General features: G+C 38.5%; 1 protein-coding gene and 1 non-coding gene across 2 annotated transcripts; one reads left to right on the top strand and one right to left on the bottom strand.

Annotated features, from left to right (window-relative positions):
- Positions 1–29,132: 29,132 nt before the first annotated feature.
- Positions 29,133–29,269, bottom strand: LOC150007575 (U11 spliceosomal RNA). Its single transcript, XR_016512196.1, has one exon. It is a non-coding gene; the product is annotated as a U11 spliceosomal RNA (small nuclear RNA).
- Positions 29,270–39,725: 10,456 nt separating this feature from the next.
- On the top strand, positions 39,726–115,496 carry SEC63 (SEC63 protein translocation regulator). The gene is made up of 21 exons (XM_090279728.1): positions 39,726–39,958; positions 57,081–57,180; positions 60,473–60,587; positions 73,178–73,290; positions 75,931–75,992; positions 76,562–76,620; positions 78,380–78,430; positions 79,224–79,332; positions 81,677–81,771; positions 81,862–81,994; positions 83,307–83,399; positions 84,201–84,355; positions 86,551–86,698; positions 89,984–90,066; positions 94,335–94,394; positions 94,588–94,761; positions 98,016–98,174; positions 102,435–102,536; positions 106,370–106,468; positions 111,381–111,485; positions 115,090–115,496. Exons 1-21 carry the CDS (start codon positions 39,835–39,837, stop codon positions 115,231–115,233), a joined length of 2,283 nt encoding a protein of 760 aa, XP_090135854.1. The 5' UTR covers positions 39,726–39,834; the 3' UTR covers positions 115,234–115,496.
- Positions 115,497–127,610: the final 12,114 nt, after the last annotated feature.

Genomic DNA, 127,610 nt, shown 5'->3' with positions numbered 1-127,610 from the left:
ATTCCCACCAACAGTACATAGGGTTCCCTTTTCTCCACATCCTCGCCAGCACTTGTTTGTTGATTTATTGATAGTAGCCATTCTGGTAAGTGTGAAGTGATACCTCATGATAGTTTTAACATGCATCTCTCTGAGCATTTTTTGTATGTCTATTGAGCATCTATATGCCCTCTTTGGAGAAGTGTCTGTTCAGGTCCTTTGCCCACTTTTTAATTGGATTGTTTGTCTTCCTGGTGTTGAGTCATATGAGTTCTGTATATGTTTTGAAGATCAAGTCCTTGTCCAATATATCACTGGCAAATATGTTCTCTTATAGAATGGTTTCCCTTTTCATTTTGATAATTTTTTTAAAGCTTTGCAGAATCTTTTTAGTTTAATGTAGTCCTATTTGTTTATTTTTTTCCTATGTTTCCCTTACCCTAGGAGACATATCAGCAAAAAGGTTGTTCCAAGAGATGTCTGAGATTTTACTACCCATTTTTTTCTAGGACTTTTATGGTTTTGTGACTTACATTTAAGGCTTTTATTCATTTTGAGTTAATTCTTGTGTATGGTGTAAGTTGGTGGTCTAGTTGCATATTTTTGCATGTACCTGTCCAATATTCCCAACACAATTTATTGAAAAGACTGTTTTTACTCCATTGTATGTTCTTGCCTTTATTAAATTCTAATTGACCATAAAGGCATGGGCTTATTTCTGTGCTTCCTGTTCTGTTTCACTGAATTGCATGCCTGTTTTTGTACCAGTACCAGGCTGTGTTGATTACAGTGGCTTTGTAGTATAGTTTGATGTCGGGTAGTGTGATCCTTCCCACTTTGTTCTTCTATCTTAAGATTCCTGAGGCTATTTGGGGTCTTTAAAAAAATTTTTTTTATTCCATATAAATTTTTGAAATATTTGTTCTAGAACTGTGAAATATGCCATTGGTATTTTAATAGGAGTTACACTGAATCTATAGATCACTTTGGGTAGTATGGATTTTAATGATGTTAATTCTTTCACCTGTTGTATCTTCCTCTATTTCTTTCTTCAATGTCCTGTAGTTTTCTGAGTACAAGGTCTTTTGCCTCCTTGGTTAAGTTTATTCCTAGGTACCTTTTTAAATTTTTATTTATTTATTTTGTTGCAATAGTAAGTGGAATTGTTTTCACAGCTTCTATTTCTGAGAGTTTATTGTTCATGTATAAAAAGGCACCAGTTTCTGAATATTAATTTTGTATCTTACTACTTTGCTAAATTCATTTATTAGATCTAGTAGTTTCGGTGGAGTCCTTAGGGTTTTCAGTGTACAGTATCACGTCATCTGCATGTGACAATTTTACTTTTTCTTTTCCTATTTGGATGACTTCTCTTGTCTGATTGCTGTAGCTAAGACTTCCAGTACCATGTTCTATGAGTGGTGAAAGTGGACATCCCTGCATTGTTCATGATCTAAGGGAAATGCTTTTAGTTTTTGCCCATTAGTATGATGTTGGCTGTAGGTTTTGAATTCTGTTACTTTAAAATTGGGTTAGAGGTACATTCTCACTCAGATCCAATTCCACTTCTTTCATGACATTTTTTTATGACTTTGTTGTGCTTTTGACTCTTTATTTCTTAAAGAAGCAGCTTATTATAAAGGACAAAGCAAGGGCTTTCAAGTTAGACTTGGGTTTAAACTCCTGCTTTTCCCTTTACTTGGATGAGGAATTTACTTTGATCTTTCACTTTATTTATTTATTTTTAGTTCTTTTATTTTTAAAATTTTTTATTTTTATTGCTTTTCTATTACAGTTGTCCCACTTTTTCCCTCATTGCTACCCCCCCACCCAGCCCACCCCTCCTCCCACAGTCAATCCCCACCCCGTTGTCCATGTCCATGGGTTATTTATACTAGTTCCTTTACTAAACCCTTCCCCTACCCCCTTCTCTACCTCCCCCTTGATAACTGTTACTCTGTTTCTTGTTCAGTTTTGTTCATTTGTTTGTGTTGTTCATTAGTCTCCTGTATCAGGTGCTATCATATGGTATTTTTCTTTCATTGCCTGGCTTATTTTGCTAAGCATAATTCTCTCTAGTCCCATCCATCTTGTCGCTGAGCTTTCACTTTTAACACCAGTGGAATGGGAGGTACTACTACTACCCTTACAAGATTATTGTGCAAATTAAATAAGATTAAGTATACGAAGAGCCTACATGTAATGGCCAAAACCTAGAACCCCATACTGCCCACTGAGTACCAGTGTTTTTCCTTATGGACTGCACTGTGCACAAATTGCACTGTGCATTTGGCACTTGATTATACACCCTTTCACATTGTCTCCTAGGTTCCTATGTTTGTGGTCATTGTCCCTCCTCTCCTGACTAGATTGTAATCTTCTCCAGGTCAGGGACTATCTCCTTTTCCTCTTGTATCCCTAGTTCAATGAATGGTTTTTAGAGTCCAGAGTAATTCTTGTTTGGAAAAAACAAGTGTAAATGAGATAAAATACATTCCTGAATCACACATTGTGTTCGAAGATGTCTTTGTAGCTGATCATTGCAGAAGAATGTTTGAGACTTTGAATTAAGGACCTTCAGCTTCCCATGAAAACTGTAAATGGTGAAAACATCATTAATTAATGAAAAGAGAGAAATGCTATTTTAACTGTTCAAGAACCCTCTAGTTTAAGCACCGAAGATTCCAGCAGAGCCAGTGCTGAGTATCATGGATTGCTGCTCTTTAAACTATCTCGAGTCATATATAATACCTTTTCTGGGCAAGAATCCCATCTGCTTAATCTCTGCTAAGTGAACCTATATTAGGTCTGACTTGAAAAATACCAAGTTAAATCAGATAGTTAAAAAAATCAACATGATTCTCATATCTGGTTTAATTTATCTTTCAGTAATCCCACACATTACCTATTTACTTGCCGTAATGAACATGCCATTCAGATAAAATAAGATTAACTGCTTAAACCATGGCATTACAGGCAGAGAACTTGAATGCTGCTTTGTGCTTCATTGTAAGGTTCAGCAGTTAAACAATAAGGTATTGTCATTTCTTCCTTTGTTATCAAGATGGTTTCACTTCGGATTAGGGCTCCCCAGCTGATTCTCCTGATGGAACATTTGAAGCAGCAATTTCTATGTCTAGGTTGCAGCCTGGCAGTAACAACAACATTCAGACTCAAACCTGTTGGCCTCATCAGCACTCAAATTGCTCTGCACTTTGTGAAGCCCCCTCTGCTCTAGTGGTGAGGGAAATCTGGCCTGCCCTGCAGATTACGCACGGAAAATTGGAAGGGGCTTGGCTGTGCATGTGGAAAATGGCACTGTGATGACTCAGGTGGGATCAGAGTTCAGAAAATTAATCCAAGTTTCCCCCAAATGAATGAACATCTGCCTGGTCTCTGCATCAAGGTCAAATCTCACCTCACTTTTCTAGACTGTTCCAGCCCTATCCACTGGTCTCTCATGTTTTGAACTCTTAATTGCAATTATAGCTCTCCCTACATTACTTAAGGCTGCTTATTTATTGACTTATATGAGGCATATCATTGTTCTGTATTTGCTAATGCTGTCTCTTCAGTTTGCGTGCTCTCAGAAGTCAGGAACTAACATCTACGTGGTCCTGGTCCCATAAGAAGGGCCCAGTAATTGCACCTTGCCTGAAGGAAATACCTCCTGTGTGATTTGAACCCATTTGACTCTGCCTGGATAGTCTGGAGTGGGGACAAGCAGCCTCAGCTGAGCCTGCAGGGAGCCCCTACGCCTTATTACCCCTTTTCTTCTATGGATCATATTCCATTTTTGTGGTTTGTGAAAGGAAGTTAACATGATGATCAACAGATTTGCCCATCTATAAATTGATTCATTCATTCAACAAATATTAAGCACCTACTGTGTGCCAAGTCTTATTTCTCAGAACTCTTAAGAACTAAGAAACTTACTGCTGACCATTTTGGCAGAAATGGGGAAAACAGTTTAAAAGAGCTAGGAGAAAACTTCTCACAGCCTACCCTTCAACCCCAACTTTTAAGCAGGAGCACACTTTGGTAGAGCTTCCTTTCCTTTCCCCCATTCTCACCTCTCCTGCTAAAATCCCTGTGATAGATGGAACTGCTCCTTCCTTGCCTCCCTGGCTGATAATAGCAGGCTATTGAATTTTTCTGTGTGGAACTGGTTTTCTCAGGTCTCTACTGGGCGGGTTGCACTTGCTGGGTTGGATGGGTTCCAGGGTTCCTCTGGATAGGATTTAGCGTGGGTCATGATTCCGCAGAGGGCAGAGAGAGGCTGCGGAGGGAAGAGGAAGATTAAGTTGGTTCTGCTCTCTCTGACTAGGGAATTAAATTAATTACTTAATGAATTATAAACAAGGAGCCCTGCCTTGGGTCTGCCCTCATCCCTAGCCCAATAATCATCGACCATGTTTTGACTCCAGCAAGGAAAAGAGCCTCAATTGCCCATGGGATGATCCAAGGCTGGTTTGGGGGTGTTGGAGCAGCTTCTGTCTGAGCTGGCCTCTTGGGAAATCTGAGGTCACTCTCTTGACATCTGTGAATCCAAGAGTGATGCACTTTACTCCCTTCCTTCCTTTTCCTGTTAGAAGTAGGGAATATACTAGAATGATAGACTGTTAGAACCAAGAGGTACCTTAATCATCCTTTATTCCAGGCCTGCTCATTTCTCAGGTGTAGAAATTACAGTGAGTCACAGTGGTTTATACAAGCAGACAGAGTGGTCATGGCAGGGCCAGGGCTGTGGCGCAGGTCCTGACTCCCAAACGTGCTCTCTGATACCCTCTCTTATCTCTCACCCTTCTCTTTCCATCACTGTTCCCATACTTCCTTTTACTGCCCTCTCAATGTATTCCTTGTCCTTCGTATGACTCATCTGAATGTTTTTCTTCCTCTTACAATGTCTCTCTTTAAAGTTTTTATATATTTATTTCTAGAGAGAGAGGAAAGGGGGGAGAAAGAGAGGACTAGAAGCATTGAGGTGCAAGAGAAACACTGATTGGTTGCCTTTTGCATGCCCCCAACAGGGGACCTGGGCCTGCAACCCAGGCATGTGCCCTGATGGGAATTGAATGGGTGACCTTTTGGTTTGCAGGACAACTCCCAACCCACTGAGCCACACCGGTCAGGGCCCTCTTATAATATCAAAAGCCAAAAAATTAATAGCGAAAAAGGAAATCACAATGAGCAAAACTGGTTTCCTCAATGTTCTCCTAAACACCTTTGATTTGTCTACAGTTTGCTAATAAATATTTCTTAGATAGCAATCTGCTTAAGCATTCATTCCATTAATTTACTGTGGACTCCTAGAAGTTTATTGTCTATTTCTAATAGGAAGAGCATGTTCTTTAACTTTTTTTTCTTAGTTCAGACTTGTTTTGATTACAAGCAACAGAAATCCAACTCAAAACTAGCTTAAGCATAAAAGGAGATTTATGCGATTATATAACTGGGGAGCCCAAGAATTGATCTAGCTTCTCGTTTGACTGGACTCAGGAATTCAAAGAAGTTTGCCACATGCACCTTGACCCACTTGCCTGTGCTGTCTTCAATTTTTCCTACTGCAGACAGGTGTTCTCCATTGTAGTAAAGAAAAAAAAAAAAAAGGCTGCTGGCAGTCCCCATTCACATTCTTTCAAAAAACAAGACCCCTTTTTCTCAAATTTCACATTATAAAATCCGAGGAAAAGACTTTAATTGTCCTAAACTGAGACACATGCCTGTCTCTGGACCAATCGTGCCTAAGAGAATGAGGTACTGTGACTGGGCCTAAGGTTCTAAGTCTGGCTGCTCCTGTCACTATACACATACACACATGCACACACACATACACACACATGCAGGAGAGGTCCAGAAGTGTCCTGAGCGCAGGAGCTTCTGTCCCTGTGGAGTTGGGGTGCACCCTCCCCACACATGGATGTGTCCACCAACCTGGAAGCTCTGAACCGCCTATACTTTTGGGATTTTTATGAAGGCCTCATCACATGAGTATAATGAATTATCTACTCAATTTCCAGCCCCTTTCTGAACCTTCCCAGCGGATAGATGGTGGAACTAAAAGTTCCAAGCTTCTAATCATAGTTTATAGTCTTTTTGGTAACCAGTCCCCATCCTGAAGTTATACAGGAGCCCACCAAGAGGTGCCTTTTTAGGAAAAAAGACACTTCTATCACCCACGAAATTCCAAAGCATTTAGGAGCTGTGTGTCAAAGACCAGATAAGTAGGAAATTATAAGGGTTTGGGCAGCTCTGTGCCAGGAGCTAGGAGGCAGAGACCAATATGCGTTTTTTCTATTATTTCTCAACACCCTTTCTTTTTCTCCCCTTCCTCCATCCTGCTGCTTAGAATATGGCTGTGATGGCTGGAGCTCCATCCTGAACAACCTAACAAGGGCCATGCACAGCTGAGCAAGAAGCCCAAGTTCTTGACACCACGGAGCCTCCTACCAACTCAGGACTGCCTTCTCAGATTTATGTGAAGGAGGAATACACTTCCATCGTGCTTAAGCTACTATTACTTTGAGTTTTGGGTCATTCACAATTAAATCAATACCAATGGATTCAGTATATTTCAGGTGGAGCAGATGAGAAGAGGAATTCTGTTTTACACTAAGGGAAAAGACAATGTATTATATTGCCCAGGATGGGGTGAGTATGTGATAGCCTGGTGTGAAAAGCTAGATATTTGTTTCTGGGGGGTTGGTAGGAGCAATGCTACTTCTTAAAAGTAAATGAGGCCAAGGCTTTTGAACTTCCTTCTTTCTCTCCTTTTGATCCTTAATCTACCAATGCAAATCCCTTAGGCATTCAATTTCCTTATTGGTAAAATAATATAATAATAATGTTTTGTAATTATTTGGCTTTTAGTTTCAGCAATAAGAACTATTGAACAATTAATAGAGAGATAAGCATGCATTCTCAGATAGTTCGAAAATTGAAGTATACTTAAAGATAATAATAAAAAGAAGAGCTCCAACTTATTGACAGTTTTCTATGTTTTAAGCTCTGTACTGTGCTAAATATTTTACAAACATTATCTCATTTAATCTTAACAGCAATCTTATGTGTTAAATAAATACTGTTTTAAGCTTTGTTTTCTGGATGAGAAAACTGACACTTAAAGAGGAAAGTTAAACATACCGAGAATCACACAGTTAATAACAGATTTGCGTGACCCCAAAGCCCCTACATGTAAGCAGTACTCTGACTGAAGCTGTGGATAAAGCCTTCTATTAATTAAAGATCTCTTTTAATGGCGTCATTTTGAAAACGACTGTCAGTTGGTGTATCAGTCAGGTTCCCCACAGGAAAGAGAATTTATCACAGAAAGTTCAGTGAAGAGACTTTAGTAAAGGAGCTACCTCCAGAGGTGGGGGAAGGCTAAGGAAATTAACAAGGTATTTCTAGGCACCCAGAATGCGGCACAAGCAGGAAGCCATTATTTCCCCTAGGACTGAAGGAGCAAGGGGGATGGGGGTGGTATAAGAGTCTGTCAGAGTTGGAGCACGGAGGAGGGACTATCTTCAGGGAGCCATAGATGTGGAGTATCACAGCTACCTGAGCAGGGAGGGCAGGGGAATAAAACCTGACCCCTCTCTCCTCCTGCCCTCCCATCTGAAGTAACCAGTCTCCTTGGGTACAGAACAGGCTGGCAAAGATGGAGAATGGATCTGGAAGGCGAGCACAGGAATTATAGCCATCCAGCTTGCTGCTGAGCTACAGCAGCTCTGTAATCCAGACATCATGCAGACTTCTCTGAAAAAGGGGCTGCTCTCAGAGCTCAGGACCCATTCATTCACTTTCTTTCTCTACTTTGCAAGGATAACCCTGCTGAGCAGAATCTGCAGGACAGCTATACGATTCTGTCCTGCAGTCCCAGCATTCTATTTTCCTTCATGTCACCTCCTCAACCATCCTTTAGGACAGGCTCAGCCTTCATTGTTGAATTCCTTCATACCACAGGGAGGAGAAGCACCTGTCAGAGTACAGAGTGAGTAGTAGGTGACGGTCAGACGAAACGCTGATTCAATAATTAAGACACATTTCTTACTTGGGCCTACTGTAGTCATCTGCTTTTTTGGAAATTCGTGAATATTATGTCAGTAGGAACCAAAAATTTATTTCCAATTGCAGTAGACACCTCTTAATGGCAAGTGACAATGGACCAAGGCTCATACCACTATCAGTTGTATTTATTTCATATTATCCACAAATTTTCCATTAAAAGGAAGTAAGTAAGGTGCAGGAAATTTGTGGGAAAATGTTTTGGGTGAAATGAAGGATAAATAAATTGATTATCTTTTGACTTCTTAAGAAGGAAAAAGTCCAAAAGTTGTAGCTTCCTCTGAGAGAATATTTTACACTCTTTAGCTGTGAACAAGTTTGTTATTGCAAAGAAAAAGAAAAGGTAAATCCTGATCACATAAGCTTCTGGGAAACACAAGTGATTGACACTGCCAACCTAGAATGCAATCTTGTTTTAATGAGGAAATGTCTGAAAAAACTTCAGCAGCCTACACAGTCCAAACCAAGCATTTTTAAACCATTATTGCCACTTTGGGGGCCAGTATAAAATAAAATTAAATCCTTGGGCAAATTATAAAATGGAAGTCTTAGGAATTATGAAAATAATGAGCCATTTTTGCTTTTCAAACATATGGTAATGAAATCACATATCTGTTTTGTGGTTAAGTTTTATTTAAAAGTGTTTTTTAAAGTTATGTTTTGGTAAATTGTTTTTCTAACTTCATGTTCACAAAGAGGTTTTCTTATATTTTTCTGTTTGTAATGGTTACCAAAGGACTATTTTATATATTAAAAAGAAAAGAGAATAATACCAGTTCTGACTTCAATAGGCAAAATCCCAAAACTTAGAAGAAAAATATATTTAATTCTTCTCGAAAAGATATATTTTAGGTCTTTAAGCCCTTTTTTTATTTTTTGCTTTTTCCCTGCCACAGAAAATGAAGACCTTTGAAAAGTGTTGTTATTGCTGGGGAATTTCTTTTAGCAAAAGAGTAGCAAGAGGAAGGTGGAATTATTGCCAGAATCAAAACATGTTCTGCAGAATTCTAGTCTTAAGAGATGCTATATACACACACACAGATACACACATTTTCTTGGGAATTCATAATGTACATTGTCATATTAAAGGCTCTGAGAATTACTACAAGAAAGAAATCTACTTAACCTTCATTTTACTGACTCTAATTTTCCTCCCACAAACCCCTATTAATCTCAATGTAAGTTATCAAGAAAAAAGAAAAAATATATTTTGGAGAATGTGGTCATGAGCTGAATGAAGTTCCCCTAACTACGGTATAACTCATTGTAAAAAATTTTGTTGTCAAATTGTTTTGAATTTTTTAAATTCATCCCAGGCAGAGTCTGATTTCAAGAAAGATTCTATGGGGACCACATCTAAATTTTAAGATGGAGAACCTGCCTGTATGACACATGACCAGCACCAGCAAGAAGGACATCTGGGACTCTTCCTTTGTTCTGAACATATGAGTACTTTAAAAAAGATTTTATTTATTTATTTTTAGAGAGAGGAAGGGAGGGAAGAAAAGAGGGAAATAAACATCAATGTGTGAGAGAAACATCCATTGGTTGCCTCTCACACGTCCCCAACCAGAGATCTGGCCCTCAACCCAGGTATGTACCCTGACGGGGAATCGAACTCATGACCTTTCAGTTTGTGGGATGATGCTCAACCCACTTAGCCTCAGCAGTCAGAGCTAAACATATGCATCCTTCACTTGTCCTGTTCATACCCCGAGTTCCCGCGAAGTTCCTGAATTCCTCTGCCTGAACTTTCCCCTTATCTCTTATTTTTTTGCTTCATAAAAATCACTCAGGGGAAAAATCCCAAACACAGCAGATTTGATAGTTCTCTGGTGTTGGCTCCCTTTCCCTGCTTTGATTCACAGTTACACCTTAAATTTTACCTCTTTCCAGCCACTCCAGAAATAGTTCAACCAGAGTCAGTTTATCCTAAAGCCCTGGTGCTGGATTGTGTCTACTTATTCATTCAGGTGAAGAAAGAAATATTTCTGGTCTGAGATCAGAGGCAGTATTCCAGACACTGGGGCTCCTGACTTCACAGAGCTTTTATCTAATGATGATGACAATGAGGTGGTTTAATGCCCAGGCCAGGAACCAGGCAGTTCCCAGATGAGAAAACCATGGATTGTAAACTATTAAAGGCCAGGTAAAATAGAACTTAATTGTACGTAGGAGGCTATATTTTATTTAAAATTAAAAATTGCGTATCCTTTTTTGTAGAATGGTTATTCTTTCTTTGGCCATCTGGATGGCTAATTATGCTGTGTCTGGATCCTTTCACGCCTCATCCTTGTTCCTCCAGCTCCCTGCCTTGCTCCAGTGTGGTTTTCATTTGCATTTCTTCCAGCAGATGCACAGGGGGATGAAAGAGATGGAAACTCAGAAAAGTTAATTTAGCATCTCTGAAGTTTAACTCGGAACATGTGAGTTTACAGTACAGGACACTTGTTCTTCAAACCTTACTCTTCTTGCTTCTGCCATCTTTCATTATATTTCCTTCATCCTTCCTCAGAAACATTTCCTTGCCTTCTAAAATCATGGACTCTTAGAGCTAGAAAGAACTCAAGAGACTCCCCAGTATCTGGTGTAATATCTTCTGAGGGGAAAACTGAAACTCCTAGAGTTGAAATTATTTACCTAGAGCAGCTGGAAACCAAGTCTTTGACTCATGGTCTCAAATTCTTTCTACTCTGTGATGCCGCCTTGCTTCTCTAAGAGAGTAGTAAGGAGAAAGAAGGCTCCACTGCTTGCAGAAAAAATTTATCTTTATCACACATGCATTGGTGCTTTCAAAATATTAATTTTCTGCATTAAAGAGCTAAACCCATATAATAAGAGAAATCCCAAATTTTAAAATAAAATAATTTGAATATAAGCTTATCATTAGATTTATGATTTGTTTCACCGGTTAATAACCTGTCATCTGCTCAACATTTCTTACGTATAAAGCTTTGATGACATCCTTAATAACCACTCTATTGACCAATGGAGACCCTTAGCCCTAGATGAATTCAAGAGGCATAGAACTCTTGTGTGCTTTTCTCTTAATGGGTTTGGTTAACTACCTTTCTTCTATATTCTGAGATGTTGGAAAGGTACCCATTCAAATGTTCTTTTACTTAGGTGAACAAATATGAATTTGAAACAAAAATGAAATATTAAATCTGTTACCCTGATAAAATGTTCTTATGGAGGGGATGCTTCCAATTCCATCTTGAAGTATAGCTTGAGAACATTGGCCCTTGGCTCATAGGGGTAAACAGAGATTGAAGAGCAATTGCTCATAGCATAATGGGGTTTGCAGAGATCCAGATCACCCTCCTGGCACCCTGCAGAAGAGCTGGAGTGTACAGAAATGGAAAGGAAAGTATCCACCAAACACTCGACGAGAGAACCCAGAGAACCACACAGTCAAACCAAACTCCTCGCTTTGTGCAGCCTGCGTGATCCTCCTGAAGTGACCCCACCTGCTTCCTAACAGGCTCAGCTTCTGCTTCCCCTTTTGTAACTGCAGAGCTCTTCCGTCCAGGTTCCTCTGACCTCTTGCCTTAGCAAAGGTATTTTCAGTCCCTCACAGTCACCTAAAAAGTACACATTGCTGAAAAGCAGCTGTGTCTTCCAAGGAGTGTGACTCCCCCGATGAATGGGATGCAGGGAGTGTTGGTCTCCCACTGGAGCCAAACTCTTCCTCCACCTTGGGGAAGCAGTTCTGCTCTCCCGGCCCCTGTGGATGTGGCTTTCATAATTTTTTTTTCTTTTAGATACAACTACTTGGAAAGTTGTGGTTTTATTCCTGTTCATTAAAGCTTATAAGTATTATGATTTGGCATGTCACCTCCCCCAATGAATTTCCCCTTTATAAACTCTGGGTTGCTTGGACAGTCACAGAAACTGGGCAGGGAGGTGGGAGTTGGCAGGACTGAAGGCCACCAACTGCTCTCTTCCCACACACATTGTCCAGCCAATGGCTGGGCACCGCTGGGAAAGTGGAAGTATGAGGGAGGAACACTTTTTTTTCATTAAGTTTTTTAATATTCTTTTTTTAAATTAATAATTTTTTATAACAATAAAAAATAATTCCCCCCTCTCAGACTTAAGACCCTTTATAAACTTATAAAGGACAATGGGCGAAGGTCTCATGCTCCTCTAGCTGCTTCAGGCTGGACATGGTCGTCGTCCTACCTACCCTTGGGCCCAGAAATCCCTAGTAAGAGTGGGGATGTGGAGGGGAGGGTGGCCTTCCCACATGGGGAAGGATCGTGCAAACTCCAGGTCAGTTTGCTGTCCCCAGACCACGGCATGCTTGGTTTAACAGGCTGGCATCCTTGTTGTATTCTGGGGGTAACAGATTTGGCAACAGGGTTAAAAGGCATCATTCAACCCATAACCACTAGATGACAAAAGGCAGGGGGTAGGAACACTTTTAAGTGTAATTATTACTCAGCTGAGGGAATAAAACTGACTTTTCTTAAAACCACTTCTTTGGATTATCAGGCAAATTTCATTTTGCCTCTGGAGTTTGAAATGGTTTTGTAGGTGCATGTGACAATAGACCTCAAAACAAAAGCTTTTGAAGGAGACAGGTCTCTAGCTGCTCTCTTCTCTAAATGCAATTTATAAAAAGGTATATGCCATGCAAGAAGGAGTGGGATGAGGAACTAGGGAAATAGTGGAAGAGAAAAAGAGGAGAGTTGGTGGAAGGATAGGAGAGAGGAAGCGTTATGGGGTTCGAGTGTTCTGCCTCCTCTTCCCTTTCATTGGCACCAGTGGTGGGGCTACCCATGGATTCACAATCCACACAAGCTCTTCTTGGGAGCTGGTTGTGGCCTGAGGCACAGGCTGACTCCCAGGAGAGCCTGACAGTAGCAGAGACAGAAAGGCTTTGACACATGAGCTGGGGGTGATGTCAACAACAGCTGACCTGTCGCAAGACCTTAGGGAGAAAAGCAATGGAAATCCTGTTTCAGAGAGGCTGGGGCCCAGCTAGCTCTCTGCTAGGTGCTTGGAAACAGATTGACTAACATAATGGAGTGATTTGTAATCTGTTTTAATACCATAAGCCACACATCCACAGGCTTTGACCCCTCACAGGTATAATAAGCTCCTTTTTTCAGTGGCACATGTTGTCGCTGTGGGGAGGGAGGAATGGGGCCCTTCTTCTAATTACATATCCAAAGCAGATGTTTTTCTGGAGAACAAAGCATTGTATTCATTAGCAGCAATCTTATAAACCAGATTCTTTTTGTTAGCCAGTTAACTAATTGACAGTTAAGAATTTGTATTAATAATATACTGCATCCAGGCATTGCTTAATCTGAGAGTTTTATTAAAAGGTAGGTGAGGTTTCCAGGCCAGCATGACTGTCAGCCTCTGTACAGGAATCCTGCTCACCAAGGATCTTAATATTGCCTGGGAAACAATACCCCACTGGTAAGAAACTGTTCTTCTGGGCCAAAGTCCAGGAGTCAGTAGTGTTACTTGCTTGGATGATTTTTTGTTGTCCCCTTGGTGACACATGGGAACAAGGAAATGATTTTTGTCCCTGTTTTCTTAAAATCTTATTGGCATGGTTTACTTGTTCCAGACTAAATTATCCAAGTAGTGAATTATCCTGACTCTTCCTTTCTGCTTTTTGGTGTCCCTCACCCTCTTTTTAAAAAAATTTTAAATTTTTATGGGTTATAGAAAGAACTATTTCTCAGGTTGTTGTCAACTCAATCAAAAGTTTTGCAAGTGATGGCAGAGATGATAAAATTAAAAATATATCATATTGCTGCCTTTTCTAGTATTTGCCTTTGGAACTCTACCCATTTTTCATGACCCAACTTAAATACTTCCTCCTCCATGAATCTTCTCTAATTTCTCCCACTGAAGGAAATCCAATATCTTCCCCTCTCACCATCCCAGCACTTGCACTAAACTTCTCTTGTGCCCTCGACTCACCTTGGGGCACAACCTGTCCTATGCACTCATCCTCCATCCCATGATCCCTTGCCTACAGCAACTATGATACTAAATATTTGCTAGGTCAAATTGAATTTACCCTTTATTGCTAGTTCTAATCTCAGTCAGTAGGCAAACAGTGTTTTGATCTCTGTCTTTTGATTTTTTGTAACTATCTCTAGAATCGAGTCCTTCTCTGTGGCAGGACCTTTAACACCTCTTGCTCATCTTCCTGTTTCAGTCTCAGCCTCCTTGAGAGGAATATCTCGAAGACATAAATATGATCATGGAACTCCATCCCAGTTCTTCATTCATTTATTGATTCATTCTCCACATATTTGCAGAGCACACACTGTGCACCACGTACTGTGTTGGGAGCTGGGAGTTCAGCTGTGAACAAAACACTCCAAAATCCTACACTCATGCAGCTGATATGCTAGTGGGGGAGCCAAACACCACATGACCAAGTAAGGTTGTAAATGCTGTGGGAAAAGGAAACAAGGGAGGGGGATCTGCAGTGAAGAAGGGGAAGGCCAGCGCTCTCCTGGGTTGGTCGGGAAAGCTGCTGTGCGAAGGTGACTTTGAGCAGGGACTAGGAGACCTGGGGGACTTGAGGGAGTGAGCCAAGTGGAAACCTGGGGCAAGAGCTCACCAGGCAGAGGGAACACAGTGGAAAGAAGGTCCTGTGGTGACGTCAACATGGTTGGCACAGAGTTGTGGGCATTAATAGGACTTAGGATTTCATTCTGAGTGAGATGAGGAGTTTAAAACTTTTCAGCAGAGGAGAGTGTTGACCTAACTTCAGTTTTTGAAAGGTCTCTCTGGCTACTATGTTAGTAGAATGCTGGGGAGGGCAGGATAAGGACAGAGGTAGGGAGACCTGTTCAGAGGTTATTGCGGCAATCCAACAGAGAGATGACTGTCACCTGGACAAAGGTGGTTTATGTAGGCAGCGAGATGTGGCTGGATTCCATGTTTTTTCCAGGTAGAGCCAACGCGATGTGGAAGGGAATGAAATGGATGTAAGGAGGGAGGTAGAGAGGGACTGCAAGTTTTAAAATATTATTTATTTTAAGCAACTGGAAGAATGGCTCGTCCTAGGACTCTCTTTGGCCCACATCCCAGTGTGGTCACCTGCTTCTCCTTTTCTATATTCTATGTTCTAATCACACCCGGCTCCTCCATGTTTCACACTCACATTCTTTCTCATGCCCAGGTCTTTGCTCATAATAATCCCTCCTACTGGGTTGCCAAAGTATGGCTATTTGTCTGCCAGGTGAACTCCTATTCCTCCTTCAAGACTTCTAAAACCACACACACACATACACACACAATCACCCGTATCCTCTCATAATAGGGCATGTTTTCTTGCTTCTTTGAACATCTGATTTGAATATCTTCTTTGAATAGTTGATTTGATGGCAGATATTGTAAATTTTACCTTGGTGGGTAATAGATATTTTTGAAGTTTTAGAAATATTCTTCAACATTGTTGAAGTTAAGTTGCTTAAGAATCATTTGGTCCTTTTGGGCTTTGTGTTCAAGATATTTAATTTTATTTTTTTAGCTGGAATTTTATTTTTATTTTTAAGTATATTTTATTGATTATATGGTTACGGTTGTCCCAATTTTTTCCCTTTGCTCTCCTCTGCCTACTACCCCTTTTCCCTACAGACCCACCCCCCTTAGTTCATGTCCGTGGGTCATCCATATAAGGTCTTAGGGTTCACCCTTTCCTATACTGTTCTTAACATCCCCCTGCCTATTTTGTACCTTCCAGTTATGCTTCTTGATCCCTGCACTATTTCTCCTTTTCCCCCTCCCAGTTGATAACCCTCCAAATGGTCCCCATACCTATGATTCTGCTCCTGTTCTGGTTGTTTGCTTAGTAAGACATTTTAGAGTAAACTGGAGCAGTGTTTAGTTCAGGGGTAATACTTATTTCTCATTATGAAACCAGACCCTTCTGAGGACTCTACCAGTGCTCCATGAACTGAGTTTTTCTAGTTTGGCTGGTGGGAACAGGCACTATTCTTAGCTTTGTGTAAGTACCAGGTACTACTTACTCTCTCTGATCCATTTAGATAGTTCTTTTTCCAGCCTTGGGTCACTTTTTCCCCCACATATTTTGCTGATAAGTCCTCTGTTGAATATTCGAAGGTGATTTTCTGCAGTCTCTGGAGTTCGCTCAGTGTGCTGCTCTCTCTTCCCTGGCACTCTGTGCTGTGAATTTTATCTTCCTTGGTCTCCCCAGACTTTCAGCTCCATCACCTCAATTCACAGAGTCCAAAAGGATCCACCAGAGTTCCACTTGTCTATGACCTGGGAACCTCTCAAGACAGAAAGTTGGGGGGCAATCATAAGACTCACCTCATTTGTTGCCTGATGACTGTTGTGTCACACATTTAATCTGGTTTGTGTTGTTGTTTCCAGTGGGAGGGTAAAGCCAGTCCCTGTTACTCCATCGTGGCTGAGAGCAGAAATCCTAAAGGTTCCTCAAATCTGCCCCGAAAAAGCTTAAAAGAAAGCATTGAAAGGATCAAACTCAAATAACTTAGCTGCATGTCAGAACAAAGTCCAAAACTCTTTAAGAATACAACAAAATCCAGTGTCTGACAATGTAAGATTCATAATGTCTGGCATCTAATAAAAATTACCAAGCAGGAAAAGAAGACCCATACCCAGGAGAGCAATCAACCAATAATGACAGATCCAGAAATGACAGTGGTAATGGACTTAGCAGACAAAGAACTTAAAACATCTACTGTAAATTGTGTAAGTATATCTGAGGCTGTAGATGAAAACAGGAGCATGATGAGGACAGATATGAAAGATATTTATTTTAAAAAGAACCAGAGACTTGGACCTAGTGTTGATGCTTCTACAAGCTGGCTATGTGGAGAATACCCCTCCCTTCTCTGGGCTAATGACATTCTTTCCGATACTCTCTTCCTCTCAATCTGTTTCTCATCCCATGAGTGATACATCCTAAGTATCTGCACGTCTCCATCTATACTTTCCAATCAGCTCTCCCCTAGACTATGGCAAGTCTCCCTTCTTAACAACCACCACACCCAATCCTTTTCTCCCACAAGATAGCCAGAGAGGTTCTTCTAAAATAAAAAACGAACCATGCCTCTCTCTGGCTTCCTCAGCCCTTAGCATAAGTCCACAGTCCATCTTGTGGACTCAAGACCCTTCTTTGTCTGGTCGCACCCAGCTTGCTCCCTTGAGCCTCTCCAGAAACCATCCTTCTGTTTCCCTCATGGCTTCCCCCTGCCCTTTCATCTTGGAACTTCCTACTGGGAACGTATCACCCAGTGATATTTTTTCACTCAATTAATTTCTGGTTTATCATCCAATTCCCAGCTTAAACACCACTTCCTCAGAAGGCTTCCCTGACCACCTGTGTCCCTCCGCATGACTCAAGTGCTGCTCCTGCTCTGCACTCTCCTATTTCTCAGATTCAATGGTCACAGCACTTATTTCACCACAGTGAACAAACTTACTTTTGGTGCTGTCTGCCTGTTAGGGTCTAGCAACTCCAAGGACAGGGATGATGTCTTTTTTAAATTGTCCCTCCCCATCGCATCCTCTGTGCCTGTTCCCTGTGGTATCCCAGCACCTCACCCAGTGTTTGGCTCTGAAAAAGATGAAGAAAGAATAAATTTATTCTCTGTAATATACTCCAGTTCTGCTCCTTCCATCCCATTCCCAGAGCCCTGTTCTAGGTCATGTCCCTATCACCCTGGATCCTGAAACAGCCTCACACCAGCCTCTCTCTGCCTGAGGGTCTTCTTCACCTAACACCCTGCTCACAGCAGCAAGAATCGTTGCCCTCAAGCATCATTTTGGTCATATCACTGCCCTTCTTAGAAGCCTACAATAGTTCAAATTGGCTCTTAAACTAAATTAAAACTCCTAATCATGGGTTTCCGACGTCTTTACCCATTAGCTGCCTCCCTCCCCCCACACCTAACTGCTTGGGGTGCCCAAGCATGGCTTCCCTTGCTGCCCTGCAAATCCATCCCATGGCCACCTCCCTCCCAAGCCAGTACCTGTGGTGTCTCTTCTCCTTTTTTAGTTTTCTCCTCTCTTCTTTGTTTCACCCAAATCATATCTCTCCCACAACTTTAGAAATACAGGGTGGGGCAAAGTAGGTTGACAATTATTCATATGGAAAACAATAAATAATAGTACAAGAATAAATACTGTGTTTCACGTAGTTAAACTATAAATCTACTTTTGCCCCACCCTGTATCGCTCAACAATCATTTTCTTCATGACTGTTTCCTAAATTAATTCTATGTGGCTTTGTCCTTTCTATCAAAACCTGATTTCAGGTATGTAGAATATCTGTGCTCATATGAATGTTGTTAGCATCTGATACCCTGTGGCTTCTGCTAACTTATTTTTGGTGCTGTCTGCCCTATTAGGGTCCGGCAACTCCAAGGACAGGGATGATGTCTTTCCATCCCTTGTGACTCCCTGTGACCCTCAAGCATTTTCTGTGCCTGAGGTGCTTGCTTACCTTTGCTACAGAGACAGAGAGGAGACTCGAAAGTGGACATTCCTAAAGGAAACCTGTTTTCCTTCAGGTTTCCCAGACCAGGCTCTGGTCAGGTTGACAGGTGCAGCCTGAGCTGAGCAGTAGCTAGTCAGTAGTCAGCATCACCATCATGGAGCATCTCGGTGTGGTGGGGAAGAGGAGGCACAACACACCCTCCTCAGTGCCCACTCTGTGCCAAACACTGTGCAAGGAGCTTTACACATGTTATTTCATGTCTGCCTCCCCAAACCTACAATGGAGTCAGAGGTGCGTATAATCCTGATCCCAAAGCAGGCTTCTGTTCTCACACGAGGGGAGACATGTCTGGGGAGTGGACCTTCCGGCACAGTGCCCCAAATCTAACCTGCACTCTGACAGCGTTGTGTCCACACAACACATACGCACATGTACAATGTTCTCTTCCTCTTAGGTCGGAGGAAGATGCCCGGAGCCCAGCCGCTGCACATGGCTCTGCTCACCCTGCTTGCTTACCTAGCCCTTGTGACAGGACTCTTCCTATAAATAATTACTTTTTGAATTTTAGTCAAAGATTCCTTTAAGAAATTTGATAAAAGCCATCGGCTCTTTCCCCAGGGGGGTGGGAAATACACGAACATAGAATATTCACATGTAATATCAATGTGCGCAGACTCTCCTCCGTTCACTTCTTGCCATCGCTTTACCCAGCCCTGGGGCCGACAGCGAGGACAGCATATCTCCGATGCCTTTCCTGTCCGACAGCATCCAGAACCCATTAAAGGTTCGTATTTGCGGATTCCGTGTCAATGTTATTTATGAACATTTCAAATGATGTGCTGCACGGGTCTTGTTTAACAACGCAAGTGCTAACTTTAAAATGAAGGCCTAAGAGAAAACCCAGGGATTGAAAAAGAAGTTCGAGAAGAGGCTCACGGGAAAATAAATTGCATGTTCCTTCATTCTGGTTGTGCCCGTATTAATCTGTGGTCCCTACTGCTGGTTTGAATTCCAGCTTTTCATTCCCAGATCGACTCTCACCATGATTGCAGGTAACACTATCATTCTGTTTCAGCCGAGTTTTTTGAAGCGCGGTGCCAGAGTTTGCTCTATTTACAAAGGGAAGCTCCTTTTCAAACAGTGAACAATTCTCCTGGGAAATTATTCATCTCGTATTTGAGGAGAAAGGAAAAAAAGGAAATAACTGGTCTTTTGGGAGGCTGTTGAAAGCTGAAGAGTGACATCTCTCGGTGGAGAGATGGCAGGGGCTTCTAATAAGGTCACTTTTAACTAGGACTTGCCAGAGACCAAGTGTCCATGGCTTCAGAGTGTCTGTGAACCATCTAAAGTTGTATGCAACATTTGGGGTGTTAAATATGTATTTGTACAAAAAAAATGTCCAGAACTTTCATCAGGTTTTCAAGGGTTTCTTTGCTCATGAAAGATTCAAGTCCCCTGGCTTGAGCCTGCTTTCTTAAAGTGTTTGAGATGGAAAGATGACCTATAGCAGAACCACTGGAGGAGCTTGTTAAGCATTAAGATGCTGGGGCCTCACCCAATCTTCTGAATCAGAATCTCTCAGTTATGTCCTAGGACTCTGAATCTTTAACAACTTCCCCAGGTGATGGGGTTCAATTTATGAATTAGCAAGGAGGTTTCAATTATTTAACATCTCCTGTTAGAATAAGATCAGATCAACAATGACAGCATAGTGCTTATATTTACCTCAGTAGGCCTGGATTCAAATCCCATCTCAGCTAGTTACTAATTATGTTACTTTGACAAATTATGAATCCCTCTGAACCTGACTGCGTTGATTTGTAAATAGGGGACTAAATAATTTACCTGACTTGATATAATATTGCCTAATACATAATAGGAGTCCAAAAATATCATTTACTATTCCTAGCTCCTCTTAAACACTGAGCTTTCCCAAAACTTTTCAGGTCCAATGTTGTTTTTAAAAAATGTTTCATGAAGCTCTTTTTATGAAAAGTAATATCAATAAACAAAAGAGATTTATCATTTTCTACAATGATCCATCAGCGTGTGTAAAGGGGTTTTGCTATGTCATCAAATGTACCTGAACTGTAACTTGTAAGCTGTTATTTCTTTATCTTAACAAAGGCTCTACCTCACCGTAGCTTTCCCATGGGCTCACAGTGATTTTAGCAAATGAAAAGCATAAATACCAGAATTTATCAACAAGGACCAAGTCTTTCATGTTTAATAGTCGCATGATTGAGAATGTTTGATTTAATTGAGAATCTAGAAGAAGGAGAAAAGAAGAAATTTCTGTTTTTGTAAAACCAGTTGTAAAATTCTATGTTTAGTAAGAACCCCCTCTCAACCTCCCTCCCCTTCCCCCAGGCATACACACTGGATTGTTTAAGCAAATTCCTTCCTTCTGGTGACCTTGCAGCTCTATTGTGCTATAGCTGTATGTTTTCTATCCCTGGAAAATCACTGACAAGACCGTTCATTTTTACATCCCAAAGAACATTTACAGGGAAGCAGAAAATCTAAAAGAAATACAATGCCTAAATAAAAACAACAAATTCTTCTAATTCATTTTCACGGAGTAACCAAATTTCTCTATTTGGTTCAAGAATCTAAGAATCTGTCCCTGGTATGTTTTTAAGATTAGACATTTCAGTCATTGGTGAAAGAATTGTTTGTTTTGAGCATAAGAAATTGTGGTTCTGTGAAGAACCAGTATTCAGGAGGTCTGCTTACCCTAAATGTATCACTTTATCACTAAATGTTTATCAAAATCTATTTGAATAGTATATACTCAAGTTGTATATTCTTTGATTGCCATCTGCTGGTGGTTCTTCATACTAGAGAATAAAAATGCCCAGGAAGATTGCAATAACCTGGCTGTTGCTTGATTTAAATTATTCTTGCAACCACAGAGAGAATGATATATATATTTTTTTAGTATATTTTATTGATTATGTTGTTACAGTAGTTTCAATTTTTTCCCCTTTGCTCCCCTCTGCCCAGCACCCCGCCTCCCCCAGCAATCCCACTCCCCTTAGTTCATGTCCATGGAACGTGCATGTAAGTTCCCTGACTCCACCCTTTCCTATATTAGTCTTTTAAAAAAATAATTAATTAATTATTTTTTATAACATTAAAAAATAACAGTTCCCCCCTCTCAGACTTAAGACCCTTTATAATCTTATAAAGAACAATGGGCAAAGGTCTCGAGCTCCTCTAGCTGCTTCAAGCTGGGCATAGTCATTGTCCTACCTACCCTTGGGTCCAGAAATCCCTAATAAGAGTGGGGGTGTGGAGGGAAGGGTGGCCTTGCCACATGGGGAAGGATCTTGCAGACTCCAGGTCAGTTGACTGTCCCAGGACAATGGCGTGCTTAGTTTAACTGGCTGGCATCCTTGTTGAATTCTGAGGGCAACAGATTTGGCAACAGGGTTAAAAGACATCATTCAATCCATAACCACTAGATGACAAAAGGCAGGGATTAATTTTTCAATGTCTCACATTGGGGGAAAAAAGGGCTTCTTTGGAGGAAGGTGTGCCAGGCACATCACACTTGTCCAAAACCCTTTTGCCCGTTATACTTAGTTTGGGCTGAGGGGGATATTTTAGGTTTCCCCCCTCTCAGACCTCTGGGCCCTTTCTGTCCAAGCCTTTAGGATAGAAAAGAGAAACCAGTTTTAAAGTGAAGCCCACAGACCACCCCATATTTTACCAACCCAGTCACTTAGTTCAGCCAAACAGTTGAGTCTCAGGAGGCAGAGATGCAGACAGGATTAAGTGAGGTCTATACATACAGACAATCACTAAGGTAATGAGATCATAGGCTTATGCTCTATGAAAACAGAACACACATGTTAATTTACACAATATAACCCACAAACCAGTCTCTCTAAGTCTGTAAGACTGTCTTATTGGAAAGACATCCAGTTGCAAGGCATTTGACATTCTTCTTGCCTGTAAATTAAGCATCTTTGATGATGTCACAGACCTAGTTTAACTTTCAAATGAAAACAAACTTTAAATGAGGATAAACTTTAAAGACAATTGGCTGCACTACTTTACAGTCTACCACTGAGCATTGCGATTTTCCTTGAATCACGATTTTTCTCCTTAAGATTACCCTCCCAAGGAGTAGAATTGTTAAATAGTCTAGTAAGAGTTGCTCATTTTTAAGAGGACTGAGTAGGCGGCACTGGCTGTGAACATCTAAAACAAGAGTACTTAACCTTTAGTCCTTGGGCCCATGATGAGCTTCAGGTGTTTAGGAATCCCACCCAAATCTTACACAAACTGTTGGGTAAAGTCCCTTTGCTGGGGGGGTGGGCGGGGGATGGTTGATTATTTTTATCAGATGCTTAAAGAAACTTTAATAGGAATATAGTTGGGGTGCCCACACAGGAGATGTGGTTCTCTTTGCAATGGAGCATCCATTATTGGAATTGGATTTAGAAAATAATAAAACTAACATTCATTCATTGAGAACTTAATGTATACCTCACTCTTAGCTCCCATGTTTTAAAAAAGCCATAATGCTAAAAACATGATTGAGAAACCACCAAGCTAAATAGTTTGTTATTATATCTTCCATCTTTCAATAGCCCTATGCTTACACATTATTTCCAATTTAAAAAATGATGGAGGATCAGAAATATCACATTGTCCAAATTTGTACAGTTAATCATAGGACTGAAATTCAAATGCAGACCTGTTTAGACTCCATTCTCCAATGAAAAAGACAACAATACAAAATTCCTTTCTTTGATGGCTTCCGTGAAGAAAGACAGAGCTGCATTCCATCTGTGGTAGGAAATGGGGCCCTGGCTCCCTCTCTGGGAGGATACCTAGGGACCCCCACAAGAGGAGGAGAAAATGTCTGAGCTAAGTCTTGAAGGGCAGGAAAAACCTGATTAGGCTGATGGAATGGGGGCAGAGATGGAATTCCAAGTAAGGAAACAACACATGCCATGGCACCGAAGATGAGAAAGAGGCTGATTCAAAGCTCCAAGCTGGTGCTATGATGCTCATGAGGAATGAAGCCTTGCTGACTCTAGGGGCAAAAGGACAAAGGAAAATAATCTCTGATATTATAAAGAAGAATTTCAGCCTTGGCTAGATGGCTCAGCTGGTTGGACCATCATCCTGTACACCAAAAGGTTGCAGGCTAGGTTCTCGGTCAGGGAACATACCTAGGCTGTGGGTTTGATCCTTGATTGGGGTGCGTACGAGAGGCAACTGATTGATGTTCCTCTCTCATGTTGATCTTTCCCTCTCTCTCTCGCCCCTCCCTCCCTCTATCCCTCCCTTCCTGTCTCTCTAAAAAAATCAATAAACATATCCTCAGATGAGGATTTAAAAAAAAGAAGAAATTTCAAAAGTGGATTGAAAATAAACAAACTGTACTTTGTCAAAGTCCATCCATAGAATGAGAGAAAATACTTGTAAGTCATATACAAGTATCTGATATGAGACTTTTACCAGAGTTATATAAAGAACTTTACAACTCAATAATAAAAAGACAAATAACCCAACTGTAAAAAGAGCAAAGGAGTTGGATAGATATATCTCTAAAGAGGACCTACACATGGCCAGTGCACATAGGACAAGATGATCAATGTCATTAGTCATTAGGGACATGCAAATCAAAACCATAATTAGATACCAGTTTATGCCACTAGGATGGCTAAAATAAAAAAGACAATTAACAAATGTTGATGAGGATGTGAAGAAATTGTGACCCTTATACATTGCTGAAAGGATTGTAAATGGTGCAGCCACTTTGAGAAAACAGTTTGGCAATTCCTCAAAATGTTAAACAGAGTTTTTATATGACCTACCAATTCTACTCCTAGGTATATACCCAGGAGAATTGAAAACACACATCCACACAAAAACCTGTACACAAGCACTCATAGGAGCATTCAGTCAAATGGTAGAAACAACCCATATGTCTATCAACTAATGACTGAATAAACAAAATATGGAATGTCCATATCCTGGAATAATATTGAGTCATAAAAAGGAATGAAGTATTGATACATGTTACAACATGTATGAACCTTGAATTGAAAGAGGCTAGTTACAAAAGACCACATGTTATATGATTCTATGAATATGACATATCTATAAAAAGCAAATCTATAGAGACAGAAAGTAGGTTCATGGATGCCACAGATGAGAGGGAGATGTGGGAGAAGGAGGAATGGCTGGTACTGGGTGCAGGGTTTTGGGGGGGTGATGAAGTATTTTGAGATTAGATATTGGTGATGGTTGTACAACTCTGTGAATATACAAAAAAAAATCACTGAATTGTATACTTTAATAGGATGAATTTCATAGTACGTGAATCATATCTCAATGAACCTGTTGTTAAAAAAAAAAGAGGGTGGGACTCAATCCTAAAGCAGAGTTGTCCCAGGCATGGAGCTGTATCAGAACAGGCAAGGTAAGGGAGGGGCCCTATGTATGACAACAGTAACAATTCTAACAGTTACCTCATTCACTTCACAGATATTTACTGAGTACCTACTATGGTCTAGATGCTGGGGACACAGAGAAACAAGACAGACAAAATCTCTGTCTTCGTGGAGATTCTATTCTAATAGGGGAGGCAGGCAGTAAGCAAACAAGTCAATACATCACATAGTGCTAAGCGTCACTCAGAAAAATAAAGAAGGGCAGAGTCTAGGAAGGGATGGTAGAGGGAGGCACTATGTTAGATAGAGAAGCCTGGGAAGGCCTTTATGAGGGGATATTTACATAAGAGACCTGAACAAAGTGATTTTCGCTGTGTATTTCTTTTATGTAGGCACTGAGCTGACAGCTTCATATGTGCACATTTTTAAATTCTCTCAACAACCTATGAAGTAGATGCTACTATTATACTCATTTTACTGATGAGAATATTGAAGTAGAGAGAGATGGAACTGGTATTCAAACCCAGTTGTCCTTTTATAGCACTTTGTAATGTTTCAAAGCTCTTTCATGCAAATGGAATAATATATGCAGAAGTGCTTTGTGGGTGATTAAAGTGTTATGCAAATATAAGTAATTATAACTATTTTAATGTCTGATTTGACCTCCTGTGGCATCCCTGTGAGGGAGCTAAGGTGTGAAAACTTATCATTCTTAGACAAAAACACACAACTGTGAAGTGAAAAGTAGTGACTTGCCCGAGGTCACTTTAAGTCCCATGTTTTTAAAGTTTTGTACTTTTATATATTGGGATCATAAATTCTGCAAAGTATTTTTTTTGCCAAGATATTTATAACTACATTAATTATTAGAGTTTTAAACAGCTTAAATCTTCAAATTACCACTTTTTTGTGTATCTTTGATTCCACTCACCCACAGGTTTCTTCCTTCTCCATTTTCCCCCTGTCCTCACTGTCCTGGGCTGACACACCCTCACACACACTCAGGAATTAGGGAGGAGCCCTCCGGGCTGCCCATTCCTCTTAGTTAACACAGGGAAGAGGCATTTACTCTCTGACAGTGAGACCAGATCCTTAGCTCTCAAGACAGTCACAGTGCAGTTCCTAGGAGACACACGGGTTTCTTAAGATGACTACACAGGGTCTGAAGGTCACTCTTCAAGGACAGTGGAGTCTGATGACCCTCTTCACCTTGTAGCTACTTGCTTTTACCGCACACATCAGAACTGAGAGGCCTGTGGGTAAAACCCTTGAACCCTGTCCACAACTGGGGTTAACACATAGACAGATATGTTTGATTGACTGGGGGAGGGGGTCCCAGATAGAAGCCAGGATTCCAGAAGAGCACATTGGTAAGGAAGAGAAGTCACACAGGGAGCAGGATAGGGAGCTGATGCAAAGAGGAACTTCTCTGTCCCGGAGTTAGACTGCCTGGATTCCAAAGGTGCCTCCACTGCTTACTGCCTGTGTGGCCCCAGGCATATTTCTTAACCTCTCTAAGCTTTCTCATGTGAAAAATGCATGCAGGTCTAGTACATACTTCCTAGGGCTGTTTGAGAATGCGATGAGCTGATGGATGTAAAGTAGTCAGCAAATATTTCTGTTATCAGCAATGGGGCTTTAGCCTCCAGGAGCTAGCTGGTGGTGAGCAGTTCTGCGAAGAGTGGGGGTTGACCCGGGAACTTCCACTTGATTTGTGTGCTCTTGGAGAAAATGCCTATGTGTGTGAACTGAAGGTTCTGTGAGTCGGTAGCGCTCAAGAATCCTTCCTTTGAACTTCTCCACTGGCTCCCCTAGCTCCACCCCCACTTCAGAGAATACTCTCCTGCCATCACCAAATCCTAAACAAACAACAAAGGGATACTAGTGCATTTTCTTCTTGCAAGAGCAGAGGCATGGATTCCAAGCAGATGTAAAGGCTGTAGCATTTAGGCAGTGGCGACAGTGGTGGTGAGGGCTGGGCGTGGTCTCTCTGGGCTCTGCTGTATCTGAGCCTGCTGTATCTTAGCCATGGCAGAGAGCAATGAGCAAGTCCAAAGTGGGCACACAAGAGAGCACCCCAGGGTTATTTGCACAACTTCTGCATGAGGCTCGATTTTCTGCAGCCTGCCAACCAGGGTTGGAGAGCCATCAAGATTGGATGAATGAACCTACTACACCTGGCGAAGTCCCAGACACTAGTATAAGTGACATTGTATATGAATATATATGATTAGTCCTCATTTATTGAGGACCTACTGTTGCCAGGCCCTAGGCTGGGCTGAAGAGGAAAGCCAGATGGCATCCGCCGGGGGGCTTGCATACAATCCCTACCATCCAGGTGGCCTGTGACTCAGCCTGCAAGAACTTGCAAACGAGTCTGACGCCAGCAGCTGCATGCGGCTCCTGGTGGCCAGGTCACAGGCTCCTGAGAACAAAGGGGTCCTAAGGGACAGTGTCTCCTTTCCCATAGTGATAACATCTGAGGTGGAATGGACCCTTGTCACTTATTACCTTGCTTTGTAGTTTTTAGATAAAATGTAGTTTAGTATTGTAGGCACAATAGTTTAATGTTTAATCTATCCGCAGAAGCTATGTTGCTCCATAATCACGTAAGGAATGTATTCTATACACATACGTCCTATTCATTCTATTTTTAGTAACTTCTGTAACCCAGTAAAAGAAACGATTCGACTGCTAGTCTTTGCTGATAGCCTGAGCGAGCTATGGTCCTCTGTTCATTGCTGATCACTCATTCTGCCTGCTGGTATTGCCTCTGTGTCTCTGTTCCACAAACTACTACAACACTGGGCACCTTTCATTTACTAAGCACACATACAAAAAGTTATTCCCACTTTACAGATGAAATTAAGCCATTTGCCTAAGGTCATATAGGTGGTAAGGAGTAGAGCCAGGTTGTGAAGTTAAGCTGATCTGGAAGCCCAAGCTCTAATTTCCTATGGTACCCTGCTTTCCTCCACCTACCCTCTAGCCACATCTTCAATACTATGTTGTTATATACATTTTTTAGTTCATCTCAAGTCTATCTCATTGGTGTGATCTACAATTCTTTCCAATCCTGCCTTTTACGATGCTTCACAGGCTTTATAGCATCCTGCCTACAGAAGAGTTACAGTCACATGCCCTTCTGCTTAGAGGATTTGCTGTAGCTATAGACTATTGCTGTTTTTATCTATTGACACAAGATTTAGGGGAAGATCTATAGATACAATAAGCATCCTTCCTCAGCAGAAGCATCACTTGGAGCTTGTTAGAAGTGTGCAGGCACAGATCCCACCCCAGACTTCGTGAGTAAGGACCTTCATTTTAGTAAGATCCCCAAGGGAATCAAATGCACATTAAAGTTTGAGAGACACTACTCTATAGAGCTTTGAGCAGAATTCCTGAAGCCACAGAGCTTTGGGTGAGTTGATATAGTAAAGAGCTTTCAAAAGCTAATAGGCTGCTGGCCTTAGCAGATCAAAAACCCTGGAGGTCACATGAAGAGATCTCACCTGTCCCCACTAATAAGTGGGATGGAGGCAACTACAATGGGAAGAGACTGTGAAAGGTGCTTCAAGTGAAAAATTATTTAACTTACATAAATATACTGGTTCTATAATTTGGCTGCCCATTGAAATCATAGGGGGAGGTCAAGAGGAAAACTCTGGTATAATTGGTATAGAGAATGGCCTTGGCACTTGAAATTTTATGAGTTCCTCAAGTAATTCCTATATGCGGCAAAGTTTGAGGACCACTGAACTATTGAGAATACGTACTTTCTTCTTTCAGTTAATGTAATTCTGGAGTCTATGTTGGATCCAGAGATAATTTAAAACAGAATTTCGCATTCTTCTTTGATTTTAAGATTCACTTGGAGTAACTGCTTAAGATACAACAACCAGGCACCATCCCCAACTCACTGGTCAGACTCACCAAAGGCCTGGGAGCTGTACTTTTAACCAGCACCCAGGTGTTCTGTTCCTCCTCATGGGGGAGGTTTGGAAGGTCGTGCTTTCAAAAACCAGTGGATTAGGGACTCTAAAACCTACAGCAGTTGCCTGTGTTTGTCATCTTCCTGTTTCTGGAAGGGCAACCGATCTACATTCATCAGAAACCAAATGATTTTAAAAGCACAGAAAAATGATCTCAGCATCCTTCTACAGCTTTCTGAAGGGAAATGTTTTCTTTTTTGGGGGTGATGGGGTGGTGCCAGGACCAACGATCATCACCTGCCCAAATACCAAAAACCTGTGCTTCCGAAATCTCTTGATGTTGATTCTGCATGTAGAGCGATTAAGCTGTCCTAGGTGTGCCACTCATGACAGAAGCCCTTTTTGGGGGGAAATGTTTTCTTATAAAATACTCAGACTGACTGTAATCTACATCCCAGCACAGCTCTTGGCGCAGGGTCTCTGGTAAACAAACGAGTGGTTAAATAACTGAACAGGAGCACCAGAGTGGCTGGTGGAAGGAATTTGCGAGCTGAATGTCTGTCACCCCTAATTCCTGACTTTTGACCTCCTGCTTCTACACAAATTACATTGACACACATCCAACCGGTACAATATACTTTGCTTCAGTGAACTCAATATATGACAAACAGATAATTTAGAGAGTGGTTATGCAACAAAAACGATTCACTAGAGCAGTGTGGTTCCCAGACTGGCAGCGTCAGCGTCACCTGACAACTTGAAAGAAATGCAGATTTTCAGGCCACCCTGCACTGCCTGAAGCAGAAACTCTGAGGGTGGTGCCCAGCACTCTGTGAGTTTTAACAAGCCTTCCAGGTGATTCTCCTGCAACTAAAGCTTGAGAACTACTACACCAGAGGGGTTCTTTAAATAAGTTCCCCACCTGACAATGCAAAGAATGTTGAAGGACATGGTCCTGCTATCCATTAAAGCGAGGCAATAACTTAACCTATTCGGCAAGTTTATTCATTTATTTAACACTTATGGTCAGTTTCTTGCTAACTTTTCCAGTGAATTAGAAATTAAAACGAAGGCTGAATCTAGTCAGCCTGTATGTCCAAGTTTCCCTCCCTTGATCTGATGAGTCGGTGTTGGCCGGAATGGCCATATCAATGTGCTTTCAGTGGAATGGAATGACAGCTGATGCTGAAGCATCTTGGCCAACTATCAACCAGCTCCAGGGTGACAGCTCTGAGTCTGGGCCAATCTGAGTGAGCCATGAGAGCTGGGGACCCCATCGTGACCATAGTCACTCACCCTTCTGCAGCCCAGCAACAAAGCAGGTCTCCACCCCAGCTGCTTGCCCTGGTCCAGGTTGCCATGGAAGCTTTTCCTTGTTTCCGAAGTTACTCAGCTCTAGTCTTTGCTGGGGGTGGGATTGCTACAATCTCAGCAACAGAGAAGTCAAACTTCTCATATTTTCCATTTTCAATGAAGAGTTTCAGCCAGATGCCATCTGCAGCCCATGAAGTAATGGCTAGAGGATCTCATCATTTAACTGCCCAGTTACTATGGACCATTAACATTCTTAGTGGCATCTGCAGTCCTTCCAAAGTTTGGGGTCCTCCCACCTTATGAGGCAGGACATTCAGACATCTCATCACAAAAGATAAAAACACTAAACTCACTTTTGCAGCCTCCTCTGCAAACAGGCCATGGCTGGGACCCAAGCTCTACCATCTGAACACACCTATACATACCTTAAACTTCTCTATGCAAATGCAAAAATCCCATGACATACTCTATTTCCCATCATCATTATCTTTGGATGTTTTATAGTGTGAATCAGCGAAAATGAGGAGAAACAAGGGGAAGGAGAAAAGGAAAAAAAAAGAGTCAGTGAAACTTGTTTTAAATGAATGATTCTGACCAGATTTTTGCTCAAGTTTAAGCAAAAAATCCAGTTTCTGAGATTGTAACAAAGTGAATCCACCTGGCATCTATGGTAAGGGGATAGAATATATAGAATGTGACAAGTTTTAAAACAATTATAAAATGATACATCAGAAAATTCAGTATGACAGTATAAATGAATATTCACTCATTCAAAAAGTAATTTAATTTGCCCCTTTAGGCCAGATACTATTCTAGGCACCTGGGGTACAACAATAAACAAAACAAGACTCTAATTTTGTGGAGTTTCATTCTAGTGGAGGAAGAAACTCAATAAATAAACAAATTAATGTAGAATATATCATCTGGTGACAAATATTCTGAAAAAAAAAAGAAAAGAAAATAAGGAGATAGAAAAATGAAGGAGGATGCTACATTATGAAGAGATCAGGAAAGGTCTCTCTGAAGAAGTAACATTTGAAAAGAGACCTGAATGAAGAGAGGAAGAGTACCATGGGGAGAGCTGGGAGAAGAATATTTCAGGGAGAGGGACTCACTGTGTGCAAAGGCCCCAAGAACAATAAGGAAGCCAGTATGGCTGGAGTGATATAATGAGGGGGAAGTGGTAGCAATGGACTTAGAGAGGGAGGGGGTAGGAAGATGACTTAAAACCTTGTAGATCCAATCCCTTGGCTTTTGCTCTGAGTGAGAATTTTGAGCAAAGTTATAAAATCTTTTAGCTTTATTAATGAATTTTTAAAATTTATTGATTGGAGAGTGAGGTGGGGGAGGGAGAGAGAGAGAGAAACATCGATTTGTTGTTCCACTTATTTATGTATTTATTGGTTGACTCCTGTATGTGCCCTGACTGGAGATAAAACCCCCAACCTTGACATATCAGGACGATGCTCTAACCAACTGTGATACCCAGCCAGGGCTCTTATAGGCTTTAGAAGGATCATATGACACACAAATACACACGTGAAATCTGAATAAAGTCTATGGATTGTACCAGTGTCAATTTCCTGATTTTGAGATTGTACTATAGTTATGTAAGATGTTACCATTGGCGTGGATGTAAAGTACAGCATGATAAATATAGTTAATAATATTGCAATAACTATGTATGGTGCTAGTGCAGTTACTTGAAATATTTGGGGGATCACTTTGTAAAGTATGATTGTCTAACCACTATACTGTACACTTGAAACTAAAACAAAATAATATTGAAAAAAGAAAGGTCTTGGCTGGGTTGCTCAGTTGGTTAGTGCATTATCCCAACATGCCAAGGTTAATGGTTGAATCCCCAGTCAGGGCACATACAAAATCAACCAATGAATGTATATAAATAATTTTATTAACCAATGCCACCCCAATAAATTCAATTAAAAAATAAGAAAGGAAGAGTGGGGGAGGCAATAAAGATAGAGTAACCCTTTTTTTCTAAGAAGGGAGACTTCAATCCTCCATTTGACTTCTCCCTTAAAAAAGTAAATAAATAACTGAATAACTAAATAAATAAATAAAACAAATCAATGTTTTTCTTTCCCTCCTCACTTCCTCTCTCTCTTTCTCTTTAAAATCAATCAATTAAAAATAATAGGTGCTACCATCAGAGGAGACTGAGGGAAGAGTACATGGGTCCTCTTTCTACTATTTTTGCAACTTCTTGTCAATCTATAATTATGTCAAAATAGAATGTTAAAAGAAGGAGGAGGGGGATGAGGAGGAGAAAGAAAGAAACATATGTGAGGCAGGACAGAGGTGGGAAAAGAGGATTGGAAGAGAGAGTGGGACAGGATTTGAAATATAGGAGCAAGCAAAATGAGGTAAGCTGTGTCTTTCTGGGGACATAAGTTTTGTATTAGATCCTAAGAATTTTGGTTGACATCCTAGAGTGGAAACTATATTCTGGGTAAATGAGAAACAAGGAAATAGCAGAAAGTGTGGCTTAGTTCACCTTCTTGTTTCCTGAAGGAACATATTGTACTTAAACCATGACAGTTAAAACCATTTCCCCTCTCTCTCTTTTTAGGAATTCATAATTGATTGCAATGTCCCCCACTCTTGTACTCCTTTAATAAAGCTCATTTTAAAGAAAATATTGCTACTGTGTAGCCTACAACCTGGAAGCTTGACTTAAAAGTATTTTCCTATCTGTTATTCCCAGTCACAGCCACACTGGACTTCAAGCTATTTTCCAAATGTGCTCTGAGATGATTCCACCTGAATTTTTTTTCTTTAATTTCTATCTAAGTATCAAGATCTAGCTCAAACGCCATCCCTTCCTTGAGGGCTTCTGATTCTCTTGGTCAAAGGGAAGGACCCTTTTCTCTAAATTTGCAAAAAATTTTGTATTTATATCTCTTATAACATTTATCAATTCCCTCTTTGGGTTTTGTCACTTACTAAAATAATTTGTTCTCCTCATTAGATTGTAGGTGAATTTCTGGAGGTCAGAGACCCTGTCTTATATGTTCTTGTATTCCCCACACTGGCTAATAGTGTGTGTGAACTCAGTGAATGTTTAATGTTGAATGACTGAATTTCTTTTTTATAACAATCTGTATATCTGGAGGTTGGGAGTTACATTCATTTTGGAGTTGGTGATATTTTTATGTGGTTTACAGTTATTACATGTATAGTTATTACCACTTCGAGGAATATGCCCTCTACTTCCACTTTGCTGTGGTGAACTAACCCAGCATTGAAATATGAAAGAGTGATACATCTTGATTCAAGATATGACTGTGTCTCACTAGGCCTGGCACCTGAAGTGTGTAGGTAGTGGAGGAGAAACATTTTTTGAAATGTATGGAGTCAGAAACTACTCTGTGGAAAATTCTTCTACTCATTAGATGTTAAAATTGAAAGCAGAGGATTCGGTTCTCATTCAGCCTTGACAAAAAGGAAGATCTCTTTTAGTAGAAATATACTCAATATGCAGGGTATACAATTACAAATATATCATATTAAAAAATGTGGATGGAAATCATGCAAAATAGAATTTATCAGAATTCTTCTGTCTGTAAAATGTAAATGTATAGCACTTTCAATAATTATAAATATTAACTTTTTTTAGTAGGATTTATTTTTTAGAGATTTGGGTTCACAGAAAAAAGAAGTGGGAGGTACAGAGATTTCTCATGTACTCTGCCCCCACTCATGCCTAGACTCCCCCATTATCAACATCCCCCACCAGAGTGGTATATTTGTTACAACTGATGAACCTACATCGACACATCATTGTCACCCAAAGTCCATCATAAATATTAACTTTTGTATCTAATTGTCTTTTCTTTTTCTTAATTAGGAGCCCTCAATTTTATAAGCTTCAGGACCCAGAAATATTAGCTTTTCAACAAGATGACTATAGTTTTTCCTGAAGTTCTAACCTCTACTGAGAATATTTTTTCCTTCTTACTCAGATATCTTTATCTTTGAAATAAATTGCCCAGAGTGAACTCTTCTGTTTACTTATGGCAACTCTTCCAGGTTATAGCTCAATCTGAGTGAGAAATTTCACTAAGTGCTATTTTATGACTTACTTTGCAATGTCAATCATTATTTTTTAACTACGTAATTTAGATGTGTTGGTGATGCATAAAATTAATTCATAAAGAAATGACCCGAGTTTGTTGATTTATCATTGACAACTTGCTTTAGTACAATACATTTTCAGCTTTGTAATCATGAAAGTAGGGATTGAATAACAATAGGTATTGATAAGTCCAACATACTCAAGAAAAGTGAGGAGCCAAAATACAAACGTGCTCCCAATACGAAAGGAAAGCCACAGAACTCATCTCCTCTTAACATTGTTTTCATGGTTTCAGAGTAGAGCATAAACAAGTCCTCCTAACGTCTTTCTAACACACACACCTCCCTTCACATTCTCTCCAAGTGTGAGAACGGGATTTCACTGGGTCCTAAGGGCCTCAGGGGTCTAGGGCATGAAAGAACTGCAATTGTTTAGTACCTTTCATCCAGTCAAGGTTCCCACATGAGGGCTATGATTGGCAGTTGCAACTGAAAACATGTTGTGGAAGCTTTTTTGTCAATCACAAATATTGTAGAAATGTTACTTTGTTGATGTTACTGTTGTCATTATGATGGGGTTACTTTTCATATGTGTTAAAGACAAATAAAAATTTGGTTAATTTATATCAGAAGAGATTTAGTTTTTAATGGAAGAAAATCCTGACTGAGACTAAGTAATAGGGGTTTAACATTAAAGATGATTTGCTAGGCTATGGCAGTGGAGGTTATTATAAAGTGAGGGGAAGGAAAAAAGACTGGAAAACGTGTATGTACCCATTTAATAATCAATTCTTTCTAGTTTTTTTGAGGCTAATTCCATTAGTCGGAAAATTAAATAACATTGATTATGGTTGTACAAATGTTTTTTGGTATATATAAAGGTAAGTCAACACCAGTAGTACAAGAATGACTTGCAGTGAAGGAAAAATTCACTCTAAGGAAAAAGCAAATTATTAAGAGGAACCTAAAAATAGTCAGGTTTTCTACACTTGAGAGGAAATATATACCTGGCAATTAAAATGAAATTGATTAAAATATTTATTTGCAAACACATATAAAGACAATGCAAAAATGTCTTTTAACATGTACTACTAGAATAAAATATGATTGTAGCTCTGGTTCTACCTTATGCACTTACTTTTCTTTTTTAACTTTTATTATTATTTTAAGTATATCTTATTGATTATGTTGTTACAGTAGTCTTATTTTTTTCCCCCTTTGCTCCCTTCTGCCCAGTACCCCCCTTCCCTACAGCAATCCTACCCCCCCTTAGTTTATGTCCACGGGTCATGCATATATGTTCTTTGACTTCATCCTTTCCTATATTATTCTTAACTCCCCCCTGTCTATTTTGTATCAACCAATTATACTTCTTCATGCCTGCGCCTTTACCCAATTTCTACCCCTTCCCCCTCCCAGCTGACAACCCTCCGAATGATCCCCATACCTATGATTCTGTTCCTATTCTAGTTTGCTTAGTTGGATATTGCCTTTAAATTTTAGATTCAGTTGTTGATAGTTGTGAGTTTGTTGTCATTTTAATGTTCATAATTTTGATTTTCTTTTTCCTAAGTAAGTCCCTTTCACATTTCATATAATAATAGCTTGGGGATAATGAACTCCTTTAGCTTTACCTTGTCTGGGAAGCACTTTATCTGCCCTTCCATTTTAAATGATAACTTTGCTGGATATAGTTGTCTTGGTTGTAAGTTCTTGCCTTTCATCACCTCAAATACTTCTTTTGAGAAATCAGCTGATGGTCTTATAGGAACCTCTTTGTAGATAACTCTCTGCTTTTCTCTTGCTGCTTTTAAGATTCTCTCTTTATCTTGAACCTTTGGCATTTTAATTATAATGTGTCTTGGTGTGGTCCTCTTTGGATCTAGCTTGTTTGGGGCTCTCTGTGCTTCCTGGACTTGTATGTCTATTTCCTTCACCAAATTTGAGGAGTTTTCCTTCATTATTTTCTCACATAAGCTTTCAATTTCTTGCTTTTCCTCTTCTCATTCCAGCACCCCTATGGTTCAGATGTTGGCACATGTAAAGTTGTTCCAGAGGTTCCTAAGCCTCTCATTTTTTTCAATTTTTGTTTCCTCATTTTGTACTGGTTGACTGTTTTTTTCTTCCTATGTTCCAAATTGTTGATTTGAACCCTGGTTGCGTTCCCTTCACCACTGGTGTTGTGTGGATTTTCCTTCGTTTTATTTAACATAGATTTCACTTCTTCCCTTATGCGTTGGCCGTACTTCAGCATATCTGTCAAGTTTGTGAGCATCTTTATCACCAGAGTTTTTAACTCTGTATCTGTTAGGTTGGCTATCTCCTCATCGCTTAGTTCTCCCACTGGAACCTTGATCCATTCCCTCTTTTGGGCCATACTTCTCTGTTGCCTCATCTTGACAGGCTCCTATGTTTGTTTGCTTCTGTGTCTTAGGTAGAGCTCTTGCACGTGCTATGTTGTAAGGGGAGGAGCCTTAGGTATTCATCAGTACAGGGCAACCCGTTTCACCACATTTTGGCATTGTATGTAGGAGAGGGGTCTGAAAGGGAACAATGCTGCTTGCTCAGCACTTACCCCTTTTCCAGGCACTTCTCCCAATTCTGTATGGGCCTGGCACCTCTCTAGCTGTTGCCTTGGCCATTGTTCCTGGAGTGGGTTGGTCTGCGGATGGTCTAGGATCGTGAGGGCCCTTTAAACAAGTGGACTCTGCTGAAAGACTGGCAGTTTCTTTCTCACCCCAACCCCCACTGGTTTGCACAGTCAGGATCAATGAGGCTTTATTGTCCCTGGCGCTGGAACCTTAGCTGCGCAGTTTGGTCTGGGACTGGGAGTGCTTCCCAGGTGTCCCTTTTGACTTTGTTAAATGTTTGACTGTGCTTTCTGCCAGCCTGCCATTGCCGCTTCTACCGTGACCACACTGTGTCCTCTACGCCCCATCTCTGCCCCTCCTACCTGTCTGGATGAGTATTTCTTATTTATATCTTTGTTTGTTGGACTTCCATGCAGCTCTATTTTCTGGTTGTCTCTAGTTTTGAGGTATAGTTTTATTCCTCCTTAGTTGTGGAGGGAAACACAGCGTGTCAGTCTAGGCCTCCTCCATCTTGACTGGAAGTCCTCTGCACTTACTTTTAAATACATGTATTTCATCAGAATTATCTCTTGAAAGAAACAATTGTGTTAGCTTAAAACATCACAATGAATCAGAAATTGTGATTAATTAAAGGTATAGTTCAGATTTGCTTTGGAGAGTATCTGGACAATCTGAGTTTATCTATGTTCAATAATATTAAGTTGTAGGGTGAAATGTGTTTATACCTTTGAAAATAGAGAATACATTTTCAAATCTTTACTCTGCTTTGGTAAAAAAAGTCATATTTTAGATTGGACTAGAGGTGAGCAAATAAATGCAATTTGTTCAAAATGTTGTTTCATGGTTCAGTTCTGTTGAAGCCACTTTTATGCATGACCCTAAAACTGCAATGAAAAGATGATTATTGCAGGGAAAATGTAAGAAGTGAATTATTTATCATCAATAATTTATATTGCCACAAGATTATAAAACTAAGGTATTATCTTTACACAAATGCTCAGTAAAACATATAATCAGAGTAATAAAAAAATAACCAGTTCAGCATTATCAAAACATGGGAAGACAACAAATTCAACATAAACAAGAGAAACTTCAGGATCCTACCTACGTCAGCTGAGCCAATTCTATGAATAATTTGTTTCTAAAGCAAGGCAAATTGTTCTGGGTCTCTCAGCATTGGGTGAACACAATACTGTGCTGACTTCATAGTCCTGTCCTCTCCTTCTCTTTTCTAGATTTTATTTGTTCCCCTCTAATAGTCCTTGAAAACTTTATATAGAAAAAACTGAGAAGGGAAATGCAGAGAAAATGATTTTCTGAAATTTCCTTTCAAAATGGGTAGGTAGGACCTTTCGAAGGGAAGAGAGAATACATGTGAACATAGTGTATTATAAAGGAAAACATTACAGATAATGAGAAACACTAGTTTTGAGGACATGGTATAAAAGATGATATATGACCACATTTCTCTTCCAACAATGGAAGGTATATTGAAAGGAACTTAGTAAACAGGATATGAAAGTCTTAAAATGACTTTTTAAAATACAGTGTAATATGTGGTATTTGCTTACTACATAGTTTTTGCTTTGAAACGCATTTTCACTGTAATTCCCTTTAATCTTCACAACCTCTCTTTGAGATATGGACCAAGTGAGCCTTTCCTTTTCATCCACAGGGGAGGAGATGGAGACTGGGATAGGCCCCAGCCAGGGCTGCTGTGGGATCGCGGGGTCATTCCCAGATCAAGGGCACCAGCCCTCTCCACTCCCAGCCCAGCTGACACCTGTCTCTGGGGTCTCACAGCCAACAAACGAAAGGCTCCTCAGAGCAACAGCTCCTCCAGCGGTTCCTCGTTCAAAGAGCATACTCCTGCCCGCATCCTGCGGGGAGTGCCAGCCCCTCTCAGGGAAATCTTAAGGTCCACGACAAGGTGGTGGCCAAGGGCACTGGCTTTGTGGCACCAGAGTGATCTGGGTTTGAATCCCTAGATTGCGTGATTTTAGGCAATCTCTCTAAATCTAAATTTCCTCATTTGGAGAGCGGGACACGCTTTGATTTATTCCAAGTGGTTTACTGAGGATTAAATGATATAAAGCGATAAAGGTCTTAGCCTGCTGTCTGGGTTGAAGAAACGCTGTTGGGCCGCTATAAGTACTGGTTCTGGGATAGATAGGTTACCGTCTCTAACGGCTTGGGGAATGTCCATTGGCAAAACGGGTGCAGTATAGACCTCAGTCTTTTGATAGCACACATTACTTTGCTAACAAAACCCCCAACAGCCTCCCCTGTGCCGCCCTATTCTACATGACCCTTGTTTCCAGAATTTGGGGGCTGGGGGAGCGGATCCGCTATCTAAGAAAACATTTATTATCAGCCAGGTAAATTAAAAAGCGAGAAGGCAGGACAGGCTGAGCTAGGGGTATGAGAGAGGGGGAGGGAAGAAAGTTCTGCTCAGAATAGCTGCGACCCCAGTCCCAGCCAGGTGAACCGCCCGCACCCACTACTCAGCGTGGAAACCACTGCTAGGACTCCACAAACCGAACCCCCGAACCCGGAGTGGGTCACTGGAAAAGGAAGCAAAGAAGGTAAAGGGACTCCAGGACTAGATGTGTCCTAAGGGAGGAGCTACATAAGCTTGAGGGGCGTGGTTGTGGCTTTGGGGGCGGGCCCAAGGGCGGGACCTCCTGGAGTTCCTCGGTGTGCTCGCCACGTCTCCCTTCGCGAGCGTTTGAAGGAGAGGCAGGGGAGGGACAGGCCATGAGGGGCGGGAACTATTTCTTCTCGCGAGAGCTGGCGACTGTAGCGTGGTAGCAGCAGCGTGTCCACGAAAGTAGCGTGGGGGTGGGGAGGAGAGGCGGCGTCGGCGTCCAAGCTGCGCCACACCGGGCCGGGGCGCTGGGTGTCAGAGCGCTGAGTGGGGTCGTGGGGGGCGGCGGTGAGACGAGGGTGGCAGAGGAGGGTGTGCCATGGCAGGGCAGCAGTTTCAGTACGATGACAGCGGGAACACCTTCTTTTACTTCCTCACCTCCTTCGTGGGGCTTATCGTGATCCCAGCCACATACTACCTCTGGCCCCGAGACCAGAATGCCGGTGAGTTCCTCTTGCAGCTGCCCACGGACCTGCTCAGGCCCCGCTGGCCCCTCTGGGCCACGCCGCTCCCGCTGGCTCCGGCCCAGTCCAGCTTGCCGTGTCCGGGGTGATGCTGCCGAACCTGGGGCCCACCAGCGGCAGACGCCTGGACACAAGATGGGGCCGCGCGGGCAACGTTTCCCTCGGTGCCTCTCTGGGGTCCCCTCCACCACCCTTCATTGTCCTCCTCGGGAGTTTCGCTTCGCACCCTCTTCCCTCATTGTTCTGGACACTCCTTCCAGCCTCATGCTGTTTCTTTGTCTTCTCTGCTTCTGGTTTTATTGTACATATTTCTTTATGAAGGAAGCAGGATGGGATGAGAGGATGGGAATTGCGAGTGAGAGAAGAGTTAGCAAACGAGAAAGCCGGAAGTGCGGGCACAACTCTGAGCCCCCAAGCCACGGTCCTTTACCTCCCCAACCCCCGTTCTCTGTTGCAGCTGTCGTTACAGATGTTTTGAGTACCGTCTGAGCTGGGTGGAATGTTCAGGATTCCAACTGCGCTCACCAGCCGCACCCCGCCCCCCCACCCGGTCCCTTTCCCAGTTGCGTTCTCATTTGTTAACTCACACTTGTGGTTATTCTCCTTAGCAAAAATAGGCTTTTCTCTATTTTCCTTTTCTTTGGCGTTTCCTATTTATGGGGAAAAAGTGCAAGCACGAAGAAGGATTGTCGTGTAGGTAGTTAAGAGGTAGCTGGTTCTTTTGCTTTTAGTTCCAAGTCTTTTCACATTAAATAACATCGGATTAGAACACAGAATAATATAGATTCTTGTCAAGACATTATATGTTTGGGTAATGCTTGGCTTCCATTTGTTTCACTACCAAGACATATGGCAAGTGATATTCTTAAAGCTGATGGAACTGTAAGGCCCTAGTAGGTTATTTATGGATGTGTTAACAGTAACTAGTAGGTTTTGAGTATTAATATCATTTAGGGAAAGCTTGTACTTCACAGGAGCTACGGTAACTTTATTAAATACCTTCCCTCAAGTTGGGTGTGTTGGAGATCTAGGTTATACTGTACTTTGGGGAGATAGTTAACACTGAAGCATTAAATCAGCTCAGAACTTGGGTTTTAAGACTGATTCCTTGCTTTGCAACATTCCTGAGTTACATAATGGAACTAAATTAAAATTGAATGTAGGCTAAAATAATAAAGGATTCCATCCTTTTGTACATTTAACAATTTAAATATCCATTAGGTGCATAATTCTGACCAAAGTTTCCAGTTTTCTCATTCAGTGGATAGTTTATGGAAATTGGATTTTGGTCTGTTGTGCCTTTTTTTCCCTAAGTTGATTTAAATTGGGTTCTTTGGACAGTAGTTGTGTATAATGATGAAGTCTTAATACTGTAATGGTTTCCCTTTATCTGCAAAACCTAGGCCGATCTGGTAATTTTACTTCAAGTAAGAAGAATGCATTTTTCAGCATAGTAGTTTATTTTCATTTATCACCCACTTATATGTGCAGTTGGTTGTGTGGAAGACAAAAAGGTATTGAGAGAGTAGGTAGGTTTGGTTTGAATGTGTGGACAAAAGCTGTCCTGATTTCAGAAATTAGTCATTTTTGATATTATATTTTAAAGTTATATTTTCATGGTTTTGTCTTATAAAATTTGCCAGATAACTTATATCAGCGATTTTCAACTGGTGTGCCACAAGAATTTTTAAAACTTGCAATACCTGACTATTTAGTCAGGGGCACTGACCTCTTTTCCCTTAGATTGTTAAGTAAAAAAATGACAACAGCCAACACAATAGCCGGCTGGTGTGAATGAATCAAAATTATACCTATTTTTTTGGTTAGATCGGCAAAAGATATAACATTTTTTGGTGTGCTGCCGAATATTAGTAATTAGTTCATGAATGCCATGCGATGAAAAGGTTGAAAATTGCTGACATATCAGAGGCAGGCATACTGTGCCCCTTCAGCATATAGTTGATCTTTGGAAAAGTGGTAGGGAATTAATATTGACTCTAAGTCAATATGGACTTTCAATGTTAGTTCATTTAATCCTCTTAAAAATACAGGGAAATATGTACTACCTTCATTCTTTTTCGGTGGGGGGGGTGTAATTCTATTTTATTCAAGATCTTATATAACTATAGTAATTAAGATTATATGGTATTGGCAGAGGGATAGATACATGGACTAATGGAATGGAACAGAGAAACAAGAAACACTCAAACAGTTTTGCCCAACCGATTTTTGACAGGCATACAAAAACAATTCAGTGGAGAAATAATATTCATTCCAAGAAATGATGTTAGAAGAACTGGATGTCCATAAGTAAAGAAACTCAACCTAAACCTTTTATATTTTACAAAAATTAACTGAAAATGGGTCAAAAATTTAAACGTACACCATTCAACCCACAGAGCCCAGAGTCTCATCCTGGCTTCTCACAGCATTCCCATTTCATTTTCTTATCATTTTTTTTAACAGGGTCTTTCTCAAAGCAACATTTTAAAATTTTGATGAAAATTGATTTTTTCCTTATATTAACTCTGCTTTTGGTATCATGTCTAAGATTTTTATAGATTCTAAAAATTTGCTCCCATGTTTTCTTCTAAACATTTTGTAGTTCTGTATTTTATTTATTTATTTATTGTTTTTCTATTATGGTTGTCTCCCCCCCCCTCCTTGCTCTCCCCTGCCCCACTCACCTCCTCCCTCTCCCACAGCCCACCTTCATTCTTACATGAAGAAACTGGAGTTTAGAGAGCTTAATTAAGTTTCCTGTGTGGTGGTGAAAGGTCTGCTTAGCTTCTAAGCCTTCTGTTTCCATATTGCTAGGTACAAAGTTAGGTGTTTTATCTGTCCCTTTTTCACATCTGGCTCTCTGCTTCAGGCTTAAATTAGTCAGAAAATGTGCATGTGTTGAAGAATTTGTTTGGCCTTCTCCCAAATTGTATTATAAAAATTAAGGTGGATACTTAAATGCTATTCTAATCATCATGAAAATTAGTGGACACCACTTGGATTTTATTTTTGTGTGTCTAACAGAGTTGTTTCTTTCGAATTACAGTGGTATTAAAGGGATGTTTTGTTGTAGTGACTTTTCCCCTCCAAAGTCAGTTAGTTGCAGTGTCTTGAATATCACAGAGAAATCTTTTTTTAAAAAAGCTATTACTTTATTTATTTATTTATTGAATTTTTTGGTGACATTGGCTAATACAATTATAGGTTTCAGGTGTACAGTTCTGTAATACATCATCTGTATGTTGTATTGTGTGTTCACTACCCCAAGTCAAGTCCCCTTGACTATTTTCCCCTTATACCCTCTTCTAACTCTCCCCACCCCCATTTCCCTCTGGTAATCACCATATCACTGAGAAATCTTGAATTATAGCTTCACCCAAAGCTCTGGAAAAAAAAAGTTTTTTCAAATGTTTGCAGCAAAATAATTTAGTGACTTGTACCAACAGAAGGCTGCTTATGATCTTCATTCATCTCACATAAAAAAATCATCATATTTTACTGTTGTAGTATTTGTTTGTTTGTTCATTGGAGCTGTTTTAGACCCTCCAGAGCTTTGTTAGGGTAGAAGCATATGTCTTTCTAAAATGTGAGAAATCCTGAAGTATATCTGTCCTCAAAGGTTTTGAATAAAGGATGTGGACCTGTACTAGTATTTTTCAGTAATAAATAGGATATCTTAATATTTGATTTTGAAGCTTATTTTATTTAGTCTTCCTGTGAAACTATAAGTAGCCAATGCAAAAATGTAGGCATATGATTTTGAAATCCAGAGTTCTTACAGCAATCTTGACTTTTCAGGGATATCCTCTGTATGAAGGCATGAAAAGATTTTCTTTGCCAGCAATTATACAGCCTTAAAGTTCATTTTAAGTAATCTTTAGTTTTTGTTTTTTTTTAAGATGACACATTTGGGGCTCTCGGTTTCTTGGTTGACGGTTGTTTTAGTGCAGCTCATTTGGAATTATTGGGCTTTCAGAAAATATGGTACCATTTAACAGATTGTAAAATCTAGGGTTTGAAAAATAGAAACAGCTTGGTCATTGACATATTTGACATGTTAATTGAAGATACTCTGTTATCCAAAACATTACAGTGGAATCCTTTTGCCTTGATGTTTGTTCTTTTGGGCTAAGTGGTCTTATAATTAATACCTCTTTTAGTAATTGAAGGGACCTATTTATTTTACTCTGTTGGTTGTTTGCAAATTGGCTGAATAAGATGACTGAATACTTCTTCGGACCATTATGGGCAAAGGCTCTGTGAGAAGTAGTAATGTGATTTCCTTAAAACAGTGGTTCTCAATCCTGGCTACACGTTAGAATCACTTGTTTAAAACCTTACTTATACCCATCCCCAGATATTCTGTGTTTTTTAAAAGGTCCATATGTAATTGTAAATTGTAGCTAGCTTAAGGGCTGCTCTAGCTTTGAGAAATGCTGCTAAGAAGAGAACTTCCTCAGCAGTGGTCTTTTGATGGAGTTGTCATTTTTGGAAGTTTGGTTTATTTCCTTTGCTATATGCTCTTTGCTTAAAAAAAATAACAACCCAAAACCAAGACCTCTAATATTTTAACCTTTTGTTTTAGAAAGCTAAGATGCAGTGCTGTAGAATAATGCTGTAAAGTTCTGTAGTTGAAGCCAAATATTTTTGTTAAACTAATAGTACAGGCTTACAATAACATGTGACAAGAGAAAATTAGTGCTTGTAATTATTAGAATTTCTAATAAGAACATGCTTTTATTCTTTTCATAGATTAAGGATTATGGATTCTTTGAATTGAGATAAAATATATTGCTTTTTTTCAAGTTTTAAAAGAACTATATTTTGTTGATTATGCTATTACAGTTGTCCTGATTTTTCCCCCTTTGCTCCCCTCCACCCAGCATCCCCCAATCCCTCAGGCAAGCACTTCCCCTGCCCTCCACCATTGTTCATGTCCATGGGTCATGTGTATGAGTTCTTTAGCTTCTCCATTTCCTATACTGTACTTTACATCCCCATGGCTATTCTGTAACTACCTATTTGTACTTCTTAATTTCCTCACCTCTTCACCCTTTCTCCTACACACCCCTCCCATCTGGCAACCATCAAAGCACTCTCTGTATCCATGATTCTGTCTCTCTTCTTCTTGTTTGCTTAGTTTGTTTTTTAGATTCAATTGTTGAGAGATATGTATTCTTGCCATTTTATTGTTCATAGTTTTGATCTTTTTCTTAAGTCTCTTTAACATTTCATATCATAATGGTTTGGTGATGATGAATTCCTTTAGCTTTTTCTTGTCTGGGCAGCTTTTTACCTGCCCTTTGATTCTAAATGATAGCTTTGCAGGATTGAGCAATCTTGGCTGTAGGTCCCTGTTTTTCATGACTGTGAATATTTCTTGCCAGTCCCTTCTAGCCTGCAAAGTTTCTTTTCAGAAATCAGCTGATAGTCTTATGGGAACTCCCCTGCAGGTAACTAACTTCTTTTCTCTTGCTGCTTTAAAATTCTCTCTGTAATCTTTAACCTTTGGCATTTTAATTATGATGTGTCTTGGAGTGGGCCTTTTTTGTGTCCATCTTGTTTGGACCCTGTGCTTCCTGGATTTGCATGTCCATTTTCTTCACCAAATTAGTAAAGTGTTCTTTCATTATTTTTTCATATAGATTTCCAATATCTTACTCTTTCTCTTCTTCTGACACCCCCATGATGCTAATGTTGAACCTTGTAAAGTTGTTGCAGAGGCTGCTTATACTATCCTCATTCTTTGGATTCTTTTTTCTTCTTGTTCTGATTGGTTGTTTTCTGCTTCTTTATGTTCAGAATCATTGATTTGATTCTCAGCTTCATCCACTCTACTGTTGTTTCCCTGTAAATTGTTCTTTATTTCAATTAGTGTATCCTTTGTTTCTTACTGTATCTTTTTTATGCTGTTGTGGCCATCACAAAGTTCCGTGAGCATCCTTACAACCAGTGTTTTGAAACACTGCATCTGATAGATTGCTTATCACCATTTCGTTTAGTTCTTTTTCTGGAGTTTTATTCTCCTCTTTCATTTGGGCCATGTTTCTTTGTCTCTTCATTTTAGCAGCCTCCCTATGTTTGTTTCTGTGTATTAGGGAGAGCTGCTTTGACTCTGTGTCTTGGTCGTGTGGCCTAATGTAGTAGGTGTCCTGTAGGGTCCAATGGCACAGCTTCCCCTATCACCCAAGCTGGGTACTTGAGGTGCACCTTTCCTGTGGGCTGAGTACGCCCTCCTTTGTTGTTGAGTTTTGGTTGCTGTTGGCAGACCAATGGGAGGGATTTAACCAGCTAGTTAGCTGCAAGGATTGGCTGTGACCACTTACCACCAACTCTGCCCTCCCTGGAGGAACAACTGTGCAGGGGCACAGTGGTAGCACTCTGACATGGTCTGTAGCTGTTGAATGGGTGCATTGGCCCGGGGGTTTCTTGGGTGGTGCAGGCCAAGGTCAGCCCCCACCTGTGTTTTGCCCGGGGCCACCCTGCCTGAGCTATAAAGCAATCTGAGATGTCTGCTACTTCTGTTGGGCTTGGAGATTTCTAGGTGAAGCCAAGCTGTGAATCTAGGCTGGCTGCTGGTAGTGCCGGGCCTGGGGCTCACTGAGGCCAGCTGTTGCTTGTTTGAGAGCATTTAGGAAGTTGTGAAGTGTGACCCAAGACCAGCCTTTCTTATGGAAAAGCGACTTGGGGGTCCCATAAGTGAGGTGGGGCAGAGTCTTTTGGGATCTCCAAGGTGGGTCAAACAGCGTTAGCCAGGTTGATGGAGTCTCAGATACGGCACCAGCTTGTTGACTCAAGGGCTCTCTGGAGGGCTGATGCGCAGCTCAGAAAAGGAACAATGGCCTCTGCTTGCCTTGATGCCACACACTTCAGTTTCTCCCTGTATGCCACTGGTGCCTTTCAAGCTGCTGCCCCGGCTGGAGCTCACAGGCAGTGAGTCTGAGTAGGTGAGTTCTTTAAGAGGAACTGCTTGAGGCACCAGCAGTTTCTTCTAATGACTCAATCCCTGTGGTGTTTGCAGCCAGAAGTTGTGGTGACTTATCTTCCTGGCACTGGAACCCTGGGCTGGGGGGCATGGTGTGGGGCTGGGACTCCTCGCTCCCAACATATCTATCTCTCCTGAACTGTTACCTCCACACATAGATGTGGGATCAGCCTGTTCCATGTCTGTGCCCCTCTTACCAGTCTGGATGGGTGTGGTTTCTTTAATTCCATAGTTGTCAGACTCCCATTCAACTCAATTTGTGTTAGTTCTGAGTGATGGTTGTTCTATATTTTAGTTGTAATTTTGATGTGGCTGTGTGAAGGGGCAAGCCATGTCTGCCTATGCTGCCATCTTGACCAGAATCCCTCAAGTTTTTGTTTTTTGAGTACTTGACCTTATTGTTTTGTACACCATGTAAATTTTTTTTTTAAATTTATTTTTTAAATTTATTTTTCAATTATAGTTGATATATAAGATTAGTTTCAGGTAGACAACATAGTGATTAAACATTTATATATTTTATGATGTGATCACTCCAATAAGTCTAGTATCTATTTGGCACCATACTTAGTTTTTGTTTTAGTATTATTGACTATATTCATACTCCTTAATTCCTTCACCTTTCTCCTCCATTCCACCTAACCCTGCTCCCATCTGGGGCCACCAGTTTGTTCTCTGTGAGTTTGTTTCTGTTCTGTTTGTTTATATTGTTTTTTAGATCCCAAATATAAGTGAAATCATACAGTATTTATCTTTTTCTTATTTCACGTAGCACAGTAGTTTTTAGGTCAACCATATTGTCACAAAAGCAAGGTTTCATTCTTTTTTTTATGGATGAGCCATATTTCATTATATATACCTACTACATTTTCTTTATCCCTTTGTCAATTGATGGGCACTTAGGTTGCTTCTGTATCTTTGCTATTGTAAATAATGCTGTAATGAACATAGAAGTGCATATATCTTTTCTAATTACTTTTTTGGATTTCTTCAGATAAAGTGGAATTCCTGAAAACTAATTGATTGACCTTATTCCTCGATCATTTTCAATACTCACTGTGTAATCTTAGGCAAGTTATTTAACTTCTGCGTGTTTTAGTTTACTCATCTGTAAAACAGGGACAGAAGTTATCCATTTCAGAGAATTTAAGTAAGGATTAAACAGATATATATATTGTTAGAGCAGTGTCTGACACATAGTGGGGCTATTAGCTCCTGCTGTTTTTGCTGGTTACATAGTCTTTCTGAAACAATTTCATTGGGAACTTAGGTACTCAGATTTTTTTTATTGTTTGAAAGGATTAAAGAAACTTTTAAAAAGGTACTTTAAAAAAATTTTCTTTGCTTGCTCCGTCTCAGATGGTGTCAAGAGATTCAGCTCTCTGACCTGGGAATGTGAGTAGAAAACCACTTTCAGTGCTTAGTAGTAGAGTAAGAAAACTCTGAAAAGTTAGAAAGTTTGGTTTTAAGTTCCAGCGTAGTCCCTATTTAATTATTTCTGAATTCTTGACCTCATTTTGTAGGGGTTGTAATAATAACCTACCTTACCTACCCAAGACATGATTATGAGGAGCAAAGAAATAAGTGCATATAAACAGACTTGCAAAAGTAAATGTACTATAGAAATTGCTTCATTTCGCAAATATTTATAGAGTATTAACTTTGTATTAGATCCAGCTTCTAGGTGATGGGTCAGATTTTTAAGTGCATATAATTTTTTTTTCTTAATAAGTGGCACATATCCAGTGCAGAAGAGCACAAAGAAACAACCAAAATTGCTTGTACTTCCATACCCAAGGCTAGTTAAATATTTTGGTGTATGCAACCCCTGTGGGGATGACTTTAGACATAATTTCTCCTCATGTGGGGGAAGGCCCCACATCCCCCTCCAGTCTGAGAGAGAGAATTGTGATCCTCTTTATTTCAGCTATACTGCTGTTCATTGAACATTTACTAGCCTCATTGTGGGTAGTAATAAATGCGCTCACAATAGCACTTTGAGCCAGATTCATGTATTATCCCAGTTTTATTAATGAAAAAAAAAAAAAAAAAAAAGGAGCCCTAGAAGGTAACTAACTTGCCTAAAGCCATATAGCTACTAGGTTAGAAGATTGGGTGTTGGACCCAAATCTGTCTTATGCTGGAGACTGTCTTGTTAGCCACTACATTATACTGCCTCCTGTAATTAATATAACATATTATAATAAGTATTAAAATGGCAAGTGCAAAGTGCTCTGGGAGTACAGAGGAAGGAGAGAATAATTCTGTTTTGGGATTTAGGTGTTTCTTGTAGAGGAGAGGTGATTTACAATAGGTCTTAAAGGTAAATGGGATAAGAGCATTGTAGATGTAGGAAAAAGTATATGTAAAAACTAGGACAAGTTCAGAAATAGTGACAATTTAATGTGATTGACACTTAGGAGCAAATCAACCATTTTAGAAAGTTAATACTTTGTTTTGTAAGCTATTGGGTAAACAATGGACGTCTAAAGTACGGTAACAACGTGGTCAGTTTTGCTTTTGTGGAGCACTGTGTGAGGGATGGTTTGGTAGAAGAGGTGGAGGATTGGAGGATGGTGGTGGCTAGGTGGAGAAAAAGTAGATGGAGAAGGAATCCATTTCAGAGGCTTCTTAGTACATTGAGATGTCAGGATGTAGGGGAATGGGCAGATTAGAAAGACAATTCTAAGGTAGCTTGGGCACCATGGAGAGAGAATGTGAGAGTGGAGTGCAGGTTTTGAATTTTCACTCATCTCTATATTTACTTGTTTCTCGTTTTCTTAAAAGCTGTTCGGTGATTGGCTCAATAATAACCTATTCACATTTATCAGTTTTGCAGATTGAATGCAAGGAAAAAGATGGGTATGAAAATTTTTATTTAAAATGAAATGTGCCCTGGCCGGGTGACTCAGTTGGTTAGAGCATCATGCGGTACACCAAAAGGTTGCGAGTTTGATTCCTGGTAAGGGCACATGCCTTTGCTTGCTTTTCTTGTGAACCTTGACATTTCTATAGCAAATTGAGCTAAAAGAAACAAAAAAGAACTGGTTTGCCATCCCCTCCACCCTGAAATTTATGAGCTGTATTACCTTGTCCCACACACTTTAGTACTGAAGTCCTTGCAGCAGTTTTATTTGCAGCACTTTTTTTTTTTTTTTAACTTTTGTTTCATCAGACTTTCTGTTAGAGGTATCTGATGAGTTGTTAGCTTCCACTCGTTCTTAAATTTTTTGACCTGGATTTCTTATATATATTACATTTACTGCTTTGGAGATATAGTTAGGATAGGTGTGATTAAATTAATGAGAAAAGAGACACAGTATATTTTAGGCAATTTAGTTATTAGGGGAAGGCAGTTAAAATAAAGTGATTAATCACACAGGCCTATGAATTTAAACCGGGCACAAGTCCTCTCTCTCTATTCCTTTGCTACCATTTGTAACTTTGGGCAAGTTACTTAATCTCTCTGAGCCTCATTAAAAAAAAAAGCATAATAATACATTTATATCCCTGGGGGTGTTCTAAATGAGATAATTCATACATTCAACGAATTTATTGAGCACCCACTATTTGCCAGATATTGTGTTAGGCACTGGAATATCAGGGTGAACAATATAGACGAAATCCTAGTGTGGGGGAGACAATTGACAAAGCATATATGAACAATAAAAAATATCAGATGGTGATAAATACTTCTGTAGAGAAGTAGAGTATTTGAGTATTCAGAGAATCTTCCTGAGAACGTTCTTACAGCTGAGCAACAAAAGAGAGTCAGCCATTCAAAGACCTGAATTGGGTGGGAAAAGCTTATTTCAGGCTGGAGGAACAGTTGTGTACAAAAGCTTTTAAAGCCAGAAAGAGTTGGGCATATTCCAGGAACACAGAAGACCAAAGTGGCAGGTGTGTGGCATATGAGGAGAATAATCTGGGATAAAGTCAGAGAGGGAGCTGGGATGCATCATATCTGTAAGTCAGGGTTAGAGGCTTGGATTTTATTTTAGATGCAGTGGGAAACTGTTCGACGTTTATAAGCAGAGAAGTGACAAGTTCTGACTTACTGTTTTATTTCTTAATGAGATGAAAAAAAGTTTTTGGCCAGCTGGAGTACATATCCTTTTAAGGATCAAAAAAAGTTTTATCCCTTTTATTTTAGGAAACAATTATTTTCAAATTCTTCATGTACTCAACCACAGTGTCTTTCTTTGTGATCACCAGAGTTATTTTTTAACTCATCTGTCAGTTCTTAAGAATATGTATGTTTTGTTTACATTTCTTTGGGATGTAGCACCTTTGGATTCTGAATGTAATACCATCACTGGAAATTTTATTCCAAGCCACAGGTGTGTCATTATGTAACATTTGGTATTTTGATTATACGGTAGGTACACATTTTTAATCTCCATACTGTAGCCACTTACTGTATTTTTAAAGTGGTCTTTACAAAGGTTGTTTACAGTGATAACACTTGTAATTGTGAGATGAACCTCACAATGACCTCCAAGTATGCCACACTACCATTAATTGAGATTTGGGGGGGATACAGACTGTCTTATCCAGGTCGTCTTTGTTGTTGTTTCTTGGCTTTTTTGGTCTTATAAAATAATCAAGCCCCCCACCCCCACCTCTCCCCAGCTTGATTGTCCCAACAGTGAGTGAGCCAGTATTATCATGATGAGATATGTTCTCAACCAGCTGCAGATAGACTTTGGATAGGTAGAAAAAACTGATGTATAATGGTTTTTAGACATTTCGAATATTGAATATAACCTTTTGGTTCTTGGCACCATTTTCTTGGATCCTTTAGGATTTAGGAATAGTTTTATGAGTCTGAGTTTTGGAAAGAGAAGTGTGTACATCTTTTTCTTTTAAATAAATTGTCTATAATTTTAATAATCTACATGAAAAAGCATGTCCTAAAATTTATTTCTAAGTGATTTTTGTAATCCTCAAAATATCAAAATTTTTAGATACATTTATCTGAACTAAAAAATGAAATCAGAGTTTTCTGACCAAGTTTCATTTGCTTAATTGGTTTAACAGTGAAGACTGCCTTTTCCAATTATGTTACACAGCATTTATTTTTTGTAGATTGAATGATTCAAGGTACTCTGCAATTTCAAATTTTGGCAAGATAAAGTAGAAGATAAAGCTATTTTATCTTTATATTTTACCACATAGGCAAAAGTGTACTTTTTATTTTAAAAAGAAGTTACATTATTTCAAGTTTTAACTTTTTGAACATATAGGATATTTACAAGTTGCTTATATGTGAAAGCGTAACGTATTTTACTCTTATTTTAGTAATTTATCAATTTGTAATATTTCTGTTGCCTTGATAAGATAAAAAAATGTAGCATCAAAAATTTTAACACATAACATCTTATAGATGTTAAACTTACGTGTGATAAACTTATGAAATGTAACAAATCTTTGGGGATATGTACCAAAGCATTTAGAGGTGAAAGGTCTTGATGTCTGCAACTTGCTCTAAAATAATTGAGAAAAAAAATGGGAGGGAAAGAGGGAGCTAGATATAAAGCCATGGTTGCAAAATGTTAATAATTGGTGAATTTGCACGAAAGGTATTGTTCATTTTAATTTTCTTTCAACTGTGCTGAAGGCTTGAAAAATTTTAAAACATAAAGTTGGAAAATGTAATAGTGATTTAAAAACTTAATTTTAGGAAGTATGTGTCAGTATTATAACAAATGTCTTACCAGGGTAAAAATGCATAAAGATAAAATTATGTGGGGAAAGTAGAACGAAGGGCTTGGTCATGAATTTTTGTAAATGAATGATGGTAGGTATGGTTTTAAGATTTCATTGGTGCATTTAAAAGCCATGGAACTATTTTGCTTTAAAATGTCAACTTTATGTCAGAAATAGCATCTTTTGCAACTCTTCAAACTTATGATGAAAAATTTTATTTATTTTTGTTTATTTTTTAAATGTTTATTGATGAGAGAGAGAGACAGAGAGAGATAGAGACAGACAGACAGATTGCTTGCCTTCCATTTGTGCCCCAACTGGGTTTAACCCTCAACCTAGGTTATGTGCCCTGACTGGGAATTGAACCCCCAACCTTTTGGTGTATGGGATGACAATCCAACCCACTGAGCCACACTGGCCAGTGCTTATGATGAAAAATTTTAGATGCCAAATTGAAATTTACAAGAAGGTGCATGATTAAAAGAAATTTTTATTTTTGTGGTAAGCAGGCACACAGGTTTGAGGACTTCAGACCTGGCTGATATTCTTTTAACTCTGGGTTCTAGGAATGTGGTGCTATGAGTTCATTCAGTTGTGCTCAGACTGGCAGATTATCCTGGCATGGACAGATGGATGTGACTGTTTCAGCAAAGGCACTGTGCAGCTTATGAAGCACAACCATAATAACCTCCCCCCAAACTTGGACTACTCCCACAGACACATAAACTTTATGTTCATCTGCTGAGAAAAATCATACTATGTTGTTTTTTAAACTGCAGAATTATTTTACGATCTTGTAATTTCCCTTTTCTATAAATGTGGATAATTTCTTAGGAAACTATCATATGTTAATGATATTACTAACATAATTTTTACTGGCCGTGAAACTAATAATTCTGTAAACTAGAAGTTTATAAATGAACTTCTTTTTTATTATCTGGAGGGACTTGTGATACTATGACAGAGGTCATTCATGTAGAGATTTTGACTGTGTACTATGAATATTTAGTTGTGGTGGAAATTTAAATGCCATTATGCTACGGTATAAACCATACCCTGTAGTACTTACTGACTGACTTAAATCTTCTAAAAGATTAAGATTTATTTTTTAGATTGGAAGAGTGAGGTACAATGTACACATTGTACAAGATTATGGGGGCTGAAAACCACATGTACTTGCTCTTGGCCAGAGACATGGGGAGAATATAATTTCTTTGAATAGATCAAGCTGTCTGGCTAATAGACTTCAGCTTTGGTCTTACAACCGTATCAACTGTTTCCTTGGTTTTGTACCTAAAAATGGGAGACGGTGAGGGCTTAATTTAATGAAATACAGATTAAAAAATCACCAGTGGTATTTTCAAAAGTGTTCATAATTTAATCATGAAAATCAGAAAATTAACATTACTACCATTTCATTCTCAGATCCCATTCAAGTTTTGTCACTTGTCTCAATGATGTCCTTTATTGATCCAATACATAATCACACATCACATTTAGTTGATGTGTTTCTTTAGTCTCCTTAAGTCTGGAAATGTCCTTCAATTTTTTTTCTTGACTTTAAAGGTTACTGGCCAATTATTTTGTATAATGAACTTGAATTTGGGGGGTGTGTGTATGTGTATTTTATGATTACATTCAGGCAGGAATTTCACAAAATTGATCCTGAATTCTTCTCATTGCTTTCTGTCAGATTGTATGATTGAGTTTGTCACATTGCTGGTAATGTTCACTGATTAAAGGGGTGACTGCCAGGTTTTCTGTATTAGTTTTAGTTTCCTGTTGCTGCTGTAACGAAATACCACAATCTTAGTGGCTTAATACAACACAAATTTATTTTCTAATAGTTCTGGATGTTGGAGTCCAAAGTACGTTACTCTGGACTAGTTACAGTTGTGGAAGGGCTGGTTCTGGAGGCTCTAGAGTAGAATATGTTTCCTTGCCTCTCCATCTTCTAGAGACAGCCTGTATTCCTTGGCTTGTGGCTTCTCTCTTCATCTTCAAAGGACATTTCTACAGTCTCTGCAGTCTCTGCTCCCATTGTCACATCACCTTTGATCCTCCTGCCTCCTTATTATAAGGACCCAGATAATCTAGGATAATCTCTTCATCTCAATATCTTCAATGTAGTCACATCTGTAGAGTCCCATTTGCCATGTAAATTAATATATTCACTGGTTCTGGGTATTAGGATGAAGATATTTTGGAGAGGAGTGGGGGGGGGGGTAGGAATTCTGCCTACCCTACTTCCCAACTGTAAAATCATTCTTTTCTCTTTTGAAAATGTTTTTGTGGGAAGATACTTTGATCCTAGTACTTCTTAGTGGAGAATGGTATTTAGAAGTCAAGACCTGGGTGCTAGGTGTGCTCACTACTATTGAGATGTCACTGTTCTAGGCTCACTTATTAGGTAGAACTAGGGAATATGTGTGTGTGTGTGTATAGAGCTACATCTATATTAAAAGATATTAGTTCATACTGATACTTTCTATTCCAATTTAATACCACAGGGTTCATTCTTGTTTTCTATTTTATATATATCCCTTCTCTGACAGTGAAAAATTGATTCCAGCTATCCTTAATATACAGGGATGGGCAAAAGTAGGTTAATGATAAATAATACAATAATTAATAATAATAATAATAATACAAGAATGAATGTTTCAGATACTTACAACTGTAAACCTACTTTTACCCACCCCTATAGTTACTTATTTGATCATTCCCCCTACATATTACCCTTTCTGCCACTATCGCTTCCACTACATGAATCCTTCTGCGCCACAACTGGTCTGTACCTCCTGCTATATACTCTCTCATGTGGATGCTCTCCTCAAAGCATGGTGGTAACAGGATAGTTGGACTTCTTACATGGGGCTTTTGGAGCATTCTATTACATGTAAAGTTCTTTTACTTATCTGACATCTCATTTAAGGACTGTGGTTTGGTAGTTTTTTAAAACCATGAAAAAAATTTATATTTAGTATTAGCCAGCTGGACTCAGTTTAGATGATCACAGTTTTGTTGGTAACATCCAAAACATTAGTTATAGTCAGGAGCCAGCTGAACATATTATTTCTTCTCTGCATCAGGCCTGAGCAGCATGTAACCTTGGCCATGTCATTGTTGTAGAACTTCTTCACAGCCTGCTTGATCTGGAGCTTTTAGGCCTTGATATTTATAATGAACGCAATTGTGCTTTTGTTTTCTATCTTCATGGCTGACTTCAGTACTAAGGGGGAATCTGATAATGACATAGTGGTCAAGCTTGTTGCTCTTTTGAGGCTATTTGGGCTGCATTTGGAGTGTCTTGGGCTGCCTTTGGAGTGTCTTGGGCCAGAAGGTGAATAAAGTGTGGATCATCTTTTTTTGCTTGTTGCTGTGGACACTTTCCTTCTTGGCCTTCTGAGCCTTTGTTTTGACTTTGGCTTTGTCAGGGGCAGGAGCGTCATCGTTTTTTGGTTTCTGCATTCCATCTTTGTGAAAGGGTATTTTATTTTAAAACTTAAACCTTTTTTTTTTTTTTTTTTAAATTGGGAGCATTAGTCAAACCAAGTGATTGTAGTTTTTTTTGTAGTAAAACTCTGCATGATATTTTGGCTTTGGTTTAATTTCTTTTCAGTTGGATTGCAGGTTCTCCCTGGGGATTAAAGTAATACCTTTTGTCATAACTCTTTTATGAATCTATTTTCACTTATGGGTTTAGGTGATTTTTTCCAATTTAATATAACTTTCATGTTTGAAGAATATAATTTCTGCTTAGCTTCCTTAATAAACCACATGTTTCAACTGTTTTACTTTTTATTCCTTCTTTAATAGAAGGGAGAGGAGGAGAGAATGTCTCAGAAATTACTGATTGTGTGACTAAATATTTTGGGTTTAGTCAGTTTTTACATTTTTAAAAAAAATTTATTTTTTAACAAGGTTACTTTATTTTTATTTTATTTATCTGTTTTTAAAGAGAGGGGAAAGGAGAAAGAGAGGGAGAGAAACATCACTGTGCGGTTGGATCTCACTCATGCCCCCAACTGGGGACCTGATGTCCAACCTAGTAATGTGTCCTGACTGGGAATTGAACCAGCGACACTTGGTTCGCAGGCCGATGCTCAATCCACTGAGCCACAGCAGCCAGGGCTAGTTTTTACATTTTTTAATTAGCAGTTATTGAAGTCTCACTTGAAAAATGGTTCCCTGGTAGTTAAATAAAATTTGCCAGATAGATTATTTGTTCTAGGTGGCAGAAAATTTAACCTATCTTGTGAATTTTTCTTAATATTTAAGTAGGCAGTACTTTCATGTTCTAATAAAATATTAGCATGGTAATGAAGATTAGTATGATATTAAGTCTGGTTTTGCTTTCACTGTGAAGAATGATTTAACTTACTACCCTTTTCTTTTTGACAGAGCAAATTCGATTAAAGAATATCAGAAACGTATATGGAAGATGTATGTGGTATCGATTACGGTTATTAAAACCCCAGCCAAATATTATTCCTACAGTAAAGTAAGTAATTGGTTTCAGTAAAAAAAAATTTAGTGTTTACTTTTTTGCTAGATGTCATTTAAAATAGGGGTATAATAATGAATAAAACATGTATCTGTAAAAAAATTGTGGCCTTAGTAAGGGTAAGATGTGAATACTAAATTTGAGAGCTGTCTGAGCAGAATGGTTTATAAATTCAGAGGAGAGAGAGAGTGTGCTTCTGACATGGGAGAAGGAGAGAAAGAGAAGTCAGATCTAGAGGGAAGACCCTGGGCATCTTGGGTCAGGATATGAGTTTTGTCTTTATAAGGGAGTCTTTAAAAGATTAGCAAAAGCAGCGAGGTGACATGATTAAGTTTTCATTTCATGGCGATAAAGTTTTTGAGCACACACTGTATACCAGGTTTTGTGCTAGGGCTTTATATGTTATCTCATTAGTTTTAAATTAACTTCAGGGTAGGTGATTTTCCTTTTTCTCAGATGAGGAAACTGAGACTAAAATAATGAGGTAACTCGATCAAGGTTGTGCAACCAGAAGTGCTGAATTGGGGAACTAGCACCCTTTGTTTCAGCAGGCCTGTCTGCTTAAACAGGCCATTAGCATGTTTCATTAGAGCAGGCCTGTTAGATTTTGTGAGGTTGTGGGGTTTGCTGGTTTAGAGTGTGGGCTTTAGATCTTCACCCTAAATCATCAATTTAGAGGTAATAGATGAAACTGAGAGGTGAAAGAGTTGCCATTTTTGGAGGACTGTATCTTGTGAATTGACTACATTTATCTATCTAGTGGATAGGAGGGAAGGACCTAACAGAGAAAATTAGGAACTTGAGGGGGCTTGGTTTTTCTTTTTAAGGCTTGACTTTGCCTGGTTTAGTTCCTTTGTAGAGGGAGGGAAATCTTGGTTTTGGTGTTGAGTTCTTCAATGATGTGAAACTAAAAGTGACTATTAGTGTTTACAAGAGAAATTTTATGTTCACCGTTTATTCTTTGGTATTGCTTCTTATTGTAAATTAAACCTTTAGGACGCAACAAGGCAAATATTTTTGGCCTCCCAATCTCTTCTTTTCTGGGCTTTGATGAATACAGTGGGTATTTGGACCTCACTTTTCAAGGAAACACTCCAACTCTGAAGTTCTCTTCAGTGATTAATAAACTGGTTTACTTAACTGGAGATACAGATTAAAGGATGTTTAAGTAAGGAAGAATTACGTAGGTACTGACTGGTAACAATTTAGATAAGGTCAGAAACCATCAAAACCTCTTTTGCTACTTAACTCTGAAGCATACTTTCAAAATTCAGCAGTCATTGTGTAATACTGGAAGTTGCTTCTAAAATAATTTTTAAAGTATGCTTAGTAAAAAAAAAAATCAAGACTTCACAAGTCAATTAATTACTGAAGCTATATGTAGTGAAAATGCTTATCTTTTTAGCAGAACCAAAAATGCTTTTTAAATATTGTTACATATATCGGGTGCATACGTTCAAGGTCATGACTAGCTGTGTGTTTGCAGTATTTTTACTTTTTTTTTTTTCACATTTCAGCACATACTAGTAATGAATATGTCTTATATACGGGCGACCTCTACAGGGTTTTTAAAAATTGGTCACAGAGCATGATGCAGTGTACTATCTTTTCACCTTAGCTTTGGCCCTTGGGAAATTAGAGCATCATTTTATTGGTGGTGGTACTTTTTTCATCAGCCTGGCGATTCTGTCTTGAGTCTCTGCTCTCCTTCCTTTATTCTTTGGCTCAGAGAGTGAAATGTTACAAGTAAAGCATCTAACAAGGGGTATAGCATATCCTTAGGCTTTTGGTTCCTTTTTCTTTTTACATTTGTTTGCTTTTAAATCTTGCTTTAGTGGTTTTCAATTTCACCTTTATCTTTGTTTCCTGAGCTTTGTTAGCCTGTTGGGGAAGTTGGCAAAAGAAAATGTGGAGTGAGTTAATTTGTGTGGGAATAAAGTATATTTTCATGTATTCTTTAGCATATTGGGGGTCTTTGCAAACTTTGGGTTTGAGTTAAAAGTTACTGTAAGTTATTTTTATTATTCAATAAGTAGTTATTGTACACCTACTATTTACAGTATATGTCAGGTATTATACTAGGTGCCAATATACAGTGGTCCCTCTATATCGCAGTTCACTTATTGCGGCCTCACTGTATCGTGGGATTTTTAAAAATATTATATTTATTTATGGTGGATTTTTCGCCATATCGTGGGATTTTGCGGCACTGTATATGTATGTTGTTAAAGTTATGTAGGTTTAAGAGTAGAATATATTTAAGAACATACGTAGTGTTCATAAAAGTGTGGAAAAGGTTAATAAGGGAGTTGGAAAGGATAATAAGGGACTGGGAATGGTTTATAAGTGTGCGGGGTTTATAAAGTCTTAAAATATATATAAATACTAAAATGTAAGGTTCCTCCGCAGATTTTCACCTATTGTGGGGCGATCTAGAACATTATACCCGTGATAAGTTAGGGAATACTGTATATAGTTAATTCTAGTTAATTTCCTTCTAAGTTTCTTGAAGTAAAGTATATGGATAGTTAAAAGGGTATGCACTACTTTAGGTCTTTTGATACGTTATGGTCAGATATTCCTTAGGGTGTAAAGTGTATGAGAGTTCCTCCTTTAATCTCTCCAACATTGATATCAGTCTCTTAAATATTTTCACTAAACAGAACATATTGGAGAGAAGAAATTAGTTTTCCCCCAAATTAAATGTTCTTTTATATCATTTTTTAACCTATTATGTATATCTTTCTATATCTTCATTGGCTAAAAAATGTTCCATTGTGTGGCGCTATCTTGGCTAATTTAATTAGGTCCCTATAAATGGACATTTAGGTTGTGTCCAAAGATTTACTATTATAAACATGGCTATTTATTCATCTTTGCACAATTGACCCATTCTTTTTGTAGTTTATCTTTCTAAAAGTGTTACTGCAAGGTCAAGAACAATTCTTTTTTTTACATTAAGTAGTTTACTGAATACTTGCTATTAATGTATTTTGATCAAATGTAATGGTCCAATAAGTTAATAAGCTGAGTTTACTTCAATATTTAAAATTCTGCAAGTAGTAACTGAGAGGATTTTAAGTGCCAGGCCTGTTCAAGATTCTGGAGAATTCAAAGGTGAGAAAGACACTGTTTTCTTACTATAACAGGAGTTTAGAATTTGAGTGAAAAGCATAGCGATATGAGACTACTTTAGATTGTTTTATGCTTTGATCTTGCCATAATGTCTCTTAAAGGAAAACCATATAGATGTATTTATTTATACTTTACTTATCTTTTTTCTAAACAGGAAAATAGTTCTGCTTGCAGGATGGGCATTGTTCTTATTCCTTGCATACAAAGTTTCCAAAACAGACCGAGAATATCAAGAATACAATCCTTATGAAGTATTAAATTTGGATCCTGTAAGTAGTGTTTTTATATAATGCACATTAGTTAATGATCCTGTGAAAGTACTGTAAGCCACATCCTAAAAGAAATTGAGCTGTGCCTAAAAAATAAGACTTTGGTCAGTTAAGTTTTTTAACTAAAATAGGATACATATCTAATCTATTACTTATTATTCTAATGTACATGTTTTTCAAGCTACAGATGTTGATTGCCATCCTATTAAGGATTGATTTGTAATTGCTAAAATGTCAGAATACTGAAGATCAGATGAGAGGTTAGTGAGTATATTTTTAAAGGACGTGTGTAAGGTGGGTTTATTGCAAAGTTAAAACCAGGAAGTTTATATATGTTAGTTGGATGATTAAAATCTTAGGTCCCTGTTTAGTTGACACTAAGGTAGAGTGTTAACTCTTCATATCTTACAAAGAACTGGTTTCATTGTCATAGAAATTCAGGTTAACCTTGGTTGTACCCCTTTGGGTGATCTCTTGATTGAACGTCATTGATAGGTCCCAACAGAAAATTAGTCTGTTAGGTGTATCTGTGCAAAGTTAGAACTGAAGTGAATGCTAAAGGCCATCTAGCCTTCATTTATTTTTTAATTTTTGTTGTATCATTTTATTTATTTGTTTATTTATTTTTAGAGAGAGGGGAAGGGAGGATAAAAGAGAGGGAGAGAAACATAGGCGTGAGAGAGAAACATCGATTGGTTACCTCTCACATGTTCCCTGATCAGGGACTGAACCCGCAAACTAGGTATGTGTCCTAGTGTGACTGAGAATTGACCTGCAATCTTTCGTTTTGAGGGATGATGGCCAGCTAACTGAGCCACACTCTGCAGGGCTAGGATTTTTTTCTGATGGTGAAAATGAGGCCTGGAAAATTTGTATCTTGTCTGGGGTCCTAGTCAAGCTAAATCTAGTGCTCTTTCCATTTTCCCCCCAAACTACTTCTTTTACTTCTAGTCACTGATCAGTAGATAGCTGGATCCAGAGATTCATATAACACAAAGTAAGTAGCGTGTTTATTTTCTGCTTTGTAGAAGAAAAGTATACCTATCATTTATCTTATTGTGATGATCATGGTCATTGAGAGATTTTTAAGATTAAAAGGTTTGGAGGCAATTTGATGCTATGAAAAGTCAATATTAAAAGCTTATTGTTAGAAAGTGAGCCTAATTAGAAAACAACTAAGATAAGCTTATTAAGTGTTTACTTAATATTAAAATATTGACAAGCCAATGAAACCAGATATTCTTCAGATTATTTCTTAGAAAGGAAATTAACCTTTGATTGGAGTCCTTTTTCAACCAGACTTAATTTACTGTGATAATTCTTTGATATTTAAATATCACTGTCCTTTTATTCATTTATATTTTGCATTTTTATTTTTAAATTTCTTTATCATTTTTAATTTTACTGTTATTCTACTACAGTTGTCATGATTTTTCCCCTTTTGGCATTTCTACCCATCCCCCTCCTTCTCTCCTTCAGGCAGTTTCCACACTGTTGTCCATGTCTTTGGTCATTCCTACATGTTATTTGACTAGTCCTTTCCCCTTCTTTCCACCATTATCCCCTTCCATCTCCCCTCTGGTCACTGTCAGTCTGTTCCATGTTTTCATTCCTGTGGTGCTATTTTGTTCGTTAGTTTGTTTTGTTCATTAGATTCCTCTTACAGGTGAGATCATATGGTATTTATTTTAAACCAGCTGGCTTATTTCACTTACATAATATTCTCCAGTTCCATCCATGCTGTTGCAAAAGATAGTTCTTTCTTTCTGCTGCATAGTATTCCCTTGTGTAAATATACCACAGTTTTTGATCCACTCATTCACTGATGGGCACTTAAACTGTTTCCAGCACTTGGCTATTGTATATAGTGCTTCTATGAACATAGGGGTGCATAGGTTCTTTTGAATTGGTGATTTAGGATTCTTAGGGTATATTTCCAGCAGCAGAATCGCTGGATCAAAAGGCAGTTCCATTTTTAGTTTTTGAGGAAATTCCATACTGTTTTCCACAGTGGCTGCACCAGTCTGCATTCCCACCAACAGTGCACCAGGGTTCCCTTTTCTCCACATCCTCACTGGCACTTGTTGCTTGTTGATTTGTTAATGATGGCCATTCTGACTGTTGTGAGGTGGTATCTCATTGTGGTTTTAATTTGCATCTCTCTAATGACTAGTGATGTTGAGCATCTTTTTCATATTCCTATGGGCCATCTATGTGTTCTCCTTGGAGAAATGACTATTCATGTCCTTTGCCTATTTTTTAATTGGATTGTCTTCCTGATGTTGAGTTTAATGAGTTCCTTGTATATTTTGGAGATCAAACCCTTGTCTCATGTATCATTGGCAAATGTGTTCTCCCATACGGTCAATTCCCTTTTTATTTTGATGATGGTTTCTTTAGTCATGCAGAAGCTTTTTAGTTTGATGTAGTCCTGTTTGTTTGTTTTTTTCCTTTATTTACCTTGCCCTAGGAGATATGTTGGAAAATATATTGCTATGTAGGATATCTGAAGTTTTCCTTCCTATGTTTTCCTCTAGGACATTTATGGTGTCACAACTTATATTTAAGTCTTTTTTCCATTTTGAGTTTATTCTGGTGTATGGTGTAAATTGGTGGTCTAGTTTCACTTTTGTGCATGTACCAGTCCAGTTCTGCCAACACCATTTATTGAAGAAGCTATTTTTACTCCATTGTATGCTCCTGCCCCCTTTGTCAAATATAAATTAATCACAGAGACATGGGTTTATTTCTAGGCTCTCTATTCTGTTCCATTGATCTATGTGTCTGTTCTTATGCCAGTACCAAGCTATTTTGATTACATTGGCCTTGTAGTACAGTTTGATATGAGGTATTGTGATCCCTCCTACTTTGTTCTTCTTTCTCAAGATTGCTGAGGCTATTCGGGGTCTTTTTATATTCATCTGTGTCCCATAGGTTTTGGGTTGTTGTGCATTCATTTTCATTTGTTTCCAGATACTTTGTGATTTCTCCTTGGTCTCGTTGACCTAGTCATTATTTAATAGCATGTTATTGAGTTTCCATATATTTGAGTATTTTTTAGTGTTTTCCTTGAGATTGGTTTCTAGTTTCAATCCATTGTGATCAGAGCACATGCTTGATATAATTTTAGTTTTCTTAAAATTTTGAGGCTTGTTTTGTGCCCTATCATGTGGTCTGTCTTTGAAAATGTTCCATGTGCATTTGCAAAAAATGTGTATTTTGTTTTTGGGGGGGTGAAAAGTTCTATATATATCCATTAAGTCCATTTGATCTAGAGTGTCATTCAGTGCCACAATATCCTTGTTGATTCTTTGTTTGGAACATCTATCCATTGTTCACAGTGGAGTATTAAAATCCCTTATGATGACTGTTGTTGTCAATATCTTTCTTGAAGACCTCCAGGATTTTCTTTATATGTACCGGTGCTCCTATGTTGGGTGCATATAGGTTTACAAGGGTTATATCATCCTGTTGGATTACTTAAGTATTATGTAGTGACCTTCTTTGTACCTTTTTATGGCTTTTGTTTTGAAGTCTATTTTGTCTGATATAAGTATTGCTACCCCACCTTTCTTTTCATGTCTGTTTGCTTGGAATATTTTTTCTATCCCTTCACTTTCAACCTGTGTAAATCTTGTTCTGAGGTGGGTCTCTTGTAGAGAGCATATATGCAGGTCATGCTTTCTTATCCATTCAGCTACCCTACCCTATGTCTTTTGATTGGAGCATTTAATCCATTTATGTTTGTTATTATCGATAGGTACTTATTCGTTGCCATTTTTACTGTACCTGTGGTTCTGTGTGTGTGTGTGTGTGTCTCTCTCTCTCTCTCCTCCTTTTTATAGCAGTCCCTTTAAGCACCTCTTGCAGTGCTGGCTTGGTGGAAGTGCACTCTTTTAGCCTTCTTTTGTCTGGGAAGCTCTTTATTTTGCCTTCCATTTTAAATGAGAGCCTTGCTAGATAGAGTAGTCTTGGTTGTAGATTTTCGCTTTTCATTACTTGGAGTATTTCTTGCCATTCCCTTCTGGCTTGTGGTGTTTCTGTTGTGAAATCAGCTGATAGCCTTATCGGAGCTCTCTTGTATTTAACTAGCTGTTTATCCCTGGCTACCTTTAAAATTCTCTCTTTGTCTTTAAAATTTGCCATTTTAATTATACTGTGTTTAGAAGTAGACCTCTTTGGGTTCATCTTAATTGGGACCTTCTGGGCTTCCTGAACTTGCGTGACTTCTTCCCTCACCAAGTTAGGGAAGTTTTCTGTCATTATTTTTTCAAACAGGTTTTCTATCCCTTGCGTCTTTTCTTCTCCTTTTGATATTCCTATGATGCAAATGTTGTGTTTCATGTTGTCCCAAAGCTCCCTTTAAACTATCCTCATTCTTTTTGAATCTTTTTTTGTTTTGTTGCTCTGACTGGGTTTTTCTTTCTACCTTGTCTTCCAGCTTGCTTTGGTCCTCTGCTTTATCTAGCCTGCTTTTAATTCCTTCTAGTATATATTTTCATTTCAGATATTGTGTTCTTCATTTCTTTCTGATTCTTATTCATGGTTTCTATGTCCTTTTTCAGGCTGCTGTAGTTCCCACTAAGTTCCTTGTAGCTCCCATGAAGCTCCTTGTAATTATCACTGAGTTCCTTGAGCATCCTTATAACCATTATTTTGAATTCTTTGTCTCATAGAGTGCCTCAATTTCATTTAGTTCTTTTTCTGGGGATTCCTGCTTTCCTCTTGATTGGGGGTTATTTCTTTGTCTCCTCATTATAGGGGACCCTTTTTGCTTGTTTCTGCATCTCACGTTGCTCTGCTTTGCCTGCCCATCTTCATCGGGTGGAACTCTGTGGCAGAATTTCTGTGAGATTCTGTGGTGCAGTCTCTTTGATCTCTGATCTGTATGTTCCAGGCTTGCCCTTTATTCAGTTTATGTGGGCTCTCTTGTTGCACCTGAGCTTTGGTTATTGATGGCTCATTCATTGTGGGGTACTCTGCTCTGACTGTCTGTCTGGGAGTTACAACTCCCACCACATCTTCTATGCTGTTGTACAGGTGCTGCTTAACGAAGCAGTATTACCCAGGTAACCAAACCCACACCAGCAAAAATATCCCCCTACCACATCAGCAATGTCAATGGCAACTGAGCAAAGATTAATAAAGTTGGAGAGAGATTAAGAATATTATAAGATAGAAAAAAGGGAGTATGAAATGACTAAAGGAGAGGAAAATGATTTTGAGTGAGAAGAGAGAAGAAATAATAAAAGTAAGGAATAGAAACAAGGCCAAGAAAGGGACAAAATAAAATTTAAAATGAAAGTAAAACAGGGAAGGGTGATGGCAAAATGGAGTAAGAAAAGGGAAAAGTATAATATGAGGTCTGAAATAAAAATTTAAAAGTAGTGAGTCAAAGGGAAAAAAAATTGCAGAAAAACCATAATAGGGTCAATTACAACAACAGCTGAGCAAAGGTTAATAAAGGTGGAAAGAGAATAAGAATATATACGAAAGAGAAAAGAATATGAGATGTCTGTAGTAAGGAAAGGTGATTCTGAGAGGATAATGGGAGGAGAAATAGTGAAAGTAAGGAATAGAATTCAGGCTAAGAAAGGGAAAAAATATAATTCCAAACTAAAAATAAGCATGGGCAGGAGGAAGGCAAAATGGAGTAAATTAGAGGGAGAATAACCTATGAGGTTTGATATAAAAAAATAGTGAGCAGATATGAATACAGTTGAAGAAGAACAGCAATAACTGTAATATCCATGCCAAACAAGCCACCATTTATAAAGTGGAAAGAAAATAAGAATATTATAAGAAGGGTAAAAAGAATGAGGGCTGACTAAAGGAAAGAAGACGATTGTGAGAGGACAGAGGGAGGAGAAATAGTAAGAGTAAGGAACAGGAACAAGGTGTAGCATGGGGGAAATAAGATTTACAATGAAAATGAGAAGGGGCAGGAAGAAGTCAAAATGGAGTAAGTCAAGGGAAGAGTAAAATGTGAAATTGTAAATAAAAATCTATAAAACTAAATGAAATAATAAGAAATAAAAGGCAGAATAGTGAATTAGTTGGAATACAATTGATGCAAAAGAAGAAGTCTTAAAAGGCTATGCAAAGAAAAAATAACACAAATTCTGAAGAGGAATGAGGTAGAATTAATTTGTCTCAGCAGTGTGGTGTTTGCCTTCTGTCTTCTCTTTCTGGATTCACCTCTTTTTTTATCAGCTCAAGGTGTTGGGGTGGGAAGTCCAACTTCTGGCAGCACCTCCTGTATCACCTTCACCTGCCTCTAGAGGGAGCTTCTATTGTGATCAGGAGGGTGGGGCCCCTTTGTCTCTCCTGGGAGGCACTGTTCAGTCTTCTGGAAAAGTGTGGGCATGTTCCCCCTGCCTCTATACCACCCATCTTGGTCTGTCCCAGCTTATTTCCAATAATGTATAGCTTCTGCTAAATTAGCTGTCTGTTTCAAGGGAGGGTCCAATCTATGTAAGAGGGTCAGCTCTTTCCTGCTTGGTGCCCAGGGCAGCTCTGTGTGCTAGCTGAGGTTGGGCAGGGCCCTAATGCATCCTTGCTGCACCTATTTCTGATCTCCCTGCTTTGCTGGCTCAGGAAGTGTATTTTGTCTCTGAGAGTTCAAAATGGGCCCTTTAGGAATTTCTCTTCCTGTCTTTCTCTTGCTGATATGTACCCTACAGGGGTTCTTGAGCCTCTCCTGCTGCAATTCAGTAGGAGGTAGGGGCTGGGTGCATCCTTCTCTTCCTGGAGGTCCGATCGCCCTAGGGGAAGGTGGCTTGCTCTGGCTGTAAATAATCGCAGGTGCTCCACTCCCACCTGTCCAGTTCCCAGCCCACTCACTGGTCTGGTAGCAGACAGAGTCCCAAATTCAACACACTGCACAGCCTCCAGCCTGCTAGTTGAGCTGTGCTGGGGCCAAGAAATCTCTCTGTGCACCTTTCTGATTTCTCTGCCTAGCTGCACTGAGTGGCAGCAAACTGCGCCCAGCATGCCTCAGCTCCCCTTTCAAAAAGTCTCTCCGGGCACTCCCACTGCAGGACGGAGTCACCATCCGGCTTCCTCTCACACCCCCTCTCCAAAAAGCCAAGTCTCTCACAGTCACAGCTGGCTGCAGCCTGTCTCTATGGCCAGTTGCAGATAGAATCCCCCGCCTTTCTCTGGCACTCTGCTGTTGTCATTTGCTGCTGCAGCTGTGGGTGTACTGCTGGCTGTGTGTGTGTAGCCTGGATCTCCCCAACTATGTGTATCCAAGTCACTCCCGGCCTGGGTCTGGGGGCTCTCTGCCCTAAGAGGGGAGGGAGCTGCAGAGCTGCAGCCACAGGTGTCACACGTGTTGTGAAGTGTCTTCCGTATTCCTTGGCTTCCAAACTTCATAGCAGCTAAGATTCTGTTGAATTACCAGCTTATTTTTCAGAAGATCAGCCAGGTGTCTGAGTTGGGGACAAGAGCAAGTGGACTCACCTTCCACCTGCTTGGCTGCCCGCCATCTTCTCTTTCTATGCTTTTATATTACTTAAATATGCTATTACAGTTGACCCTTGACAGTGTGGAGTTGGGGGTGCCAGTCCTGCCTAGTCAAAAATTTGAGTATAGAAGATGGAGGCATAGGTAAATACGGCTTGCCTCCTTGCACAACCACATCAAAATTACAACTAAACTACAGACCAAAGATCACTCAGAACCATCAGAATTCTAGTTGAATGGAAATCCAATAACTAAGGAACTAAAGAAACCACATCAATCCAGAAGGGTAGGAGATGCAGAGACACAGAATGGGCAGGTCCTACACACGTGTGGTGGAAAAATATTCTGGAAGAATATCTTGGGAGTGAGGGGTCCTAGCTCTACACCACCGCCCCCAGCTCAGGGTACCAGCACCAGGAAGAGAAGCCCCCATAACTCTGGCTGTAAAAACCAGTGGGATTGGAGTTGGTGAGAAAAACTCCTGGACTTCCAGGCAGTTCCTCTTCAAAAGGGCCTGTGGTGAACTTACTCAGAGGTTCTCCCTTGGAGCTCTAGCACCACTGTGGTAGCAGCTTGAAAGGCGCCAGTGGCATACAGGGAGGAGCTGAAGTGTCTGGCCTCTCTCCCAGACAGAAAGGCAGCCAGAGGTCCTTGTGCCTTTTTGAGCCCTCCCCCCATAGAGCCACAGAACCAGCAGGTGGGAGTAATACCTGAGACTATCAAACTGGCTTACATTGTTTGCCCCACCATGATGATTACCTGAGGCTCTGCCTCACCCAATTTACAGCTGCCTCCAGCCCTGTACCTCCAGCCCTTTGTATCATTGGATTGGAGGGAAAACAGTATTTTCTTTTTTTTTTTTTTTTTTTTTTTTTTTAAGTATATTTTATTGATTATATTGTTACAATAGTTCCAATTTTTTTTTCCCCTTTGCTCCCCTCCGCCCAGCACCCCCCTTCCCCAACAATCCCCTCTCCAAGTCCATGCCCATGGGTCGTACATACAAGCTCTCCCGCCTCACCCTTTCATATATTCTTCTTCTTCTTTTTTTAAAATTAATTAATTAATTAGTTAAATTTTTTTTTTAAGTATATTTTATTGATTATATTGTTACAATAGTTCCAATTTTTTTTCCCCTTTGCTCCCCTCCGCCCAGCACCCCCCTTCCCCAACAATCCCCTCTCCAAGTCCATGCCCATGGGTCGTACATACAAGCTCTCCCGCCTCACCCTTTCATATATTCTTCTTCTTCTTTTTTTAAAATTAATTAATTAATTAGTTAAATATTTTAACAATAAAAAATAACAATTCCTCCCTCTCAGACTTAAGACCCTTTACAATCTTATAAAGGACAATGGATGAAGGTCTCGAGCTCCTCTAGCTGCTTCAAGCTGGACATGGTCGTCGTCCTACCTACCCGTGGGTCAAGAAATCCCTAATAAGAGTGGGGATGTGGAGGGGAGGGTGGCCTTCCCACAAGGGGAAGGATCGTGCAGACTCCAGGTTGGTTGGCTGTCTCTGGACAACGGCATGCTTGGTTTGACAGGCTGGCATCCTTGTTGTATTCTGGGGGCAACAGGGTTAAAGGACATCATTTAATCCGTAACCACTAGATGACAAAAGACAGGTATTAATTTTTCAATGTCCCACATTAGGGAAAAGAAGGGCTTCTTTGGAGGAAGGTGTGCCAGGTACATCTCACCTGTCCAAAACCCTTTTGCCCATTATACTTATTTTGGACTGAGGGAAATATTTTAGGTTTCCCCCATCTCAGGCCTCTGGGCTTTTTCTGTCCAAGCCATTAGGATAGAAAAGAGAAACCAGTTTTAAAGTGAAGCCCACAGACCACCCCGTTCTTCACCAACCCAGCCACTTAGTTCAGCCAAACCATTGAGTCTCAGGAGGCAGCAATGCAGACAGGATTAAGTGAGGCCTATGCATACAGATAATCACTCAGGTAATGAGATTGTAGGCTTATGCCCTTTGAAAACAGAAAACACATGTTAATTTATGTAACATAACCCACATACAAGTCTCTAAATCTGTAGGACTGTCTTATCGGAAGGAAAATCCTTGTCCTTCTAATATTCACTGAACTTGCATTTCTATTCTTTATATTTTTATTCCCCCCCCCACTAAAAAATTTTCTGTTTGTTTGTTTTTCCACTACAGTTGTCTCACTTTTTTTCCCCCTCTTGCTTCCCTGCACCCTGCCCCCCCCTTCTTCCACATTCAGTCTCCACCCAGTTGTCCATGTCCATGGGTCATTCATACATGTTCTTTGACTAGACCCTTCCCCTTCTTACCCCTTCTCTCCCTCCCATCTCCCCCTTTGTTACTGTTAGTTTATTCCTTGTTTACATACCTCTGGTTCAATTTTGCTCATTCGTTTGTGTTGTTCATTAGTTTCCTGTAACAGGTGACAGCATAAGGTAATTTTCTTTTGTTGCCTGGCTTATTTCGCTAAGCATAATTCTCTCTAGTTCCAATCATGTTGTTGCAAATGGTAGAAGTTCCTTCTTTCTTTCAGTACTTATTCATTGTCATTTTCCCCCTTTGTACTCGTGTTCCTCTCTGTCTCTCTGTTTCTTCATCTTCTTAAAGCAGACCCTTTAGCATCTCTTGCAATGCTGGTTTGGTGGAGATGTATTCTTTTAGCCTTCTTTTGTCTTGGAAACTCCTTATTTCACCTTCCATTTTGAATGAAAGCCTTGCTGGGTAGAGTATTCTTGGTTGTAGGCCTTTGTTTTTCATTGCTTGGAATATTTTTTGCCATTCCCTTCTGGCTTGTAGTGTTTCTGCTGAGAAATCTGATGATAGCCTTATTGGAGCTCCCTTGTATGTTATTAGTTGTTTCTCTCTTGCTGCTTTTAGGATTCTCTCTTTGTCTTTGAATGTTGGCATTTTAATTATGATGTGTCTTGAAGTGGGCCTGTTGGGGTTCATCTTCATTGGGACCCTCTGTGCTTCCTGGACTTGCGTGACTCTTTCTCTCGTCATGTTAGGAAAGTTTTCTGTCATTAGTTTTTCAAAGAGGTTTTCTATCCCTTGCTCTTCTTCTTCTCCTTCTGGAATTCCTATGATACGGATATTATTACGTTTCATGTTGTCCTGCAGCTGTCTTAGAACCTCTTCAGTCTTGTTCAGTCTTTTTTCATTTTGTTGCATTGTCTGGGAGTTTTTGTGTAGGTTGTCCTCCAGCTCGCTGATCCGATCTTCTGCTTCCTCTAGCCTGCTTTTAATTCCTTCTACTGTGTTCTTCAATTCAGAGATCGTATTTTTCATTTCCTCCTGGCTCTTATTGATAGCTTCTATGTCCTTTTTCATGCTCACGTAATTTTCTGTGAGTTCCTTATAGTTTTTCTGGAGTTCTTTGAAGTTTCCGCTGAGCTCATTCAGCTTCTCCATAATCCATGTTTTGAATTCCATATCTGATAGTTCGCTCCCCTCTATTTCATTTAGCACTCTTTCTGTGGATTCTACCTTTCCTTTTGATGGGAGGTTGTTTCTCTGTCTCCCCATTTTTTTGACTCCTATTGTTTGTTGGTGCTTCTTGGAATGATCTGCACTTCCTGGATCTGCCTCTGGTGGCGTCAGATCATGTACCAGTCTGGCCCTAGGCAGCCTGTTGGAGACTTCCAGGGATCTACTGCTGTTGTCTGTCTTCTTTGATTGTTAATCTATTCAATCTGTGATTAGCTGTCAGGCTTAAGAACTGTGGGTGTGGCAGCTTAATTCCTGTAGGCAGGGCTTTTGCTTCCCCTCAGGCTGACGCCACTTGGAGGGGAATGGTCTACCCGCAGTACTGGGGATGAGTCAGCACTGGGACCCAGTCAGCTGCTCCTCCAGTTCTCCCCTCAAAGCCACCGTGCCAAATTCTCCCCAAGTGTCTCCAGTCCTCTCTGCCTTCCCTCTGCTTGAGCCCAGGGTAAGTGGTGGCCAAAATATTTTCGTATGTGATCCACTTAAGAGCTCTTTTTCTCCTGCTGTTTCTCTCCGGCTAGCAAGAAAGCCTGTGGCTTTTCGCTTTTCACAGCTGATACTATTTTACTTTCCACTCTGTCGCTGTAGGCTGGGAAGCCCAGCTGGGGGTTTAGACCCTGCCCTTCTCAGGGGGAATCCCCGGCTGCTGAGCTGTTTCTCAGCCCCTTCAGCTGCCACCCGTGGGAGCCCAGCCAGCCCTTCCACGTCTCCGCACTCCCTACCGGTCACGTTGTGATGTAGCGGCCTTTTCTGTCTCTCCGTGGTTATAAGACTTCTCTCCAGCTGGTGTTCGGTTCGTTATTCCAGATGATTTCTCCAAAATTACATTGTAAATCCAGACTAGTTCTAGGAGGAAGTTAGTGTAGCTTCCACTTACTCCTCCGCCATCTTGTTTCTCCCCTAATCATATTTATTTAAAATATTTGTTGAGCCCATAGCCATACCTACCCATGTTCTTGCTGCCTCTCACAATACAAGCTGGAAAACAAGACACCTGCTTTCCCAGCATCGGAAAACAGTATTTTCAAATCGGTTGGGAAACTGTGGTTGAGGATGCAAAAATACTGTTTTCAATTTGCAGTTAATTGAATCTGTGTTGTGAAAACCATGAGTACCAAAGAAATTCATGTATAAGTGGACCTGTGAATTCACACTGTGTTCTTCATGGTTTCATTTTCATGTCATTGGTGCCTTGTGTACTGCATGCACATAATAGGCGCTCAGTAAAATAAATGTATTGGACAAAATAAGTATATATAAAAATTTTTTTAAATTCTCACTTGAGGATATGTTTATTGGTTTGGGTGGGTGGGGGAGAAAGAGAAAGAAATATCAATTGGTGCCTTCTGTATGTGCCCCAGCTGGGATCGAACCTGCAACCTAGGTATTTGCCCTGACTGGGAATCAAACCCGCAAACTTTTGGTGTAGGAGGTGATTCTCCAATCAACTGAGCCACCCGGCCAGGGCCAAATAATTATATTTTTATTTAAAAAGTACATGGGATGAAATTTATGGGACAAAATAAAAACTTCATTTTCTCTTTCTGAAAATACTGAGTATTCATATTTTGAGTTCAAAATGGGATTTTGTATTTACAGCATTGTGCTTATTTTTACTAAAACAAATCTTTTTCTTTTAGGGGGCAACAGTAGCAGAAATTAAGAAACAATATCGTTTGCTGTCACTTAAATATCATCCAGATAAAGGAGGTGATGAAGTTATGTTCATGAGGATAGCAAAAGCTTATGCAGCGTAAGTGTCATGGGACTCATTACATATGTTTATAGTAAAGATAATTTTCTATTTGAATAAAATAGTAAATAGTTGTCATACCCTTTTATTAAATGCTAACCTCATATGCTGAGTCTGTCGTTTATAGAACTGCCTGGCAACACTAAAATAGTAATCTAACTAAACCTTCATTTTAAGTAACTTAGAGTAGTGCATTTGTGATACAAAATTGGTTAAATTAAGTAGTAATATGTTAATTGAGCGTTTTCTAAGCATCCTGACTTGAAGAGGATATAGTTATACCTGTTTTCATGTCTAGGCTTTTTATTAGGCTAGATTTATTTTTCTTATTTAGGCAGTGTAATTTTTGGGAAACAGGATAGAGTGTATAGAATTAGAAATAGTTATTCCTTGAATGTTACTGTTATAAGAGGTAAAGGTTAGCTGGATTCTTGACGACTCATGATAGGTATATCTCTAAACAGCTCTTATGATCAATTAAAGAGTAAAATACAGACAAGATGTCTATTTTTTGAGGACTCAGTGATATGTAATAATTTTTTGAGCTGTTTTTACAAATAAAAGTAAATAGTAGGATACTCAGATATAATAGGAAACTGAAAGTGGCATGTGAATGACAGAAGTTGGGGAATTGTCTTACTCATTTTCGTGCTTAATAAAAGTATACCGACTGTCTCCTCATCCCCGCTTTCTGTGGATTGCTTGTTAACTGTATGAATGTGATTCTGTAATCCAGGAGCTTCTGAAGTATGTCCTCCAAATTAATGTCTTTGTTGGTGCCTCCTTTTCCTCTTTTTAAATTGTCTTCTTCAAGCATTTACTCTCATTGCACAAGTATTGCAGTGCCTTAGTTGCTGTTTTCAGGTAATTTAAGGAGAATTGAAGATTTCCAAAGGAAGTCAGATAGACAAGATTACTTAATTAGTAGTTTTAATTTTAGTGCACTTATTTTTATTCCACCCTAGTCTTCAGGTACTGTAACATTTTCAAGTTCATGAGTTTATTCTTAGGTTACTGCTGGAAATCTGACTCTTTATGATGTATAGACACTATTCTAAACAGCACAAAATAAAATGTGGCCTTTAGTTTTATCTTAGTTACATGATCGAGATATATAATATTTAGTATGTAAGATGTGCTTTGTGTGGAGTTTAAAAATCAAGTGCTTCTGTGATGTGAGCTGTGCTTTATTTTGCAAAATGTGAAGACAGAGCAGTTTATTGTGCTGTCATCAGAAAGGCAGAGGGGACAGAGATAATTATTTTGGGGAAAAGAGAGCTGAAGCTTTGGGTGGGCTGTACAATTGTACAGGTGAACTGGGGCGAATTTTTTTGAGAAACATCCCTCAACAGAAAAGAATCTTAGCATCACTCCTTGAAATCTCTCTAATAATGCATTCCATTGGCTTCTGTATTTTACTGTGGTCTTAATTCAAATAATTTAGGTAGAGGCACAGTTAAATAAGGACTAAAGATATTAAGGTACTATTTTTTTTTATAAATGGCCAAATCAGTAAGTTTAAAAGTATTTTCAAATCATTGAAAATTTTTGTTATTTTATAAAGGTATTTCTGCATTCTCCCTCTCAACCTGGAACTTGGTTGAGTAGAATCTACATTGTATCTTAAGTGTATATGTTCTGGGAAATAGAAATATGGCCAAAATTAGATTTGGACATAAACATAATCTTTTGCTTACATTGTGTCTTAAGTGAATTCATTCTGGGAAATAAAAATATGGCCAAAATTAGATTTGAACATAAACATAATCGTTTGGTCTCCAGGAATGCCTTCTTTATTTTATTACTGGTCAGTTGTGTGTGTGTGTGTGTGTGTGTGTGTGTCTGCCTTATTACCTTACATTGTAAAGTGTTTGAAGGAAATAAAGTTTTTTCTTTTAGCGTTTTCTTAACATTTATACTGAGACCTGGAATAAAACCACTCTCACTTTGTGCCTTTAGCCATTGCCCAGGTTAGGGGTTGTATTTATATTCAGGTGTAAAAAAAAAAATCACTCTGTCACATTCATATTGCCTGTGTTAGGAAACTGTTGCTTTAGCAGGTTATTTTTCTAATTCTGTGGGCAGTTGGTTTAGGAGAAAATTGTGATCTCAGCACAATGCAAATAACCTTTTCCATAGCAATGGAGTTTTTAGGTGTTTATCTTTTTTTCTTTTTTAGAATATGATGCCCGTTTTGGAGGGGTTATTATTACTTATGAATTAATTTTATATTTAAAAAATAGTTATATGTCATTATTGAAGTGTAAATATGCTCATTGAAGAAAATTTAGAAAATGTTTGATTGTATAAGGAAAAAGGGCACCTATAATCCTCCTTACCTTCTCAGAAAATGTATCAGCCTTTGAAGTTTTATCTCCTGGCTTGAAGAGGCTAAACTTGAGGACCCATGGGGCAACCAGAATTTGTATCAAGTCTCAGTCATTGGCATTTTTTGTCAATCTAGAATCCCTTGCTTCCCTGTCCCTCTTTTTTCCCCGATTTCAGAGAGGATTTTCTTGATTTTCTGAAATTAATATCTTTTAAGAAGTGAGTTGGTTGGTTAATGGAGTTTGTATGTATGAGTACTTATTTTTCAGATGGGGCTTTCTAATTATTAAACTTTTGTTCTTTTGATGCTAGTTTAACTGATGAAGAGTCCCGGAAAAATTGGGAAGAATTTGGAAATCCAGATGGACCTCAAGGTGTGTTAAATGATGATTAAAAAGTACTGGGGATATGGTATATATTATTAAAATGTTAGTGAAATTTTGATTTTCTTTGTTTATGAGTAGGAAAATTACAACCACAGGGAGTTAAACAGATAGTAAGTTGAGTTCCCTTTAATTAATTTTTAACTTTATTTTTCTTTCTAGAGACTAGTTTGGAAAATAGAACTTAGATTCATTTGATGAGAAGAGTAGTCACTGTCATTCATCATTTCCAGTTAGTAGTTCATAAAAAATTGGATGAAAAAATGTTTTTCTTGGCTGATTTTAAACACTTTCTCACGTATTCATAGTGTTTACATAAATTCAGGAAATATAAAATAATTTAGTTTTGTTTTAGGAAGAAAGAATTCATGTACTTAGGTCGAATTTATTTTTTTTCCTTCTGGAAAAATTTAGTTTCACATATAAACTATAATCCATTAATTTATGTAATGGGAACACACATAATAAGATGATCTTTTAATTTTTTCCTGGGGGTGTAGGAGGCAGAATTTTGGGATATAAATAAAACTGGAAGTACAGAAATATTCTTCTTATTTTAGCCACAAGCTTTGGAATTGCCCTGCCAGCTTGGATAGTTGACCAGAAAAATTCAATTTTGGTGAGTGCATTTAAATGGGGCACCATTATAAAGTGTTTGACATATCTCGGTAATACAAAGAGAGCTATTACAATGAAAATACTTGAGTGCTATTTTTACTTTAACTGTATTGTGAAACTTTTTACATAATGGAGAAAAGAATTGGTTCCCATTATTAGGTTGCTGGTTTGGGGCAGTGTGTTCTAAATGTAGTTTTAAAACCTTAAAGTTGTGATGACTTTCTTTTGGAGGCAGTTTCAGATTGGTTTGTACCCTTGGTTTGGGGAACTACTGTTTTTTATGGTATCCTAAGTTGTGCGCAAAATTTAAATTATCTCTTATTTCACATGTACCCAGGGTAAATTAATTTTAATGTATGTTAAATTAATGGTTATATTCCATGTGGTATTTCAGGAGGCAGTAGGATATCCTATTTCAATCAGTTATAGATGCTAAACTCAAAAACATCAGGAATTCCTATTATTCAGGAATAGATGATACCCTACTTTCTTTAATGATCTAGGAGCTGTCTTTGAAATAATAAAAACCAAAATCCATATAGTCTGTAATTTGTTTTGAAGTGGCTATTTAGTTTTATTTTATGGCAGATTAACATTTGTTATCTTAAAGGGTATATAGTTGCTGTATATAATTGTATTTATCATGCTTAGGGTTACTTTGGGACTACTAGAGAAGAGAAAGATAGCTACCAGATTTGGGATCAAACAATAGGAGAAAAATCTGAGACCAAAAGACTTCAAACTGAACATTATGAAATTGCTCCTTGATATTTAGACGAAGGAACCAGGCAGGGTTCTATTATTTATTTCCAAGGCACTAACTACTTGCCAAGGTGTGGTTGTATAGCTACATGACTAGAAGGGAAATATAATTTAAAAAGCTTTTTTGCTGGTGTTATCTATAGCGCAAATGAAAAGGTATATTTTTCGCACCATAAGATGCACCTGACCATAAGACACACCTAGGTTTAGAGGAGAAAAACAAGAAAAAAAATATTCTGAACCAAATGTTGTACTAAAATATTTAATAAAATATAACAATAATATTTCAACCATGTAAAGTGAACAGCAGTCAACAGCGATATTAAGAACAATCATCACTGTTATTACCAAATGAGGAGAGACTTTAAGGTTCAAGTACTCTTCTAGTTTTCTGGAAACCCCAAGAACTCATCATCGCCAGTGTCAGAATTTATGAAGCTCAGTTGCTCACAATCACTGATATCACTTTCTTTGCTATCTTCATACTAACAGACGCCCTGAGATTCAGCAGTAAAGTGGGACATTTAAGTGTCCCCAGGGCCCACTGCTTCCTCTTCTAACAGCTGTCACCACTGCTAAAAGGTCAGGTAATACACATCATGGTCTATGACGCAATATTTGTTCCATAAGACACACTTTTTTTCCCCCAAAAGAGGGGGGAAAATGTCTGTGCATCTTATGGAGAGAAAAATACAGTAATTCATTATAGTGGAAAAGAACATAGGTTCTAGAGCTGGAATGCCAGTCCTGGCCCCCACCTACTAGCTGTGTGACCTAGGACAAGCCATGTAGCCTATATATGCTACAGGTTCTCAATCTGCAAAAGGAAAATAATAATGGTACCTTTTTCAGAGGGTTTGAAAATAAGAATTAAATGAAATAATATGTGAGGAGTACTTTTAATAGTGCTTCTCCCATATATGCCTCAACATAAGTGTTCATGGATGTTGTTATAATTTGCCTGATGAAGACCATAATTTTCTTCTCTTCAATTCTAGGTTTTACTTGTATATGGATTGGCATTCATGGTTATCCTTCCAGTTGTTGTGGTAAGTTCTAGCTCTTTTTATTAACATATTTGTGGAAAAGGAAATTGATGGCATGCTTTGGAGTCTCCCTATAGGATTATAATTTGTTTTGGAATGTGATTTATTGATCCTTGAATTTTAAGACTCTCATATTCAGCTATACTTTTAAAGGTGACATCACTTTTTTTGCTTCAGATATTAGGGGCACAACATATAGAGCAACCTCATTTTAAAAACAGCTGCATAGTACCTAAATATGGAGATACCATAAAGTTGATAATTTTACTGTTTATTACTTTTATGACTAGTGGTGTTCTTTCTGATCTTACAGTTCCTGAGTCCTATAGTGAGGCTAGTAATTTACCTGTTGTGCCTTTGTCATAGAATTTTTGTGTGAGGATCCAATTGTATGGAATAATGTGAATGAAAGTAGTATATCAGCTGTTAAATTGCTCTTACATTTATTTATTAAATAAGTATTGAAAACATGCTGTGTGTCAGGAATCAGATTGTTGCTTATAGTAATAGGTTGTTTCATTCCTATTTTGTCTTCAAACAATTTCTAGCTGAAACTTTAATACTTTAATAATATATATGTAGTGAGGTAGGTTGGTGTTTTAGGCATCAGGCAGTATGAATAGTTGCTAAATAAATCATTTGAAATATGTAATGAAGGCATTGTTCTAAAGCTGAGATAGTTCTATTGGTTTATGAACATTTGTAAAAAATTGACCATAAACATATTCTGTATCAAACTTAACATTTATTGCAGTTTTCATGCTTTATTTCTTGTTAAATTTTATTTGTATTTTAGGGGTCTTGGTGGTATCGCTCAATACGCTATAGTGGAGACCAGATTCTAATACGTACAACACAGATTTATACATATTTTGTTTATAAAACCCGAAATATGGACATGAAGCGTAAGTAAATTTAAGTAACTATGACATTATTTTCTGAGTCGTTTTTGTGGATTTGATATACATTCAACTGGAGAAATTCCATTTTACAGTTTTATAGATACTAAGTTCATGTAACTGAAGCTGGAGGAAAATGCTAACACCATTTATCACATTTCTTTTCTTTTTTTTTTTTTAATCCTCACCCAAGGACATTTTTTTATTGCTTTCAGAGAGAGAGGAAAGGGAAGAGGGAGGGGGCGGCGGGAAGAGAGCGAGAGGATCAGAGAGAGAGATATCAGTGTGAGAGAGAAACATCAATTGATTGCCTTCTTGTATATGCCATGATGGGGTCTCAAACCTGCAACCTGGGTATGTGCCCTGACCAGGAATCAAAGCTGCGACTATTGGGTTTATAGGACTATGCTCCAACCAACTGAGCCACACTGGCCAGGGCTTTTTCACATTTCTTGATATATTTCTATGATTCCCATTTACTTAACTATATATGTTTATTTTTACCCCAAAGTTTTATGTTAAAGCTTCATGTGGGCTAATTTTATAGTCATACCAGCTAATATTTCTTATTTGTTATGAACCAGGTGTTACTAGGCACTACAGTATACATCTGTTAACTCATTTAATCTTTGTCTTGCTTCCATAAGTAAGTGTTTTTAAGCACATAATATGGATGAGGAACTGAACCTAAGGATACACAGTAAGTGGCAGAGCCAGGATTGAACCCAGGCAGTTTGGTTCCTGAGCCATAAACCAGTACATTATACTTTATTAATTGTAATAAAATAAGGAGAGTTATTAAGTATGCTGAAAGAAAACTGCCAGGATATTTTATTCCCAGAGTCTTACTTTAAAATTTCTTATTAAAAAAAGTACCATTCTAAATACTTCCTTTGATCCATAAAGCTAATGTAAATTTTATTTTTGGAATATATAGTATTTTCTTTTAGAATCACTGCTATGCAGAAATCATAGACATCCTTCCTCCCGTCCTTAAAAAGAAAAAAGAAGATACAAGTTTTAAATTGTGCCTCACTGGAAAATGAAATTTTTTTTTTTTTCAAAACCTAAATGGAGTTTCATGTATTTTGGATTTGCCAATTTTGCTATCTTTCTTGATAACCAGAAAAGGAGTCCTCGGGATCATATGAGACTGTATGCTTATATTTCTGAGGAATGAGCAGATCCTTGATTTCTGAGGAGTGAATATTACTCTTCCTTATTCTGGTTTGAAATATTAATATGGAACTTCTCTCATGAAAATATTTCATGTTTATAATCTTTTAATGTGTTTTTTGCATCAATGATCTTGATTTCTGTTTTATTTCTGAGGGCAGTACTTAGTTTTTGTGTAATTAATTCTATTAAAACATTGTTTAGTTGGTGGGTTTGGTTATATATCCTTGGTTACTTTAGCCTTGGCACCATTTATATAACCATCTTAGGAACACTTTTCGTGAAAACATTTAGAGGTAGTAATAGTAGTAACACACATATTACTGTGCTTACTGTGTGTCGGGCTCATATGAAGAAACTAAGGTCTATAGAGAGGTGAAGACTATTAGCTAGGAAGTGAAAATGCCAGGGTTTATGCACTTAACCTCTATGCTGTTGTGCTTTTTGTGACTACGTTGCATGTGTTTTCTGCTGTAACTCTAGTGCCAGTCATTAAAGAGCTTGTATAAGCTAATAAGAGTAATACTAATAATGTACTGGTTGGGCAAAGTAGGTTTACAGATGTTTGTATGGAAAATAAATAATTAATAAATAATAACACAAGAATAAACTCTGTGTTTCACATTACTCACAACTGTAAACCTACTTCTGCTCCATTCCCTATGTGTCTGAATCGTGTATTTCAAGGGGTCTATAATAAAAGTTTCTGTAAATGACAAAAGGCTCTGAGAAATCATAAAGTGAAGAAACCTTAAACTCTTTTTAACTCATTATTTCTCAGCTATATTTAACCACAGAGCCCCCTTTTTTTCACATAACATTTATTAATATCGCATGGAATACTTAAAGCTCTATAGAAAGTTTCTGTGGAACACATGCTTAGGTCTAGAAACAGATGTTATTTGAAGTAATTTTAAAGCATCCAGTTGCTTTGGGGCCCTTAATTTGATGTATATTTCTATTCACTTGTGAAAAGTAATATTGTGCACATTTTTAAAAGTGAGACTTTTTTATGGGAGAAATTAATACTCGTTAGTATTGGAGTTCAGATGGTTTTAAGCATTGTGTGGTTGGAAAACTGCCTCACTCTAGGATTAACGAACTATCGTAGGAGGGGAAATTAATAAGTGAGTGAATATATTTACTTACCTTCATATTTCTTTTGTTTTCTTAGGTCTTATCATGGTTTTGGCTGGAGCCTCTGAATTTGATCCTCAATATAATAAAGATGCCACAAGCAGACCAACAGATAATATTCTAATACCTCAGGTTAGGTCTACGGAACTTCTTGATAAGCATTTAGTTATTAAAGTTAATGCATTTTAAAATGTGTATTTTTGAATATTTTATTTACTCTAGCTAATCAGAGAAATTGGCAGCATTAATTTAAAGAAGAATGAACCTCCACTTACCTGTCCATATAGCCTGAAGGCCAGAGTTCTTTTACTGTCTCATCTTGCTAGAATGAAAATTCCTGAGACCCTTGAAGAAGGTATTTGTGATTCTACTCTCTGCAGGGTTTTAGTGATATGAAAGCAGTGGATTTAATTAGACTTCATAGTGCAGTGTTTTTATCACCATTATTTTTTTTCTCAAATAATTGTTCAAGGGCATTTTTAAAAGAAATCTGTATGTTTATAATTACTTCATAGATACTTTGATGGTCTAAATAAGTCAGGTGTTATAGCAAATGTTAAAATTTAGTATTTCACAGTGAACAAATACTCTATATGAGAAATGTTTACTCAATTTCAGATTATACAATAAGTCTTAATGACTTTTTACAAAAGGATTTTGTAAACTTTTGTGGGGGATAAAAAAATGGATTACACCACAGATGCCTAGATCAATTCCATTAGTCCACCACCACTGTTTAATCTTTAGTTCAAGCTTCTTAAGTACTTAAAGCCATTTATTCTAATTAAAAGAAAAGCAGTAGATTGAGACAGCAGTGTTGTGAGGAAGGTTGTGAAACGGAATATTGTCTCTTCTTCACTTGCATTATTTAAATTGAAGTTTTAAAAGAAAGTATTCTTAGGTAATAAATGTTCTTTCGGAATGAACCCTCCTCCCCCTTTTAAGCCAATAATGTAATCAAATGCCTCTGGAAACAGGGTCGGTTGATGCTCAGTGATTGGTGATAGGATAGGATGCTTATGATGGATTGAAAGAGCACTATTTAAGCATTGTTATTAGAGTTGCAAGTTAAGTAATAATTTTATCCCTTATGTTTTGTACAGATATGAAACTGTCTCCATTTTTATCAGTTATCTGAAAAATAGGAAACAAAATTTTTTAGGTTGAGTATTAACCTAAAAATGGATGATCTTAATGGATAACTATTATATGCAGTACAAATGAATAAGTCTTCCCTCTACTTCTCCTCGTCTTCTTCTTCCTGTCTTATTCTCTGTGCATTTAGTTGACGTTTATTCTCTAATCTCTTAGCCTTTGGATTTATCCATAACTATACTCTTAGAAAGTTATGTGCATAAGAAGAAAATTACTAAAGTTCTTAAATACAGTAAGATTAAGTTAAAGATTAGATTGTTTCTAAAAAAAGAAAAAGTAAGTAGTTAATTAATAAAGCCCAAAGCCATAATATTAAAAATTTGCCTTTGAAACATCTACTCTGAATTAGGGTTTTCTAACTGGTGTGTGACATATTGCTACTGAGTAGACATTGTTGGTTCAACCTGTAAAACTCTGGGATCATATGAGATATTTGTAGGATACCTTACATTTGGTATTAGTTTTGGACTATAAAGATAGAATGATTTGTCAGGTTTTCTGTTGTTTTGCAGATCAGCAATTTATGCTGAAAAAATGCCCTGCCCTACTTCAAGAAATGGTTAATGTAATCTGCCAACTAATAATAATGGCCCGGAGTCGTGAAGGTGAGGAACAGATGTAACTAATTATGTTGTACTGTACTTTTTCTTGCAAGCATATGCAGATTATACCTCATACTTACAAGATTTTGTGGGTACTTACTATAGTTCTGTTTATAAGTTGAATTAGCTTTCCCAGTTTTATTTATGGTTCTTCTTATTTTTTATATTTTTCATTATGTAAACTGTTTATCACAACTTATATTTTGAATTTAATTTTTTTTGTGTGTCATTGTTTATTCTTATTTATTGTTTGCAAAAATTTAAAATATCCATTTCCTTTCTCAAATTATTTTTAGAGTTAGGTTATTCTGTATTTTAACAATGAGTTTAAAATAATTCTTTAGGTGATGTAATGATGATTCATCTGACATGTAGTGATTTTTGCATGAAGAGAAAAAAGACTGAGGGAGACTGTGGTCAGTAATGGAAAGGGAGGGAGAGAGAGGCCCTTAAAAAAGAGGTAGTGGTTGTGGTTTGTTATTATGGATGATATCAGTTCTTGGCATGGTGTCAGTATGTTCTTGATACTGAAAATATCTGATAATTTACTGTTTTTGGAGGTAATGTAATGAATTTTTCTGTCAAATCGATGGTTGTTGCTGGATAATGTGCATTTGACCAAGTTTGTATATATGTATATATTTGTATTTTACCCAGTAACTTTCAAAGGAAAAGCAACACTGTGATTTTAAAATTTGAAGGGTTAAGGATGTTCACATAAATCTTATTTTTGTCATGAATTATATCCCCCGAACATATAAAAAGTCCAGTTCTGTTTTTCCTTTTCCTCCTATTCTTTCTAAGAAAGGGAGTTTCGTGCTCCAACTTTGGCATCCCTAGAAAACTGCATGAAGCTTTCTCAGATGGCTGTGCAAGGCCTTCAGCAGTTTAAATCTCCCCTTCTGCAGCTCCCTCATATTGAAGAGGACAATCTTAGGAGGGTTTCTAATCATAAAAAGGTAATTCTTTGTACTTTAAAATCAGTTTGAAGCAATTTGTCATGTAACTTCAAGATAACATGAATGAAAGTGTTCTATTAGAAATTCTTAGATTTAGAATATCTTAAACATTCTAAAACTATCCCTCAAGTGGTTCTGTTAACATTTTCTTGATTAGGTAGCTGTTTAATATTTAATATCTTACAGCTGTAAGTGGTTTTACTACAGGGTCAATGCATTTATTGTCAGAGCAGATACTTTGTTCTTTATATTATGTTACTAAAAATAAATGTACTAAGTAAAAATGAACTGTATATATTCCAGTAATTTTATTTGTGGCTTAGGTGTCAGATGATGGTTTATTAATTTAGTATGAACAGAATAAGCATTAAAAAATAAGTAGATCAGCCTTGGCTGGTTAGCTCAGTCAGTCAGAGCATCCATCCTGATATGGCAAAGTTGTGGGTTTGATCCCTGGTCAGGGCACATACAAAGAGCAACCAATGCATGCATTAATAGGTGGAATGGCACATTTTCTCTTTCTCTCTCTCCCTCCCCCCTCCCTCCCTCCCTCCCTTATCCTCTCTCTTTAAATAAAAATAAAACTAAAAAAGGTAGTAGATTAAAGATAATTCTTATTTAGAAAACAGTTTATAAAAAAAATTTTAGCCCCGGTTGCTGTGGCTCAGTGGATTGAGCGTTGGCCTGCGAGCCAAGTGTCACTGGTTTGATTCCCAGTCAGGGCACATGACTAGGTTGCACGTCAGGTCCCCAGCTGGGGGCGCGAGTGAGAGGCAACCACACAGTGATGTGTCTCTCCCTCTCTTTCTCCTTTCCCCTCTCTCTAAAAATAAAATAAACAAATAAATTATAATAAATAAAAAATTTATAGTAAAGACACAAATGAAAAACTTGAGGAAATATAAGAAATCATTGAATGAAATTGTGATTTTGTAGATTTTAACATTACTTTATCGTTGGCAGCCGTCCGTCTCGAGAGACGATGGTGTAGCTTCTTAAGAGTCCATCTGCACCGCCGAGAATGGCTGTGCAGTCCGACTCGGGAGTCATGGTAGTATCTGTCTCCTCCCGTGTTGAATCGACATCTTGCGATGACGCTGAAGCTACAGAGCCTGGGCAGGGTAATATGGAGGGTCTGCTGTTGCCCATGCAGCAGACCCCCCCTCTCTTCGCAGCTGAAGGGTCCAAGGGAAAGACGGAGTCGATACAGCTTGGCTTCAGGTGCGCCGCAGGAGTTGCCGGTGTTGACTACAACGTCAAACCGCCTTAGGGACTCCGGCTCCGGATTTTCTGTCGGGGTTTACTCTCTTAGCCTTTCCCCTGAAGAGGTATGCCACAAGGCAGCGGAGGTTTTTTGGAGTCAGAGTTTTCCTTCTCTGATGTACCCTGACTGGAAGATCGAACCAGCGACACTTAGCTCGCAGGCCGACGCTCAATCCACTGAGCTAAACCAGCCAGGGCCAACATTACTTTATATGTGTTAGATAAAATAGGCAGAAGATAGACATTAGATTTGATAGTGTATTAAAGTAAAACTAATAAATGTATATAAGCAATCTGTATCAGAGTTCTCTTTTCAAATAACTGTGTTATGCTTATAAATTTGATCACATTTTAATTCATAAATGAAAATATCCGAATTCAAAAGCAGGCATTTTACATGCCTCATGATCTAATCTGTGCCCGTGAAAGTAAAAATTAACTAGCATCAAACAGCTGAATATTAAAGAGCACCTCTCCTAAGTATCCATTCAGCCAAGAATGTAATAACAGAATAACAAAAATGAGAACATTCCATAGTAAAACCTTTAGGGTGCAGCTGTACTTGGAGGTAAATTCATACTCTTAAAGGTTTTAATCATTAAAATTGAAAATAAGGGTCAGTGAAGGGAGCACGTGAGAAGACAATAGTTGTTGCTTCTATATGAATACTCTTTTTTTCCCTATAACTTTAATTTTTCTAATTAAAAAAAATAACTTTTAACTTTATAATTAAAAAATCCTAAATTTAAATTTCCTTGGAGTAAAAGGCCATGAAATGCCATAAGGTTGTATTTGCTGCTCTGAAATATATATAATTTTAACATTTTTCTAAATATTCTTGGATTTCGTTTTGGTAAATATGCTAGTAATTTTTCTTTATGAAAAGTTTTATGACTTGAGCATTTGTTTTCTTTCTCTCTTTTTAAATTCAGTACAAAATTAAGACTATCCAGGATTTGGTGAGTTTAAAAGAAGCAGATCGTCGTAGTCTTCTGCACTTCCTTGAAGATGAAAAGTATGAAGAGGTTATGGCTGTTCTTGGGAGTTTTCCACATGTGACTATGGACATAAAATCACAGGGTAAATAGGAGGTTCCTCTGTGGAACACTGCTTCCATTTTAATAGAACGGCGGCTCTTGTTTGTCAGACTCAGAGTTCTCAAAACACTGCATTTAATAACATACCTTGTAATTAGACTTTGCAGAACTATAGTTTACCTGTCAGATTTACTGTAATGGAAAATGATGTATACTAATAGTTTTGAGAACAGTAATAGAATCCTACTTTTATTATCCTCATAATAGGATTAAGTTTGAGGACTCTTCTGTAGTTCAATTTGCAGGAATATCTGAGCTTTTCAAGGAATGAAGAGAGGTCCAGATGTAATGAAAGATACTTAAAATATACCTGTTGTTAGTGTGAAAAACACAGCTGCTTAGTTCTGAAATTAATTTTAAATGTATCTTAAATAAGCCTTAAAAATTACCATATTCTCTGCTATATTTCATGTGTTTTTCCTAACCTCTAACTTTGTTTACTTGGAGTGAAAGAAATAGAGATTTCTTTTTTTTGCCTACATAATTGCTCTGTTTGTTCCCATTTTAATAGATGGATAATATCATAGAATGCCAGAATTAGAGATTATCTTCTCCATTTCTTCATTGTGGCATTGTTCTGAGCTTTGACATGTACTAAGTTACTGTTGTGGTAACATTCTTGTGGGACCAAGAATAAAAGATGCATTAGAAATGGTTTCTAAAGAGGGCTTATAGTTTAGTTGGGGAAATAGGCCATAAATATTGGCTAAGTCTTAAGTGAATGACACAGACATTGTGCATTTATTCATTCAGCAAATACTGAGTGACTCTCCTTAGGGGTGCTTGAGAAGCAGTGGTAAGACAAAGCCTCTGCCTTATTGAATTTGCATTCTGATTGGAATTGAGGAAATAAATGGCTTTCAAAGCGTGGGTGTTTGAGAAAGGGAGGTAAATTGCCATCTGGCGTCACTTTGGCATGTAGGATACATGTAGTGAAAACTGGGGCTGCTTTGAAGTGGAGTTAGGATTTCCTTGTGGGTCCATGAGTTTTCAAACATTAAAAACATAAAGCTTCATTCAGGACCATAATAATTTAATCAGAAACTATTCAGAAATCTAGTTTGGGACCGAAGAGATAGTCTGATGTATTCAAGGGCTGTAAAAATACATGCTGCTTTAAACAAAATGATGTTTTAGAGATTTTGTATTAGATGTGTAAGGTAAGATTATTCTGTCTCAGTGCAAGTCATGATGATGCGCTTCATTGTATAGTATTTTGTATAGATAATTTATTTTATATTGTTACAGTGTTATCCAAATGTGTAATGTGAGTAGCATAGTTAATGGAGGGAGAGTAGAAGAATGATAGAAGCAGGAAAGGGACATCTGCTAGAGATGGTGGATCCCTTTTCCCACACAGCTAGAGGATATATGGACTCTATCTATTGTGGGTTCTTCTTCACTTTCAAGCATCAAACAGCAGGCAGACATTGTTAGAGTGGTTAATTCATGTGTGGTGCTTGTGCACACACAACTTGGCTGTGTTGATGGATATGTAGTTCAGTTTTATTTGAAGTAATGGAGACTTACAGGTAGAAGAAAGGATGTTGCAGCGTTTTTTGATGCCCAGCTGTTGCACCTCACAGCCAGTAATGGAGATAGGTTGTTGGAGGCCATTCTTTTCCAACTGGTGGTGTGTCAAGTGTGTGTCAGTGCAGGCCAGAGCAGAGTGTGCTCATCTAAATCTACGTTAAGTAAACAACAAACTTAGAAAAACCTGTAGGCAAAAAATCCATAGTGAAGAAAACATTTATAGATACAATCTGTAGGAAAAATTAATTATATTTATGTTTGAATGGAAGATGATGTTTGGTAAGTTATATCAATATTAATGCTACTTTATTTTAATGTAATTTTAATATTAAAATTATTATTAGACTTTTGGGGCTGTGTGGCAAAAATACTCTTAAATATAAACACTATTTTATTTATTTTCCCTTGAAAATAAATCCTTTTAATGTGGTTTAAAATGCTAGTTTTGATTATTTTATTCTAATAGGCAAGCACTGATCCTACAGGTAAAATCTTGTGAATATAAGGTTTGCACAATTTAATAGAGTGACAGAACCCTATTTTTAATATCCTTATGAGAGAAAGCTATGGTATAGTAGTCCTCACATTATACTTTGTTTTAAAAAACCTGGGTTAGAAACTTGGCATTGCCAATTTAGTCATTATGTGACCATAGGCATTTTACTTTATTTCTGAATCTCAGTTTATTCTTTTTTGGGGGGGGAAATGAGCACACCCAGAGCATAAGGGCAGGGCAAAGGAGAGAGGGGAGGGGGAAGACAGGGACCAAGGCAATCTTCTGGGAGGAAGAGGAACTAGGGTGGGGGGGTTAACAGAACGGAATGGGGGAAGGGTCCCAGGGACACCAGCTAGGAGAAGAATGCTCCCAGTCTCCGCCAGACAGATCCAAGGCAGACTAAGGAGATAAGTCACACAAGCCCTGGTGGCCTGAAGGGAGGGCCTGGCTACTCTCTAGTGCTCAGGCAGTGCTCAGGCCAGAAGGTGGAGTTAGCAGCTGAGAAGCCAGGAGCACTACAACCCGGCTTCTTCACCCCATTAATTTCATCACCCTCACTCCTAGAATACAGTACACAAACATCTTCCTGGAGTCTCTACAATGCTCCCAGACTATTGCTATTACTTTCTCAAAACACTAGGGGTTCTCTCCCATTAATTGGGACCTACAACCCCTTCCCCTCATACAGTGCCCACCGCCCGGTACTTCCTTTCTCCAGTCCCTCCATCGCTCCCACACTGTGGACCACCAGCCCTTCATCACAGCACCGCATTCCCCCAAAGTGCCTTCGGATCCCCTCCCCATCAAGTATCGCCTCCAACCCTCCACATCAGACAGGGACCTCACCCCTTCACATACTACCTTCCACCCCTACAAAGCACCCCCCCCACAAGAGCCTCTGAAGAGTGCACCTCCTTGCCCACATATTGAGCTCCCAACTCCTCCCCCAACTGTCTTCCTCCTCCCCCCCAGCTCAGTTTTTTCTTTAAAGTAGAAGTAATAATAATCCACCATAGAGTAGTTTAAGGATTTAAATGAGTACATTGCTGAAGGCATCTACTGGAGAGCCTTATACAAAGTAGATAGTCAATAAATTATTTTTATTGAGTAAGTTTAAAATATAGTATATTTGACATGCTGAAATACCTAATTCATTTGGGTTAGTTAAGTTTTGTTGTTTGTGTTGACATAGAGCTTAATTTTTATTTTTTTACTCAATTTTTTCCTTTCATCATATAGTATTGGATGATGAAGACAGCAACAACATAACAGTAGGATCCCTAGTTACAGTGTTGGTTAAATTGACAAGGCAAACAATGGCAGTAAGTAATCTATTTGTATTTTTATGCTTTAAGTCATGTATTATTTAACTGTGTTATTCCAATAAACTTATTTTTTAAATATATTTTATTGATTATGTTATTATAGTTATCCCAGTTTTCCCCCTTGGCTCATGTCCATGGATTGTGCATATAAGTTCTTTGGCTTCTCCATTTCCTATTCTATTCTTAACATCCTTCTGTCAATTATGCTTCTTAATCTATCACCTTTTCCCCCATTCTCCCCTTTCCCCTTCCCAGCTGTTAACCCTCCAAGTGATTTCCATATCTATGATTCTGTTCCTGTTCTAGTTGTTTGCTTAGCTTGTTTTCTTAGATTCAGTTGTTGCTAATTGTGAATTTGTTGCCATTTTAATGTTCATAGTTTTGATCTTTTTCTTAAATGTGTCTTTGACATTTCATATAATAAGGACTTGGTGATGATGGAGCTTTATCTTGTCTGGGAAGCACTTTATCTGCCCTTCCATTCTAAATGATAGCTTTGCTGGATAGAGTAATCTAGGTTGCAGATTGTTGCTTTTCATCACTTTGAATATTTCTTGCGAGTCCCTTCTAGCCTGCAAAGTTTCTTTTGAGAAATCAACTGACAGTCTTGTGGGAACTCCTTCATAGGAAACTCTCTGCTTTTCTCTTGCTGCTTTTAAGCCTCTCTCTTTAAATTGAACCTTTGGCATTTTAATAATGATGGGTCTTGGTGTGGTCCTCTTTGGGTCCAACTTGTTTGGGACTCTCTCTGCTTCCTGGACTTGTACGTCTGTTTCCTTCACCAAATTAGGGAAGTTTTCCTTTATTATTTTTTCATATAAGTTTTCAATTTCTTGCTCCTCTTCTCCTTTTGGCACCCCTATGATTCAGATGTTGGTACATTTGGAGATGTCCCAGAGGCTTCTTAGACTATTTTTGTTTTTTAAAATTCTTTTTTCTTCTTGCTGTTTTGATTGAATGCTTTTTTCTTCCTTATGTTCCAAATTGTTGATTTGATTCTGGGCTTCATCCCCTCACTGATGGCTCCCTGTAGATTTTTCTTTATTTCACTAAATGTAACCTTCATTTCTGCCTGGGTCTTTTTTATGCTGTTGCTGTACTCAATGAGTTCTTTGAGCATCCTAGTAACCAGTGTTTTGAACTCTGCATCTGTAAAGTTTGTATCTCCGTTTCATTTAATTATTTTTCTGGAGTTCTGTTCTTTATTTGGGCCATATTTCTTTGTCTCCTAATCTGGCAGCCTCCCTGTGTTTGTTTCTGTGTATTAGTTAGAGCTGCTTTGACTCCCTGTCTTAGTAGTGTAGCCTGTTGTAGAAGAGCGTACCTGTAAATTGTGTGGGGTAGAACCTTAGGTGATTGCCAGGGCAGGGCAACCTGTTTCACCGCTTTGTGCCTTTGTGTGGGGGGAGAGCTTAGAGAGGGGACAATGCTGCTGCCTGGCTTCTGTAGGTTTGCCTGGGAGGAAGCTGTCTCCCAGCACTTGCCCTGTTTTCCTTCACTTCACTTCCTCCCCATATGCCACTTGTGCTCTTCCAGCTGTTGCCCTGGTGCTGAATCCTGAAGGGGGTAGGTCTTCACAAGTCCTAAGTCTGTGGGGCCCTTAAGAGGAGTCTCCTGAGAATCCGGGAGTTTCTTCTGCCACCCCAACCTCCACTGGTTCTTACAGCCAGAAGTTACGAGGTTTTATCTTCCTGGTGCTGGAACCCTAGGTGCTGGGTGGTCTGGATTGGGATTGTGATCCCTCGCTCCTGAGGTATCCCTCCCAATTTTTATCCGCCACTCGTGAATGTTGGACCACCTGTTCCATTGCCTCTCCATGCCACTCCATGGCTCTGCACTGCTCCATGCCACTCCACCTCTCTCCATGTCTCTGCCCCTCCTACCCGTTTGTGGCTTCTCTAAATCCTTGGTTGTTGGACTTCTATACTGTTCGATTTTCTGACGCTTGGGTGATACTTGTTTTGTAGTCTAATTGTAATTTTTTCTGTAGTTGTGCAAGGACGTGAAGTGTATTTACTTCTGCTTCCATCTTGACCAGAAGTCCCAGTAAATTTAATAAAAAGAAAAAAAGTTATGTGTTATGGTTTTTATATTTAATTTCTTATTTCAAGTTAAACATTCTCAAATCAAAACTATTGAATAACAAAATCTAATTTTGCAAGTTCTGTTAGTTGTTTTGAAATTTTACATGAACTCTCATAGCTTTTTACCTCAATTTTCACACACACACACACACTCTTTCTCTCTCTCTCTCTCTCTCTCTCTCTCTCCCCCTCTCCCTGGAAAATAGATTAATTCTCCATGTGGTGATTTAATTGTCTATAAAATATTATAACAACAGGATAATACGGGTATAGTTCTTAAACTTTAAAGTGCTATCAGATGTTATTATTGATTATTTTTGAGTATTTTACCACCTACTCCTTTTTAATCAATTCTTTAGAGAATTTACTCCCTTTTACTTAAAAAATTTAAAAATTATAATAAAAATAACTTTTTTCTAATGTGAAAAATTTGCACTGAGAAAAAATTCAGGCAATGCAGAAAGGTATAGGAAGAATGCAACATCACCTAAAATCCTACCATTGAGAGATTTAAGATCACTCCTTTAGATATCCTAATGCATGACTATCCATAGAGTTAAGTGATGTTTTTATCACAAATCCCTTCTTTCACTCACCTCCTTCAGTCAACTCCTTGTCAGTCCCCGAAGACCAGAATTCAGTCTTGTATATATCCTTTCATATGTTTCTCCATGGTTATTTTTGCTATCTAGACCTTAACGGTGTATATATGTATATGCTTATACATAAGAATGGTATTTTTCTCATTGTTTTTGATTAAATCCAGTCATATTGTATATGTTTCCTGCATCTTGTTTTTCACAGTTTTTATTACATATTTATATTACTTCTCAAGTTATAACTCTAGTTGTAACTTGTTTTTAATAGACTATAGTATTTCAAGTCAGTTTATTCAGCTAGCTGTAGATTTTAGCCTCTTCTGCTCTGGAATCTGAGCATCTGCAGAAAGTGTCTAGTGCATTTAAACCTCACATCTAAAACCTGTGGTAGGGAAAGCATCTTTTGTAGTAGGGTATATCAAATCAAAAGATGTTAATGGATTCTGGATGAGAGGTGCCTGCTGGGAGGAGGAAAGTCTAAGCCAGTGGTCAGGATTGGGTTTAGAATCTAAATTTATATTACCTACATGCTTTGGAATTTCCAGCCTGAGAAATGAACAAAAAAATCAGTCTTGGTCTGTTGATACTCTGGAGTAATTGGTAGAAGGAAAAACAAAACTGCTCTGGAGAAAGAGAATCAAGTATTCACTGTTCAATTCTTGTATGAATTGTACTTCAGAGTAATTAACTATTGGAACCCATTAATAAAATGAAAAAATGAAGCAGAGATGATAGAATTAGACTAGGAGTTGGCAAATTTTTCTGTAAAGGTCCAGATAGTAAGTAAATATTTTAGGTGTCATAGGCCGTGTCATCTCTGTAGCAACTATGGAACTCACAAATTGGCATGATTGTGTTCCATTACAACTTTGTTTAAAAAGCAGGCAATGGACCATAATCTGCTGACCCCTGAATTAGGCTAAGAGTTTAGAGCCTAACAGTTGTCATTGTTCTTACTTGTTATCTTTAATAATACCAAGAAGTTTATTAATCACAACCATATCACTTGTCTGCTTCTTGCATTAATTCTTACTGGAGTTTAAATGCTAAATATACTGATTCTAAATGGATTATATGTGGATTTTCTTGATGTTCCACTTCTTTGTTACAGACCCAGTGCACAATATCACTGACAATAATGAATAAACTAATATTGGTCTCATGAAGTTTTCATGTTATAATGAAAATAATGTAACATGTTCATTTCCATAAATTAATATAGTCATGTCTGGTTACTATTAGAATAAAAGTAAAAATTTAAACAAATATTTTTGAGTTTATAATGAGTTTACATATCTTAAGTCATTGCATTTTAAAATTTCAGTAGAGTGTATTTTTCAAAAAATATTCAAGACAGATGTGAGATATTTCAGAAGGTAATGTTTGAAGTATCATTTAGTAATTGCTAAATTTGCACACTTTTATGATTTAGTGATTGCTTAAGTTTCCTGTCCTCTCTGCCCATACCCCATTTTCTCCAATTTAAAAACGTACTGGTAATATATTTTGAAAGATTGTTTTGCTTATCTGAAAGGTAAATCCGGGTTGACAGACTTTATATTTTTCTTCTCACTACCTCTAGGAAGTATTTGAAAAGGAGCAGTCCATCTGTGCTGCAGAGGAACAGCCAGCAGAAGATGTGGTAAAAACTTGAGTGTTCTTACCGGTCTTTCTTGGTGATAGAAATATTTTGTTCTCTGATTTATATTGCTGTGGGAGAATCATTCAGTTTAAGAAAACATTTAGTTTAGCAATTTTCATCTAAAAATTGCTAGGACTCCCAAATGAAACAATTGCTATAATTTTTGAGTGTGTATGTGTGTTATGATTTACAGCAAAGTGATCCTAACAAAAACAGGACAAAAGGAGGATGGCAACAGAAGAGTAAAGGACCCAAGAAAACTACTAAATCAAAAAAAAAGAAAACTGTAAAAAAAAAACTTATACCTGTGCCCTTATCACAATCAAAGCAACAGAAACAAAAGCAAGCAAATGGAGTCATTGGAAGTGTAAGTTTATTATTGTTATTATGTAATTATGTTTATTGGGGCATAACATAAACTAAAATATTTAAATATTATTGTACAGCTCCTGAAGTTTTACATATGTATGTGCTCATGATACCCAGATCAAGATATATAACCTTCCCAGCATCCTAGAAAGCTCTCTTGTGCCATTTCAATCAATGACCTTTCCATCCATCTCCTTACCCTCCCCCCATTCTAGTCTTACCAAAGATTAGTTTTGCCTGTTCTTAAACTTCATGTACATGGAATTATGTTTGGCTGCTTTGATTCAACATCATGTTTGTAATATCCATTTGTATTGTGTATAGTAGCAGTTCTTTCTTGTGTGTGTGTGTGGGAGGGGGCATTCCATCATATGACTATACCACAATTTATCAATCTGTTCTGTGGTTGGTGGACATTTGGGTTGTTTGTAGTTTTTGCATATTATGAATAAAGGTATATGCTTATTCTTGTACATTTCATTTTGTGGACATTTTTCTTGGGTATGTACCTAGCAGTGGAATTGCTGGTTCATAAAATGGGTGTATGTTTAACTTGTTGGAAGAGCCCATTTTCCAAAGTTGTACTATTTTATGCTCCTGCCAGCAAATTATGAGTCCAGTTGTTGCACATCTTTTTTAGTTTCAGTTTTACCAGTCTTTTTTATTTTAGCCAGTGTGGTAAATCTGTTGTAGGGTCTCTGTGTGTGATTTTTATTTGTATTTATCTGATGACTAGTGATATTGAGCACCTATTCATATGCTTACTGGTCATTTGGATATTCTCTTCTTCTACTGGGTTGTTTGTCTTCTTATGGATTTTTAAGATTCCTTTCTATATTCTGGATATGAATCCTTTTTTACTCATCATGGTAGATTTTGGTGGTTCTTAATTTTAATGAAGTCTATTTCATCAGTCTTTTTTGATTAGTTCTTTTGTGTGCCTTTTTAAGACATTTCTGCTTCCCAAGGATATGGAGGTATTTTTCTGTTTTTTAAAAATAAATATTATTTTACTTGTTATATTTAGCACTGTAGTACATCTCGAATTAATTTTTATGAGTAATATGAGACAGGGATTATGAACCAGTTTATTCTAGCACCAATTTCCTGAAAAGATCATACTTTCCTGTCTGAATTGCAATGGTGATTTGCTGTAAAGCAAGTGACTAGAACAGTGTATGTGCAGATGTGTTTATGGACTCTACTCCATTTCATTGGTTATTTTGTCTATTCTTTGCCAGTACCACACTGTCTTAATTATGGTAGCTGTATGTTAAGTCTTGAAATGTGTAGTGTAAGTCCTCAAACTCTTATTTCACTTATTCAAAATTGTCTTGACTATTTAGGTACTTTGCATTTCCAGCTAAATTTTTAGAATAAGCTTGCCAATTTCTGCCTAAAAAAGCTGCCGTGATTTAGACTGGTATTGCATTGAATTTATGGTTCAGTGTGGGGAGAAGTCACAAGTTAACAATATTGAGTCTTTATTAATAATCATGGTTTATCTTTATTAATTTTTCTCAGCAGTTTTTGGTAATTTCTAGTGGCAGAGCTATGGCTCCTCTTTTATTAGATTTACTCCTATGTATTTGATGCTTTCTGGTGCTATTGCTTCAAATAACAAAAAAAGTCATTCTGCAATGTTAATTACTGATGTAGAGAAATACAGTTGCTTTCTAAACATTGATGTTGTATCAAGGAGTCTTGATGAATTAACAACAATTCTAACCATTTATAGATATTTTAAAAAAGATTTTATTTTCTGCATACACAATTGTGCCATCTGGGAATAAAGATAGTTTTGCTTTAAAAAAAAAAGCCTTTATGCTATTTCTTCCTTTCTGTCTTAATATGCTGGCTAGAACTTTCAATGTAATGTTGATTAGAAGTGAAGACGGTGGTTATTCGTGTCTTCTTATTGATTTTAGGGATAAAGCAAACATTATTCACTACTAAGCATGATGTCAGCACTAGTTTTTTTGTAGATATTCTTTATTAGTTTAAGGAAGTGTTCTTTTCTATTTTCATACTGAGACTTTCTACAAACAGATACTGAATTTTATTAAATGCGTTTTCTCCATCTGATGAGATGATTATATAGTATTTCTCATTTCTGTTAATATGGTGGTTTATATTAATGTGTTAAAAAATTTAAACAGTCATTGTGTTACTGGAACAAATCTCACTTGTCATAGCATAGTATTCTTTTTTATATATATTTGGATTTGATTTTTTTTTTACAATTCCTAAATCTGTTTTTATGAGAGAATATTGGTTTGTCATTCTCCTTTTGGATTTATGCTCGCCTCATTAAACAAGTTAGGAAATGGTTTCTCTCTTTTTCCTGAAAGATTATGTGTAAGATTGGATTTGTTTCCTCCTTATTTGGAAGAATTATCTAGAGAAGCCATCTGGGCTTAAAGTTTTAAAAAACGGTTTAATTATAGAGTTCTTGTCTTCAACATATCCTACTTTTTTTTTTATATCTAGTAGTTTTCATAATTGTGTTTTTCCAACTAATTTGTCCATTTCTTCTTGAGTTATCTACTTTATTGGCATAAAAGTGTTCATAATCTCCTTTATTTTTCATGTTTTTTATATCTGTAGTTATGTCTCTTTTATTCCTAATATTGGTTATTTGTGTTCTGTATCTTTTTTTCCTCTGGTGAGTTAGTCTTGCCTAATAACATTAATCAATTTTATTAATCTTTTCAAAGAACCAGCTTTTGGTTTTGTTTGAGTATCCCTTTTGTGTATCTACTTTCTCCTTAACTGATTTTGGTCTGTTTTATTTCTACTTTCTTTGCATTTAATTCACTTTTTTTTTTCTTGCTTTTTGAAATGGACTAGTAAGTATTTTGTATGGGATACTGGCTTTTCTTACTCTATCAGTTATTTTTCTTATTGTACTCTATCAGTTATAGAAGATAATATTAAACTCCCATAACAATACTTTTCTATAAACTTACTATTTTCCTTGAGTCATATTAGCCATTGTGGTAGTATACTTTGCAAATGGGAGTAAAATATCATTATTTTACAAACTGTGAAGAGTGGGTAAAATAACAGATAAGCCAAATTTTAAAGCTTTCAGTCTGACTTTCACATATTTGTAAATAAGAATGTTTATAATTCTCTAAAGTTCTATATGAATAGTGAAATTGTAATTTGAACTAGTTAAGTTACCTTCAGGGACTCAGAATGAAATAGTCATTGAGATACTCAACTTTTTTGGTTGCTTTTTCCTTTTAGGAAGCGGCAGTAAAGGAAGATGAAGAAGAAATTTCTGATAAAGGCAGTGATTCTGAAGAAGAAGAAACCAATAGAGACTCCCAGAGTGAAAAAGAGGATGGTAGTGAGAGAGACTCTGATAGAGAGCAAGATGAAAAGCAAAACAAAGACGATGAGGCAGTAAGACTTATATATTTAAATAATTGGAATGATACCTCTGATGATAGTTTTGATTTTTGTTATTGTTTATTTACTTCCTTGCTTGTTGCTTGTCTGTTTGCTCTGGTATATTTTATAATCCCGTATTGCTTTGTAAGACTATTTTTGAGGGATAGTGATCAGAATTATAAGGAAAAATAGTTTCTAACAAGGATTGGAAATCCTAATTTTCTTAAAGTTCAAATTGCTAAGTAAATTAAGACCTGGGTTGAGGTGGAGTCAGTTTGGTCTTTCAAAGCAATTCCCAGTGCTGGAGATGACTAGAAGCATGAGTAAGGAAAAGTGGGTTATGAAATAGGTAGCAGTTTACTTGGGAGAGTCTCTCAGAAGTTCAATATAATGTTTAAGATAAAGAAACATCACTGTGAACTCTTAATGTCAAGAGGTTAGTAAAGGGAAGAGCTAACATTTTTAGAATGCCACCTTGTTTCAAGAGGTATATAAAACATAAAGGAAATAGGAATCTTTAAGAAATTCATTAAGATTGTGAGGGTAGACATCCAGCCAAGATGGGGATGTAGACAGACATGCTGCATCTCCCTCCACAACTAAGAAGATTACAACTATCTCAAAACTAGAAACAACCAGAAGTTCCAGAAAATCAAACTGCATGGAAGTGCAACAAACAGAGATATAAAGAAGAAATACTCATCCAGACAGGAGGGGCGGAGCCGGGGAAGAGAGGACGTGGTATGGTGGTGGCAGCAGTGGTGGCAGCAGCAGGCCAGCAGAAAGCACAGTTACACATTTTAAAAAGTCAGTAGGGACACCTGGGGAACGTTCCCAGCTCCTCACCAGACCTCATAGCTCATGGTCCCAGCACCGGGGAAAATCAAGGCTCATTGCTTTAGACTGTGCAAACCACTGGGGCTTGGGATGGAAACAGAAACTACCTGTCTCTCAGCAGAGTCCACTTAATTTAAAGGGCCCCCACAGTCCTAGAACGTCCACAACCCATCCACTCTGGGAATGACAGCCAAGGTGACAGCCAGGGTAACAGCCAGAGAGACACTAGTCCCATACGGAAGTGGGAGAAGTGCCTGGAAAAGGGGCGAGTGCTGAGCAAGCGGCATTGTTCCTTCTCAGACCCCTCCCCAACATACAGCACTGCAACGTGGTGAAATAGGTTGCCCCTTACTGAGGAATCCCTAAGGCTTTGCCCCTTACAATGTAACAGGAGCGACAGCTCTACCTGGGATGCAGAGGCAAACACCCACAGGAGACTTCCGGCCAAGATGGAAGCCTAGACTTACACGCTTCATCTCCCTCCACAACTAAGAAGGAATACAACTACCACAAAACCAGAAATAACCACAAGTTCCAGAAAATAAATGGAAGTCCAACGTATGAAGTTACAAAGAAGTGGTCCGCGTCCGGATGGGTAGGAGGGGCGAAGCTGGGGCAGAGAGGTGAAGCTGTGCTGGCGGCGGCAGCAGCAGCAGCGACAGCGGTGGGACAGCAGTAAGCACAGACACCAGTATTTAAAAGGAGGTGAGAAGCGCCTGGGGAGCACCCCCAGCTGCAACCAGCTTGCGATTCCAACATCGGGGATGGCAGATACCCATTGCCTTCAATTGTGAGGCCAAGAGTGGGTGGGGAAGGAAGAGGAGGCTCCCGGTTTCTCAGCGGAGAGTGAACGGCAGGAGTCCATCTTGGACCCCCACCCCCACACAAAACGCCACAGCGTGGTGAGAAGGGTCGCCTGATTGTGATGCATGCACAGGGCTCCACCCCCTGTAGTGTAGGAGGTGTGACAGCCCCACCCAGGAAGCAAAGGTAAACACAGAACTGTCAGGATGGCACAGATCATGATAGAGATCCCGATGACACAGCTGACCAGACAGCAAATATCTAATCTAATGAAGCAGCAGATAGAAAATCTTTCTGAGGCACAGTTCAGAGCTTTGGTTATAAAAATGCTTACAAACCTAACAGCAGATCTGAAACAGATGGGGAAGGAATGAAAGCTAGTCCTGCTGAAATGAATGAAAGCACATACGAAACTAGTGGTGAGGGAAAGAAAAGCATGGATCAAATCACCAAATTGGAACATAGGGAAGGAACGAACAGTCAGCCAGTGCAGAGAGAGGAAACAAAAAGTGAGGAAAATGAGGAGAGGCTCACAAACCTATGGGACAGCTATAAGCGGGACAACATCCGAATCAGAGGGTTGCCAGAAGGTGAAGAAGAACTAGAAACTGAAAAATTATGTGAAAAAATAATGAAGCAGAACTTCCCTAACTTGGGGAAGGAAATAGACCTATAGGTCCAGGAAGTACAGAGAGTTCCAAAAAAACTGGACCCAGGGAGAACCATACCAAGACACATTATAATCAGAATGTCAAAAATTAAGGCTAAAGAGAGAATCTTAAAAGCAGCAAGAGAGAAGAAGAGAATTATGTACAAAGGAGTCCCAATAAGACTCTCAGCTGATTTCTCAAAAGAAACTCTGCAGGCAAGAAGGGACTGGCAAGAAATATTTAAAGTAATGAAAAGCAAAACCTACAACCATGATTATTACTCTATCCAGCAAAGCTGTCATTCAGAATAGAAGGGCAGAGAAAGTGCTTCCAGGACAAAGTAAAACTGAAGGAGTTCATCAGATCCAAACCACTTTATATGAAATGTTAAAGGGACTTGTTTAGGAGAAAGAGGATCAAAACTATGAACATGAAATGCAAACTGTATCGCAATAACCAACAACAGAAGCTAGGGAACCAAAACAAGGCAAACTAAGTAGGCAACAAGAGTGGGAAAAGAATTATAGGTATGGAGAACATTATGGGGGGAGGTCAGCAGGGAGGGGAAAGGGGGAAAGAGAGGGAGGTGGTACAGGAATTAAGCATAGTAGGAGGGAGTGGAGTAGACAGGAAGATGTTGAGAAGAACTATATGCACAACCAATGGGCAAGGACAAAGAGGGGGACAGCTGGAGGGAGAGGGGTCACTGGGTGGAGGGGAACAAAGGGAAAAGAAGTTGGGACAACTCCAACAGCATAATCAATAAAGCATATTAAAAATAAAAAAAAGATTGTGAGGGTAGAGAATAGAAAACAAAATTTCATGGCATGGCATTAAGTTACACATGATTTATGGGAGGACAATTGAAAGAAAATTTGGTGGACAAATAAAGCTTATTAGGCAGTTCCCTGCAAATGAACTATAAACTGTTCAACTGTTTCCTTTATGTTTGTGGTGGTCTTTTGACTGGGCCATTTATCTAAAATAACCCTTGTGGTTTAGGAGAGAAAAAGAGATCCCTGAATAATCTCGGGAGGCAAAAGCAGAGGCGAAAAAAGAGGAAAAAGTAAAGGGTGAAGGATAAAAGTAAAGGAAATAATGTTACTTCCCTTAGGAAAAAAATAAGGATGGCTGTTTTTTCAGTTATTGGCTTTTGATTGTTTTTGTACTTTAGGAATTAAGTTGATAGCCAGTAAATTAAAACCCATGAAAGAAATGATCCCTAGCCTTGCTTTGTGAAAGAGCTGACATATTCCTTTTGAGTCTATTAGGGTTGGCAGGGGTGACTCACAGGGTTTTGACAAACTAGTTTCTTCAGATGACCAAAAATACATTCATTCAATTGACAAAAAAATTATACAAATAACAAATAATTATTCATTATCTGTCACATTGCAAGCACTGCATTAGATCACAAATACGAAATCTGCCCTTGAATGATAGTAGGGTAGTTGGCAAGGCAGAGAAATAAACATTATGGTACAAAAGAGATGATGCACTTTTAGTGTAAGGTGCAGTGATCACACAAAGGAGAGAGTAGAAGGAAATTTGTGGAACTCATGGGCTCATACTTTAGGCTTTAGATACTCCTGAAAGAATAATGAGTGGGAATTTGCCAGGTAGAGAAAGGGGAAAGCAAAAATCAAAAAGGGCTTAGGATGAGTAAAATAGATCTGTGAGTTCAGAGAAGTCTAGGTAGTTTGAAATGACTAGAATGAAGAGTGCTAGGAGGAAGGCAGTGACAGGAGACTGGAGGGACAGGCCAGGTCAGATCACGAACGGCTGTGTAGTCATGCTAAATGGGTTAGATCTGATTTATGAAAAGCAGTGTTGTACGTTTTGAGCAGGGAAATGATCAGATTGTGGGAGTAAACCAAGCAGTAGTTACTGTTATCAGGAATAATAGCTAGAAAAAGATGGAAACTCCTCAAAATGATTAAAAACATATTTGATTTCAAATATTTAATTTTTATTTCACTAGGAGTGGCAAGAATTACAACAAAGTATACAGCGAAAAGAGAGAGCTCTGCTGGAAACCAAATCAAAGATAACACATCCTGTTTATACTCTGTACTTTCCTGAGGTGAGTTATACATGGCCTTCTGTTTTCCTTATTCCATTTACTTTCTCTTCTGATACTTCGCAGTTGCCATTTGTCTCTTTGTGGTGGGTACTGGCTGAAAGGCCACGTTTTTGAAGGATATATTTCAGTATGAATTATGTTCAGTGAACGTGTTTAAAAAGAGGATTGTTAACTTTTTAAGAATTTTTGTGGTTTTCTGTGCTTTATTTTTTGGTGTGCCTAGTTTACTAAGGGCTGTGCTTTATGATTTTTTTCACTAGCAGTTCAGGCAGCTAATCATCCACATGCATATTTTGGCTCTGACTATGTGGCTGTTGTGAATCTCTCACTTCTCTCGAGTTGTAAATAGGATGAAAAGTTCTTAAATTTTTCTCGTGGGCTTTCCCTGAGAGTCTTATACTGGCCACCTGGAACCGCTAGACTTGCTCGGGTTCCAGTGTTGCCCCAGTCCGTGGGAATCACGGGACCAGCTAAGTTCAGTAAGAGCTGAGCTTAGCTGAGCCGCCAGCTCAGGACAGATCATTGCAGTGCTGTTTGTTCCCTTGTCCTTGTTTGCTTTGTGATTGTGGCTTGCTCAGCTTTTGATCTTGATAGGCTATGTTTGTCTTCCAAATGAATTTGGGATTGGCTTGACATTTCACTTTTGTGGCTGATTCTGGCTGTTGCTAGAGGTCAAGAAGTGTTGCCTTAGTTCAGGGAAGCTGTTCCACAGACTGCCTCACAGCTTTGCCACAGAACCTTCTGTCACCACTCATGTTTGGCAGGTGATTTCATGTATAAATCTGCTTTCTGCTCTAGAATGTCAATCCAGAGTTGCTGGGGGCTGCTGAAAGCAAATTCCTAAGTAATTTGGCTTTCCTAATAAGTGAGCGGCTGTGCACAGACTGTTGTTTTGACTTGAAGAGACGTCAGCCCAGGATTCCATCTTAATGCGCCTGCTGATCTCCTGGCGTGTCCTGCGCATTAGCCCATCTGTTAAGGGCATTTTGCCCATTGCACTGGTAGTCTGCCAACACCAAGGCTCCTGAAATCAAGCGAATAAATTCCACTCAGTGATTGGTTTTTAAAAGTGCCATGGGATTCTATAAGTTGCATAATTGTTATCCTTGTAAGACTTTCATTTTGGATCATAATTAATAGGCAAAATATTCATTCACTTTCTTGTAACATTTTAGCAGTAGAAGTATGCTTTTTCAATTTAATCTGCATCTGCACATTAATCATCTTAAAGTACCATTTATCAGATAAAATTTATTTAGTACTTTCTTAACATCTACCTGTCTACCTTCCCATGTATCTATGCAACTACCCTAATGACCACACTACCCACTTAAAGATTAATGTATATAATTGCCTTACATGTTATTGAAGCTCACTATATTTCATATATGATAAGAATGGTTGGGAATCACACAAAACAGAAGAACAATTTTGTTTTAAGTGCAAATAACTCATGGTAGAGCATCTTTCCCACATTCACCATGTATATTAAGAAGTCTGGGCACAGGTGCAATGCCATAAATTGATACATCCTTCTTAATAAATATTCTTGAATGAGCCTCAATCAGGTAGCTTTGGAGAGGGGAGGGAGAGCCACTCTCCAAGTGGAGAGGCTGAGGAGAAATGCATGTTCTTGAATATATCCCTGTGATTTTTATGTAGCATGCATGTTCTGGTGGTGGTATTTCTGACAATGAAATGTCAGAATTACTTAAATAACAGAGGCAGTTACCTCATTTCATTAATAATCATAACATTTATTGCAGTCTATATGCTAGACATTCTAACATATTTTACTTGTATTATCTCTGTTCATCCTTACTACACAGCCTGAGGTAGACACTCATCATTTAACAGAGAAGAAAAGCAGCGGTTAGAGAAGTGAAATAATCCAGGCTTTAAAACATCATTGGCAGACTACAGCCTGCGAACAAACCTATTTCTCTGCCTGTACTTGTGAATGAAGTTTTATTGTAAATGTTTTATTGGACCACAGCCACAATTATTCTTTTCGTGTTACGATGGTTGAGTTGAGTAGTTTCAACAGACTCTGTGGCCCACAAAGCCCAGGTGTTAATACTCCACTTTGAGTCCATTGTGTTTTTACCCATTTTGTGTGTGCAAAGCACACAGACAAACTTCTATAGATACCCATATACCTATTGTCGTAGTCATAATCCTTGGGTTAAGCTAAAGTTGGGTTAATCATGCACTTGTGTCTTATTTATTCTGCTTATTTATGTTGCATGGCTTTGTTATATGTCATTTAAGCAAAAGAGCCTTCAGTTGAATTTACTGTGGCATTATTGGAAAGATAAAAGTAGAAAGTGCAAGTGATTTTGGCTTAAAAACAAACATTTTCCCTATGAAACTTTTCAGTAGGAAGTTATTTTTTTAAACCTTCTTTTGGATAATTGAGAATTTAGAATAGTCTGGTGTTGTTTTGGTTAAGTTAGTATTTAGAATATTTTAGCGTTTATTTTTGGCTTCAAAACATTTTTAAGCCATTTTAGAAATATTTCTTTCTTAAGCAGATGACAAAACAATTATTGACATACTGTAATATGGTGATGATCACTGAACAGACTGAAGTTTGGTGCTTCCAGATTTCTTGGTCTTCAATTTTTTTTCTTCTAAATTTTCTGTCTCTTGTTGGTTCTCGCTGCTGTCCCTTCTATGCATTCTGGTGGCAGGTTTTATTTATTCATTCGTTCGTTCATTCATTTTAACCCAGCTCTTTTTCTGTAACTAATCTTTTATGAAGTACTACTAAAAATGCGACTTATTAATAGTAAAATCCTGTGCAGTGAACGGTATAAATAGGCTCTTAAGATTTCAAGATGGTTTCTAATGAGTAATGTGTTTTAATGTACTGGTTTCTCATTTGGTTGCCCAAGTCTCTTCCACTCCTACTTTCTGGCTTTTGTTTATTACTAGCGAAGATTACTAAGATTATTTATTAGATGATATGGTAATAGCTTATACTGTGTTCTTTTTTAGAACATCTTTTGTCATCTAAGGTTAACCAGGGGTTTTTAATACAGACACCTATCGATAGGGTTTAAGGGGCTATTTGAAATCCCAAACTTACATACAAAATTCTTTTGGAGAGCAAATTTACAAATGGATAAGAAATTTATTTGTTCAGTTAATATTATTGTATCGGCAGCCGTCCGTCTCGAGAGACGATGGTGTAGCTTCTTAAGAGTCTATCTGCACCGCCGAGAATGGTTGTGCAGTCCAACTCAGGAGTGACACGGTATCTGTCTCCTCCCGTGTTGAATCGACATCTTGCGATGACGCTGGAGTGTCCTCTCCAGTGAAGCTGAAGCTACAGAGCCTGGGCAGGGTGATATGGAGGGTCTGCTGTTGCCCATGCAGCAGACCCCCCCTCTCTTCGCAGCTGAGGGGTCCAAGGGAAAGATGGAGTCAATACAGCTTGGCTTCAGGTGCGCCGCAGGAGTTGCCGGTGTTGACTACAACGTCAAACCGCCTTAGGGACTCCGGCTCCAGATTTTCTGTCGGGGTTTACTCCCTTAGCCTTTCCCCTGAAGAGGTATGCTGCAAGGCAGCGGAGGTTTTTTGGAGTCAGAGTTTTCCTTCTCTGATGTGCCCTGACTGGAAGATCGAACCAGCGACACTTAGCTCGCAGGCCGACGCTCAATCCACTGAGCCAAACCAGCCAGGGTATTCAGTTAATATTATACATCTATATTGTATAGTACAGCAGTGAATAAAACAAGGACAATACCTCTTAAATGAAACAAGGCAAAACTCTGTTTCTCTAGTTCTTTCTGATTATTTATACTCTTTTTTTTTTTTTTCTTTTGCAGGAAAAACAAGAATGGTGGTGGCTTTATATCGCAGATAGGAAGGAACAGACGTTAATATCTATGCCATATCATGTGTGTACACTAAAAGATACAGAAGAGGTAATTATCCAGCATCAGTATTTCAGTTTTTATAAATGTATAGCATCTCATCATCTTGTTGCTTCATAAAATCTTTTTTAGAAAACAGTTTATCATATTTGGCTTATTTCATTTTTAAAGCATTTTGTTTTCTGATGTCTCTTGGGGAAGCTCATTTGAAATTTATAAAGTTTGAATTGCTAAAGATGGGCAACTTGATCAGTCTTTTAAAAACCTGTTCTCAACTTATTTGGGGGGACTTTCATTGTTAGTGTCTAAGAATGTATGCCTTTCCTTTTCTCTAGAATTTAATTATATTGTACAAAAAAGTATGGTTTTTATTCTGATTGGATTAGTGCTAAGATATATACCTTTCTTCTTAAAAACAAATGTAGGAATAGGTGATTAGATATTTAAAGATGGAATTTTTTATTATGTGGCATTGTCCACTGTTAATGACATCACTACTGTAGCATTGCAGTGAACATATTTTACCCCTTGGGAACTCTTTTCTGTTTTCTTATGTTAATTTTCTAGGAAGAAGGCTCTGTCTGCTTTGATTAGTTGGGAAAGAGCAAGGCTTTTAAATTTTGAGATAGTTTTATGATATTGATATTTTTTCCTTAAAGACTTTTTATTTATTTTTATAGAGAGGGGAAGGGAGGGAGAAAGAGAGGGAAAGCAACATCAATGTGCGAGAGAAATATCAATTGGTTGCCTCACATTCCCACAGCAGGGGACTGGGCCTGCAACCCAGGCATGTGCCCTGATGGGAAATCGAACCAGTGACCTTTCAGTTTGCAGGCCAGCACTCAACCCACTGAGCCACACCAGCCAGGCTGATACTGATATTTAATCCAGAAAGTTTTTTTTTCCCCCCTTTATAGACAATATAAATGAATGAAGTAGTGTAATTATTTGACACTCGGAGGTAGAGCCAACTTCAGGGTATTTCTTTGGGCAATTTTTTTTAAATGTAAATTTTACTTATTTTTGAATAGATAATACATTCACATAGTTAGTATTTCAGAAGATATACTAAAGTGTACACAGCGAAACATCTTACATCTCTGTTTCTCACCCATTTCCCTTCCTGGAGACCATCACTGTTATTAAACTTTCATTATTCATGTGATATTGTAAATTATAAGCAAATGTGTGTATTTTTCCCAGTTTTACACAAAAAGTAGCCTGCACCTTACCTTTTTCTCTTAGGGATATAACATGGAATTTATTCCATGTCAGTACAGAAAAAACATCCTCATTTGTTTGTACAACTGCATGATATTCTTTTTGTGTGGATTTTTAATTATTTAGTGCTCTGCTGTTTAATGGACTTACTGGTTTCTTGTTTCTTTTGCTATAGTAAATAACCTCATATGTCATTTTCTACATATGTAAACACATTTCTATAGGATTAGTTCATAGAGGTAGAACTAATGAATCACAGGCTCTGTATATTTGTACTTATGATAAATACTGCTAGATATTTATTTCTTCATTGGGAGAATGAATGTTTAAGTATGCCCATTGCTTCTCGAGCATGTCAGACATTTTGAATGTCATTGCTAATTAGAAAGGTAAAGAAAATGACATCTCAGTGTTAATTTTTCTTTCTGATTTTTTATTTTGAAAACTTTAAAGCATATAAATATGTTGTAAACAGAGTATTATGAACTCCTTAGACCCTTAATCTACATTGACTAATTATTAACATTTTCCTGTGTATGTTATATATTTCTCTGTATGTGTACACAACAAAGAAAATCCACACATATGTGTATTTCCTCCCTCTGACCCACTTTAGAAACTTGCAGACATTAGGGCATTATACCCCTCAATACCTGAACATGTATCTTCCAAGATTAAGGACCTTCTCCTACCTAAGCACAATAACATTATATTCAAGAAATTTAACATTGATATGGTATCATTTGTCTGATATGCAGTCTGTATTTAAATTTTCTCAAATACTTCACTAATGTCCATTATAGTTTTTGTTTTGTTTTTAAATCAGGATTCAGTCAAGGATCACTTATTGCATTTTAGAACACTTCCTTGGTTTTTTCTTTTTCTTTTTAAAATTTTCATGCTGTTGACATTTTTGAAGAGCCTGGGAAAGGAATTTTGTAGAATAACTCTTAATTTGAATGCATCTCATTGGTTACTCATGATTATATTAATCTTGAATATTTTTGGCAAAAATATTATACAGGTGCAGTAATATACATAGTGCATCACATCAGGGGCACAGTATATTAGTTCACCCCACATTGGTGATAGTAACGGTTGATCATTAAGTTAAGGCTTTTCTCTCTTACAAAAACTATTTTTTCTTCTAATTTATGGTGTAATACTTGGGTACTATGTGAATATACTATTCTTCAACAGTCTTTTACCCACTCATTGTAGCATACATTGATGATTCTTGCCTGCATCAATTTTTACTACACTAGTTATATTCTGTGTAGTTTTAATTTATATTTCTCTTAAGAATGAAACCGAAGATTGAAATTCAGTGTATTTGAATTGTATTTCTTTTTTTTATCTATTTGTGAACATTGTTCATTTTTGTCGGGTTATTAATTTATTAATTGGCTTTGGGAAATTTTTAAAAATATTATGAAATCAGCCCTTTGTTATATGTATTGCAAATATTACTCCCCAGTTTGTTTTACTAGTAAGGTTGTTTTTACCAAGTGAAAATATAAATATTAGTTTATCCGTTTATTTATTTGGAGTTTTTAAACAGTGATTAAGTAATTTTTCTTTTTTGATTTTTAAGTTTTGAGTAATAGCTAGAAAGGCTAAACAGATTTTTTAAAAAAGATTCTTCCATGTTTTATTTTCTACTTTGTTTTAATGCCATACTTTAATATAATGAGGTCTGTCCAGAATAAGTTCAGCCATTGTTAATATAATGAGAACACTTTGCATGACATGGATATAATGTGGCAGCTAAGGAGAGTGAACTGGAATGCGCATGTGTGAACAATGATGACTTCTCTGTAGTAGTCAGTGGCGGTGGTAGACACCGTTGAGTGAGCATGTTTACTGTGTGGCCCTCGCATTCAAAATAAGTGAGCGAGTAGACCAATGAATCTGCACCAAATTTTGCGTTAAGCTTGAACATTCCTCCACGGAAACTGTTTGGATGATTCAGAAGGCTTTTGGGTACTATGCGATGAGTGCAGCACAAATAGAAGTGTGGCACAAAATGCTTCAAAGATGTAGAGAATCTGTTGAAAGTGATCCATGTTCTGGAAGGCCCGCACCAAGCAGAGCACCTGAGAGTATTCAGTGTGTATGGGCTGCAATCAACAAAGATAGGTGACTGACAGTGTGAGAACTAGAAACTGATCTGGGGATTCAAAAAGCTATGGTGTCCAAGAGTTTGATGCAGGGTCTTGGCATGAAACATGTGGCAAAATTTGTTCCACAGCTTCTGCTACCACAGCAGAAGGAACATTGTGCTGCAGTTGCTAATAACTTAATTCAAACCTCTACCAACGAACCAGATTTCCTCACGTAGGTCATAACCAGAGATGAATGGTGGGTCTACGGCTATAATCTGGAAACGAAGGCCTGTCGTCCCAATGGAAGTTGCCTAGTTCTCCACTCCCGAAGAGGGCACAGCTAAGTGGCAGCAAGATCAAGACCATGTTAACTGTGTTTTTTGATTGGGAACGTGTTGTCCATCATGAGTACGCCCCTCCAGGCCAAACAGTTAATAAGGAGCATTACCTCAATGTTCTCCGTTGGTCGAGAGATGCAATATCATGAAAATGGCCACAGTTATGGGCAACTGGTGATTGGCAGCTTCATTATAATGCGCCCACTCATGATTCATGTCTTATGCAGAGTTTTCTGGCGAAACGTCAAATCACCCAGGTGACTCGGCCCCCTACACTTCTGGCTTTTCCCAAAACTAAAATCACCTTTGAAAAGGAAGAGATTTCAGAACGTACATGAGATTCAGGAAAATACGACGGGGGCAACTGATGGTGATTCCAACAAAGAATTTTGCAATAGTGTTTTGAACAGTGGAAGAGATGCTGGAAGAACTATGTGAGGTCCAAAGGTGCCTACTTTGAAAGGGATTGAGGCATCATTGTTCCTGTGTACAGTGTTTCTTGTATCTTATATCTTCAAATAATGTGTCTTTTCATATTACATGGCTGGATACTTTCTGGACAGACCTTGCATCATCTTATCTACAAAACCTGTATTTTGGAGATTGGAGGCAGGTCAGCAGAAATTCCAAATGTCATCTTAAAAAATGTATTTTTCCTTTGCCGAAGTAGAATCGAAACTTCTAAGATTTTATAACTCTATGAAGTTTATGATTTGATAGGAAATAAAATATCTTCTTGATCTTTTAAGGCTTTGGGCATTTGTAAAGTAAAACAACTTCTGTGTTTTTCCTTTACTCTCATATTACTAGCAACCTCATAACACTGATGACCAGATGTGTGGGTTTTCCCCCCACACCAAGCAATTCTCTGTCATACCAGCTAAGTGTCCTGTAGTTTAATTAAATGCTGACACTGCCTACCTGGATAGTATCAGATCTCACAGGTTAAGGGCTCAGTCCCACACTCCCCAACTTCAGACACCAACTGCAAGTCCCAGGTTGTCACCTGTACTTCTCACCAAGCAGTTACAAATCAGGGTTCCCATGACCCTCTCCTTGGGTTCAGTATTTTGCCAGAATGGCTCACAGAACTCGGGGAAACACACAAACCAGTTTATTATAAAGAATATGATTAAGGATATAAATGAACATCCATATGCAAAAGGTACATAGGACAAGGTATGTGAGAAGGAGCATTAAATAGCTATTAAATACTCTGGTGTAGGAATTTTAGGAGTGAGCTGTTGTTTTTCCACTCCTTAAGATTTTAAGATTTTAAGTGTTGATTTTATCTTGTAGGTAGAACTGAAGTTTCCTGCACCAGGCAAGCCTGGAAATTATCAGTATACAGTGTTTTTGAGATCAGACTCCTTTATGGGTTTGGATCAGATAAAACCTTTGAAGGTAAGAATAGTGACTTTTCATTAAATATGGTTGTCTGTTTGAATAAGTGCTTAATATATTAGGGAAGCATTTCTAGTTTTAAAATGTAGAGTAATAGAGGGAAAAAGTTTGTATATTATATACGTATTTGATGGACTACTCTTTCAATAGTAAACTGAAGTTGTTGAGTTAAAAGAGTTGACAATTTAGGACCTTTAATATAAATTAATATAATGATTTGGAACCTTGACTATAAATTACTTAAGTGATATCTTTCAATGTGCTGTCTGTCATATGCTGGAACTTCACAGGGGTTCTGTTTTCTTTAGAAAAGGACCTGCATTTTCCCACAGATTCTGTTGGAGTGTTTATTGATTTTTTTTAAGGAGATGATTTTATTTAGGTTAGTGTTATAGGGAAAAGGTTTATTTTATCTAAAGGAAGGGGATCTGAGTAAATGGACGTCATCCTCAGGTTTTATGGGAATCATGAGGAAAGACGGAGATGGCTCCTACCTTGGCATTTGAGAGAGCAGGTGATCCTTTACACTTAGCCATTTCCCGGAACCCAAAGGAGTGGGGAAATTTCTCAACTGGTGCTGCACAAAGATCACCTTTGTCAGAATGTAGTATGTAAAGCATTTAGCACAGAGACTTAAGAGCTCATAGTAGGCACTTCTAAGTGACAGATTTTGTTTAGAATAAACAGAAGAGCAAAAGATACCCTTTAAAGGACCCCATCACTAGGAGTTTCCTCATCGACACCTGTTCCCAATAATGCCCAAGGTCCTTGGTTGCTTCTCACTTTAGGCTGCCTACCAGGCTTCTGGTAAGTTAAAGGACCCTCACAGGTCTCCTCCCATCACTCCTACTGCCTATTTATCATGCCATCTCCCTTGGAGAACCGTCCCTATTCAGCACACTGCCCAAGGTGACTCACACAGTAGGTGCCGTAAACACATAAATGAGTTCATGGCCAAGAGCCTCAGTGTTGGTAAATCTAATGCCATACTTATGATAACAATTGTCCCTGTTTTTCCTCTTTAATTTAATTTAATTTAATTTATTCATTTTATTGAATCTATTGGGGTGACATTGGTTAATAAAATTATATAGGATTCAGGTGTACAGTTATATAACACATCATCTGTATATTGTATTGTGTGTTCACTACCCCAAGTCAAGGCTCCTTCCATCACCATTTATTCCCCCTTTACCCTCTTCCATCTCCCTCTATCTCCCATTCCCTCTGGTAATCACCATACTATTGTCTGTGTCTTATGAGGGGGGGGGTTATTGTTGCTTTTTTTTTGTTTTTTGTTTTCCTTAATTCCTTACCTTTTTCACTCAGCCCTATCACCTCCCTCCTCTTTGACAGCTGTCAGTCTGCTTTCCATCTGTGAGTCTGTTTCTGTTTTGTTTGTTACTTTATTTTGTTCATTAGATTCCACATAAGCGAGCTCTTTCTCTGACTGGCGTTTTTTAACTTAGCACAGTGCCCTGCAGGTCCAGGTCCATCCATGCTGTTGCAAAAGAGTAAAGTTTCCGTTTTTTTGGTTTTTTTTACGACTGAGTAGTATTCCATTGTGCGAGTGTACCACAGCTTTTTTATCCACTTATCTACTGATAAACACTTGGGCTACTTCTAAATCTTTGCTATTGTAAAGAACACTGCAATGAACATAGGGGTGCTTATATTCTTTTGGATTAGTGTTTTGGATTTCTTAAGATATATTTCCAGAAGTGAGATCACTGGGTCATAAGACAGTTCCACGTTTAATTTTTTGAGGTAACTCCAGACTGCTTTCCACAGTGGCTACATCAGTCTGCATTCCCACCAACAATACATTGTTGATTTAAATGATAGCCATTCTGACAGATGTGAGGTGATATATCATTGTGGTTTTAATTTGCATTTCTCCAATAATTAGTGACTTTAAGCATCTTTTCATATGTCTGTTGGCCATCTGTATGTCCTCTTTGGAGAAGTGTCTATTCAGGTCTTTTGCCCATTTTTAAATTGGATTGTTTTATTGGTGTTGAGTTTTTAAAGGTGTTTTTTTTCCTAAATAAATTTTGGATATTAACTCCTTATCAGATACATCATTGGTAAATATGTTCTCCCAATCAGTGGGTTGTCTTTTCATTTTGTTGATGGTTTCCTTTGCTATGCAAAAACTTTTTAGTTTAATGTAGTCCATTTGTTTATCTTTTGTTTCCCTTGCCTGAGGAGATATATCAGAAAAAATATTGCTACTACAAATGCTGGAGATTTTATTGCCTATGTTTTCTTCTAGGATTTCCAGCTAACATTTAAGTCTTTATTTTGAGTTTATTCTTGTGTATGGTGTAAGTTGGTAATCTAATTTCATTATTTTGCATGTATCTGTTCAATTTCCCTAGCACCCTTTATTGAATAGACTATCTACCCCATTGTATATTCTTTGATCCTGCCTCCTTTGTCGAATATTAATTTACCATAAAGACATGAGTTTATTTCTGGGCTCTCTGTTCTGTTTCGTTGATCTATATGTCTGTTTTTATGCCAGTATTGTGCTGTTTTGATTACTATGGCCTTGTAGTATATAGTTTGATATCATGTAGCATAATTCCTTCAACTTTGTTCTTCTTACTCAGGATTGCTGGGGCTGTTTGGGGTTTTTCGTGGTTCCATATACATTTTTGGAATATTTGTTCTAGTTCTGTGAAATATGGTATTGGTACCTTGATAAGAACTGTATCGAATCTATAGAATGCTTTGGATAGTATGGACATTTTAATGATGTTAAGTCTTCCTATCCATGAACATGGTATATGCTTTCACTTATTTGTATCTTCTTCAGTTTCTTTTATCAGTGTCTTATAATTTTCCTAGTACAGGTCTTTTATATCCTTGGTTAAATTTATTCCTAGTTATATATATTTTTGATGCAATTGTAAATGGAATTGTTTTCTTCATTTCCCTTTCTGATAGTTTATTATTGGTGTATAAGAATAATGTTTATTAATTTTTGAAAATAATTTATTCTTTAGCATTTTAGAGTATATGTTTTGTATAAGTATCATTTGAACCACACTCCATTAGTGTTTACTATCTCACTTCATGTTTTTATAACTTATTCTATTGGCTTAGGAAGATTGTGCTGCCGTAGTATTTTGCTGTGTACTGGAATCCAGAGTCAAGGGAACCAGTAAAGGCGTGCCTCTTTTCCCACAAGGGTACTTTCCCTTGGCTGTAGAATTTTACTTCATGCGTCTGGAGGCTACATAATACCTCTTCGAAAATCACATTTGAGGTTTCTTCCCTCAGCAGAAGACTTAAGACATCACTCAGTGTTCTTGCTCCAGAATCTCAATTATTAATCTTCCGTGCCACAGAATTACTAGTGCAGGTTCTATAAAATCAAAATATCTATTAGAAATTTAACTATTTACACATTAGTAGATTTACCTTTTTATTTCTGGGGTGAATGTCTATTCTAAATGAATGTTTCAAATTTAGATTTACAACCATAAAATCTATTTCTTTATGATTGCTTTGGTCAAAAAAGCATTTTCTTTATCAGATACTTCTTCCACTATATATCCCAAAATTTCTGATATCTACATTTAATTCTTTTTTATAGTTGGAAGTTCACGAGGCTAAGCCTGTGCCAGAAAATCACCCACAGTGGGATACAGCAATAGAGGGGGATGAAGACCAGGAGGACAGCGAGGGCTTTGAAGACAGCTTTGAGGAAGAGGAAGAAGAGGAAGAAGATGATAACTAAGCAAGACTACAGATGGACCATAATATTTGCACATATGCAAATTTTTGCTGTTTTGGAAGTGTATAATAAACCAGAAACAGTGCAGAACTGATGTTGAGGGAGGTGTTAGTTCTTTCCTAGAAATGGGTGCATAATATAACTTAGACAGTGCTGGTGCCTTGGTACAGTCTGAAAAACGCTTAAGGCCTGTTAAAGCCTTTCAAGTATGGGATGGCGCATTTATTTCATCTGCAAATGATAATAAACCCTTTGTTATAACTGTCCAGAGGTGTGGGCTATGTATTATCTGATCAATTTATGGTCCCAGTAAAAGAAAAAGTACATGAAAAACAATAAAAAATGAGCAACTTATTTGTTCTGCTTTAGTTTTAGCAAACATTGAAGTATGATAAACGTCACAGCTATGTTTTAAGTAACATCTGCTCATTTTAATCTTGATAAGCTCTATCATTCACTTACATTTTACAGTGATACAAGATTATTTATAACAGCTCCATTTATAGCTTTAAACCTTTATTTTTACCTATCATGGTCATACGTTGGCATTCTCTCACATTCCACATAATATAGAGGGCTACATTTTGGGATTTTCCTTATTTCCCAGAGTTAATCAGACAGATTATAAAAATGGCTTTTCACGGCTTAAAACATTTTTAAGCCTCTATGTGAGCAGATCAGTGCAGGATCTAATTCTTTTTATAAGCTGTAGATCTAAAATGATTGTGGGACCATATGTTCTCTGATGTTGGTGACTTATGTTATTAAACCTTTTTTAAAAGGTTCACTATAAAAGCTGAAACACACTCTTAGCTTTTAATCTACCTGACTCTATCAAAAGCCTTTTAAGGTAAATATATATATAACATGCAAAGGAGGCAATTTTTGTATTCATTTTGGACTCCTGTCAATAAAATAGAAGTTTGACTCGTTTTATGTTTGTAATGGTGTGTGTCTTTTTACTCCCAGAGAAAGGATATAATAGGATAATTCTTTTATTTTTCAACTAAAGATTTAATATTATTGTACAATACTGCTGAAGTGACTGCTATTTCTGTATACTAAAGAAAAACCCATGAGTTGGAGGAATTTCCCCCTCACACAGTGCATCCCAGAAGGAGAGTACTTATTTATAAAGAGTAGAAATGTCTATGTGATGAGTCATTGAGGTAAGATGAATATTTTTATGATGAGGTATGGAGGAAACATAAGCCTGTAGTATTATAGGATTTATTGTAATAATCCTATCAAAATCTTCATAGGCCAAAATACTCTTGGAATACTAATTTGTGACCTTGTTTATTTAAAAGGTTGCCACTTTCCGTGCAGAATTACCACTGATATTTTGTCGCTACAGTAGTTGGAAATAAAATTTGAAAATTACTAGAAACATAAATGTTTTTTTGGTTCTGAGTGAGGATGTAGTAATATTCCCTATAATATAAATTAGTTTTTTCATTGGAACTTCCATCACTCGTTTTTCTTTTTGAAGGTCTGAGACTGAGAATTTGTTTCATTTTACTAGTAGGAAGTGGGTTTAATTATTGAGTCAGGTTTTACTGGGAACCTCCAGTGTCAGTTGAGGCAGCTGCTGGTCACCTAAGTGGTGGCAGGAAGTGAGCCAGCCTGCGCCATCAAGTGAAAGGAGAAGTTAGAGAAAATGGGTGGTGTGAAGGCAAGGCCAGTGAGCAAACAAAACAATGTTAGCATGCATGTGACCTGGTTTTCTGGACCGAAACTTTTCAAGAAAGGTATTTCTATTCTAGTGGCTATTTTATCTTAAAGGGACTTTATTAGTTCATTAAAATAACTGACTTCTTTCTGTTTGACTCTAGTAAGGATGATTTCACCACCCAATAACTCACCACAGTGCTTAAAAAAAACAGTGTCCCCTCAGCCCACCAGTCTGTTTTCCTTTGTTCTTTGTGTGACATACAGGGTGGGCAAAGGTAGGCTTAACAGTTGTTCAGATGCAAAATAATACAATAATAGTAATAAAAGAATAAACTCCATGTTTCACATACAGCTGTAAACTTACTTTTGCTCCATTCTGCATGTGTACTTCCCATTAAAATAAGTACATTTAACTCTAATTAGAGTACTTTAGGTAAACTCATTCCATGCCACAATAGTGAAAGAATTGAGCCTTCAGTTTATGGTTCTCTCTCCAGTGAGTGTAAATTTCACATACCCCACCCCACCCCCATTTTATTTTCTTGATTGAGCTTTAAGAACTAACTTAAACTTACCCTGGCTTGCATTTAATCTAATGGAAACCCGTATTGAGTGTAGTTTCTGTTTTGTTTCTATCAAGAAAAAGTGACATTTTGTCCACAGAATAGATGAACATACAGGCGAAAACTCAGTGTGTGTATACAAAGTGAAACGTTATGAAATTAAGTCACTTAAATTGTGTAATATTTTTATCTCTAAATTGGTCAAGTACCTAATAAACCAAAAGATAACTCTCCAAAGAAGAAAACGCAGTTGGAAGTCTAGCTGTGATAAATTTTAGCGTTCTAAAACTTGATTTGAGGCCCCACCTTGTCTTCTATGTGCATGTCTCAATCTCATGTCCTTTCAAAATTTTTGTCAATTTTTAAAAATTAAGGAGCACATCGAATAAGGTTGTATAGAACAAATACTCTGTAGTGTTTCTCCCCGCTTGCACTGAAGGGTGGAGAAGGACTAGCCTGTCCATCTATACGGCTCCACTGCATGGTGGGAAGCTCAGGCCCTGGGCAGAAGCAGAAGGGGGCCGAGGCGGGGGAAAGGGGAGGGAGGGTGTGGAATGTCATGAGGCTCCCTGAGCATATTGTTCTTGACCACAATCTTTATGCAATTACTTGCTTCAGCCAATCAAAACGAGATACTGGAGTGTTCTTCAGCAACAATTCTTAATTCAAATGTAATTCAGCACTTCACATAGTGAAATGAGGGGTTTTTCATCATTCATTACTTACTTACCAAGTTTCTTTGTACCTGGGTCAGTGATTGGATACTGAGGCTATAAAAATAAAAGAATTCGTGTTCTTAAGGACTCACTGGTATTAGGGCAGGCAGATGTGTGGCAATGGCAATCTATTTTAATCGTTTCTGCACTGGATGATTGCCATTTGGAATGTTTTATTTTCTTTCTTAATTTTAAATCTTTTCAATATAGCCAGAGGGATTTTTTTTTTCTTTAGGTGCTATTTGTTGGCTTTTTTTAAGAAGGCAAATCCTCATCCTTTATCTTTGTTTCATTTTTTAAAAAGATTTTTATTTATTTTTAGAGAGAGGGGAAGGGAGCGGAAGAGGGCGAGAAACATCAATCAGTTGCCTCTGCACGCCCCCAACTGGGGACCTGGCCCGCAACCCAGGCATGAACCAGCGACTTTTTGGTTTGCAGACCGGTGTTCAACTGAGCCACATCAGCCAGGGCTATTTTTGTGTTTCTTTAAAGCATTTTTCTCCCCAAATATTCTTTCTTAGCTCCATGAAATCCCCTATTATAGTCTGCCTTAAAGTGAAACAGCTTATCAGTGAACTGTAGCGTCACATTTTACCGGCTATGTAGTGATTAGTCCAAATATGTCTTAAAAAGTTAGCATCAAGCATCTTCATATGTTTAAACTTGATGCTAGGGCTAATTTTCAAAACTTAAAAAAAAAAAAAAGCTGTGATCTTGTACGTTTTCTTGTAACCTAAGCTAACAATCCAAATACAGCAATCATTAGCATGCTTTAGGGTCGTGGTGTCAGGTGGGATGTGTACATCCCAGGAGTATGCAGATGACCAGTCCATTGAGAAAATGTTAAAATGGTTATTTGTATTTAATCTCATCCTTTTAAATTTCTATTTTTGTGTGTTTTATAATGTACATAATATATTGTACAATTGTACACTTCTATAATTTATAAATAAATAATTCATTTATTGGTGCATTATATATTCCTTCTGATTTCAATGCATGATAAAAACACTTGGGTGCACTGTTTCTGAAGTACTGATAGGGTGACATTTAAGCTAATATTAAGGTTTGGCCCTTTGGCCCTGACCATTTGAGTTCACAAGCTGATGTTACTCTACTGGAGTTGAAGGATTGGCATTCACTGTGTCCAGCCCTACAGTAGCCTCCAGGAGCAAAGTGATACTTTTGGAGATGGAACTGAGTAGGTTTGCTGATAGGAGTTATAGGCAAGGGGACGGAGGGGTCTAAGCAGCTGCTCACCGTGGAATGTAAGTGGGTCAGGGGAGGGCAGGAGGGTTGGGCTGACTTCCTGCAAAGGCTACAGCTGTTTGTGGTCCCTGTAATCAGTGGCTGCTGTAAATTAAAGGTGAGTGTGGTAAGGACTAGCCACTCTCTTTTCAGCACTAGATGATTCAGCATGAACCTGTCAGGCCAGGCACGCCAAGGGAGCTGTGTTGTTTTTACCTTTCTGAATACCTGAAGTTCAGAAATCTGGATAGATTAGATTAAAATCTAGATAATGGCAGCAACGGATACCACATAGGAGTGCAGATTCCACAGAGAGCAGCTTCAGGCTCTTATCCTTTAGTTTTCAGCCTGGTTCCAGTAGAGGGCGATAAGGCTATAATTTCCTGAAGCATAGATTGATTTGGCTTGTGTGACTAAACAAAAATTTAAAGACATGCTTTGTAATTAATTTTTATTTCCACATTCTAGGATTACTTCCTTTCCCTTTATGTTTTGTTATTCCTCTCTAACCTTTTTCTTCCTTACATGTGTTTTTAGTTTTTTTTTAATACATTAAATTTACTTTCCGATTTTCTGGCTGGAAACATTAAGTCCCTTTGCAACAAACTACATAATATTCATTTTGTCAGAACTGTACAATATTAGACTTTTACTTAGAGTTTGCTTGAGGGAAGTCAGGTAGGACAAAATAATTTTAAAAAATTTTTGACTGTTGTCAAGAACTGTGAAGTACGAGACTTTTACTTGATGTACAGACTAACAAGTTACCTGCCACAGGGTCATGGACACTGGTGGAAGATGGGACTCCCAGGTCAGAGGCACTGCAGACCACATGAGCTTCATGTTCCCTATCGGCTCCTCTTGTTGGGGGTGTGTGGGGTAACCCAGGCGGATGCTGTACGTGCTGTGTGTTTGTGTCACAGCTCAAGAATTTTGAGCTCAGGAAACCTAGTCTTTTAAAGGGTCTGCAAGCAAAGCTGTCCAAGAGGGAGATATCCTCTCTTCCACAGCTGCTCCTTATGCAACCATAAAAAGATAGTCTGGAACAAAGGCCGTGAGATACACATGGAAAACTGTCTCAAATGTTGGAATTTAAAATATATAGTACCTGTATTTACAAAGAAGTAAAGAGTACTTGTTTTCAAAGGGAATGAATTCTATTTAGAAAACATTAGAACCAGCAAGGTCATTTTCCTTAATAATAATGTGCGTTTAAACCTCTTGCAGATGTTTTATCTTACTGTCAAATACAGTTATGTTACTCATACAAATGAAGATAGTCCACCAACTAAAAAATATCCAGAATTTTCCAAGTTAAATCTGGTCCAGCATGACAATGGAAAATGGGTGTCTACAAAATAAACACTATATATATTGTTTATTGTAACCATAAAAGATTTTGATTATTGCCCTCTGTAACCCTCCCCAAAACCTCAACCTCAAACCTGTCCTGGCCCCCGACAATAACAACAAAAGCTCCACACTCTTCCCAACAAACTGATGGTTTGCCTCCAAGTGAGCTTGAGTCTCCGTAGAGGAGTTGCCATTCCTTTAGCGATGTCCTTTTTCCTGAGATGCTGCCCAAGCCCAGGGAGTGTTTGGAACCTCCATCAGTTGAAATAATAGGGGAAACTATGAAATAGTTTTCTGAACGGTTGTGCTGGCACCTGATCATCCTTTGAGGGAATTTTTAAAAATTCTCACCTGAGGATATGTTTATTGATTGGAGAGAGAGAGAGAGAGAGAGAAAGAGAGAAAGAGAAGCATCAGTGTGAGACAGACATTGGTCAGTTGCCTCCTACACGTGCCCCTGATGGTGGATGGAACCCACAACCTTTTGGTGCACAGGAGAACACTCCAACCAACTGAGGCACCCAGCCAGGGCTGTTTTTGTTTTTGATTGTGAAAATGTCTTTAGAGATGATGCTGATGAATAGAGAGGGTGATAAAATTTGCTGATATGTTGGTAAAAAAAAGAGGCATGTGACTAAAATTCAATGAGACTAAAAAAATATCACGATCTTTAAACCACATTGTGGATTCCCAAGGCAATATCCAATAATATTTCTGGAATAACTATAGCTTCCCTCATTTCTACTTTAATCTGCATCCATATCTTTGTAAAATTAGTCTAGTTCCCTTATAATCACATCCTAAGTTTCTCCAACCTTTTTTTTTTTTTCCCTGCCACATTCTTGGGACTCCGGTCACTGGCTGTGCTATAACGTCACTTTCCAAATTTCTCCCAAAGTGTACAATTTTTCTTCCTGACACAACACAGGAGAGAGAGAGAAGGGGGAGCAGCAGGAGGGGGCCCCAAGCTGAAGGGAGGCAAGGTACCCCTTCCATGTGTCTTGGAGTTACAGTGCTGCTTCAACCAATTCCTGGTTTGGAGCGCTACACCATTCTTTTTCTCAGGGTCCCAGGGCGATCTTACCCCACCTACCCCAGCCCTATTCAAAACACACTGGTCTGGATGTCAAGTACAGTATAGGAAATGGAGCAGCCAAAGAACTTGTGCGTATGACCCATGGACATGAACAATGGCGGGGGCTTTGCCTGAGGGAGTGGGGGTTGCTGGTTGGAGGTGGGCACAGGGGGAAACATCAGGGCAATTGTAACAGCATAATCAATAAAATATAATTTAAAAAACACCAATCTGGGCCTATTATCATGGAAATTATAAGGATTGATGTGATTTTCAGCAAAGTGCTTCTGAGAACTGGAAGTGAAACTTAGTGTTATGATTCACAGCGCTATTTCTTTATACACTGAAACCCCCGCGTCTTTCATGCGTTCCGACTTAATGACAGGGTAGCTCACACAATGTCAGGAGTGACGCTTCAGAAGCAATGCATTTCAAACGGGAGTTCAGGTTTGGTAATATTACAACTGAATTTTGAGTAGAATTGTGAATGTGTCAGTGTATTAAAAGGAATAATTTTTAGAGTGAACAAAAAATCTTGAGAAAAGAAAGCATTCCTCCATCTCAGTATGATGTGTAGTTTTCTTTGCATTTGATAGTAAAGTACCTGTCACCTGATGGAAGCAAGTGCCTGCCCCGCAACAATAAGCAGAGCTGGAATGTAGGGGCTGAAACAACGTTCTTGGACTTGAGTCCTGGAGCTTCTGCCACGGGAGGTGGGGGGCGGGGGGGGCGGGGGTGGGACTTAGCGTGGGCAGTTCATGACAGCAGCGTGTAGGCGTGGAGAACTTGTGCGGCGCCCTCTCTGCAGCTCCAGTGTGGAGTCAATGGCACTGGCAGTTGCACCCACAGAGGGAAATTGAGACAGCGGTGTTCCGCACGACACTGTCAGCGAGAAGTGGGTAGCACGGGTGTCAACTGCTGCTGAGAAGGCAAGCGCACCGAGGACAGAACTGACCACTGGATTTGCCAAGAGGGGGTGTTGGTCATCTTCATAAGAGCAATTTTCAGTGAGGACAAAAACCTACTCCAAGTGGCCTGGAAAGAGAATAGGAATTATGGCAGTGTGGTATTGGGACAAGAGCAGAAACAAACCCACCCATGGGAACAGACTCACATACTTGGTATATGTGACAAGGAGGCACTGCAAAACAGTGGGGGAAGGAAGGCATCTTCAAAATATGGTGCTGGGACAATTAGCTATCCATCTGGGAAAGCAAATGATACATGGCCCCCATCTCATATAGGAGAATCTATTCGTGGCCTCAGGGTAGGATACAAAGAGTATGTCTAAAAAGGAAAAAAAAGTGAGAAATTGAAGTACATCCAAATGAAAGACTTCTGTTTTTCGAAGACACAATAAAGAAATGAAAAAGGCAAGCCCCAGAGTGGGAGAAGATACTTGCCACACATGTAATTAACAAAGGGCTTGAAACCATACTAAATATAAGCTCCTACAAGTTGGTAAGAAAGAAAAAAAAAGACAACTCACTAGGAAAATGAGCAGTAGGCTTAAAAAGACACTGTCAGACTGGGTTCTTCAGAAGCAGACCCTGAGAAGGAGTTTGTGGGGACAAGATGTTTATTCTGAACAAAAGGGGAAGGGAACAGGCATGGGCAAACGAAGGAGTTGTACTTCGATGCAGGTCTAGTAAAGTCTGGGCCAATCTGGTAGGGGCTCAGGAGTGAATATTGCCTGTTAATGTGTCCTATGTCAGGATGAAATGGCCTTGCTCAGTCAGAGCACGGGCTCCCAAGGAAAAGCGTGACCTTGGACAAGGTGATTCTCTGCAGTCAATGCCAACCTTAAAGTTGCTGTCCGCTGACCACCTCCTTGAAGGAGGATCTGCTGTGTCTCCACGTCTACTACTTCACAAAACACTGTATCTTAAGGGCCAAAAAATAAATAAAAAGTTGTTCAAGCTCTTTGTCCATCAGGGAAATACAAATTAAAACCACAACGAGTGATCACTACATGCTCACCAGAATGGCAGAAATTGAAACGATTGACCATACCAAGTGGTACTGAGGATATAGAGCAAGTGGAAATCTCATCTATGCCAGTTAGGAGTGTAAATCTGTACATCAGTCTGTTACACAGTTTGCCATTTGTTACTAAAGTTCACATCACACATAGGCAGTGACCTGGCAATGACACTTTCAGGTATTCACCCCACAGAAATGCATGCATATATGTACCAATAGACACATATAAGACTGTTCATAGAAGCTCTATCCATTAATAGCCACAAACTAGAAATAATCAAATGTTGATTGATAATAGAATGGATAAATAAATGTTTCTGTGTGATTGTGGTAGGCAGCCTCCAAAATAGTCCCCAGTGAGCCCTTCCTCCTGGCGCTCACATCCTTGAGTGGTCCCCTCCTACATTGAACCAGGATGGTCTTATGATCAATTACATATAGCAGCAGTGTGTTACTTCTAAGATTAGGTGACCATATAAAATATAAAAGACATTGCAACCTTCATCTGGGGAGCTCTCCCATTCACGTTTTTTTTTTTTTTTTGGACTATTTTCTCTGGGGAATCTACGTCATGAACAGCCCTATGGAGTGGCCTGTGTGCTGAGGAACTAACAGCTTTGTCAACAGCTGTGTGAGTGAATTTAAAAACAGGTCTTCCAGCCTTGGTTAACTTTTCAGAGATGACAGCCTCAGGTGACAGCTGGACTGTAACTGCATGAGAACCTAAACGAGAACACCCAGCTAAGCCACAAATGATTCCTGACTCTTAGAATATAGGTGATATAATCAATGTAAGTTTTAAGCTGTGAAGTGTTGGGATAATTAGTTACACAGCAATACATAACTAATGCAATGGGGTACTATAAAGTAATGAAAATAAATGAAATGCGGTCACATTTGTCGACATGAGTGAATTTTACCAACATAATATTGGATGAAAGAAGCCAGCCACAGAAGACATTTTTTATTATCCCATTATTTAAAGTTCAAAAAACAGGTTAAATAAACTTAAGTACAGTGTTTAGAGATGCATGCCTAGTGGGTAAAACAACAAAATAAATCAAGTGATTTCTATAAAAGTCAGGATGCCTTTGGGGCAGACAGGGGTAGGAAGTGGGAGTAGGCTTGCGGAAGGCTTCTGTGCTCCTGTTAAAGTGCTGTTTCTTGACCTGGATGGTGGTAGCAAGGGTATTTGTTTGGAATAAATCATTATGTTGTCTGCTTCTGTTTTTATGCCTCCCCCTTTTCTGGTATGTATGTTATATTTCACAATAAAAAGGCAAATAAAGGATGGGAGGAAAGAACATGGGGACAGGCAGCATTGATAGCTCTTTAGAAGAATGTTGTTGCAAAGAGGATCAAAAAACAGAGCAGTAGCTGGATGAGACTGAAATAAAGATTTCATTTTTCAGAGTAGATGAAACAACAGTATGTTTTATGTGGAAAGAAATCATCTATTGAAGAGGAAGAACTGCCAATACAAGAGGTGTTGCTGGGGCCATGTTCTGGAGAAGGTGAGAAGGAATGATCTGGGCTGAGCTGGGTACCAGGCCCCGGGGACACCAATTAGGGTTCTGCAGAGAAACAGAACCAATAAGCTGTATCTATAATTAGTCATCCTATTATTAAGCCTCCATTTATCTACCTAACTATCTATCTATCTATCTAGGTAGTGGTTGTTGTTTTTTTTTTTTTTTTGTGAATCCTCTTTTTTTTAAGTATATTTTGATTATGTTGTTACAGTAGTTCCAATTTTTTCCCCTTTGCTCCCCTCTGCCCAGTACCCGCCTTCCCTCCAGCAATCCCACCCCCCTTAGTTCATGTTCATGGGTTGTGCTTCTAGGTTCTTTGGCTTCACCCTTTCCTCGATTATTCCTAACATCCCCCTGTCTATTTTGTACCAACTGATTATGCTGAACCATATCCCCATTTCTCCCCCTCCCCCCTCCCAGCTGATAACCCTCCAAATGATACCCATACCTATGATTCTGTTCCTACTCTGGTTTGCTTATTTGAATTTTGTTTTTATTTTTTAGATTCAGTTGTTGATAGTTGTGAGTTTGTTGTCATTTTAGTGTTCATAGTTTTGATCTTCTTTTTCTAAAGTATGTCCCTTTAGCATTTCATTTAATAATGGCTTGGTGATGATGAGCTCCTTTAGCTTCACCTTGTCTGGGAAGCACTTCACCTGCCCTTCCATTCCAAATGATAGCCTTGCTGGATAGAGTAATCCTGGTTGCAGGTTGCCTTTCATCACATTGAATACTGCTTGCCAGCCCCTTCCTGCCTGCAAAGTGTCCTCTGAGAAATCAACTGATAGTCCTATAGGCATCCCCCTGTAGGTAACTCTCTGCCTCTCTCTTGCTGCCCCCAGGACTATCTCTTTATCTTTCACCTTTGGCATCTCAATCTTGATGTGTCCTGGTGTAGTTTCCTCTGGGTCCAGCTCTCCCAGGACCCTCTGTGCTTCCCAGACCTGTATGTCCATCTTCGCAAAATCTGGGAAGTTTTCCTCATTTTTTTTCAATTCTTGCTTTCTCATTCTGCACTGGTTGACTGTTTTTTTCTTCCTTATGTTCCAAATCATTGATTTGAATCCCAGTTTCCTTCCCTTCACCATTGGTTTTGTATGGATTTTCCTTTGTTTCACTTAGCATAGCCTTCATTTGTTCTCTTATGCGTTTGCCATACTAAAGCATATCTGTGAAGCCTGTGAGCATCTTTATCACCAGTGTTCTGAATTCTTCATCTGTTAGGTTGTCTATCTCATCTGTTAGGTTGGCTATCTCCTCGTCGCTTAGTTCTCCCACTGGAACCTTGATCCATTTCCCCTTTTGGGTCATACTTCTCTGTCTCCTCATTCTGACAGGCTACTGTGTTTGTTTGCCTCCATGTCCCAGGTACAGCTGTCGCTCCTGTTACACTGTAAGGGGCTGAGACTTAGGCATTTGTCAGTACAGGGCAACCTGTTTCACCACATAGTGGCACTGTATGTGGGGGAGGGGTCTGAGAGGGAACAATGCTGCCTGCCTAGCACTTGCCCCTTTTCCAGGCATTTCTCCCACTTCTGTATGGGACTGGAGCCTCTCTAGCTGCTGCACTGGCCGTCGTTTCCAGAGTGGGTGGGTCTGGGGACGTTCTAGGACCATGGGGGCCCTTTAAACAAGTGGACTTTGCTGAGAGACTGGCAGTTTCTTCCTCCAACCCAACCCCCACTAGTCTGCACAGTCAGAAGCAATGAGGCTTGATTTTCCCCAGTGCTGGGACTGTGAGCTGCGAGGCCTGGTGCGGAGCTGGGAACGCTCCACAGTACCTCCCAACTTATTAAAACATGTGACTGCACTTTCTTCTGGCCTGCCACTGCCGCCGCTGCTGCTGCCACCACACCATGTCATGTCTTCTCCGCCCAGGCTCTGCCCCTCCTATCTGTCTGGATGAGTATTTCTTCTTTATATCATTGTTTTTGGACTTCCATGCAGTTTGATTTTCTGGAACTTCTGGTTGTTTCTAGTTTTGAGGTAGTTGTATTCCTTCTTAGTTGTGGAGGGAGACGCAGCATGTCTTTCTATGCCTCCATCTTGGCTGGAAGTCGGTAGTGGTTTATTTTAAGGAATTGGTTCAGACAATTGTGCAGGTTGTCAAGATTAAAATCTCCAGGGTGGGCTGGCAGGCTCAGAGACCCAAGGAAAAGTCGATGCAGTTTTGAGTCAAGAGGCAGAATTTCCTCTCCCTTGGGGGAAGTCAGTCTTTTTCCTTTTGAGGCCTTCA

The sequence above is a fragment of the Furipterus horrens genome, unplaced genomic scaffold (assembly GCF_987537825.1).
Source record: "Furipterus horrens unplaced genomic scaffold, mFurHor1.1.pri manual_scaffold_6, whole genome shotgun sequence".
NCBI lineage: Eukaryota > Metazoa > Chordata > Mammalia > Chiroptera > Furipteridae > Furipterus > Furipterus horrens.
Note: the sequence above shows the minus strand (reverse complement) of the source record. Positions and strands in the feature narration are given on the sequence as shown.

Excerpts from the sequence above, each read along its gene's own strand:
- SEC63 (XM_090279728.1), top strand. The coding sequence starts at position 39,835 with ATGGCAGGGCAGCAGTTTCAGTACGATGACAGCGGGAACACCTTCTTT. Across the intron at positions 39,959-57,080 it reads GCCCCGAGACCAGAATGCCG|AGCAAATTCGATTAAAGAAT; the intron begins GTGAGTTCCTCT and ends TCTTTTTGACAG. Across the intron at positions 83,400-84,200 it reads AATGGCCCGGAGTCGTGAAG|AAAGGGAGTTTCGTGCTCCA; the intron begins GTGAGGAACAGA and ends ATTCTTTCTAAG.